General features: G+C 47.4%; 1 protein-coding gene across 1 annotated transcript; it reads left to right on the plus strand.

The window, feature by feature from the left end:
• Positions 1 to 10,592: 10,592 nt before the first annotated feature.
• On the plus strand, positions 10,593 to 76,454 carry LOC136614218 (leucine-rich colipase-like protein 1). Its single transcript, XM_066594105.1, has 6 exons — positions 10,593 to 10,733; positions 26,203 to 26,319; positions 34,850 to 34,972; positions 70,200 to 70,322; positions 74,609 to 74,740; positions 76,257 to 76,454. Exons 1-6 carry the CDS (start codon positions 10,653 to 10,655, stop codon positions 76,344 to 76,346), a joined length of 666 nt encoding a protein of 221 aa, XP_066450202.1. The 5' UTR covers positions 10,593 to 10,652; the 3' UTR covers positions 76,347 to 76,454.
• Positions 76,455 to 144,179: the final 67,725 nt, after the last annotated feature.

Consider the following 144,179-nt stretch of genomic DNA (forward strand, 5'->3'; position numbering starts at 1 on the left):
GAGCACTGGTTCTTCACTGTAATTTTATTTAAAGCCCGATAATCCACACAAGGCCTCAATGTCCTATCCTTCTTCTCCACAAAGAAGAGACCTGCCCCGGCAGGGGACTTGGTCGGCCTAACATGTCGTTTGGCCAGAGACTCTGAGATATAGGACTTAAGGGCTTCGTGCTCACGCCCAGACAAATTGAAAATGGCTCTCTTAGGGATGGGACTGTTGGGGATCAAATCAATACCACAGGTCCACTCCCTATGGGGAGGTAAAGTCTAAGACAGTGTTTGGGAAAATACATAATGAAAATCAGACAAATACTCAGGAATAAGTATGGTATCTGCTGAACACCCAGAAATAGTAGCTAAGTGACTATGACAGGACAACCCCTAATGTGTCAATTCCCGAGTGGACCAATCAAATCAGGGATTGTGCAGTGCCAACCAGGGAATACCAAGCACTACATGAACCAACATCCTTCCCATTACCAAGAACAACAGATTCTCAGAATAGAGAACACCCACAGTGATCTGTAACATAGGAGTCCTCCATTGTACAACCCCTGCAGATAGAGGGGTAGAATCAATACTAGTGAAGCGTATGGGAATTTTTAACGCAGAAAATTCAGTCATCAGAGTTCTGACAAAACTTAAACTAATCAAATTGGCGGCTCCACCCGAATTAATAAAGGCTGGACCGGACCGAGTGAAATTCCGGAAGCCAATCTGACAAGGCACCAACAATTTAGGGAGTACCTGTGATCCTAGGCGATCCTCCCAAAGATCGCCTGATGTTGTAGATGCTTCTGAGGACAGGTCACTACCCGATGTCCGGCTTTCCCACAATAGAGGTAGAGGCAATGAGTCATCCGGAACCGTCGCTGTTCCTCAGGACTTAGCTGATCCACATCTATAGGCTCGGCACCATAAGTTGACATGGGAGAAGGAGGAGCGAGCCTGCCGGATTCCCTAGCCTTATGGGCCTGACATTCCTCTTTTCTAGATCTCAGCCTCCTGTCAGCGTTGATCGCCAGTTTCATTGTATCATTGAATGTCACGGGAGCGGGATGAGAAATGAGTAGATCCTTGACAGCGTTAGAAAGATCCAACAAGAACACATCTTTAAGGGCGCTTTCATTCCAAGACGTTTCACCTGCATACAGTCTAAATTTAGAGCAATAGTCCTCTACCCACTGCTGCCCCTGACAGAGAGACATGAGATGAGATACCGCCAACCCCGCACAGTCTGGCTCATCAAAAATACCTCCAAGTTCCTGAAAAAAACAAGTCAGCTAACTGCAGGCAAGTTGATCTTTCCGGCAAGGAGTAGGCCCATGTCTGGGTGGGACCCTGAAGTAAGTACATAATCAATCCAATTTTCTGGGATTCTGAGCCGGAGGAGCGGGGCTGCATCCTAAAATACAATCTACATGCCTACTGAAAAACAAAAAAACTGCTCATCTCCCTGAAAATACCTCAGGAGGAGGACACTTGGGCTCGGGAATAGAAGGGGCAGTAGAAACATGCACTAACTCCTGCTGCTCCTGGGCCATCATACGACCGGACAGGTCTTGGATCATGACCACTAAATCCTGCAACTGACTTGCGAGGGTACTCATGGCCTCCATTGGAGAGCAATTTTAAGGGCCAGCTATTATGTTATGGTATACTATCCTTGATATGCCAGCCCGGGTGCCCTAGATCTCACCCGCAACCCCTTTCCCTACCTGCTTACCTCCACTCCTGGCTACCTCCAGGCGGGCAACTGGGCGGCAGTCCCTACTTTCACTAGGGACTGAAAAGGGACACTGGCGTACCTGGATGGAAAGGGTAGAATACCGACAGAAAAGGCAGATGTAAACAACTAACACAAACAATACTAAGCAGAGCTGAGGCAGATGGAAAAACCTGGCGGACAATAGCAAAGTATAGCAAAGAAGATGTCAGAGGCTGTAGATCAAGAGAGGCAGACTAGCTAGCACTCTGAGGGAAACCAATAACTGCCAGTGATTGCAAATCTCTGCCCGACCTTTAAACAAAAGCCTCCACCCGGGGGCAGAGAGAGGGAGACTGCCAACTCCCAACAGAAAATAATAAAAGGGAGCTCGTGCACGGCAGCTGCACTTACAGGTGCACGCGCGCACGGTGCCGTGCACCACACCGGCCGGGCACCTGCGCCCCCGGCAGCTGGACAACAACCTGAGGGGACGCGCCCCGACCACGGGACCCCACATACCGCCGCCCCGGGAGGACCAGCAACCGCCCAATGGTAACATTTAAAGTAATGTGCAGGAGGATGTTTAATACAGCACTTATTGTTTATTGCACCTGCTAAAGTCTAATTCAAAGTAATATATTCTCCTATTAATTTAATGTACTAATGTAGAAATGTTTAGCTTAGATATGCCACTGTGTGCATGAGACTGTATGTATGGTATGTATGATTTATGTGTATGACTGGAGCTTTCTTAGGTCCCCTATGTCATGTCATACTGCTGGCTGTCCCGCAGACAAAAGTAGAAAAAGCAGCAGCACCTCCCTGTGTAACACCGCTGGTGCAAGGTATTCGTTCAGATGCAAAGCGCAGAAAGGAACCAGACTCCAGGTATCAAATAGATCACAAGTGGGCAGCATCAATATATAAAAGAAGTTCCTTTAACCCCTTGAGTGGCACGCCCGGAAATTTTCCGGGACGAGCTCCACTGCTCATAGCGACATAGCCCGGAAGATTTCCGGGCTATGTATCACTATGGGAGCTGCAGAGCACAATGCCACAAGCTGTGGCAGTGTGCTCTGCCTGCACAGACCCACACAGAGCAGTGCAAGGGCTTTGAAAAACCAGCAGAAGATATTGCCGATATGCCGGCAATCTCCTGCTTTGTTTACAAGTTGCCATAGAGACCATCGGCTTGTCAGAAGCAAGCCGATTGTCTCTGTGGCAGGGAGAGCTTGGTGCTTGGCTGTCAGAGGACAGCTAGGTACTAGCTCTTACAGCAGAGATCAGAGAAAACCTCCGATCTCTGCTGTGTTAACCCTTTACATGCTGCAGTCTAAGGGCTGTCACTGCAGCATGTAAAGGGCTGTCACCATCGGACCCTCGGAATGTGATCAGGGGTCCTGATGGGTCCCTGTGGAAGTCCCCTAAAGGGACAAAAAAAAAAAGTAAAAAAATTATTTAAAAAAAATTATAAAGACACTTGTCTCCCTTTACTTGGTAAAAAAATCAAAAATACAATCACACATGTGGTATCCATGCGTCGTAATGACCCAGAGAAGGAAGTTAATTAATTATTTAACCCCTTAATGACATGGCCCCTTTTTTTTCTTTTTTCCCCATTTCTTTTTTTCCTCCCCCTGTTTAAAAAAATCACAACTTGTCCCGCAAAAAACAAGCCCTTATATGGCCATGTCAATGGAAAAATGAAAAAAGTTATGGCTCTTGAGACGCAACTGCAAAATTAGTTGAAATTTAATGATTAGACCATTTTAAAAAACCTGCCCTAGTGGGTACAACAGGGTGGAAGGAAACCCGCCACTCAAGGGGTTAATCGTCCATGATAGGAGGGGATGTACAAGCCATGTATCAACCCCACACGGGTCTTTGTGAAGCTCATCACTACTAACCCCCACCCATCCTTAAATAGGGCACACAACCAATCACATAAAAGCACAGACATCTAAAACAGGTGTAGAGAAACACTCACCCATCGGTCTGCTGTAGAGGCAGACTGTTCTGGTCTCTACAGCAGACCGATGGGTGAGTGTTTCTCTACACCTGTTTATATTGATGCTGCCCAGCTGTGATCTAGTTGATAACAGTGCTGGCTGTCCATCTGGTCTGTTCCAGCTAGCAGGGCCTTCCTTTCACCTAGTTCTACTTTTTCATGGAGAATGATGGTCATTCCACTGGTCTCTTGTTTCTCTTTACTGCCAGTCGCCCCCCTCATATTTTTGTAGTTTGTTTTATTCTTCAAAAGAGAAAGTGATGTTCATTCCACTTGTCTCAATTCTTTTTTCTTTAGAGGAAAGAGTAATGAATAACCCCCATAGCTATACTAGTATTCCTGAATTCTGTTCAGCCTAGTAGAAATTCCTTAATGTACTTGCAAGTCATATTCCTGACATACTGTCATAATAGAAAAGCCATACACAGAAATTACACTTCTAGTAGTCTCTGTACACCTGGAGTGGGTTGAACCTTCACATAAGTAACTGGGGGTAGGACATGTGTTTATCGGTTTAGCCTTGCACACTCCATGACTGTGCAGAGGTAAATAGGAAGTCAAACACTGAAGATGACCGGACTCTGGATTCACACACTCTGTTTAGGAGGCGCAGGGGCGGCTTATTCTTAAGTATGTGGGGAAACTGTAGTGGCCCAGTACATCATCTTGTCATCTCCATAAATGTCATACATGTCATGTCTTATGTTGATGCACTGTGCAAGCCTGTCTTGTCATTCAGTTATGTGTACTGCACAGCTGCAGCAAATGTAGAGTTAAAGTCTGCAAAGTGTGATTGTAACAAATTCTATCCTGTCAAGTGGCATGAGTGAAGATATAAATGAGTGCCTGAGAGCAGGAAAGGGTCTTGTCCATGTCTCCTGGGTTTCTGCTAAAGAATGCCAGCTACACGGGTGTACCTTTAACCCTCGTGTAGTGAAGAATAGAGGTAGAGAGGTTTCCCGGAGTGCTTGTGTTGGTAATGATGATGGAGTGAGGCCTCCCCCCCCAAGAGAGAGAAAGTGAGCAACAAGTGAGTGCATTCTTCCAAGGCCTAGTGCAGAGGTGGTTGGGTAGGTAGGAGAACATTTATAATTATTTCAGACCCGTGCGTCCTGAAGTCTGGGATTGCCAGGTGGAGGTATTCTACCTTCATTGCTCATCCTCAAGCGTCCTGAAGTCTGGGTCTTGCTATGTGGAGGTGCGCGTCCTTTTTAGGTCAATGTGTGATTGTTCTCAGTGAGAGAAACCCAGTAATCTTGTAAATATGATACATTTCAATGGCTTACAGAAATGCATGATGTTACAGCAAGTTTTCGGGGATATCTCGCCCCCTTCGTCAGGCTATTGAATGAAACTAGTTTGGGTGACACATAACTATAACATACAGATGCAGAGGGGAGGAGAACAAATAGCTATTGATCTAAATAAATGTTCACACATAGAAATTTAAGACTGTTTTGCAATCAAAACTTAAAACATTAGACAAACAAAGCTGAGAAGTAAATCGTAAATCAGACCACTGAGCTCAGGACAGTTTTATGATGTGTCTTATCTCTCCTTCAACCTGCACACTGAAGGAAATGCAGCATCACCTATTGGATGGCAACATTATTACAAGTCAAGTTCTGAATTTTTTGAATTTTTAAAGGGAAAAGAAAAAAAAGTAAACAATTATTAGGTCACGCACACACGGCCTAAAGTCTGGGTCTCCCACTTTGAGATACTCTGGCTTATGTAATTCCTGCACTTTCCAACCTTGACATTTGTGCCTTGTCTATTGCTAAAGTTACCATTAAGTAAAGTTATTCCAGGACTTCATCGTTCCTGGTGACCTGAGGTACTATATCACTGTCTGTGGCTCCATTATTTCCCCGCCGATGTTCATGCCAGTAGGTACCAGAACTGTGGCGTCATCCGTGACAGCCCTTGCACCTTTTCCACAATCTATTGGGCAGCCCTATGTCGGGGGTGCCCGAAAGAGGCCCAACGCTGCACTGGCCAAGGCTACATGTGTCCCACTGGGAGGGAGAGTGGTAAGTGCCGCTGTAACAAGCCAGCATCTAATCCTCCCTTCTAAACATTTGCCCCATGTCCAGGGTCACCCTATGGGACGCTGTACAGAGGATACAACTGACAAAACTTAACTTATCCCCTATTTTTCGGAGAGAATGGTGTCATCCCCATTGCCGCAGAGTGAGCAGATCCAGGAATTAAGAGACGAGATGCGTTTCCGCTGTCTGGGTTGTGGAATGTGTAAGGGGCACCGTATAACCCAGCAATCAGTCTGATGGGGTGGGAAGTGGCGAGGTGCCATGTTCCTGAAGAGCTGCTGATACTGGCACAGAAAACACTGATTTTATGGGGAAGTAATGAAAGAAAACCAGTAATTTGTCATTATCAGAGTTTCTGCCACCAGTTTTTGCAGCTCTCCAATCCGGCACCATAAGTCTGGTGACAGATTCCTTTTACATATATTGTGTGTGATGTCATTTATTATACTAGAGGTAAGTTGTCACATTAATGCTACTGTGAGTGATGCCATTTATACTGGAGGTAAGTGGTGACATAAATTGTACCATATGTGGCACCATTTATTATACAGAAGATAGGTGGTATTAAATGTACTGTAAATGATACCATTTATTGTACTGCAGGTAAGTGGTGACATTAATTGTACCGTGAGTGGCTAAATTTATTATACTTGAGGTAAGTGGAGACATTAATGGTACTGTGAGTGGTGCCATTTATACTGGAGGTAAGCGGTGACATGAATTGTACTGTGAGTGGCTCTATTTATTATACTGGAGGTAAATGGTGACATTAAATATACTGTATGTGGCGCCTTTTATTGTACTGCAGGTAAGTGGTGACTTTAATTGTATCACGAGTGGTGCTATTTATTATACTGGAGGTAAGTGGCCATCTGTGATGACTGACAGACCCCTTGTGTGCAGGGAGGTAAAGGAATGATTTAGGTCTGTATGTAACGTGATTTCTTTTTTTTTTCAGGTTACCTTAGATTGCCCGGCATTCGCTGATGTTCCAGGATATTTGCACATTTACTTGAATCTTCTCCTCTATCTGTTTGCACAGTAAATATCTACAGTAGTAAAAATATTATTAGAAACCTTAAGGGCGCCTCATCCAGAATGTAACGTTAGAATCAAGACCTTTTACTTCTGTAACCTTTCATGACCGAGGTATTTTTTTTTTCTGTTAGTGTGCTCCTCGCCTTTGTTCGGCCTTAAGGCCTCATGTCCATGAGGAATATACAGCCCGAGCAGATATTTAATGCAGATTTCTGAAGCAGATGCACTGCAGATAATCTTTAAATTTTATGTTGCGAATTTTGCAGTGAAAAAAAACTGTAGTGAGTAGTCACCCTAAAAATGACAGGTCATTACTAGGGATGAGCGAGCGTACTCGCTAAGGCACTACTCGCTCGAGTAATGTGCCTTAGCCGAGTATCTCCCCGCTCGTCCCGAAAGATTCGGGGGCCGCCACAGCTGACAGGTGAGTTGCGGCGGGGAGTGGGGCAGAGCGGGCGTGAGAGAGGGAGAGAGAGATCTTGCCTCCGTTCCTCCCTGCTCTCCCCCGCAGCTCCCCGCCCACGCGGCGGCCCTCGAATCTTTCGGGACGAGCGGGGAGATACTCGGCTAAGGCACATTACTCGATCGAGTAGTGCCTTAGCGAGTACGCTCGCTCATGCCTAGTCATTACCAGTTTGTTTGGTAAAGTTCGTGTATATATGTAACTAGCTGATATACCTGGCTTCGCCTGAGTTAATTTGGTACTGGTTTTTATCTGGTGTTCACATGGAAAATCTTATGAAGTCGTCGTTACTTTAGAGATACCGAGGAAAATTTGGATATTAATTCTTTGCACTTAGAATTAAATAATCGAGTTGGGTCCCATTAGCTTTTCCTATTTATGACATAATCTATGCTCGTGCCAAATTTCATGTTTCTATTACATCGGGAAGTTGGAGAATTAGTGGCCAGTCAGTCAGTCAGTGAGGGCGTTCTTCTTTACACACACACACATATATATATATATATATAAAAACATATGCCAACATTGTCTATCACTACCGCGCCATCCTGAACCTGTGTCACACATGACACTTGCTTCACTCTCCTTTCCCATCTTTTCCACTCCTGCCTTTGGCTTATTCTTTACCACACTTGGGGCTCATGTCCACGACCGTGTTCTCACCACATATTAGGCATGTGATGCAGGCATGAAACTTGGTGAATGGAGGAAATGAATGTGAATGGACTTAGATTGATCCATGCACCCCGGCGGTGGACACTGCGTATCGATACGCAAGAGAAATAAATGGCAGTGTGAGCCCTATACACTTGTATAGGCTGTGTATGATATGTTCTCCATACTCAATAAATGGACAGTCTTCTCATACATATCCAGGTCTGAAACAGCAAGGTATTAAATAAAATTTAAAAATCACAATGCGCATGTCCGTGTGATACCTGTGCATGTGATATGTGGGCATGTGTAATGCCATATGCAGCCGTACGGGGTCGCTGCCAGTTCTCTGCTGGCAAAGCATATATTTGTCAAGTGGGCAAAATGCTGTGCGGAGACCCGCAGTACATTACACATACGCCCGTGGGCATGAGCCCTTACTTTGCTGCTTGCTCAGACCTGCCGCCTGATTTTACTGTTATGCAAGATTTCCACCTGCTGTGTCCTCGGCTCTGTCATATGACTATCCATGACAGGAGGTGAAAGTTTAACTTTTCTTTACTTATGCCAATGGATAGCGACTATCACGTGACCATGAAATGTGTACTGCGGCCCCAGGTCAAATCTTCAGGCTCTCGACTACGTTTGGTAGCCAGAAACAGGGTAATCCGTGGCTTTTGTGTATGCGGCTGCCATTTTGGTGACATGCGCAGAAGCTGGGGTAAGGTCTGCGAATAAATCCAGGGGCCTTAGGTACGTAATTTCATCTCCCCTCACGGATTTTTATACTTTTTTTTTTTTACTTTATATGATCATTGTTACCCATTGTGACCAGGAACCGCCTGCAGCATATGCTAGCCGGGAGTAGAGAGATATTTAAAAATTTCCTGGGGCGCGAGCCCTTCTGTGCAGAAGGCGACGTAAGGGCCTGGAAGGACCATATCGCCGCGGGACATCACTGAGGGTAGAGGTGAGTATTTTTACCTCCCCTCATGGATCTAATCCATGAGGGAAGATGTATTTTTAAACTTTATTTTACTTTTTACAACTTTTCCGGCAGCGCCGGCTCCATTGAAATGGAGAACATCTCGTTATTTTGGCACAGGGGTGGCAGGAGATTCTTTAATGCAGTGAATGCTCGAGCTTCATTGGTGGCATTAAAGGATGAAAACCAGAGAACATCGGGCGCTGCCCCCTCAATTTTATCCTAGGCTAAATTGGTTTTGTGGCCCAGCAGACCCACATCCAGTGTCTGAGCTGAGTTAATCTGGAATTCACATCAGCATTTGGTGGCTCCTCTGGTAACACCTTAATATATGTAAATGGGAACAGGGATGAGAATGAAGGAATTATATTTTCGTTTGAGTGCCGCCCAATAGCTAATGATCGGCACCTAATTGAGAGGATTATTCAGAGAGATTATCTAGGAAGACATGGATTATTTTGAACTGCCGACTGCCATTTGGTTAAAGCAACCCTCCAGTTTCGGGACAAAATTTTGTCCAGGGCCCAAAGGGCGGAGGGGTATCTTACCCGTACTTTATCTTCTCTCCCTGAGAAACTGACCAGATTATTTAGGCTTGTAAGTAATAGGTATATGGGATTCTTATGTAAGTTTACAGTTCCTGCTATACTGACAGCACATGTGATCTCCAAAAAGATCTCCCTTGACACCTTCCAATCCACTGTCTGACCTCTGAAGACATTATGATTTAAGGCTATACAGCTCCGATGTTGGAAGACCTCCATCAGGGTTCTCTTACTGTATATTGCCCGCCTCTCTGCTGTTAGAGTCTATCCAATGTGTTACCTCATGCAGTACTGGCTTTAGCCAGCATATAGCGCCATTGTATAACAGCAGAAAAAAGAGTAAGCCCTCTAGAAAACCCAGGATACAAATTGGATCGGAAAGGGTTAAAAATAAGCCTTTCCCTGATTATTTGGGTTTTTTGAAAGGCTTGAAATATAAGCCCTACCCTGGAAATAAAAGCCCTAGCTGCATTACATAGAAAAAGGGAATACTTACCTAGCTGGCACAGTCCAGGTCCGCCTGCTGCTGTCCGGAGCTCCGCCGTGTGTCCTGCAGTCCTTGTTCACCCACTGATCACTTCCTGGTTACAGGATTCATAAATCCCACCTCCAAGAAGTGATGGCTCTGAATGGCTGAGCAGCGCTCAAGAACCAATCAATGCAGCGCTATCCAGTGCTGCTTTGATTGGCTAAGCATCGGTCGAAGAACTAATTACGACTATCGTGCTGTGGAGGCGGGATTTTTAAATTGGCCAATCAATGCCGCTGCTCAGCACATCAGAGCTCCGGAGAGCAGCGGGAGGGACCTGGACCAAGCATGCTAGGTAAGTATGATAAGACATCCCCTGAAAATAAGACCTAGTGGTTCTTTTGGGGCAAAAATAACATAAGACAGGATTTTATTTTCAGGGAAACACTGTATAAGTACACGTGGCCATGAAGCTTCACGTGTTTGTTTGCCCAGTACGTACATAGCCAAGAAATCTATAGACTTTAGTAAATGGATGAGGAGGCTGGATGCAGCGTGTGACAGTAAGCTCCGGGGCGTTTACCTTCTTCCTCATCATATATCTTTGTGACGTGTGACTGAGGGAACTATATATGTCCCATCTACACCCAGCATTCTTCAGTCTCCCTGTCTGCTTGCTGGCTCGCTGGGTAAACACTCCAATCTTCTGCTGCAGCTTCCATCACTACAGATATGGCACAGCATAGCATTATGTCCATCTTGCTGTTTGTGTGCCTATCGCTCTGCTTTGAGGTCGCACAGTCTCAGTTAGAGGTAAGGTGTATTCTTTATATCACATTATGTATTTCCTATGTTGTATATTTGCATTTATGTAGATATTTCAGGCTTCTATATGCAGCTTCTCTCTGTTAACAATAGGGGATATTTCTTGCAAAAACTAAAAAAGCTATTTTTCACTGCTCTAATTTACCAGCTATAAACCTTCCTGAGCAGATTACCATTTCCGCATGGAGCAGATCCCTCCACTTGTAGCTGCAGGACATTACATTTGCTAATATGGTTTCAGGCAATGCAATGCGGTCTCTGGTGGAAACGTCCACTTACTGCAAGCCGCCTGCTGGTAACACTATATTATATGCCATATCATGTCATCCTATTCATGTGTGTATTAGTGTCCCAGTGGGAGAATTGCTGCGTGACAAGCAAATTGTTCCTCTGATTTGGCCCACCAGATGGAGGAACAATAAGTTATGGAGAGATTACAGCATCACAATTACCCACAATGGATGTTTTGGGGCCCAAAAATTTCTTCTGAAAAAAATTATACTGGCTGGTTGAGAGTTAAACCACATCCATGGGGGGCATGATGATCTATTCACCCCCATATAGTGTAGAATATCCCTCTATCTGTCAGATTATGCAGAAATATCTTCCTTTATTGCATGCTGACGGGGATTTTGCCAGAATTCTTGATTTCGGCTGTAAATTTGTAGCTATAAAAGTTCACAGCGTGCGACATTTATTATCAATCAGTATGATTATTGACCATCAGTTTGAACCATCCTCCAGGCTTCAGTATTCAGGGTGGGTTCACATAAGCGTGTTTTTGTGCGTTCATACGCATGCACAAAAACACGCTTGTATTTACAACAATGCATTCCCTATGGTGTGTTCACACGTTCGTACTTTGCAGGTGTGTGCCTGCAAAGATAGGACATGCGTGCACCATTGGAAATGCACGCATTGTTTTCAATGGAGGCACTGCTGCTGCCTGCGGCTCCATTAAAAACAATGGTCTGCTGGCTCCTTGCATTCTTTTTCAGGGAAGGGCTTTACATATAAGCTCTTCCCTGAAAAAGAAACATTTTTGTGTAAAAAAAACAAACAACAAAAACAAAACTTACCTCTCTGTTGCTGCCGTGACCCCTGTGGGCATGAAGAACACATCTGTGGCAGATGTAGCAGAGGAATTCTTCAATTCTCAACAGCACATGACAGCTGTGGTAGAGAATCCTGCTGCCGGCATCACCGTCAATGGCTTTTCAGGGAAGGGATTCATAAGCCCTTCCTTGAAAAGCGATTTAAAAAAGTGTATTAAAAAAAAAAATCAATACTCGCCTCTCTTCAGCTGCCGGGGCTCAGCCGCAACTTCTGGCGCTGTCCCCGGCTCTGTAGTTCTAAGCTATCAGCAGCTGGGAATTTAAAATCCCCACCTGCTGGTAGATCTGATTGTGATTGGCTGAGCAGTTCAGCCAGTCACAATCAGAGCTACCAGCAGGCAGAGATTTTAAATCCCCGTCTGCTGATAGCTCAAAACAGCAGTGCAGAGTCGGGGACAGCGACAGAAGCCGTGGCTGAGCCCCGACAGTGGAGTATTTTTTTATTTTTTTTTTAACAGTATTCGTAAGCCCTTCCCTAAAAATCCATTGAAGGCTATCGGGGCTCAGCGGCAACTTCTGCCGCTGTCCTTGACTCTATAGTTCTCAGCTGTCACTGCTGTTTTGAGCTATCAGCAGCCGAGGATTTAAAATCCCTGCCTGCTGGTAGCTCTAATTGTGATTGGCTGAGCGCTTCAGCCAATCACAATCACAATTAGAGCTACCAGCAGGCGGGGATTTTAAATCCCCGGCTGCTGAAAGTTCAGAACTACAGAGTCGGGGACAGCTGTACAAGCCGCGGCTAAGCCCCGGCAGGTAAGTATTATTAATTTTTTCCCCCACTATTTTAACACTCTTTTCAGGAAGAGCTTATGAAGTCCTTCCCTGAAAAGCCATTGACAACTGCCATGGCTCAGCGGCAACTTCTGCCGCTGTCCCCAGCTCTGTAGCGCTGCTGAGCTATCAGCAGCCGGGGATTTAAAATCCCTGCCTGCTGGTACCTCTGATTGTGGTTTGGCTAGCTTATGAAACCCTTCCCTGAAAAGCCATTGATGGGGCTGCGGGCAGCAGGATTCTCTACTGCAGCTGTCATCTGTGACAGCTGCGGTTGAGAATTGAAGAATTCCTCTGCTGCATCTGATGTGGTAGATGTAGCAGCAGGGAATTCTTTTAACTAGTGGGGGTGAAGGAAACATCTGCCTCATGCGGCTGATGTGTTCTTCATCCCCGCAGGGGACACGGCAGCGGCAGAGAGGTACGTTTTTTTATTTATTTTTGCATTAAAATGTTTCTTTTTCCGGGAATGGCTTATATGTAAAGCCCTTCTCTGAAAAAGAATGCAGGGGTGCCGGCAGAGCATTGCTTTCAATAGAACCGCTGGCAGCAGCCGCGGCCCTATTAACGACAACAAGCACGCAGCTGTGTTCACGCGCGTTTTTGCTTGTACCTAGGTGCACACATACGTACGCACCTAAGTATGCACAAAACACGCTTGTGTGAACCCACCCTCAGGCTGTGTGAAATGTGGCCAGAACAGATGGATTTGTTGCTCCATTGTTCACACTACAAAACACTTTGTGTCACGATGAAACCTTTCAGCATAAGTCAATATATAAACTGTAATCCGACTTCTGTGGTTTATCTCATCACGTCTGTCCTGCCAAGTGCAACATGTGCAAAACTAAAAACTAGGATAAGACACAGATCTGATAGTGAACACACTGGAAGGAAGAATGTATCGGCCGTTTCATCACATTTCTTTTTGGTTCATAAAGGAGATTTTTCCTCTCTACAAGTCTGTGGTATTGAAAGAGTTAACCGCCCATTATGGGGTGGAGATCATCTCCGCAAGCTTATTGTTAGATAGGCATTTGGATGCATATTTGAACCGCCGACTAGACTTTTCATTGTTACTTTGTTTCCTTATAATTGTATTTTGCCTCTGGAGTCATGTGTTCTTGTTCCGAGCACCCCATTGGCTGTCTATTGTGACATAAGCATTACTCTCATGTGCCTTGATGTCCAATTAAAGGCAACATGTCGTTATACCGTCACTGTATGCGATTCTCAGTCACATGATCGGCATTATTCATCATTAGTGATGAGTGAGTATACTCGCTAAGGCACATTACTCGAGCGAGTAGTGCCTTAGCAGAGTATCTCCCCGTTCGTTCCTAAAGATTCGGGGGCCAGCGGGGAGCGGCGAGGGAGAGCGGGGAGGAACGGAGGGGAGATCTCTCTCTCCCTCTCCCCCCTGCCGCTCCCCCCTGCTCCCCGCCGCAACTCACCTGTCATACGCGGCGGCCCCCAAATCTTTACTCGAGCGAGCAGTGCCTTGGCCGAGTATCTCCCCGCTTGTCTCTAATGTGCCTTAGCGAGTATACTCGCTCGTCTCTATTCATCATGTAAAAGTAAAGAAGAAAGTGTAACTGCAGAAAAAAAGAAAGTTTAAAAAGTTTAAGTTTCCTCTTCTGTTATGGATCATATCCATAAGGGGAGATGAAATTCCCCACTTAAGACCCTCAGATTTATCCACGGACCTTAACTTGGCATGTGCAAAAGCCGTGAATTGCCGGAGTAATTTAAAATCTCCCTGCTCCTGGTTACCAAACGTATCCAAAAGCCTGAAGATTTCATGCGGGGCCGCATTAGGCAGTAGGAAGCCCTTGGTCACATGATTGCCGCTATCCAATTGATAACAGCGGTCACGTAAAATTAAAAGAAGCTAAAGTTTCATCTCCCGACACAGATACAAACCGTGAGGAGAGGTGAAATTACTTACCTCAGGCCTCTGGTGATGTCCCCTGATGGGATCCTTATTAGAGATGAGCAAGCATACAAGATAAGGCTAACTACTCGAGCGAGTATTGCCTTATTCGAGTATCTGCCCGCTCGTCTCTAAAGATTCGTCTGCCGGCGGGGTGCGGGGAGCGGCGACGGAGAGCAGAGAAGAACAGAGGGGAGATCTCTCTCTCTCCCTCTCTTCCCCCTTGTTCCCCCCCTGGTCACCGCCGCAACTCACCTCTCACTTGCGCCGGCAGGCGAATCTTTAGAGATGAGCGGGCAGATACTCGAATAAGGCATTACTCGCTCGAGTAGTTAGCCTTAGCGAGTATGCTTGCTCATCTCTAATCCTTATCAGCAAACCTCTCCCCAGCTTGGATGCGACCCATTCACCCATCTGCAAAATGGCGGATGCAAGCGCAGAAGCTGGCGAGGACTCGTGAAATTTAAAATGTCCTGGCTACTGGGCCCTGGGGCAGTGACCAAGGACTGCTGTGAGTGGTCTCTGATCACGTGATCGCCATTATCCAATAGATATTGGCAATCACATGAAAGTTAAAAAAACTGTTGCTTTCACTAACTAATCCCCCATTCATAGTATGAGGAGGAAAATAAACCATCCTGCTAGCCATGCCCATAGACATGACCCGGGTATAACAGACTGGTTCCTTTACTTGCTGTAGCTTGAATTCATAAAAATACACCTTTCCCTGGATAAGCAGACAATTTTATTACAAGACAAAAACATTTATTCACTCATTACTAATAATCATAACCCTGAATTAATCTTCCCCTCCAATATGAGGGGAGGTCCTTGGAGTCCAGACATCTGTCACCTTCTCATTCCAACACCAAAAAGATACACAGATTGGAAATATATAAAAAATCCTTATTTACCAGTCATTTAATAATATTTCCTTGGAGGCTACAGACCCAATATTAACCAGAGATAAACCAAGGGGGATGGTGGCTATCCAGCCCCTGCCCCCCCCCCCCAACCAATAATTTGTGACTAAATCCAAGGACCCGCTACTGCAAACACGATCTGACCACCTCAGATCTGCGCTGCCCACCTCATTTAGGTGAACACCATCAATCTCCCAAAAATTGCCTTGGCCTTTTTCTAAATCCACATACCCCCATTTCTTGCCACAAAACTGGAAACTTCCCTATTCAGTTTAATTCACACTTTATTAAATAAATAAATAACCACCGACCCTGGAAATGTAGGATATCATACCGGATATCTCAAGATACCTAGCGAAAAGGCCTCTTACCTAAATCATTCCTGCCTGCATGCAGCACCAGATTATTTGGTGCCCTGTCCAAATCCACAAAATGATGAAACTCGTGCAAAACCCTCCATCACAACACTCCTCGTATTCCTATGCATCACAACACCGCCGATCTTTCTTCAAAACCCAACTGTCTCCTTTTTGATCATACTTTTGCTCTCTCCCCACCCCAATACACATATGAATGCCCCAGAATCTCTACTAGGGCCTGTCGCTGATCTGAAAGGGAAAACAAAGGCAACCATAGCAACATAAAAAATTCCTCCGCCCCTAAATGAACCTTACTCATTAAATTCCCAGACCACTTCATGACCACCGTGGTCTAAATATAAGATTTAAACCTTCCCGACTGCCATCTCTCACTCCTCTTAATTACATCAACACTCAGATCCCCTCTTGCAGCCTCTATCGCCACCCCAATCCAAAAAGAATGGGGCCCAAAACTAGTACTGTCCCAGCTGAGGTGCGATCGGGCCTTTTGAAAAACCACCACAAACTGAAACCTGGATAGGAAAGACCTATGTCATAAAAAACTGCCCCATCCTCACCCTGGCCAACTCGTCATAGTGCTTTCAACATGCAACAAGGCTCATCTATACCCTATGAACCTATCAAATCAATACCCTTCTTCCTTTTTCTTTTAGGTCTGTCTTAGACCTTCATATAAAAGACTCAAGCTGTTCTTCCCCAACTCTCACATCCTCTGTTAGTAGTCTCCTCCCTTTTTTCTTGCTAGGCAAAACCAATTCGCCCAACCTTAATGCTCAAAAAAATGCTAGCATAAAAGCCAAATAGAACAAGGCCCCCTTGAAACGCCCCGCACAGATTATTTCCAATGCAACCACCACCTCTTTCAAAAACTGAAAACGACACAGGCCTACGTTTATCTGGGCTTATTTTTTTTCTTTTGAAAGCCTTCTAAGGCCTATCACATTCCAAAACATCGTAAGTTTAAAACCAAGAGACAGGCCGGTCAAAAATTGATTTACCATTGCCACAGATACACCCAACATATGCACAATCCCAAACCACTGCAAAACAGCTCCTTCTTTATCCTTATTGGTCCTTATGTCGCTTAACATCTCGACCCGCTGTTTCTACTCCCGCCACGCAACTTTGTATGCTCTCCTTGTACTCTGTTCAAAAATTATCCCCTTATTAGGTGCTCCGCTACTTGCCAACCAGTTTCCAAAGCCAAGCCGGACACATTCTGCTCAGGACCACCTTTCGGAATTGCTCACACTGAAAACGAGAGAGAGAATTCACTATTAAATTTTGTACGCCTGGTATATGCACAACCACTACCCACATGTTTAATAACAGTGCCTGTAATACCGCATGTCACAATAAATTCACCATTGGGAAGAAGATGCCGCCAAATTGGTAATGGCCTGAACCACGTCCTAATTAGTGCAGTGAAAACAGACCTTGTTATCTTTCAAAAACTCACCCCATAAGGACACAGCGAAAACAATTGGAAACAGCTCCAAATACACCAAATCCTTAACTTATTCTAAGTAGAGATGAGCGAACGTATTCGTCCGAGCTTGATATTCGTGCGAATATTAGGGTGTTGGGGATGTTCGTTATTAGTAACGAATAGGGATGAGCGAACGTGTCCGTTACGGACACATCCGCACCCGGACACCGGCTTTGCCGAACACTGCAGTGTTCGCGCGTAAGTGTCCGGGTGCCGCCGGGGGGCGGGGAGATGCGCGGCGGCGCGGGCGGCAGTAGCGGGGAACAGGGGGGAGCCCTCTCTCTCTCCCTCTCCCCCCCACTCCCCGCCGCACCCCCCCCGCGCTGCCACGGCGGCCCCCGAACTTTTTCGCCCGAACACTGAAGTGTTCGCAAAGTTCGGTGTTCGGGCGAAAAAGGGGCGGAGCCGAACGTGTTCGCTCATCTCTAGTAACGAACACCATGCGGTGTTCCGTTTACTTTCACTTCCTTCCCTGAGACGTTAGCGCGCTTTTCTGGCCAATTGAAAGACAGGGAAGGCATTACAACTTCCCCCTGTGACGTTCAAGCCCTATACCACCCCCCTGCTGTGAGTGGCTGGGGTGATCAGGTGTCCGCCGAATATAAAAGTCGGCCCCTCCCGCGGCTCGCCTCAGATGCCTTGTGAGTTAGATGAGGGACAGTGCTGCTGGTACCGGAGCTGCTGTAGGGAGAGAAATAGCAGTTAGTGTAGGCTTCAAGAACCCCAAAGGTCCTTATTAGGGCCAGTAATACCTGTGTGTTGGCTGCTGTTAGCAGTGACTTTTTTTTTTCTTTTCTCAAAATCGCCTCTGTAGAGCGTTGCACCCGGCATTAGGGACAGAAGTGTTGGATAGGCAGGGAGAGTGTTAGGAGTGAGTGTAGCCTTCAAGAACCTCAACGGTCCTTTCTAGGGCCACTTCTATCCGTGTGCAGTACTGTCCAGGCTGCTGTTAGCTGTGCTGCATATTTTTTTGTTTCTCAAAATCGCCTCTGCAGAGCATTGCACCCTCCATTGATACTACAGGGAAAGAATTGTGTAGGCAGGGCCACAACACAGTTATTATTCATTGAATATACGCAGTGGGTCCTTTTGGTGTAAAAAAAGGGAAACGAATTATATTTGTCCTGCCTCTGTCCGTCCTAAGGGCTGTGGACACGTGTGAGCTGCGTGTACAACGTTAAAAAATCAGACGCACCCAGCTACGGTTTACTGCTGGCTTCGCCATTTGCTTTCCTTAATTGGGAAAACAATACCTGCTCTGCCAGAGTTAATAACTCTGCTACCCTCAAGTTCTGTGACACATTAGCAGGGACACAGCACAGTTATTAAACTTAGATTATTCATTCAATAGAGGCAGTGGGGCCTTTCGTTTTCAAAAAAGGGAAAAAATTATATTTGGCCTGCAGTCTTGCGCCAATTTATTTCCTGCCTGTGAAATCAAATCACTGGTAATACAGCATGCTGAGGGGTAGGGGTAGGCCTAGAGGACGTGGACGCGGCCGAGGACGCGGAGGGCCAAGTCAGGGTGTGGGCACAGGCCGAGCTCCTGATCCAGGTGTGTCGCAGCCGACTGCTGCGCGATTAGGAGAGAGGCACGTTTCTGGCGTCCCCACATTCATCGCCCAATTAATGGGTCCACGCGGGAGACGGTTATTAGAAAATGAGCAGTGTGAGCAGGTCCTGTCCTGGATGGCAGAAAGTGCTTCGAGCAACCTATCGTCTACCCGCAGTTCTGCGCCGTCCACTGCTGCAAATCCGAATCCTCTGTCTGCTGCTCCTCCTTCCTCCCAGCCTCCTCACTCCACTACAATGACACCTGCTCAGGAGCGGGAACACTCCCAGGAACTGTTCTCGGGCCCCTGCTTAGATTGGGCAGGAGTGGTTCCTCTCCCACCAGAGGAGTTTATCGTCACTGATGCCCAACCATTCGAAAGTTCCCGGGGTCCGGGGGAAGAGGCTGGGGACTTCCGCCAACTGTCTCAAGAACTTTCTGTGTGTGAGGAGGACGATGACGATGAGACACAGTTGTCTTGCAGTGAGGTAGTAGTAAGGGCAGTAAGTCCGAGGGAGCAGCGCACAGAGGATTCGGAGGAAGAGCAGCAGGACGATGAGGTGACTGACCCCACCTGGTGTGCAACGCCTACACATGACAGGTCTTCAGAGGGGGAGGCACGGGCAGCAGCAGGGCAGGTTGCAAGAGGCAGTGCGGTGGCCAGGGGTAGAGGCAGGGCCAGACCGAATAATCCACCAAGTGTTTCCCAAAGCGCCCCCTCGCGCCATGCCACCCTGCAGAGGCCGAGGTGCTCTAAGGTCTGGCAGTTTTTCACAGAGACGCCTGACGACCGACGAACAGTGGTGTGCAACCTTTGTCGCGCAAAGCTCAGCCGGGGAGCCAACACCAACCGCCTCACCACCACCAGCATGCGCAGACATATGATGGCCAAGCACCCCACAAGGTGGGACGAAGGCCGTTCACCGCCTCCGGTTTGCACCCCTGCCTCTCCCCCTGTGCCCCAACCTGCCACTGAGATGCAACCCCCCTCTCAGGACACAGGCACTACCACCTCATGGCCTGCACCCACACCCTCACCTCCGCTGTCCTCGGCCCCATCCACCAGTGTAGTTCAGCGCACCGTCCAGCCGTCGCTTGCGCAACTGTTGGAGCGCAAGCGCAAGTACGCCGCCACGCACCCGCACGCTCAAACGTTAACCGTCCGCATAGCAAAATTCATCAGCCTTGAGATGCTACCGTATAGGGTTGTGGAAACGGAGTCCTTCAAAAGTATGATGGAGGCGGCGGCCCCGCGCTACTCAGTTCCCAGTCGCCACTACTTTTCCTGATGTGCCGTCCCAGCCCTGCACGACCACGTCTCCCGCAACATTGTACGCGCCCTCACCAACGCGGTTACTGCCACGGTCCACTTAACAACGGACACGTGGACAAGCACAGGCGGGCAGGGCCACTACATCTCCCTGACGGCACATTGGGTGAATTTAGTGGAGGCTGGGACAGAGTCAGAGCCTGGGACCGCTCACGTCCTACCCACCCCCAGAATTGCCGGCCCCAGCTCGGTGGTGGTATCTGCGGAGGTGTATGCTTCCTCCACTAAAGCACCCTCCTCCTCCTCCTCCTCCTCCTCCGCAACCTCTATCTCGCAATCAAGATGTGTTAGCAGCAGCATGTCGCCAGCAGTCGGTGTCGTGCGGTGTGGCAGCACAGCGGTGGGCAAGCGTCAGCAGGCCGTGCTGAAACTACTCAGCTTAGGAGATAAGAGGCACACGGCCCACGAACTGCTGCAGGGTCTGACACAGCAGACCGACCGCTGGCTTGCGCCGCTGAGCCTCCAACCGGGCATGGTCGTGTGTGACAACGGCCGTAACCTGGTGGCGGCTCTGCAGCTCGGCAGCCTCACGCACGTGCCATGCCTGGCCCACGTCTTTAATTTGGTGGTTCAGCGCTTTCTGAAAAGCTACCCACGCTTGTCAGACCTGCTCGTAAAGGCGCGCCGGCTCTGCGCACATTTCCGCAAGTCCCACACGGACGCTGCCACCCTGCGCACCCTGCAACATCGTTTTAAGCTGCCAGTGCACCGACTGCTGTGCGACGTGCCCACACGGTGGAACTCTACGCTCCACATGTTGGCCAGGCTCTATGAACAGCGTAGAGCTATAGTCGAATACCAACTCCAACATGGGCGGCGCAGTGGGAGTCAGCCTCCTCAATTCTTTTCAGAAGAGTGGGCCTGGTTGGCAGACATCTGCCATGTCCTTGGTAATTTTGAGGAGTCTACCCAGGTGGTGAGCGGCGATGCTGCAATCATTAGCGTCACCATTCCTCTGCTATGCATCTTGAGAAATTCCCTGCAAAGCATAAAGGCAGCTGCTTTGCGCTCGGAAACGGGGGCGGTGGAAGACAGTATGTCGCTGGATAGTCAGAGCACCCTCCTGTCTATTTCTCAGCGCGTACAGGAGGAGGAGGAGGAGCATGAGGAGGATGAGGAGGAGGGGGAAGAGACAGCTTGGGCCGCTGCTGACGGTACACCGGCTGATTGCCTGTCATCCTTTCAGCGTGTATGGCCTGAGGAGGAGGAGGAGGAGGAGGAGGAGGAGGATCCTGAAAGTGATCTTCCTAGTGAAGACAGCCATGTGTTGCGTACAGGTACCCTGGCACACATGGCTGACTTCATGTTAGGATGCCTTTCTCGTGACCCTCGCGTTGCACGCATTCTGGCCACTACGGATTACTGGGTGTACACACTGCTCGATCCACGGTATAAGGAGAACCTGCCCACTCTCATTCCCAAAGAGGAAAGGGTTTCGAGAGTGTTGCTATACCACAGCACCCTTGCGGACAAGCTGATGGTAAAATTCCCAGCCGACAGCGCTAGTGGCAGAAGGCGCAGTTCCGAGGGCAAGGTAGCAGGGGAGGCGCGGAGATTGAGCAGCATGTACATCCCAGGCAGTGCAACAGTCTTTAAGGGCCTGGACAGCTTTATGGCTCCCCACCAAGACTGTGTCACCGCTCCCCAGTCAAGGCTGAGTCGGCGGGAGCACAGTAAAAGGATGGTGAGGGAGTACGTAGCCGATCGCACGACCGTCCTCCTTGACGCCTCTGCCACCTACAACTACTGGGTGTCGAAGCTGGACACGTGGCCTGAACTAGCGCTGTATGCCCTGGAGGTGCTTGCTTGTCCTGCGGCTAGCGTCTTGTCGGAGAGGGTGTTTAGTGTGGCTGGGGGAATCATCACAGATAAGCGTAGCCGCTTGTCAACCGATAGTGCCGACAGGCTAACACTCATCAAGATGAACAAAGCCTGGATTTCGCCAGACTTCTCTTCTCCACCATCGGACAGCAAGGATACGTAAGCAATACGTAGGCTGCACCCGCGGATGGAAGCTACGTTCTCTCTCACCATCCAAAACGGGGACATTTCTGCTTCATCAATCTGTGTCTAATATTCCTCCTCCTCCTCCTCCTGCTCCTCCTCCTGAAACCTCACGTAATCACGCTGAACGGGCAATTTTTCTTAGGGCCACAAGGCTCACTCAAATAATTTTTCTGAACAATTTTTAAAAGTTTCAATGCTCTTAAAAGCGTTGGAACTTTAACTTGAACCAATTTTTCGTTACACTGGGCTGCCTCCAGGCCTAGTTACCACTTAAGCCACATTAACCAAAGCGATTAATGGGTTTCACCTGCCCTCTTGGCTGGCCATGGCCAATTTTTGGGATGTACATTAGTACTGTTGATACAGCAATTTTTGTGGGCCCTCGCCTACAGTGTAATCAAATGAATTTTTAGCCCACCTGCATTACAGCTGACGTTACCTCAGCTGTGTTGGGTAATGCAATGGGATATTTCTATGTACTGCCGGTGGCTTCCTGGCACCCACCCATGCTGTAGGTGCACACGGAGTTTTTACTACATCTGTACACATTCGAAAAGAACCCCAGTCTGACTGGGGCATGCAGTGTGGGCCGAAGCTCACCTGCATTAAGCACGACATTACTACCTCAGCTGTGTTGGGCAATGCAATGGGGTATTTTTGTGTACCGCCGGTGGGTTCCAGGGAGCCACCCATGCTGTCGGTCGACAGGGACTTCACAATAGGGAGTTGTACCTGCCTGTGTCTATGAATTAAAAACCGCGGTCTGACTGGGGCATGCAGACACCTTGACAGAATGAATAGTGTGTGGCACATAGGTTCCCCATTGCTATGCCCACGTGTGCAGCTCCTGATGGCGGTGGCACAGGATTCTATTTCTCATTGCTTCTGTACAGCATTGTGGGCTATCGCCCCGCCACTTTTAAAGAGGGTCTCTGCCTAGCCGTGCCAACCTCTGCAGTGTGTGCCTGCGGTCCCTCGTCATGGCAGACGCAATTCTAAATAGACATGAGCGTGGTGTGGCATGAGGGCAGCTGAAGGCTGCGCAGGGACACTTTGGTGTGCGCTGTGGGGGGGAGGGGGGGCGGTTGGGCAGCATGTAACCCAGGAGAAGTGTCAGTGGAGTGTCATGCAGGCAGTGATTGTGCTTTGTTGGAGGTAGTGTGGTGCTTAGCAAAGGTATGCCATGCTAATGAGGGCTTTTCAGAAGTAAAAGTTGTTGGGAGGGGGGGGGGGCACTCTTGCCGGTATTGTGGCTTAATAGTGGGACCTGTGAACTTGAGATGCAGCCCAACATGTAGCCCCTCGCCTGCCCTATCCGTTGCTGTGTCGTTCCCATCACTTTCTTGAATTGCCCAGATTTTCACACATGAAAACCTTAGCGAGCATCGGCGAAATACAAAAATGCTCCGGTCGCCCATTGACTTCAATGGGGTTCGTTATTCGAAACGAACCCTCGAACATCGCGGGAAGTTCGTTTCGAATAACAAACACCCGAGCATTTTGGTGTTCGCTCATCTCTAATTCTAAGTTACTAATTCCAACCCTACCAACATTCCCATAAAGAACAAGGCTTCGCCAATGAAGGTTACTAAAAGAAGTCAGTTTTTAAAAAGATGATCGGTCTCTTACTTCTGCCGTACCAAACAGTAGGTCCCCTACCTTACAATTTGAATTCCCACCTGTTCGTCTATGATTTCCATGCCTCTGACGGTTCCTATACGTCGCAGTTACAGTCTGAATCTTTGGGAGTGTGTTTTCCCGCTATGAAGCAAATAGCTCTTTGGCACCCAAGTGGATCTTCTCTCTCAGTCAATCAGTCTTAAAACCTAAGAGCTAGCAGGAGGTGAAATCACCCTCTTCTGACCCTCCAAATTCCAGATGATCCCCCAGAAATGTTGTAGAGTCCAATGACACCGGGCTGTTTCTTCAGAAAGCATAGACACTTTATTGCATCCATATATATGTGTCCAGTTGGAATAGTTTCTAAAAGACTGAACCAAAACAAAAGGAATCCACGCAGAGACATTCTTCCATCTAAAAGCAAACTAATTGGTTACATTTCACTACAGTGTTAAACAGGCGCAGTAATTCTTTAACTATACAATTGCTGTCATCTCCTACTCTAAAATAGGCATACTTCTGCCCTCCTTTTTACAACAACCCAGCTTACTTGCATTAACTCTGAGCCACCGTAGCTCAGTCAATCAGAAGTAGCGCAGGCTGCTCAATGCCGCCAGATGGAGAATGGAGGTTGTACCGTTAACGTCACCAGCAGCTGCAGAGTGTGAGAGAAAACAAACAGGGCGCCTCCGCTATAGGAGGCCGAGCTCCATGGTCAGGACTCTGAGGGGCTCTGTCTCTCGTGTTAGTGTTGGGGAATCAGCCGACCAGGATGGGGAGCAGTCAGAGAGCCGAGCAGGATCACAGCAGAGAGAGGCAGAGACGCTAGGTGAGGTCACTTCAGAGTAAAAGACGCCACCACTTCTAGTCCAGAAAATACAGTATATGTCACACACGCATGTATACATATCACACACTGTATATACCATCTAAACACATATACCAAATAGATGTTGTTAAACAGCACTAAAATAGTATGAAAATGAAACTTTAGAGAAATGCACACGTTTCATAGGAGCCATTTACAGTGTTTAACCCTTTCCTGACATTTACCCTAATGAAAAATGTCAGATTTAAAAAAAACAAACTGTGCTGTCAATAAGATCAAAGCAAGCTGCGAGAGGAAGGAGTTAAAAGCTAAAAAGAAAAACCTGCAAGAGCGAATAGGCAGCGTCACACCCTTTTTGGAAGCATTTCTGACCCTAAAAACATAACTAAAAAAGCTTGAAATTTCCTCACTTGTGTTTTTAAGACGGCTTTTTTGGGTGTCTTTTTAAGGTCACATTTTTACATGCTTCATCCACGGGGATGAAGGAAACTCCTGCCACAGCTGTCGCTGCTGTCGCTAGCCCCATTGAAACCATTTGCAATATGCCGGTTCTATACCGGCCTCTTTCTTGCGCTGCGAGATTTTTCTCGTGCTCTCGCAGCGCAAGAAAGAAAATCTCACCAGTGGGTGGGAGCCCTTACAGGGGAATCATACATCTTGTGAGATGGAGGCCTAATAGCCCAAGCCCTTTCAGAACGCTTGGCAATTCTCCGGGGAGTCTGGTAGGTCTCCTTTTTTCCAAAGAGCCTCCTGGGTTTTCTGGTAGAGTTGGCGTCTACAGATGTAGCAAAGTTTAACTTGTCTGTAATAACTTTCTGCTACAAGTTATGTTGTTTTCAGCCATTAAAAAGCTATTGTTCTCTTATAGACGCCGACACTTGTGTCAGTTATTATATGTGGCAGCAGCAGCTTCTGTATTGTGTTATTATGAAATGTAATGACCACTTGTCTGTTTGTATGAGTGTGAGTGCTTGGCTCCCTAGCGATTTCATAGCCCCACCTCTGGTGACATCATAGCCTTGCTCCTGGCTACGCCATAGCTTCGCTCCCTGGCGCCATTACGGCAGGTCCTAAAACACTGAGAATACAACTAAGCCACTATTATGTCAGACACAACTCAGCGGTCTTGACAGAACACACTGACCTACCTCCACCACAGGGATCTGGTAGGCTGAAGGACCTGTGGGGATGTCCCTGCTGTGTTTGTTCCAGCTGTGTTTGTCTTGTGTGGTAATCAAGCTGCTGTGTGTGTGATGTGCGACCAGAAACACTGCTGCTATAATGTCCTAATAATTACTAGTCTTCTATAAAAGGCATCCTTCCAAGAGACTTCAGCAGCATGCGGTAGAATTGACAACTGCGAATCCCAGAGATCTCCCCTAATCCTGGAAATCTTAAGGATATTCCCGGGTGACAAGTATGAATCGTCTTTACTTCCTCATGTGAAATAAATGTGAAAACTTATAAACAAATTCACTGAATATTTATTTTCTCTGTTTTACATTTAGCCCTTCGCAAATCAATGTACGAGAAGTTCTGACTGTAGGAGCCGATGTTGCTTCAGATTTTTGGGCGTCGGTCTATGTGTTCCACGCGACTTGCCAGATCTCAGCTGTATCGGCCTGGTGAGTACCTGTACCCGGTTGTTATATGGTGCGCAGAGGACAGACTAGTACGATTCCCCGTTCATGCCGGCCTTAGGCTACTCTCACACACGTGCTTTATACTGTTATTAATGCAGTGTTTTGAACGCCCCGATAATTGAGATACAACACTCCCCTTGATTTCAATGGGGCCCTTCAGACCTGCACTCGAATACATTTTCTAAAACGCGATTTTTGTGTGCTGACTGCTCTATTTTGACGCGTTTTCAAACTTTTTGGTTCAACTGGTTTTATTGAGAAATAATATGCAAATTATTACGAGCTGTTCAGCTAGAAAATTCCCCTCGCAGGGGGTGCAATAAAGAAATATCCCAATGAAAACAAAACAATTAAACAATTAACTTCCACAGGTCAGTTTATACGAAATCTAAAGTATTTCCGTTACATTTTTAAAAATTCTTCTTTCTCTTCTTTTGAGGGGAATGTGAGACTAAGACTAGGACTACGGTTTTGGCATATGTCCCGTTCTACACATTCCTTCTGCTTGTTTTCTATCTCATAATGAGTACTCTGGGAAGCCCAGGTACAGCCAAAGAAGCACACCATGGTTGCCAGGTTTTTAGGAACAACTCCATTTTGTCTTCTCTCATGGCCGACAGTTCTCCATATAGCATCATTCTTGAAACCCTGGCGACAATTGGGTTAACTAGAAGAGTGGGTAAAAGCCATTAAGAGGCAATGTATATTCCAGCAGCCATACAGGTGTACTGCGAGAGGTAATGCTGTTGATCATTGAACCCCATAGGTTTGTCAGCCAGGAGACAAAGGGGTGGAGAGAGGGGGAATGGTTTGCCCAGGACTCTGGATATAAGGTTAGGCATCTGCCTCCAGAGGAACCTCACCCCCTGGCATGTCCACCATATGTGAGAGGGCATCCCCAGGGAGTTATAGCTCCTGAAACAATTTGGTGCAGTACTTGGGGAATACTTGCGGATTATCGATGGAATCAAATATGTCCTGTGAAGTATTTTTAATGATGTTTCAGCAAGAGTTACCTGATGGCTTCTCTTTGATATAAAGGTGCAGCAGTGATGCCATCAAGGTATGGAGAGTGAGATGTTTAGATCTGTTTCCCAGCGTAGCATAAATGGAAGCTTACTTCCCAGTGCTGGCTTGTTCATATTGGTGTACAGGGAGGGTATCACGCTGGACTGAAGGGGGGACCATAGACAAAGTCTTTCAAAGCCAGTGGGCTTTACAGCGGGGTTGTTGTTACTTTTTAGGGTTCAAATGAAACTGTATATTTGTAATAGTTTCATCCAGAGACGTCCTGGGATGCAGTATTTATCTAGGAGTTCTTGTGGTGTAAGGAGTTTGCACTGTGCCATGAAATGGAAGAATAAAGTTAGGCCTCTGTTTCACCACTATAGGAAGCTGTTTTCTTGGGAACTTAAGTCAAACACTTGATTGAGGATAATGGGTAGCAAGGGGGAATATTTGACATCAGCAGGAACTTGAATCTGCACCTCCCCCAGATGAGAAAGAGATGGTATGTTAGTGGTAATAGGTGTTGGGTGGATTGGGGCTATAAGAGATGTTTCTATTTCTACCCATAGAGGAACCCTTAGGCCAGAGGACATGGGGGAATTTGTGACAACTGGGCTGCCAAGAAGTATTTTTGCAGATTAGAGACTGATAGGCCTCCAACATTTTTATGGAGGTGCATAACTTTTTGTTTGATGTGGGGTCTCTCGTTATACCAAGATTGCCTGTTGCATTTCCTTTAGGTTGGCGCTGGGAACAATGATGGGGAGACATCTGAAAAGGTAGAGGAGGCAAGATGGTACTGTCATTTTGATGGCATTTCTCCTACCCAGGAGAGGGTGGGTTGGTCCCATTTTTTCATACCAGCTTTGATTGTGTGTGTGTGCAGGGGTCCATTTATATAGTGAGTCTAGGGAGAGAGAGAGTTTGATACCTAAATAGGTAATGTAGTGTGGGGGTGTCTGAAAGCCAAAGTTAAGCTTTATGAGTTTTTGCGTGTGTGAGGGTAGATTATTAAAAGGGCTTTTGTTTTATCAATATTGACTACTAGGCTAGACGTTTCGGCAAAGGTATCAAGTGTAGCCATTAAGTTTGGGAGTGACGTGAGGGGCTTGGTACGGGTGAGAAGAATGTCATTTGCAAATAGATTAAATTTATAATTTTGTTTCCCTATCTCAATGCCTGAAATGTTTGGGTTACTTCAAATAATACAGACCAGGGCTTCCATTGTCAGGGCAAAGAGGGCAGGGGACAGAGGGCATCCCTCTTATATACCTCCTCGTATGGGTATTGTCGGAGATTTTGAACAGGGAAGTTTCAGCTGTGCAAAAGGAATAGAGTATATGGCATGTAAGGCTGTGACATAAGCTCCATGGATACCAACTTTCTTTAGTACCGCAAAAAGATAGTCTCAAGAGAGACTGTCAAAAGCTTTTTCAATATCCAAAGCTAGGACTACCAGTGGGACTTTTTGCAGATGCGAGGCATGGATGAGATTTAGTATGTTTCTTACATTGTCTGGGGCCTGGCAAACTGGGATAAATCCGACCTGATCTCTATGTATCAGAGAGGGGAGATAGCAGTTAAGTCAGGCGGTAAATATACTTGTGAGGATTTTATAATCTCAATTTAGTAATGAGATTGAATGGTAATTTTTAGGGGAGGCAGGGTCTTTATCCGGTGGGCCCTCAAAAGTTCCTTAGGGGTATCTTTTCCAGATAATATGTCATTATAAAAGAGTGCTAATGGATGGGATAGAAATGTACAACATTTTTTGTAGTAGAGGGCTGTCAATCCATCTGGACCGGGTGCTTTGCCTAATTTGAGATTTTTCATAGTCTTCTCCACCTCCTCCTCAGTGATTGGATGGTTAAGCTGTTTGTTTTGTTGTGAGGTAATTTTCGGGAGTGAGATAGTTTTCAGTAAATCTGACGTAGTAGAGTTTTTTGAGGTTTGTATTTATATAAGGCGCTATAGAAATTGTAGAATGTTTCAGAAATTTTATCTGAGTTCGAGGTGGAAGAGCCATTTTCAGATCTGATGGAATGAACTGTGCAAATTCTTTCTTTTGTCCTTAGTCTCGTTGCTAAAATTTTGTCCGGTTTATTGGCAAATCTTAAATAGGTAGCTTGGGTCCAGTGGAGGGCTTCTTCTGCCAAGGAAGTATACAGGAGGTTAAGTTTTAATTTTGTATCTTTAATGTATTTTATTAATGATATGCTAGGTTCTTGCTGGTTGGCTAGTTCCAGCAGAGCGAGACGTCTCTCCGGCACAAGTTGAGTTTGTTTTTTTTCTCTTTTTATGGGAAGCAATTTGGGAGATCTGACCCCTCATGTAAGCCTTATGGGCCAGCCAAATCCAAACTGGTTGCAAGTTGCCATTATTGTTTGTTGCAAAATATGTCATGAGCTGATTTGTTATCTTTGCAAGAGATATGGGGCCTTTCAGCAGAAATTCGTTGAGCCTCCATCTCCTGGGGAAAAATGGGGTACCTTGGTTCAAAAAGTGGGATATGACCATGTCATGTTCTGGCCACGCACAGGGAATGTGCTCCACTTGTGCTAGTGCTGACAGAAGGTGAGTGAAGGCAAGCGTCCAGTCGATACGAGAATATGATTTAGGTGGGGCTGAGGAAAAGGTATAGCCTCTTTTAAAATTGCGTGCCTCCACACATCAGCCAGAGCCAAGTTCCCCAGGATGGAGGCCAGTGTTGACCTCTGTGATGCACTTAATTTGTCTGGATTGGAAGAGGAACGATCCAGAGCAGGGGAGAGTACAGTGTTAAAATCACCCATCACAGGGTATCTTGTAAGATGATGACTCTGCCATGTGGGTCTATCTCTGCTTTGTTTATGGTGGGGGGGAGTGAGTTGTGTAGGATAATAGAAACAACCTGGTGCGTCTTGGTGGCTACTGATGAGTATGCTTGTGTGTATTGGGAGTGGAAGTATTTAGGGGCTGAAGTGGTGGATAAGTGGGTCTTCTGTAGACAGATGACATCTGGCTTGTATTTAAGATACTGAAAAAAAGCCTTTCTCTTTTTTAATGGGGAATTAAACCCTTTAACATTATGGGAAATTATTAAGACCATTGTGGCGGTAAGCTGGGAGCTGAGTAAGCCTAGTTTTCCCAAAGAAGAGGCGAAGGTCGTTCGCTACTTGTGTGGAAACAACATCAAACATAAGTAACTCAGCAGAATGAAATATGTGAGCAAACTTAATAAAAAAAACAATATTAGGTCTATGGACCCAAGGTAGCCCAGGCTAAGTGCACCTCCAAATAAATATGTGAGGCGCATCTAAATTCTCAATGGGAAGGAGCATCAAATCTCTCTGTCCTAGCAAGTTCTTAAAATATGTAAGATTTAAACTAAATAACCAGCTGACCGGAAGAGCTGGTCAGTAAACCATTTAACTATGTCCGGGATTTAGTAAGCCAAGAATTAGAAAACCTTAACCTTTCAGTATTTAAACAAAGTCTGTTCATACGTATCTTGTTTCATAGGTTCTGGTTGCGTTGCAGTGGAACTGGCTCATTTCAACGTGGTCTTTCGTCCAGGTGCAGGTTGGCCATTGAGGTCTAGGCGGTGGGTTACTGCCAGGATCGTAGGGAATTCCTTCCTCTTCTAGCATACATTTCCCTTCTTCCAGGTTAATGCGAACAGATAGTGCAAACGGGAAGTTCCATCTATACTTTATGTTCACCTGCTATAGTGCTGAGGTGATGGGTTTTAGGATCTTCTTTTTGCCAGGGTAGAGGAAGCAATGTCAGGGTACAACTGGATTGAAGGTGGAACGCCTGGAAGTGAGGGTGAGTTGCGAGCGGAGGATGGGATTTGGTCCTTCATCTCGGAGTAGTGGAGCTTCAAGATAATGTCTCTTGGGAGGTCAGAGTTGGGCAGGCTTAGTAAGGAAATGATGAATTCTGTCCATATGGAGGGTTTCCTTGTCAGCCGGCGGAGGAAGTGCAGAGAAGAGGTTGGTGGCCACTTCTTTTAAGTTAGTAATGCTCTCGGGGACGCCTCGAATCCTTAAATTTGAACTTCTGCTCCTGTTTTCGAGGTCTTCACATTTCAGCTCAAAAGCTTCAACCCTTGTTGATTGTTCATACCATTTGGCTCGCTCTTGGTCCAATGCATCGATTATCTCATCCATTTTTTGTTCAAGGTTATTTGTACGATGGCCTAGGTCAGAGATTTGCTTAGATATATCATGAAATGCTGATTGCAGCTCGCCCTGAAACATTTTTTTTTTACGTGGTTAAAGAGCTTTGAGTCTGCAGTGGAGAGGTCTGTAATTTGGGTGTTTTTCACTGGTTCACTAGCTTGGAATCAGAGTTTTGAGGAGAGAGAGCCATAGTGGTGGAAACAATAGGCTGAGATCCTGAGAAGAGTTCTGGAAGGGTACTTTGAGCTGACATTGTAAGCAATTTTTTTCTGTTCTGTTTGTTTTTGTCATTCTGAAGCCATAACCTGGAGGGAATAGCTTGGGGAGTGAGGATTGAAATATTCCAGTCAGCTGTCTAGGACAGAGTCAGGGCACAGATCAAGGGAGGATGGCAGTCATCCCAAAGGCCATGTATGAGCTCATCCCACGGGGTGATGGAGGGGCTCAGGCCAATTACAGCATGGGTTCCTCTATTATTTACAAGATTTTTACTTGTTGCTTTACTGAGTGATGACCGGAGGCAGGAGCCTGATATGTCCATCGTGGTTATTGGATTATTTTTCTGGGGAGGAAGGGAGGAGGGGATCCCACTGCTTTTTTAGGAGGCAGTCCTGCACTGATTTATTTGTCCTCTCCTGTACATGCTTGTGTGTGTTGCAGATGAAAGGGGGTCTATTCTTGCAGGCCACTTCAGTCTAGCAAGAATATATTGTAAGATATTGTTCCCTTAGTTGGCCACTGGGTGACAGCAGAGAACAACAAAGTCCTGCCAGCTGAAGACCAGGTTTCTATTTCTCCCCTCACTAATAGGGGGAGGCCAGGCAGCTTCACCCCTCTGGGCTATAGGTGTTGTATACCCAGGGGCACTTCACTGAGGACTGCCCTCCTTCCGCAGTTCCTCTCCCCTGCTACTTCCTTTCACTTTTTGTGCCCTCTCTCTACCCCCTGCAGCTGCGGGAGTACAACAGGAGGGACGCTGTCCGCTGTCCCCCGGCTCAAGATTGCGGCCGCCTGACGGGGAGGGGGTGGGGAGTGTCTGATCGCCCCACGGTCAGGCTCTTCCTGGGGATGCAGCGACTTAAGGAAAGCCGGTCCCGCTTTGCAGGGGGCCCGCTGCAGCAGGGGGCTCACACTAGATGGTGTCTGCTCGGCTGGCGATGATGGTCTTAGCTTCCTGGGGTACAGGGTTGTCCAGGAGGATGCAGTGAGCTGCATGGGGAGCCCGCGGTGGCCGAGGCCCCACAGGGCAGAAGCTGTCGGATGGAGCTGCCGCTGGCGGCAGTGTCACCTGGCCACGAGGAGCTAGGAGCAGGCTGCAGCTTCAGCAATCTAGGAACCTCTAGCTGGTCCCCACTCTGGACCACCTGATGAGGAAGGCTTAGGCTGGGTTCTCCTCGGGTGTTAGCACCCGGTGCTCGCCCTTGCGGGGATGTTCGGGCCTTGCGAGCGCAGTGGATCTCCGGTCTGTTTGGTCTCTAAATGTTTCCCTAAGGCCTCATGCCCACGGCCAGGTCAGATCTCGCTGCGAGATTCATGTAGTGGGAGGCGACTCATGCCCTCGAATTGACCTCAAACTCACTCGTCCGGCATCTTCTCCTCCGCTCTGCAGAGCGGAGCCAGCACATCATCAGTGCCATTTTTGTGTGGGCTTCTGCGAGGCCCGCACAGAAACAGAACATGCCTCCATTTGTTTACCGCACGGATTTTCATGCGGTCAAATCAGGGCAGTGAGCATAGGATGGCATTAAATTAATGCCATCCTATGTACAGCGTGCCATGGCGAGATTTCAGTGGAAAAAAATGCTGCAGAATTTCTGTCCATGGGCATTGGGCCTAACGCTGGAGGGTAAGATGCAGGGATTTGGGAGCCTGGCTCAGGTCCAGCAGAGGCAGGATGCTGATAGATCTTGTAAGGCAGGGACAGAGCTCTTGGAAGCCCAACCGTTCACCATTCAGACTAGGCCACGCCCCCGTTCATTTTCACAATTTTTAGCATACCTCATCACCCTCACAATGGTGGGGTGCGTTCAGAAATCACGTTAAACTATCCCGGCAAAATGTGATGCTGTGTGTAAGAGTTACCTTAAACTGTCAGATTAGCGCCATATTTTCCTGATGCGGCTCTGACAATTTAACCCACGAAAGATCTCTGAGACTGAGCTCTAGAATTCTGCTGCAGATTCTTGTGTGCATTCGCACGTGGATGTAACCTCTGTTACGGGACACATCCATGTGCGGCCGCCTGACGTGGTTTCATCACCAAGAAATGACGGGTCAATTATCTTTCCCGCAGTGCAGACTTGAAAATTTGCACAAGGAAACATCTGAATGATCCGCCTCCTGACTGTCTGTTTAACAACTAGTTAAATTGTCCATAGAATGTAAATCCAGGAGCGTCTTATCTTATAACCCTACAGCTGTTCCTCCTTTACTTCTCCTGGAACTGTATGATAAATACCTCCTCGGTGCTGGTACACATAGCAGTAGTGCGCCGCTCTTTACTGCTAATCATGTTTTGGGACGCACTGGTTCCACAGGTAACCTTTACCGCCTCGTGTTTTATCTGTACGAGCCTCACCGACAAACTGCATTGAACAACTGATACAATTTGAGGTAAAACCGCGTGCGGCGGGAGGTGTAGCGCCAGACAGGACATTCTCGGACCCTGAACCTCCGGCCTCACGCTGCGTCTATTTACAGATAATTCACTGTAAAGGAATGAAATCCACACAAAGATCCTGGTGGCAGTGATTATACACTTCCATTATAGGAATCCCTACTGCTCCCTACAGAAATAACTACTGGATGACAAGAATCCCCCCCCCCCTTATCTGTCATGGAGATGATACTCCAGCCGGGGGATCAGCTGATGCCTTCACTTACTGAGATGTTTATGCCCAAACATGGAATAAAAAAGGCACACTTCTACTGCACCTCCTGGCACATAGCTCTGCCTCCTGAGGGCCTCTGCCTCACTCATCATGATGTACTGGTGTTTCTATGGGATCTGCCTGCAGGGGCGCCACTGATCTCCAAAGGGAGGGCAGGATTTATGTGCAAACAAGGTCAGCAGGGCATCAGCATGTCCCTGGCTGCCTGCCATACATCCATCGGCCCGGGGGAGAGGAATATTTTTGTATAGGGTCCCTTCCGAGAGACTTCAGTGACGTACGGCAGATTTGACAACTATTCCGGTAATCAGGTCTCCCTTCTGCCTGGGAGTCTCCCCGATGTTACTGGAGAGTTGGCAAGTCTGTAACAGTCTTTACTTCCTCCTGTGATGTAAATGTGATGCCTTAGAAACAAATTCACTAATCATTTATTTCCTCTTTTACATTAAGGACATCGGAGATGAATGTTCTAACAACAGTGAATGTAAAAGCGGTTGTTGTGGAATTCGGATTCAGGATTCCATAGCCAAATGCATACCAAAAAGAGGACCGAATACGAAATGCATCGGCCCGGTGAGTACCTGCATGCCGCTGCTGTCCTGGTTTCTTCTCTGCATACAGTACAGTCTCATTCGCACGGTCTATAATCCGTCAGATCCGGGTCAGATTTATCCACGTAGATCTGACTGTTTAACCCTCGGTGGAATATTGCGGCTGAGCTTTGGGGTTCTGTGATCTTTTTGCATACAGATGGATTTATCTCCTGTCGGCGGGACAAATCCGTGTTCGCCAGCAGATCTCGTCTCTGCGGTAATTGTCAGGGCAATTATTTTTGCCGCATTACGGATTTGAAGATCTGCATGAAGAAAAATCTACTATATGAGCTACAGCACAGATCTGGGGAGCAGCGATAGAACACTAAAATGGCGCATTTCACCGCAAAATCGGGTGTGGAATCTGTGCTCAATTCAGTGGCAACATTCTGCCATGAGAAGGAGACCCGAGAGCCGTCCGTCCGTCTGCAGACAGATCTAAGTAACTATTTGTATTGGCCATAAAATAATAATCCTGAGGATCGTATATGATGCTGTTCCTCCATTACTCCTCCTGGAAGTGTATGAATAAGTACACACTCCGGGTACTTGTACACATAACAATAGTGTATGACGCTTTTTTTGCTGCATTTTCAATGCAGTTTTTGGGCACACGGCTATCACAGATAAAACATGTTATAACCGCGTGTTTCATCTGTACAAGCAATAAGCCGTAGTGTTAGCCAGCAGAGCAACATGTGCTGCGATGTAACGTCAGACGAGACATTCTCGGTAACAGGACCCCCGGCCTCACGCTGATATTACATTCTCCAAACAAAAGAAAACAACCAAACTTACTGATCCAAAGATAGAAGGCCAGGAACACCCCAGGTCCCCGCAGCAGGCAGAAATGGTATATGGGGGAGGGGCACCAGTGCAGAATACTGATGTACGACCGCTCTCACACCTACCGTACACTGGTGGGCTGCTAGTATTATACCTGCACATATATAAGGCTTGTATAGGGTGCCAGTCTCAGATACGTGTAGTGCACCATTCAGGGTTACAGACTATTAGTGACACCCCTACTATTATATAAGGCGGGCTGTCCTGTATATCCTAAGTGTACAAAGCACTGACACCCCGGGCCCCCCGCAGGAGGGGGATTTTTGGAAGCCATACCCCCCTCCTCTCGAGTAAGTGCCGTTCTCTCTCTTATGAACTTCTTGTGACAAGTCTGGTTTCATGCTTTACAGTTCAAGAGCGCAGAACTTTTTTATTTACAGTTTTCTTCAATTTTCCTCTTGGGGGAGATCCTCTATATAGAGAACCCCCCAATTGGCTCTGCAGCTCTCCCTATTTCTAGAGGATGTGAACTGTCCAGCAATTAAAGGGGTGGTCTCGCGAAACCAAGTGGGGTTATACACTTCCGTATGGCCATATTAATGCACTTTGTAATGTACATTGTGCATTAAATATGAGCCATACAGAAGTTATTCACTTACCTGCTCCGTTGCTAGCGTCCTCGTCTCCATGGTTCCGTCTAAATTCGCTGGCAGCTTGCTTTTTTAGACGCGCTTGCGCAGTCCGGTCTTCTCCATTCAGCACGAGCCGCTTCAGTGTGCTCCCCGCTACAGCTCTTCTGCGCATGCGCAGACGAGCTGTCACTGCTCGGGAGCGCGCTGAAGCGGCCATTCTGCACCATCCTCTGTTAGAGGAAGGTGCAGAAACTGGAGCTGCCCAGCGGAGAAGACCAGCCCAGCCCAGCCCAGCAGCCCCGAGAAGCCTCCCAGGTAAGTGATGGGTCGGGGGGGGGCTGCCGCTGCGCCGGGCTGCGCCGGGCTGCGCCGGGCTGCGCCGGGGGGGGGGGCTGCCGCTGCGCCGGGGGAGCTAGCGCTAGGCCGGGGGGGCTGTCGCTGCGATGGGGGGGGGGCTGTCGCTAGGCCGGGGGGGCTGTCGCTGCGCCGGGGGAGCTAGCGCTAGGCCGGGGGGGCTGTCGCTGCGATGGGGGGGGGCTGTCGCTAGGCCGGGGGGGCTGTCGCTGCGCCGGGGGAGCTAGCGCTAGGCCGGGGGGGCTGCCGCTGCGCCGGGGGAGCTAGCGCTAGGCCGGGGGGGCTGTCGCTGCGATGGGGGGGGCTGTCGCTAGGCCGGGGGGGCTGTCGCTGCGCCGGGGGAGCTAGCGCTAGGCCAGGGGGGCTGTCGCTGCGCCGGGGGAGCTAGCGCTAGGCCGGGGGGGCTGTCGCTAGGCCGGGGGGGCTGTCGCTAGGCCGGGGGGAGCTAGCGCTAGGCCGGGGGGGCTGTCGCTGCGCCGGGGGAGCTAGCGCTAGGCCGGGGGGGCTGTCGCTGCGATGGGGGGGGCTGTCGCTGCGCCGGGGGAGCTAGCGCTGGGGAGCCGGGGGCTAGCGCCGGTTACCTGCTGTCTGGTCGGCGGCTGCGGGGCGTCTGGTCGGCGGCTGCGATGCGTCCGGTTGCCATGGAGACACAGCTGGCGGCGTCTCGGGAGCGCGCACGTCGGGCTGCAGCGAGCGACTGGGAAAGAGCCGGCGGCCATCTTGAGGAAACTTTTATAACTTGCTGAAACGCTGGAACGGTAAGTACGAACCAGCTAGAAATGTCATTTACAGGGGGGCTTAGTAATGTGTGTTTAATGGGGGGGACTGGGCAAAAAAAAAAATTAACTGCTTCCTCGAGACATCTCCTTTAACTAATTGGTGACCTGAAGGTAGGGTCGGGACATCGACACAAAAACATCGATAGGCAATAGTATCGCCTATCGCTGAACAAACTATCGATTATTGTAAAATATCGGTGGAAAAATATCAATATTTCGATATATCGACTTTTTAAAATGCTGTATAAAAATAAAACCGGTTTAGGGTTAATAAAGCATCAATCAACAACAAACATTATAAATCTCTTATAAAGCTTTAAACTGTTGAATTTATTACTAACTTCTAACTATTAATAACAGGAAAATAGATTAAAGTACGAATGAAAATAAACAATTACAGATGAAACATAGAATTAAGATTCGGAATATGAAAAGAGGTTTTTTATCATTGGCCCCAATAATCGTTATCTAATGAGCCAAGTAATATTAATTTGCTGGCATGCTCTCCCTTCACAATGCTCCTTCGAGGAGACAGAATTTCACCAGCTTGACCGGGAGTGCAGAAAGATGATGGCGGTAAACACACTGAAACAAGGTCCTGCCAGTGACAAGGAAGCCAGAAGCTGGCCGCTGGACCTGGCGGGATGTGAGCATGATCTCTGTGTGTTTGTGGGGCTGCGTGCCCTGCATTTTTTCAAGTTGCCGCTGAGGGACCAACGGTCTCCATGGCAACTTGCAAGCAATGCAGGGCCTGGTAAGGCAAAGGCAGTGCCCCGAATGCAATTGTGATTGCGCTAGACGGGCCTCCTATCTTTTCTCTGGGCACTGCGTTGGCGTTGGATGCTGAATGCACGACATGTCGCGTCTCCTTTTCTGGACGCGACCTTTGCACGTTCAGCGCAGTCCTCCATCTGCATGTGGAAATGCTTTCATTTAGAAAGCTTTGCCCACAGCCATCGTGTTAGACGCAAGCATTCAGAGCCTGCGTCTAACGCAATGAACAAACGCTTGTGGAAAAGGGGCCGAAGACCCCACTATTCTGAGAGTCGATTTGCCTGCAGCAAACCTTATTTTGATGTCCCAACCTTACCTGAAGGCGCTTTCTGAACGTTGTTTGCACAATTGGATCTTTAAGCGATTAATGGTGTGGAAAGAGGCTGCATAACTGATACAGACATACTATACATTCAGGAAACACATTAAACAAAGAAGATGTATTTAAGCTAACACACAAGTGGTTTCCCCATGTTTTTCCTCTTCTGCAATACATAGTGAATGTGGAGTGTCCATAGCTATCAAGGATACAATTGTATTTTCTGTCCATTTAGTGATCTTGGATATCAATCGGCGTTACGCTATACTGATATACTCTATTAACAGCACTAAGTACACTCTAGCCTCAATACATGCCCCTAATTCTAAGCAGCATACTATCATTAAAAACTATAGACCAGGTTAAAGTTGGTCCATTAGGACTATTGGGTGACTTCAATAAAACTCTATGGCCCTTAGTGGACACATCATCCACTACTCAGATTACAGACCAACCTGCTTCCATTGTTCCCCTACTAAACAGTAAGAATCTCTTTGATATTGGGCATCTACAGCATCCAACTAAGTGCAATTATACCTTTTTTAATTTCAATAAATCTTTGGTATGCTGTTGGGTAGCGTAGCATAGTAACAGTTTTACATTGTCATAGAGTTGCAGGCCTAAACATCACATTTTCCTTCTTTTCCATACCTAAACATAAACATATCAAACAACATAAGGAGCAGGAAAGTAGGAAAGAAGGGTGGGGCAAGGAGGGAAGTATGTTCTGAGATCTGCATACATTCTAACCGAAGAAAGCTCTCCAATTGCCAAACCTATATAGAAGCGTATTGTAACAAGTCGGGGTTGACTCGCCTCTGGATCGGCGTCCACACGGTTAGGAAGTGGCGCACCTCACACAAAAATAGGCTCCAGCAGTCTGAAATTTCTTTAAATCTGGCTCCTGCCAGCCTTTATTCGCAGCACATCACAAATGATAAACGGTCCATATGGGCCTTTTCCCCAGTCTCTGCTACCTTAGTGGCCTGCTCTGCTTCAGCAGTTTCACCTTCTGCCTTCTCGTTGGCCTCTTGTAATTCAGAGGATTGCTCACCCTCCATCTGTAGCTCAGCTCTCACTTTCTCAATGACTTTCCAGTTGGACACCATCTGCCATTGATAACCAAGCTCCACACTAATGTTTTCTACTTCCTGCTGAAGACTCACTGTAAATGTTTCAATTTAATCATAGATATCAGTTTGAAAAAAAAAACAACTGATTTTTCACTTTCACTCCTTCTAGGATTTCACTGTCTTGCTCTTCAACCGTGACCCAGCATGCAGGGTTCTCATCCAGTTTCTTTTCCAGAACTGACACCTGCGCCTGAAGTGATGCAATCTGTTCTGACAGATTCCTCTTAGTTTCTGCATCTTTCTCTTACTGCTTGAGGAACACATCTCTCTCATCTTGCATAGTCTTCAAGTGTGCACTAAGACCAAGCCTCTGCTGAGTCTCCTCTTGCACCAGCCTCTGAGACTTCTCAGTCTGAGCTTTCAACTCCACCTGCAGTCTATTCAGCTTCTCAGACAACTCTATCTGCACTTGGTCACCTTCAGTAACTTTTACTTGTAGCTCTTGAAGCGGTTACTGCATTTTCCTTGCATTCAAATTCATGTTTGTCTTCCAACAATCCCTTCCCCTTTTCGGTCAGATTAGCACACTCACTTTTCAATGTTTCTTTCACTTTTTCACTTTGCGCCAACTGCTTGGACACTGCCCCCATAACTAGAGCATGACTCCGTTCCAGCTCCTGGATCTGGGTTTCCTGTAGTTCAGCTTTCTCATCCAAGCTCATCTGTAGCTGCGACACCAGTCTCTCATGGAGCGCTTCCTGGTTTTCTTTGTAATCCAGTCTGTCTTTCAGGATCTCTGCTTGCTTCTCTGCCTGACTGCAAGCAGCTTACTCTATTTCCAGCTTTCTCTTGAGCTTTTTCTTTTTCCTGAATATTAAGCAAGCGTTCTATTTCTATCTCACTCTGGACCTCAGGAACTGCACTGAGAACCTCACCTGTCCCACTAGGAGCAGCCCTTTTTTTCTTTTTTGCATCTTTAGTACTACTTGTCAACTCACTCTTTAGTTTGCTTTCACTACTCCTCTCTATTACTAGAGGAGTAGTTGTGCTAACTCCCCCATGGGTGTTGGCTGCACTGCCTGTAGAAACCTGTTTACACCCTGACTTACTTCGGGGAACATAACACCACATATTAGGCACGTCATATAGCAAACACATCCCACAATCTCCCACACATGACAATTCAAGGTTAATGGATGACAGTTAACATTGTGCAGATTCCTCTGCACAGACCTTCAACAAAGACGTATTATGCAGCATTTTAACTACTTTGGCATCAATTCTTTCACTGTCAAGTCCATACCGCACAGAACCCACAGTCTTTTTAGTGGCCTCAGCACTCCATGGAGTCTTCTCTGGATTTTTGTCACAGTCCTTTTGTGAGGACTGTTGGGAACAATCACATTAGACACCCCCAGCATGGCTCTTTTTGGTTGCCTCCCGCAATGACCGCTATTTTGATTTCTCAGTCCTAAAAATAGACATATGCAACAAGTTCACTAACTTGCCTCCCAGATGTCCTCAGTCTGGTCCTTTGTTGCTCCCATAGCAACCGCAGTTTTTCGGGCTCCTGGGCCTTTAAATACTGTTCCAGCAGCAACTGTACATTCGGCCTCCTGGCCCTTTAAACTGCTTCAAGTAGACGTTTGTCACCACTAAGGCAGCCACATCTTCAGCCTCCTGGCTCTTTACCAGCTGCCTGCAACGTTTTGTCGCCTCATGGTAACTGCTCATTCAGCCTCCTGACTCTTTACATACTTTGCTTTGTACTTCACTCTACTTTGTCCCAGCACATCCTCTGCCATATGTAACAAGTCAGGGTTCACTCACCTCTGGATCGCCATCCACACGGTTAGGTAGTGACTAGAGATGAGCGAACGTGTTCTTCCGAGCTTGATATTCGTGCGAATATTAGGGTGTTCGGGATGTTCTTTATTCGTAACGAACACCATGCGGTGTTCTGGTTATTTTCACTTCCTTCCCTGAGACGTTAGCGCGCTTTTCTGGCCAATTGAAAGACAGGGAAGGCATTACAACTTCCCCCTGTGTTGTCCCAGCCCTATACCACCCCCCTGCTGTGAGTGGCTGGGAAGATCAGGTGTCACCCGAACATAAAAGTCGGCCCCTCCCGCGGTTCGCCTCAGATGCGGTGTGAGTTAGATGAGGGACAGTGCTGTTTGTACCGGAGCTGCTGTAGGGAAAGAATTGGTAGTTAGTGTAGGCTTCAAGACCCCCCAAAGGTCCTTATTAGGGCCACTGATAGCTGTGTGTTGGCTGCTGTTAGCAGTGGCAAATTTTTTTTTTCTCAAAATCGCCTCTGCAGACCGTTGCACCTGGCATTAGGGACAGAAGTGCTGCATAGGCAGGGAGAGTGTTAGGAGTGAGTGTAGCCTTCAAGAACCTCAACGGTCCTTTCTAGGGCCATATTTATCCGTGTGCAGTACTGTCCAGGCTGCTGTTAGCTGTGCTGCATTTTTTTTTGCTTCTCAAAATCGCTTCTGCAGAGCATTCCACCCTCCATTGATACTGCAGGGAAAGAATTGTATAGGCAGGGCCCCAACACAGTTGTTATTCATTGAATATACGCAGTGCTGCCTTTTGGTGCCAAAAAACTGAAAACAAATCTATTTGTCCAGCCTCTGTCCGTCCTAAGGGCTGTGGACACGTGTGAGCTGCGTGAACAACATTGCTAAATCAGACGCACCCAGCTACGCTTTACTGCTGGCTTCGCCATTTGCTTTCCTTAATTGGGAAAAAATACCTGCTCTCCAAGAGTTATAATAACTCTGCTACCCTCACGTTCTGTGACACATAAGCAGGGACACAGCACAGTTATTAAACTTCTCATGTTCATTGAATATACGCAGTGCTGCCTTTTGGTGGAAAAAAACTGAAAACAAATCTATTTGTCCAGCCTCTGTCCGTCCTAAGGGCTGTGGACACGTGTGAGCTGCGTGAACAACATTGCTAAATCAGACGCACCCAGCTACGTTTTACTGCTGGCTTCGCCATTTGCTTTCCTTAATTGGGAAAAAAATACCTGCTCTCCAAGAGTTATAATAACTCTGCTACCCTCACGTTCTGTGACACATTAGCAGGGACACAGCACAGTTATTAAACTTAGATAATTCATTCACTAGAGGCAGTGGGGCCTTTCGTTTTCCAAAAAGGGCAAAAATTATATTTGGCCTGCAGTCTTGCGCCAATTTATTTCCTGCCTGTGAAATCAAATCACTGGTAATACAGCATGCTGAGGGGTAGGGGTAGGCCTAGAGGACGTGGACGCGGCCGAGGACGCGGAGGGCCAAGTCAGGGTGTGGGCACAGCCCGAGCTCCTGATCCCGGTGTGTCGCAGCCGACTGCTGCGCGATTAGGAGAGAGGCACGTTTCTGGCGTCCCCACATTCATCGCCCAATTAATGGGTCCACGCGGGAGACGGTTATTAGAAAATGAGCAGTGTGAGCAGGTCCTGTCCTGGATGGCAGAAAGTGCTTCGAGCAACCTATCGTCTACCCGCAGTTCTGCGCCGTCCACTGCTGCCAGTCCGAATCCTCTGTCTGCTGCTCCTCCTTCCTCCCAGCCTCCTCACTCCACTACAATAACACCTGCTCAGGAGCGGGAACACTCCCAGGAACTGTTCTCGGGCCCCTTGCCTAGATTGGGCAGCAGCGGTTCCTCTCCCACCAGAGGACTTTATCGTCACTGATGCCCAACCATTCGAAAGTTCCCGGGATCCGGGGGAAGAGGCTGGGGACTTCCGCCAACTGTCTCAACAACTTTCTGTGGGTGAGGAGGACGATGACAATCAGACACAGTTGTCTTGCAGTGAGGTAGTAGTAAGGGCAGTAAGTCCGAGGGAGCAGCGCACAGAGGATTCGGAGGAAGAGCAGCAGGACGATGAGGTGACTGACCCCACCTGGTGTGCAACGCTTACTCAGGAGGACAGGTCTTCAGAGGGGGAGTCAAGGGCATCAGCAGGGCAGGTTGCAAGAGGCAGAGCGGTGGCCAGGGGTAGAGGCAGGGCCAGACCGAATAATCCACCAAGTGTTTCCCAAAGCGCCCCCTCGCGCCATGCCACCCTGCAGAGGCCGAGGTGCTCTAAGGTCTGGCAGTTTTTCACAGAGACGCCTGACGACCGACGAACAGTGGTGTGCAACCTTTGTTGCGCAAAGCTCAGCCGGGGAGCCAACACCAACAGCCTCACCACCACCACCATGCGCAGACATATGATGGCCAAGCACCCCACAAGGTGGGACGAAGGCCGTTCACCGCCTCCGGTTTGCACCCCTGCCTCTCCCCCTGTGCCCCAACCTGCCACTGAGATGCAACCCCCCTCTCAGGACACAGGCACTACCGCCTCATGGCCTGCACCCACACCCTCATCTCCGCTGTCCTCGGCCCCATCCAGCAGTGTAGTTCAGCGCACCGTTCAGCCGTCGCTTGCGCAAGTGTTCGAGCGCAAGCGCAAGTACGCCGCCACGCACCCGCACGCTCAAACGTTAACCGTCCGCATAGCAAAATTCATCAGCCTTGAGATGCTGCCGTATAGGGTTGTGGAAACTGAGTCCTTCAAAAGTATCATGGAGGCGGCGGCCCCGCGCTACTCAGTTCCCAGTCGCCACTACTTTTCCCGATGTGCCGTCCCAGCCCTGCACGACCACGTCTCCCGCAACATTGTGCGCGCCCTCACCAACGCGGTTACTGCCACGGTCCACTTAACTACGGACACGTGGACAAGCACAGGCGGGCAGGGCCACTACATCTCCCTGACGGCACATTGGGTGAATTTAGTGGAGGCTGGGACAGAGTCAGAGCCTGGGACCGCTCACGTCCTACCCACCCCCAGAATTGCGGGCCCCAGCTCGGTGGTGGTATCTGCGGAGGTGTATGCTTCCTCCACTAAAGCACCCTCCTCCTCCTCCTCCTCTGTCTCGCAATCAAGATGTGTTAGCAGCAGCATGTCGCCAGCAGTCGGTGTCGCGCGGTGTGGCAGCACAGCGGTGGGCAAGCGTCAGCAGGCCGTGCTGAAACTACTCAGCTTAGGCGATAAGAGGCACACGGCCCACGAACTGCTGCAGGGTCTGACACAGCAGACCGACCGCTGGCTTGCGCCGCTGAGCCTCCAACCGGGCATGGTCGTGTGTGACAACGGGCGTAACCTGGTGGCGGCTCTGCAGCTCGGCATCCTCACGCACGTGCCATGCCTGGCCCACGTCTTTAATTTGGTGGTTCAGCGGTTTCTGAAAAGCTACCCACGCTTGTCAGACCTGCTCGTAAAGGCGCGCCGGCTCTGCGCACATTTCCGCAAGTCCCACACGGACGCTGACACCCTGCGCACCCTGCAACATCACTTTAAGCTGCCAGTGCACCGACTGCTGTGCGACGTGCCCACACGGTGGAACTCTACGCTCCACATGTTGGCCAGGCTCTATGAACAACGGAGAGCTATAGTCGAATACCAACTCCAACATGGGCGGCGCAGTGGGAGTCAGCCTCCTCAATTCCTTTCAGAAGAGTGGGCCTGGTTGGCAGACATCTGCCATGTCCTTGGTAATTTTGAGGAGTCTACCCAGGTGGTGAGCGGCGATGCTACAATCATTAGCGTCACCATTCCTCTGCTATGCATCTTGAGAAATTCCCTGCAAACCATAAAGGCAGCTGCTTTGCGCTCGGAAACGGGGGCGGGGGAAGACAGTATGCCGCTGGATAGTCAGGGCACCCTCCTGTCTATTTCTCAGCGCGTACAGGAGGAGGAGGAGGAGCATGAGGAGTATGAGGAGGAGGGGGAAGAGACAGCTTGGCCCGCTGCTGACGGTACACCGGCTGATTGCCTGTCATCCTTTCAGCGTGTATGGCCTGAGGAGGAGGAGGAGGAGGAGGATCCTGATAGTGATCTTCCTAGTGAAGACAGCCATGTGTTGCGTACAGGTACCCTGGCACACATGGCTGACTTCATGTTAGGATGCCTTTCTCGTGACCCTCGCGTTGCACGCATTCTGGCCACGACGGATTACTGGGTGTACACACTGCTCGATCCACGGTATAAGGAGAACCTGCCCACTCTGATTCCCGAAGAGGAAAGGGGTTCGAGAGTGTTGCTATACCACAGGACCCTTGCGGACAAGCTGATGGTAAAATTCCCAGCCAACAGCGCTAGTGGCAGAAGGCGCAGTACCGAGGGCAAGGTAGCAGTGGATGTGCGTAGATCGAGCAGCATGTACATCCCAGGCAGTGCAACAGTCTTTAAGGGCCTGGCCAGCTTTATGGCTCCCCACCAAGACTGTGTCACCGCTCCCCAGTCACGGCTGAGTCGGCGGGAGCACTGTAAAAGGATGGTGAGGGAGTACGTAGCGGATCGCACGACCATCCTTGGTGACGCCTCTGCCCCCTACAACTACTGGGTGTCGAAGCTGGACATGTGGCCTGAACTAGCGCTGTATGCCCTGGAGGTGCTTGCTTGTCCTGCGGCTAGCGTCTTGTCGGAGAGGGTGTTTAGTGCGGCTGGGGGAATCATCACAGATAAGCGTAGCCGCTTGTCAACCGACAGTGCCGACATGCTAACACTCATCAAGATGAACAAAGGCTGGATTTCCCCAGACTTCTGTTCTCCACCAGCGGACAGCAGCGATACGTAAGCAATACGTAGGCTGCACCCGCGGATGGAAGCTACGTTCTCTCTCACCATCCAAAACGGGGACATTTCTGCTTCATCAATCTGTGTCTAATATTCCTCCTCCTCCTCCTCCTGCTCCTCCTCCTGAAACCTCACGTAATCACGCTGAACGGGCAATTTTTCTTAGGGCCACAAGGCTCACTCAAATAATTTTTCAGAACAATTTTTATAAGTTTCAATGCGCTTAAAAGCATTGGAACTTTAACTTGAACCAATTTTTCGTTACACTGGGCTGCCTCCAGGCCTAGTTACCACTTAAGCCACATTAACTAAAGCGATTAATGGGTTTCACCTGCCCTCTTGGCTGGCCATGGCCAATTTTTGGGATGTACATTAGTACTGTTGATACAGCAATTTTTGTGGGCCCTCACCTACAGTGTAATCAAATTAATTTTTAGCCCACCTGCATTACAGCTGACGTTACCTCAGCTGTGTTGGGCAATGCAATGGGATATTTTTATGTACCGCCGGGGGGTTCCAGGGAGCCACCCATGCTGTAGGTGCACACTGAGTTTTTAATACATCTGTACACTTCTAAAGAACCCGTCTGACTGGGGCATGCAGTGTGGGCCGAAGCCCACCTGTATTACGCACGACATTACTACCTCAGCTGTGTTGGGCAATGCAATGGGATATTTCTATGTACCGCCGGTGGCTTCCTGGCACCCACCCAGGCAGTGGGTCCACAGGGAGTTTAACCTACATGTGTCCACTTGTAAAGAACCCCAGTCTGACTGGGGCATGCAGTGTGGGCCGAAGCCCACCTGCATTAAGCACGACATTACTACCTCAGCTGTGTTGGGCAATGCAATGGGATATTTTTATGTACCGCCGGTGGGTTCCAGGGAGCCACCCATGCTGTAGGTGCACACGGAGTGTAACCTACATGTGTCCACTTGTAAAGAACCCCAGTCTGACTGGGGCATGCAGTGTGGGCCGAAGCCCACCTGTATTACGCACGACATTACTACCTCAGCTGTGTTGGGCAATGCAATGGGATATTTCTATGTACCGCCGGTGGCTTCCTGGCACCCACCCAGGCAGTGGGTCCACAGGGAGTTTAACCTACATGTGTCCACTTGTAAAGAACCCCAGTCTGACTGGGGCATGCAGTGTGGGCCGAAGCCCACCTGCATTAAGCACGACATTACTACCTCAGCTGTGTTGGGCAATGCAATGGGATATTTTTATGTACCGCCGGTGGGTTCCAGGGAGCCACCCATGCTGTAGGTGCACACGGAGTGTAACCTACATGTGTCCACTTGTAAAGAACCCCAGTCTGACTGGGGCATGCAGTGTGGGCCGAAGCCCACCTGTATTACGCACGACATTACTACCTCAGCTGTGTTGGGCAATGCAATGGGATATTTCTATGTACCGCCGGTGGCTTCCTGGCACCCACCCAGGCAGTGGGTCCACAGGGAGTTTAACCTACATGTGTCCACTTGTAAAGAACCCCAGTCTGACTGGGGCATGCAGTGTGGGCCGAAACCCACCTGCATTAACCCTTTCCAGTCCACTGTGTGACCTGTGAAGACATTAGGGTTTAAGGCTGTACAGCTCCGTTGTTGGTAGACGTCCGTCGGGGTTCTCTTACTGTATATTGCCAGCCTCTCTGCTGTCGGAGCCTATCCTACGTGTCAGCTCATGCAGTACTGGCTTTAGCCAGCATATAGCGCCGTTGTATAACAGCAGAAAAAGAGTAAGCCCCCTAGGAAAACCATATACAAATTGGATTGGAAAGGGTTAAGCACAACATTACTACCTCAGCTGTGTTGGGCAATGCAATGGGATATTTCTATGTACCGCCGGTGGCTTCCTGGCACCCACCCAGGCAGTGGGTCCACAGGGAGTTTAACCTACATGTGTCCACTTGTAAAGAACCCCAGTCTGACTGGGGCATGCAGTGTGGGCCGAAGCCCACCTGCATTAAGCACGACATTACTACCTCAGCTGTGTTGGGCAATGCAATGGGATATTTTTATGTACCGCCGGTGGGTTCCAGGGAGCCACCCATGCTGTAGGTGCACACGGAGTGTAACCTACATGTGTCCACTTGTAAAGAACCCCAGTCTGACTGGGGCATGCAGTGTGGGCCGAAGCCCACCTGTATTACGCACGACATTACTACCTCAGCTGTGTTGGGCAATGCAATGGGATATTTCTATGTACCGCCGGTGGCTTCCTGGCACCCACCCAGGCAGTGGGTCCACAGGGAGTTTAACCTACATGTGTCCACTTGTAAAGAACCCCAGTCTGACTGGGGCATGCAGTGTGGGCCGAAACCCACCTGCATTAACCCTTTCCAGTCCACTGTGTGACCTGTGAAGACATTAGGGTTTAAGGCTGTACAGCTCCGTTGTTGGTAGACGTCCGTCGGGGTTCTCTTACTGTATATTGCCAGCCACTCTGCTGTCGGAGCCTATCCTACGTGTCAGCTCATGCAGTACTGGCTTTAGCCAGCATATAGCGCCGTTGTATAACAGCAGAAAAAGAGTAAGCCCCCTAGGAAAACCATATACAAATTGGATTGGAAAGGGTTAAGCACAACATTACTACCTCAGCTGTGTTGGGCAATGCAATGGGATATTTCTATGTACCGCCGGTGGCTTCCTGGCACCCACCCATGCTGTAGGTGCACACGGAGTTTTTACTACATCTGTACACTTATAAAGAACCCCAGTCAGACTGGGGCATGCAGTGTGGGCCGAAGCCCACCTGCATTAAGCACGACATTACTACCTCAGCTGTGTTGGGCAATGCAATGGTATATTTCTGTGTACCGCCGGTGGGTTCCAGGGAGCCACCCATGCTGTGGGTCGACAGGGACTTCACAATAGGGAGTTGTACCTGCCTGTGTCTATGAATTAAAAAGCCCGGTCTGACTGGGGCATGCAGACACCTTGACAGAATGAATAGTGTGTGGCACATAGGTTCCCCATTGCTATGCCCACGTGTGCAGCTCCTGATGGCGGTGGCACAGGATTCTATTTCTCATTGCTTCTGTACAGCATTGTGGGCTATCGCTCCGCCACTTTTAAAGAGGGTCGCTGCCTAGCCGTGCCAACCTCTGCAGTGTGTGCCTGCGGTCCCTCGTCATGGCAGACGCAATTCTAAATAGACATGAGCGTGGTGTGGCATGAGGGCAGCTGAAGGCTGCCCAGGGACACTTTGGTGTGCGCTGTGGGGGGGGAGGGGGGGCGGTTGGGCAGCATGTAACCCAGGAGAAGTGTCAGTGGAGTGCCATGCAGGCAGTGATTGTGCTTTGTTGGAGGTAGTGTGGTGCTTAGCAAAGGTATGCCATGCTAATGAGGGCTTTTCAGAAGTAAAAGTTGTTGGGGGGGGGGGGCCCACTCTTGCCGGTATTGTGGCTTAATAGTGGGACCTGGGAACTTGAGATGCAGCCCAACATGTAGCCCCTCGCCTGCCCTATCCGTTTCTGTGTCATTCCCATCACTTTGTTGAATTGCCCAGATTTTCACACATGAAAACCTTAGCGAGCATCGGCGAAATACAAAAATGCTCTGGTCACCCATTGACTTCAATGGGGTTCGTTGTTCGAAACGAACCCTCGAGCATCCCGGGAAGTTCGTTCCGAATAACGAACACCCGAACATTTTGGTGTTCGCTCATCTCTAGTAGTGACGCATCTTACACGAAAATAGGCCCCAGCACTCTGAAACATCTTTAAATCTGGCTCCTGGCAGCCTTTATTTGCAACATAAATCATAAACAGTCCATATAGCTTTAGGGTTCACAACCCACATAGTCCTGTCACTAACCCCGCCTGGGGCGTCTGCAGGGCGTCTTCCTCTGTCAGTCAGGGTGACAGACCCAACTGCTCCACACTGGACCTCAGGCTTCAAGTCCCTGATGCGGCTCCCTTCACCACCTCTCTGGCTCTCTCAGCCAATATCATCTCTTTTGCTTCTGACAGGAACTGGCTTATATGCAACCAATTTCTGCTACACCCATCAGGTGTTAACCCTCTCTTTTTTTCTTTTCCAGGTATCAGACTGCATATTTAGCACCCTCTATAGGCCATTCTGATACTGCCTTACTACAATATTTCATATTGATCCACTATTTATGAAATTACTCTTTTTTTTTACCCCGTCTATCCATGGTTGCCAAGTTTCTTTAAAACTGGATACTCTATCCTGTCTTATTGCAAATAATTTTTCAAATGAACAATGCTCAATTAGCCAAGCACAATCAGAGCTATCAGCAGGTGGGGATTTCAAATCCCTGGCTGCTAATAGCTCAGTACTACAGAGCCGGGGACAGCGGCAAAAGGCGCTGCTGAGCCCGGCAGGTGAGTATGGATTTTTTTTTTTTTACACTTTTTTAAATGTCTTTTCAGGGAAGGGTTTATGAAGCCCTTCCCTGAAAAGCTATTGCCGGCTGCCGGGGCTCAGCGGCGACTTCTGCCACTGTCCCAGCTCTATAGTGCTCAGCTATCAGCAGCCCGGGATTTTAAATCTCCGGCTGCTGATAGCTCAGTACTACAGAGTCGGGGACAGCCAGGAGAAGATGCGGCTGAGCACGGCAGCCGAAGGGAGGTGAGTATGTTTGGGGTTTTTTTAACACTTTTTTTTTGTTTTTCAGGGAAGGACTTATATTTAAAGCCCTTTCCTGAAAGCATTTCAGGGGTGCCGGCAGCAGGATCCTCCACCGCAGCTGTCAGGATTTGCCAGCTCATCGTTCACAGACGGGATCTTCATGCAAATTTGTTCGCAAGTCATTGAAATCCAAATGATTGTGCCTTCACACCAGACAACTGGGGATCAACTAGCAACTATCTTTCAGTCATTGATGGAATGGAGACGTCTTCCTTGGTTTATCCTGAAAAAGCACGGGCGGATCTTTTTTCTACTATATTTCAGCTGCGGAGGGGAATCCTTTATTCCCCGCGGGGATGTAGAATTCCTCTGCTGCATCTGTCACAGATGTGGCAGGTGCAGCAGGGAATTCTTTTTCCTTGCAGGGATGCAGGAAACATCTGCCGCATGCGGCAGATGTGTTCTTCGTCCGCGGGGACACAGCAGCGGCGGGCAGGTAAGTTTTTTTTTTTTTTACTTTTTTTTAACTTATATATAAAGCCATTCCCTGAAAAAGAATGCAGGGGTGCCAACAGAGCATTGTTTTCAACAAGCACACAGCTATGTTCATGCGTTTTTTTTGCTCGGACCTAGGTGCGCACAAAAACACACTTGTTTGAACCCACCCTAAGGGAAAGGACAATCTTTAAGCCTAGATTTCAGATCGACCCCATTTCCCACAAAAAATAAATTCTCTTTTGATAACCTTTAAGATTTTTAGGGATATTAATCACCAATAACTGAGACTTGAGATAGCTAATTTTACAGTATCAAACACGTCCAAAACTATTTATAATCCTTGTTACCAGCCTAAGAGAAGATATTGGATGGGTCATAAGCAGCGCAGCATCGTCTGCAAATAAGCTTATTTTATGTTGACGAGGTGGTAGTGGGATCCGCCTAATATCAGAATCTGTTCTTATTTTATCTGCAAACAGTTCCATTGCCAAAATAAACAATAGAGGTGAAAGGGGGCAGCCCTGGCGAGTACCATTAGTGATCTGGAAAAAACTAGGAAGGGTTCCATTAACTAATACTCTCACAGATGGGGAGGAGTATACAGCTTGAATAGCTCTAAGAATCTCTCCCTTGAATCCAATTTTTTTCAAAACCGCGAACGCATAGCCCCAGTGAATCCTATCAAATGGCTTCTCCGCATCCACCGTAAGGAGCAGAGAAGGTGCCCACAAACCAGAGACCTGAGCCAGCAGGTCTATTATTCTTCTCGTTTTATCTGACACTTGACGGCCCCGAGTGAACCCCACCTGGTCACTATGTACTAGTAATGGGATCATTTCCAGTAATCTTTAGGCTAGGTTTTTTGCATATATTTTTGTGTCACTGTTCAACAGAGAGATTGGCCTAAAATTCGCCGGGAAAGTAAGGTCTTTATCTGGTTTAGGAATTGTTACTACTGTGGCTTGAAGCATTTCCACAGGTAGTTTGCCTATCTTTTTAGCTTCGTTAAACATTTTAGTGAGATTTACCGACAGTTGTTTTTTCCAAAAATGTGGTAGTACTTGTAAGAATACCCGTCAGGGCCACGGGGCTTTGTCTTTTTTAAGACTATTGATTATTTTTAAGGCCTCCTGTACTGTAATCAGGTTATTAAGTGTCTCTAATTGTTCCTGACTAATTGTCGGGAGATTAATACTGCTCAAAAATTTGTTTATACTCCCCTCATTCGGTTGAATTGTTAGAGGTTAGTCTTTTAAGTTATAAAGCTTTGTGTAGAACAGATTAAAAGCTTTCACTATATCTGTTGGGTTGCAAAGCTTATGCTCTGAGCCTGGTTCTTTTATAAATGGAATCTTGGATTTGATCCTTATTTGTTTTACTCTCCCAGCCATATAGCTATTGAATTTGTTGTTAGCTGTATAGTAGGTAGTTTTTTTATAGGCTTTGAGTTGTTTTTCATGTTCCAATAGTAAGTGGTCCCTCAGTTGTTGTCTTACACAGAGTAGTTTCCTATGTATGCTATCTGTCGTGTCTTTCTGTACCTTTAGTTCTAGATTTTTTAATTATGATAGCAGGTCATTTAGGATTTTATTTTTTGTATCGGGACCCTTGTTGGATCATTAGTCCCCTAATTACTGATTTATGAGCATTCCACACAGTAAAAGGTAAATCATTAATTGCAAAATATTCTTGGATAGCTGTACACAATTGACTTTTGTAAGGGTCAACATTCATTAAATAGGAGTTAATCCGCCAAACTTTTTGTATATACTGAGAGTGAAACAATCCCAAGGAAGGAAATCTGGTGCGTGATCAGACCAGGAGGTGGTTCTAATCCAAAAATGTGGATAGGATCCTTCATAAATATTGGTATATCCTACTTAAGGATAAGGACTCGGCGGATTGCCTGGGAAGTAGGCCTTCTATCACATACTGAAGAGGTAGACATCTCAAGGACCATCTGGTTCATAGTCATTTCACCCCCTGAGTCCCCTAAGAAAACATGGTTAAACTCCAAAAAAATTAAGGGGGCGTACCCTTGCTCCGACTGTGCAGCGTGCCAATTTATAGGGAAAGGCACCACATTTGCAGGTTCCAACACAAAAAGACATATGACATCGGTGATTTCATAAACTGCAAAATGTCAGGGGTGGTATATCTGGCCACCTGGCCATGCACCATGGAATATGTAGGCAAAATGAAACAACAATTGAGAAGAATACTGGCTCATGTGGGAAATGTGCAGAGAAATGAGCATACCAGTTTAGCGAACCATGTGAGAGACCACCATGATAACAACCCTAGTGTCCTGAAGTTTCAGGGCATAGAGCTGATCAGGTGCAATTGAAGAAGGGGGAATATTGATAGAAAATTACTACAAAAAGAGTGCATGTGGATCCATAGATTACAGACCTGCTCCCCCAAAGGCTTGAACGACCAAGTTTCTTATACGTCATTTATCAGACTAATTCCAGTGGGAATAATCATGTGACAAAAAGAAGTGTAAAGCTTCCTATCTCCCACTAAGATCTGGAGGAGAATGAGATTAAAGGAAAAGAAAAAGAAGCAGGAAGAAGAAAAGAAGGAAAAAGAGAAAGGTTCAAGATCAAAGAAAAAGAGAAATTCCCGAATGAAAAATGACTTCCTCTAATTGATCTCCACCTCTTATAAATTTTGAAATTTTGGATTTGGTGTACATGCTGAGTTTGACCAAAAATTAAAAGACACACATAGACTTTTATGCTTCCAGTTTTACTAACTCAAACAATCCCTCTAGAGTATTTAAATAGCCCCCACCATCTAATGATCCTGATGAGAGAATTTATGGCATCATAAAAAAACTTCTAAAAAACCCCTGAAGCATGGGAAGGTGCTCATTATGCCTATACATTGCATTTTGAGTGTGGGAGCTGTCCAGTACTGATTATTAAGCACTACCACCCTGCTGCCTGATATCGTAACAGCAGGGGAGCTGTCCAGTGCTGAACTTCTGTCAGTGAAGACACTCCCTGCAATATATCGCGAGGGAGCAAAAGAGGGGAGTGTTTCAGATCTCAATCAGGATAGGGGATAGATGGAAAAAGGGGAGTAACTCTGGGAATGAGGGAAGGAGGGGTGTTTCACATATAAGCGCTGTCAGTTCCTGACGCGTGGCACTCACTATTGGGAAAGCCGCCGGTCATCACGGCCGCTCAAGCTAATGAATTTAAACACATCCTGATGACACAGTCTGCCGTAGCAGAGTGTAGAAACGCGTTGATGTTATAAGAGTAGTGAGTCAGTTCATCTCCAAAGCGAGTTAGCTAGTACAGTGTTAGCCGGCTGCCTGCTACCTTTCATCGGGCGGCTACAACAATGCCCAGACAGTCAGCTATCTCCTATTACGGCAATTAATGCCAGAATACTTAGCAGGGAGTTCCATTTAGCAATTTGGGTGAATTTATGCATCAAAACCCATTTACTGCAAGGAATGGAATACACTGCTTGAGATCGGAGAAGCTGATTCACATTCAGATACATAGGTGAACCTTAACCCCTTGTGCACTGGACCCTCTTTTTTCTTTTAAGAAAACATACACTTTGCAATATATTGATGGCACTGTGTTTGGACTATGGGGCAACATATATAGAATCCTAAAAGGACTATATGTGTGCCTGCTATAGCTGTCCTGCTTATAATTAACCCTATCCTTTCCACTACTACATGCCATTTAAGGGAATCATTAGGAGTGTTTTATTTTCTACCTAGCACACCTTGATTCCCTAATTCTGGGTCACACTTGCTCAATGGGCCGTATCTGTGGACATAGAGGGGTCAGTATTATGCATCTCTTTCCCCGTTTTGCAATATCATATACAGAGGTAATGAAGTATTAAAGAGGTGCATTTTTTAATGTATCTAAGAGTGTACATATTCAGTAGTCATCACACACTATCTTAACTCCCTTTTGTGACTATTACTAATCTAGGAGACCGCAAAGAGGCTCTTAGATAAACTTTAAAAGGGAATGACCTTCCCGATCTGTTGATCTTACTGAATTAACACCTAGGGGGTGTCTCCACCTGTGGTACAAACACTAATAATAAAGTGGATTGATACTCTGTATTTGGAACAATAGTACGATCAAAGAGAATGGGTTTCTTTTTGGGGTAGGGGAATTTTCTGGCCACAAATTATCAATAAATTCCCCTCATTTTTGAAAAATATATGTTTCAGTCTGTCCATTAATAAGTTTTTAAGAATTTTCAATAAAATCAGTAGTTTTAATTAAATTTCTTCTTCGGTGAGTGGTTCCAATCGAGGCCTCCTTCACTCTTGGTAACAAAAAAAAATCCACTAAGATCATGTCAGTCTTAGTCCAGGTTCTATGTCTTGTGGAGTAGGAGTACTTTTTTGCGTTTGCGTTGTATCATAGAGTTCCTCTTTTAGCAGCCATGGTGCTAGTGTAGGTGCTACCGTTCTGCCTCTGCTGTTGGTGTCTATACTTCTATCAGAAATTAAAACCTTTCTCATCACCATATTAAGAAATCGTATTTGAGCATTGCTCAGTACATACATGTTTACCAATGTTACAGGAAACCCATTACCGTCACAAATTAGTATTATATATCTCCCCTTTTCATCTATTTTGGATTTAACAAGTTTGAAATCAATAGAATCTCTAATTGCTATAAGAACACCTGCTTTTTTCTTTTCCGTATTTTTTTTTTTTTTTTCAAATCCAATTTTTTTATTAATTTTAACACAGCCAAACATACAATAACAAATTGCCTGAAACCTTAATTACATCACATGTGATCCTGGCAAGGACGGCGCCACACAGGCAGTAATGCAAACCGTAACAAAGGTCTATCTAGCATAGTGTGGTGACATCCTACTAACAAAAGAAGACGGGGGGATACATACATCGGTTCGTGGGTGTGGTGGGGAGGGGGGGGGAGGACAAGAAGGGGGAGGGGTCCAAGTGAGCTCAGCCACGGCGCTGCCAAGCCAGCCAGCCTTTTGAGGTGCTCAGTGGCCTACCTGATCACGTACCTCCCTCCACAGACCCCAGACCTCCACGAATTTTTCATGGGAGCCAGTGGCCCAGCCAGAGAGCTCCTCCAAGTTGTAAGTCAGGTCCATTCTGTCCCTCCACTGACTCAGGAGGGGGGGAAACTTTTGCAACCAGAGAAGAGGGATAAGTGCCTTGGCCGCATCAATTGCGTGGGCCAGCAATTTATGCTTGCGAGGATTAAAGCTACTCGTGGGCCTCCACAGAAACAAAACCTCAGGTGAGAGTGTAAAGCCTGGCGAAATCTTTTGTAACGACACCGTGATCTCCTGCCAAAAAGCCTCCAGTACCGGACAACTCCACCAAATGTGTAAAAAGGTGCCCGTGTCGCCCCCACATCTCCAGCACTTATTGTCAGGGGAAAGTTTGTGGTCAGCGAGCCACTGGGGTGTCCTATACCACCTGGCAAGGAGCTTATAATGGGCTTCCTGCGAGGTGATGCAGGGGGAAAGCCCGTAGGCAAATTTCAAGATTATGTGTGTTTCATGGGGTGACAGTGTGATATGTAGCTCTTTTTCCCAGGAGTATAGAAAAGCTGGCTTTGCAATTTGTAAGGAAGAAGAACAGGATTTGCGAATGAACACAATTTTCTTGCTGCCTGTTCTACTGTCTTTCACTGCCCTCTCAAATGCGGTAAGAGGTCTGGAAGACGTGAAGGTCTGGTTAAATTTCTTAATCACTCCCTCAATCTGAGCCCGTTGGAGGAATGACAGTGGCTGGGCGGGCAGCAGGGACTCCACTATCTCTCTCGGTCCCAAGTGTCTCATAGCCTGGAGCTCGCTGAGAGGTCTATTGCTAAGTGTCATCCAGAGTCTCTTCGTACAGGGATCCGGCGGCAGTCCCAAGAGAGCTGGGATAGAGCCTATGGGAGTAATGGGAGAGGGCGTGGGCGCCAGTGTCTCCCTCCGCAGGTCCCACGCCTCACAGGGTCCTCTCAGCAAAGGATTGAACCCTTTGCTCCTATATGTATTCTTCCTAGTGAACCACAGATCCGCCAATGCAGAGGTCCCATACAATTCTGCTACCAACTGATATAGGAGAGGGTCCTCTCCTGTCAGGGTGAGTCTCTGCCAGTTACTAATGTGGGAGGCTATGTAGTAATCATATACGTTCGGCATTCCTATTCCCCCCTCATCTCTTCCTCTGATCAGGAGACTATACGCCAACCGGGGGCTCCTCTGTCTCCAAATAAACTTTATGAACAAGGATCTAAGGGTGTCAAAGAAGCTGGCGGGCAAGTGAACCGGAAGGGATCTAATCTGGTATAGGACGATGGGGAGTATGTAGGTCTTTATGAGGTTTTTCCTCCCAAACCAGGAGATGTACGGTACATCATAGTTCTGGAGCAGGGACTTTATTTTAGCTAGCAGCGGGGGAAAATTTGCAGGGTAGAGATCCTCTATCCTCCCAGTTAGCTTTACTCCCAGAAAAGTTATTGATGAGCTGGACCAGGAGAACGGGGAGCCCACCCTCAGCCTTTCGTACCTAGCTTTTGGAATCGCGACGCCCAGGACTGTTGATTTGTTGAAATTAATTTTGAAGTTCGAGAGTGCTCCAAATTGCTCTAGGCAGGTGATCAGTCTCGGTAGCCCACTCTCCGGATTCGTAATTGTAAAAATAACATCATCTGCGAACGCCGTCGCCGATAATTCACAGTCCCCTACTCTTAGTCCCCGAATCTCCTGGTCCAGTCTCACTTCCTGCAGGAGGGGTTCCAGGGCTAATATAAACAGGGAGGGGGACAACGGACACCCCTGGCGCGTGCCATTACTTATTTCAAATGGAGGGGAAAGGGTGTTATTAATTTTTAGCCTAGCATGAGGCTCAGCGTATAGAGTAAAGATGGCTTCTACAAAGGAGGGAGGGAAGTTGAAATGTAGCAAGACAGATCTCATATATCCCCAATCAACTCTGTCAAAAGCCTTTTCGGCATCAGTACTGACCAGAGCGAGGGGGGTTTTCTTTGCATTAGCATACTGGATTGCATGGAGAATACGTGTGCTATTGTCCCTTCCCTCCCTGCCCCTCACGAAGCCAGCCTGTTCTCTATTTACCAAGAGCGGGATATAGTTCTCCATTCTCCTGGCGAGAAGTTTAGCCCACATCTTGACGTCCAAGTTTATCAAAGAAATGGGCCTATAGCTGCCACACATCTCCGGGTCCTTGCCCTCTTTATGAATCAACGTGATGTGGGCTTCCTGGGCCTGCCTTGGTAAAGAGCCGCCATTCATGAGATTATTAAACAGTTCTGTTAGTCTCGGGACAAGAATGGGACGTAGGGATTTATAATATATGAGGGGGAGGCCATCTGGACCGGGGCTTTTACCCGGAGGGGGTGAATCAAGGGTTTCGTTTACTTCCTTTTCTGTTACTGGGGCAAGGAGAGAGTTAGCTGATTCCCTCTCCAATCCGGGGAGTTTAAGTTTTTGTAAATAGTTTGCGATCTGGGTGTTAGATTTAAGGATCTCTTCCAGATTCCTCCGAGGTCGCAAATTGTATAGCTGGGAGTAGAAATGTTGGAATTCAACCGCAATGTCAGTGGAAGAGGTGACTTTAGTTCCCGAACGGGCCTTTATTATATCAATCTGGTTTTTTGCGCGGGCTTTCTTTATCTGTGATGACATATTTACTTCCTCTGTTGCCTTGGACGTACACTATATGTTTTAGATGAAGACATCTTTTGTTAAATCTAGACCTCAGGCATAAATTTAGTTCCTTCCTGAGCGCCTTCAGCTTATTCAGGTTTTCTTTACATTGCTTAAGTTTAGTGGAGTGCTCTAGTTTCGCGATTTGCCCCAGCAAGTTGTCTATTTCCCTTTGTTGTAACTTCTTTTATCTGGAACCTAAAGCTATTAAATGGCCTCTGATAAACGCTTTATGCGTTTCCCACACAAGGGCCGCCGACTGGTCTCTTCCAGAGTTAAATCTGAAAAATTCCTCCAGTTGTTTGGAGAGCATCATCCTGTCGTCCTCAGAGTCTAAAAGGGCAGAATTTAACCGCCACCTCCACTCCTTAGGGGTGTTGGAGAGCATTGTAAGGTTCACATGTAACGGAGCGTGGTCAGAAATAGTGGTGGTAGCAATCACTGAATCTACCAAAAAAGGCAGGAGTTCAGAGGCTATTAGGACATAATCGAGCCTCTGAAAAGAAGCATGGACCTGAGAAAAATAAGTGTAATCCCTTGCGGAGGGGGAACACTGGCGCCAGGCGTCCACCAAGCCCAACTCAGAAAGGGCTCGATGTAGCCTCTTCAGTTTAATTTGTGAGATCTGCGAACGTCCAGTTGACGAGTCTACTAAAGGGTTCATCGTCAAATTTAGGTCACCCCCTAAGATGATGGGGCCCACAGCGAATTCCTTAAGGGTCTCTAACTGCCCGACCAGCCAGGGAACCTGACCAGAATTTGGGGCGTAAAAATTGGCCAGGGTAATCTTAAAGTTTTGGATGTGTCCCCTCAAGAGAATCACCCTACCCTCCTCGTCGGTGTGTTGTGCTTCGCATGTGAAGGGGACAGAGCTATGGAAAAAGATAGAGACCCCCTTAGAAGCTGAGGTTGTGTGTGAACTGTGGAAGCCCAATGAGAACTGTCTGCCCGGAAGGGCCAAGCACTTACCCCTCTTGTAATGCGTTTCCTGAAGAAAGGCGATTTTTGTGCCATATTTTCGAAGAAGCTGAGCCACACTGTGACGCTTGAATGGGGAGTTGATCCCTCTCACGTTAAATGAGGAGACGCGGAGGAGCTCATTCGTCTTCGGCTGTTGAGAGAGAGGCATGGCAGACTAAAAGGGTGACCTAGAGTAGAGAAGGCTGACACGTGAGTAATTCCTTAGTATTTTATATGAGCTTTCTGTATCGTAAGGAAAGCGAGATGGGGGGGGGAGGATACACAAGGAGGGGGAAAGAAACACAAGGAAAGAGTAATACGAACTCTGAATATGTGAACAAGTGATCAACAAGACCAGTCAGTCCAAGGACGGTCAGTGGAGGCGGTGTGCAGTACGATAAACTCCTCCAGGGGAGCGATACCGGCAACAAACGCCACCAGGCAGAGAAGCCGCACTGCACCAAGCCTGCCCTGACAGACATCCCTGGAGGTCAGAAACTTAAAACGAAAGCAAGCATTTAAACTTTCAAAGGGTATGGTTATCATGAGTCGAAACGAGAGGGTCAACCGCGATCCCTGCGAGCCGCACGAGCGACTGGACAACTATAAGTCCAAACAAGTCCACCCGATGCTCTTTACGGAACCTCAAGTCCAAACACAAAGACTTCCTGGCCTGATCCTCAGCCTATCGTAGATACAAAACGTTTTCAAGCATTTTGGGATAGCTTAGAGAGGGTGAATCACCAAACTCTCCCTAAGGGCTCTGGGTAAAAGCATCCAACTGAAAGACTGCTGCTTAAGGTTCAGTCACCCGCGGGTGTGTTGTCACGACTCTTCTTTTTTTTGTTTCTGGGAGATTTAGCGGGTCCAACTGATGTCCAAGCAGATGGGGAGGGAAGCTTTGGTAGGTCAGGCAGCCCCGGGAGTGGCAACCAACTCGGGAGATCCAGCGGCTCTATTTCAAGTAGTCGCCAGCACGCCTGCAGGTCTCCAGGGTCTCTGATATTTATCCTGTGACCCCTGTGGGAGAAACCCAGGCCGAATGGAAACAGCCAAGCATACTTAATACCCTTTTCCTTGAGTATCTCCAGCAGTGGCCGAAGTAGGCGACGTTTGGTTAGGGTGGTAGGGGCAAGGTCCTGAAAAATCTGCAGAGGAGCCTCGGCATATTTTAAATTTTTGTAATTTCTGGCGGCTCTCAAAATGGCGAACGCGTCCTGAAAAGACAACAAACTGCAAATTATGTCCCTTGGCGGGTCAGCGTTCGCCGGGAGGGGCCTGAGGGCTCTGTGAATCCGTTCTATTGATATTGGGGCGGCCCTCTCTGGGCCAAGCAGGGAAGAGAAGATTTCTTTAGCTACCTTAGAAAGACTTTCCGTGGCCCAAGACTCCGGAAGCCCCTTGATGCGAATATTACATCTCCTATTCCTATTTTCCAAGTCCTCCTGCATCAAGAGGGCTCTGTTAAGGTGATCCTGATGCAGCTGCAGAATCTGGGCCATTTCAGAAGCGTGGCTTGTTAAAGAGGACGTGGATGTCTCCAGTTCCTCTACTCTTCTCCCCAGGTGTCTTATGTCTTCTTTTATCTCCCCCAGCTCAGACATTATCGGTTGCAGGGCTTTCATGATTAAATCCTTCATGAATCCCTTTGAGACTGTTTCCCCATCTTCATTATCGGAGCTAGCTCCCTCCTCCCCCTCCTTACTGTGAGCTGCAGCCGGCGCCATCTTGGCTGGGAACAGCGGTGAACGGGGGCTTTTTTCTTTAAGGAAGCGCTGCATACCGGCTTGTCCTCCGCTTCCCCTCGGCGTCCCAGCGTGTTCCGCGGCTCTCTCCCTTCCGACTCTTCTCATTTCGTTGCTTTAAGAAGCTGCTGTGACCTCCAGAAGGTGTCTTGCCGCCGGAGCTCTGCTCTCAAGCGGCCATTAAGCACAGCGGTCAGGCTTCGCCTTCTTTTCCGTATTTGACATAAACATCATTGGAAACTTGGGGTGGGACAACCTTAGGTGTCTCTCTTTTGTAAAGTCAGTCTCTTGCAAACAAATAATGTCTGCCCAAGCTGCTTAAGCATCTTTCCATAGGAAGGCTCGTTTGTATGGAGAATTAAGCCCCTTCACGTTAAAGGACATAAGTTTCATACTCATGATGGCAGGTCTGTTTACCGTTTTATATATGGGTTTTTATTACCTAGTTCCAAACAGTTCCAAATGGTCCGGCGGGAAGAAACTCTCTCAGGTTCCCATTCCAGAATGTGCTCCAGTATTACTGAGGAAAAATTAGCGGTCAGAATATACCTCAAAAATAGGGGAAATTGACAGGATAGGGGAGAATCACCTGACCAGGTGGGGAACCACAAACTTTGGAGAATCTTAGCTACAATGTCCTTCTCTGAATGCTCAAACGTCATCAAAAAAGGACACCCTTCTTTGTTTTAGGGGGAAAAATGTCCAGCCATTGCAAGACTCAGGACCTTCTTAAATCAAACCTTAAAGAAAGGAACCTTAATATTTTCAACAGGCGACTCCTCATAGTGAGAGACCATGAAGCAAGGAGCACATTGAAAGGCTCTCCTATTAATAAAGCGGTTAAGGATTTTGACCCAATCTGGATTAAGGCGTGACAGAGCGCTCAGGTTTTACAATTGAATTTTCCACTTTTGCAAGAGTTGTTGTCCGTCTTCAGGATTTTGTATAAAATGAACTCTTTGGCTATAATCATTTTAGGTGGGAATCTCCATTTGTAAGGGATCTTGTTGTCCCGCAGGGCCAGGGTGATATTGCAGAACTTTTTCCTAGTTTTAATAGTCATCTGGGAAAGATCTGTAAAAAGTTTTATTTGCTTATATAGTACAGGCAGGGATGCATTCTTCCTAACTGCGAACAGTATGGTTTCCTTGATATGGAAAAAATGAATCCTCACTATAACGTCTCTAGGTAGATGATCAGGCTGATTTTGGATGTGGCAGTCTATGCGCTCTGTCGATTATTCTTTCCTCTGAGGGGGTGCCTGGCAGCAGATGTTTTATGAGCTGCTGGATAAATTCTTTTAACTCAGATCGCGGGATTGACCACGCAATTCCTCTGCTTTTTAGATTGCTGTGCCTGTTCCTGTCTTCTATATCTGCCACTTTGCACTTTAATGCTTCTAACTCTCCCACCACATTATAGTGTGCATCAATAAGATCGTTGTGTGATTTGCACCATTTTACTTTCCAGATGTTCTACTCTATTTCCTAGCTCTGCCATGTAAGAGTTTAGTAATGTTGAGATAGATGATAAATCTCTTTGAAGCGCCCCCCCTCAGGGCTAGGATCATTTCTTTTATAAACAGTTCTGATGCTGCTTGTTCAGAGCAAGAAATACTTAGAATGGGGTCTTCAGGGTCTCCTGAGACTGCATCAGAGTCTCTTTCCTGCAGCTCGGGGTTTTGGGTGGTTTGCAGGAGACCCCATCGCTGTGGAGTGTCGCTGCTGTAATTAAAGGGCGGGAGTTTTACTTGCATCAGAGAAAGCAGGCACCATTTTAGAAGTTCCTGCCTGCGCCTCTCTGCTGTGACCTGATCCCCAATTTTCCGCTGCAGCCGCATTATGGGATCCCGAAAGTGGGGGAATGGGAGAAGGTCTCCTACCCTTGTTTTTCTTCAAGATGTCCTCCGGTCCACTTCTCCTGTGTGCCGGCAGTCTATTCTTCTCCTCCGCTTGTACGAGTGGTGCAGAACGATGTGAGCCCCTGCAGTCCGGTTTTCATTCTCCTCCTTGCAGCCATCGCCAAAGGGAGTCTCTGTAAGCTTTCCCTTTCTCAGGTCTCCTTCTTCTTGTCGCTTTGCAGGGCCGAATCTCACAGAGCTCAGAGACCTGCGACTGCTCCATCCAGACCACTAATACATTATATATTTAAAAATTATACATTTTTTTCCACATCCTCAAAAAGTACACAGCAGAATTGATTTTACTCTAATAGACATAAACCCTTATAAAAAAAATGTTATATTTACGACAGTAGCGACCATAACCTGGCCAAAGCATGCCGGGGTAGCATGGACACTTTAAGAATAATTTAATCAACCACCCACTGCTACTTGGTGCCTGAATAATTACATATTACAGCACCCAAAATATATACCTTAAGGTGCATTTACACTGTAAGATGATCTCTCAGATGACAGTTTCAGTGACAGTTTTGAGCGATCATCTTTGCATAACTCTTAAGTAGCTAATTAGCTACTTAAAGAGTTAAATGCAGGTGGAGCAGGACACCGCTGATACTCTGAGAACAGCAGCTGCTTTGTATATGCAAATATCTGCTTTGCTCTCTGAGTTATCAGCGGTATCCCGCTGAGCTGATAGCTCTAAGAAGCAGCGGGAGTGCTGACAGCAGCTTAGTTCTCAGAGCTTGCAGCTGGTATTCTGCTGAGAAGTCCCAGCGGGATATCAGCTGAAAGAATGGTATCAGCGCTGCCTGCTAAGAAAATCAGCGTGCAGCACTGATAAGAGTTATTGGTGATTTCTAGCTTGCTAGAAATCACCGATGAATGAATTGTGCACGAACCGTGCATAATGGCCGCGTGTTTAGACACAGCGATTATTGCTTAAAAGATCGCCTTTGAGTTAATTTTGGCCGATAATCGTTTTGTCTGAATGGGCTTTCAGTCACTGCAGGACCTCCTGGATTACTTAAATCTCAATGGCAATGCTGAGGTTTCTAACCCAACTCTGGTGCACACCTAAAGCTACTATCAAGGGTCATTTTATCAAGCAAGCATCTTACGATAAAAAACATAGCAACGACTTATTACTGTCCTCACAACTATGCACATTGCACTGATTAAACAAAGCATCCTACTCCTTGGATAGAGCTAGAGAGATATTGGCCCTACACCAGCAACTCCAGGAGCTTCATGTCTATGAACATGACCTAGCTCTAGGAGAATTACTATTAATAGAGATCAACGAACATACTCGTTTAGGGCCATTTCGAGCATCGCTTTTTTCAAGTAACTGACTACTCGGGTGAAAAGATTCGGGGGGCGGCGTGGTGGAGCGGGGGTTAGTGGGCAACAGGGGGGAGCTCTCTCTCTTCCCCCTCCCCCCAAACTCCCCTCTGCAACCCCCCGCTCACCCCCGGCACCCCCCGAATCTTTTCGCCCGAGTAGTCAGTTACTCGAAAAAAAGCGATGCTTGATTGCGAAATCGCCCTAAACGAGTACGTTTGCTCATTTCTAACTATTAACATACTACTGGCAAGGCGATAAAACTGGATCTACATTAGTGAAACAAGCAAAAACTCGTACAGCTAAAACATGCAAACTCTTTCTTCATGATGCTCAGGTTAAGACATCTGACCCTCAAGGCATTGTTGATGTATATAACTTAACCCCTTAATGCTCCAGGATGTACATTTACGTCCTGCAGCGTTGGGGTAAGTATGAAGAGAGATCGCAGGGTGACCTCTCTTCATACAGAGTGGACTACAGCTGTTTATTACAGCTGACAACTGCGGGCAATAGCTGCAATTAGCCGAGTGAATGATCAGCACTATTAACCCCTTTAAATTCTCTGCACTTTAAAGAGTTAGTAGGAGAATTAGGCTAAATGACTTACATGAAGAGGAGGGGGTACAGACCCTAGCTTAAGAATACCCCCCCCCCCCCATTCCCCACCCCCTTTTCTTAGACCAAACACATCAGGGAGAAGTCTAAATGATCAGTGATAAAATTCTGTAATCCGGTAACAAGGAGTGGGGTAAGGAGCACAAGGTTAGATGCAACACGTTCTGGTGCTAACATGCACCTTTATCATGAAGAATTTGACATAAAGGAGAGAGAGATATTTATAAAGACTCACCACAATGGTGGAACCATCAGGCGGCACGCCCCACCGAATGACACCGGTGGACATGGACAAGTTATCAAAGGCAGCCACACGGAGCATGGATGCTAGTGTCTAGCACACCATGGCACCGCAGACTAATTGTGTTCCATCTGGGGGCAAGTGCCCAGTGTGCGCAGCCGTGTGAGGTCCAAGAGCGTGATGATGTCACTACAGCACCACGCAGGGTCATAATACATCATGGGTGCATGAAAGGAGTCATGTAAAAGATATAAAAAAGATAATATTGATAGAAATATATAAATATATCGGGAACATGATAAAAATAACAATAAATTACTATTTCTCTAGGACTTCATTAAGAAATTTGGAACAAAAGTATAAAGTCTGAAAATCCAGGACATTTCTTTTGACTTTAATCGTGAGAATAACCTTGACTTTACATATTTCATTGGGGTGACACAGAGTTCTGTCACGTATCTGTCGAGGACATGTAAAAATTATCGAGAAACACTATGTTTTGTATATCTGTTAGAAATGATAAAATGTGTTCTTAAAGCATTTATAATTCTTCGGATATACTTAAGGCCACACGGGGCTCAACAAGATAAATGACATCGCTTACTCCACAGTTTAAAAACGGCCATTATTTAATTGGGTCCTGATCCGGGTTTATAGGAATCTCCTTTCTTCCATGTTGCACATACGGACAGCAGTTGCACCTTTACAAGCCACATCTAAGGAGCCTATGAAGGGTTTCAGAAATGTGTTTTTCAAAGTAGGTAGATTAATGTGAGAACACAATGTGTCAAGGAACCGGGATACTGGAAGTCCCTGAAAACCGCTCGCAACCCCTGTCCCTACCTACTTGCCCCAGGGCGACAACTGGGCGATGGTCCCTACACTCACTAGGGAAGTGGGACATGGGGACAGACAACAGACAGACACTGGAACAAACGAAACACTCAGGCAAGCCAAGCTATCCAGGTCGGCAACAGGAGGGTACGCAGTACAAAGGGTCAGGCAAAGGCAAGTTGGGTCCAGAAAGCAGAGAATCAAAACAGGAGTCAAATACAAGGAAACGCGGGTACAGCAGGAAGACCACACTAACACTGGCAAGGTCAGGAGCGCATAGACGTTTAAATGCTGGGTGACATGACCAGAGATGTGGGCACGGAGGACCCGCGGGCCGCGGATCCTGACACAAAGTTGCAAGGATGTTTTTAGGGTTCTTTTTGTGGAAAACAACTTTAGGGTTATCTGGGGTATCGTTAAGTAAAAAGGGGTCTCCTTTTAGGATTCCACATTGCTTAAAAAGCATGTATTTTATAGAGGCATGCTGGGAGTTGTAGCGGGTAATGAACAGAGTTTTCAAACTAAAGTCATTTTTCTTCGGAATCATGTCTTTTCTATTTTTGTCACCATGGTGATCTTCTTCCAAGGCTTTTGTATATGCCGATGCAATAAGTGTTTTAGGATACCCCTTATTCTTAAATCTTGTTTTCCTGATTTTGGCCTGTTCACTGTCCGTTCGGGTAGAAGAACAGTTTCTCTTAATCCATTTTTAACAGTCCATACTGGATATTAGTTTTCCAGTTCTTCGCTGCAAGAGTTTCGGTAACTATTTAAATCAGTGGTCTTAAAATGGGGTTTAGTTTGGATGTTACCTTTAGGAATAAATAATTCCAAGTCTAAGAAGGCCGCACTAACAGGGTTCATAGTACCAGAAAACTCGAGGCCAGTTGTTTTTATTCAAATTAACAATAAAAGATGTTAAATCCTCCAAGTCCCCATTCCAGGTCAATAAGATATCGTCAATAAATCCCCTAAAAAATACAATGCAGGAATCATTAAAATTACTTTCTTCAGATGCACCCAGAAAAAGGTTGGCATAGCTGGGTGCAAACTTGGTAAATAAAAAGTTTTTGTTGGTGCGATGTTAGAAAATCTCCACTCAGAAAGTGTTCAACTGCCTTAATCCCTAGATCATTTGGGATAGTAGAGTAGAGAGACTTAAGGTCTAGTGTGCATCATATATAGGAGTCTTGCCAAGGGACTGGGTTGATCAGGGTAATTAGGTGCCCTGTATCTTTACCCCTTAGTGACCAGTTGAGAAAAGTAGAAGTGGAGAGGAGCTGCTACCATTAAAAAAAATGTCCTTTATTGAATAGAAAGCATACAGCTCACAGGTCCGCGCTGAACGTATTTCGGCTACGATAGCCTTTGTCAACAGCTCTGAGGTATGAGATACGCAAAACATTTATAGACAGAAAACAAATTAAAGTCAAAAAAGCAATACCTGTGTGTGCTAGCTTGTCAAGAGGGGGAACGACTGGGGAATGGTGTGGTGGGTGTGTTCAGAAGTTAATTGCATCACGTTATGACTAGCAAGCAGAGGTTTGTTACAAAAAAGTTAAAACAGACAGAAGGAAAGGCAAATAATTACAATAAAGTAACTGTATTACACGTATCTACATGGAGATTATATGATGGGTTTATGGTAACTGATTATCTGACTCTGCTCCTTATACAATACATTTTTCCTCTCCTATATACTTTTCAATCATAATACAATTACTTTACTATAATTATTTGCCTTTCCTTCTGTCTGTTTTAACTCTTTTGTAACAAACCTCTGCTTGCTAGTCATAATTTAGCCAATTAGAGCAATCTCTTGCTGGGAGGCGGGGTGTGTTTTCTGGAATGTCTAGAACAAATTAATTGGATTTACATTGATTGCTATGGAAACAATTACCTCGACTTTCATTGGTTTCATGTTTGGCTGATTGCTTTCAGACGGATTACCAACAAATCTAGAGATTTAACTGTAATTGGTTTTGCAGTGACCGACTGACCCGATTTAAAAAAAATAATTGCCAAATTGAGACTCCCTCTTCCAACCTTCATTAAAATCAAAGGCAGCAAAAATCGGGTTCTCTAATTTGGCCTTCAAAATGTCCCTGGAACAACAGTGGAGGTGGTGGTGGCCCAGTGGGCAGCACTGCTGATGGAAATCTAGATCTCCAGCACTGCAGGGCAGCCGCACAGCACCAGCACACCCGTCCCCTCTCCTCTAAGTAGGAAGTTAATAATTTGGCAATTTTTGCAAAAATTAGATCAGGATGATCCAATCCAATTTAGCAAAACTGGACCCAATTTTATCGCCCAGCCAATCACGATGATTAACACAAGTTATAAAGAGCATTCCTAAATCACAGTGTGTGCCTGTCAGCTCTGCCCACTATCAGCTGGGCTGAGTGGTAATTAGGGGATGTTTACACATAGCGGCTCACACAGTTCTCCCTCTCACCTCGCACTTCCTTGCACTGCAGCGTACCCCTTCATTCGGCGGTCTCTAGTGGGCGCAGCGCCGCTGGTCAGGTGATGCAGCATTTCCGCTATGTGTAAATGTACCCTCAATGTGCAGAATGCTTTCCCTGGATGCGAATACTCTTCAGTGGTGTGAGGGCCCATTCACACCGGCGCTTAGGGCTTCTGTCACAATTCTGTTTTAAGAGCAGAGAAACAAATTGAAAATGTAAATAAAAGTTCCCTTTTTTTCTCCTTGATTTCAATTGGTTTTCAAAAAACGGAAAGCTTTCTATCTGCTTCTGTTTCGTTGGTTTCTTTTTTCCCCACTGGAACAAGTAATGCCGTCTGCAGCGCTATTTGTTAATTTTTAAAAAATGTAAACCTAATGATATGGAGGTAACATCGATTTTTTCCGTTTGTTTTCCTTTAATTTGAAAACCCAATAAAATCAATAAGAAAAAAATGGAAATGATTATTTCCATTTTAATTTCACTTTTCCGCTCCAAAAATGAAAGAGAAACAGAATTGTGGCTGAAGCCCTAAATGCAGGTGTGAATGGGCCCTAAATGGGATTTCATATAGTTTTGTCATTACATATGGACTTGTCAAAGGTTTCTGTACACTGGGGGTCTGAGTGCCGAGACCCCAACCCATCACTAGAACAAGTCAGCTAAAGATCTCATCAGTGCTGTCCCTGCTATCTGGCTGAAGACGGGCTCAATATAAAGACTAAGGCCCATCCTCAGCGAACCAGCAGTGACAGCGCTGGGATGAGGCTTTAGCTGCTTTATTCTAGCAATCAGTGGGGTCTCAGCATCTGCACCCCCAGCGATCAAAACTTTTTGCGTGTCCCTATGATGTGTCAGTAATTTTTAGAAAACGCACTTCTTTATGTGACATAAATGTGAGACCTTATAAATGGATTCCTAAAACTTATCTCTCCTCTGTTTTATATTTAGAACGATGGAGATTCATGTTATTCTAGTGACCTGTGTAATAGCGGGTGTTGCTTCAGGAGTACCTCTCGCGAGGCAGCTGCTGAATGTGGACCAAAACGCCACCCTCAGGAATGTCTCGGCCCGGTGAGTACCTGTCACCAGCTGCTGTCCTGGTTTCTCCTCCACATATTCAGTATAAGGTCTCATTCACACGGGCTTTGAATTGTTACATTTTACACCATATATTTCCTATATGGATTTCACAGCTTAATGCTTAAAACAACAAAATGAAAAAATGAAAAACTTGAGCTTCTTCTATCAAGAAAGGCACAGGGTGGCACTATGCCCCAGAACAATGCCCGGGGAACACTTCATGGCCTATGTTCTAGCTGTGGCTAACGCTCTAACTTGGCATCTGGGACACAGACTGGCTCTATCATACATGACACATGGATGTAAAAGTTTTGTTTAGTAGTTTAAAACACAAAAAGCAAATAAAATAAGTGTTCACTGCTGAGCGGTGGAGAGAGTAAGTAAGTACAGGGCCGGATCGGGGGCCCAATGGGGAGGCCCTACATAACAGGGATCAGGAGTAGATCATCTTCTACACCTATATCTTCTTGTAGCCTCGACAACCGCAGGGATAACCCGCAGAAACGCGTAGCGGACGAATGAATAAATTATTTAAAGTTATTCACGGACATTGTGTCCTCTATTTCTGCTGGAACCGACGAGTGCCGGGGAAATTTTTCCATTTGACACGAGAGGTATGCAAACAGCCTGTCACGGCTGTAAACCCCAGAGACGCTCTCCGGTAATCGGATCCGGGACTCCAGAGACGTTACAAGCCAACTTGGATATAAGGTGTCGGTCAATCTCCTGGACAGGAGTTTTGGCCGAGCACCAGGTGAGTACTTAAAAGTAACTCACATTCTTTTGAAAATCGTTGTGTGTGAGTAGGCGCTGATTTTTGTTTTCTTGTATTAAGTAGGATTTAACATACAAACATCCCCCCCCCCCCTTTCTTGTTCCCATGGTCACTTCTGAAGAGATTGTAACCCTGTAAATTCACCCCAATCGCACTTATCATCAGGCCATGTTTCTGTTATTTCTACTATGTCTTAATTTTCATCAGACATTCTCGCTTAACACTCACCCACTTTACTAATAAATAACCCCCCATATAGCTTCTAATATCACCATATGGGGACTAAATAACCCCCATATAGCTTCTAATATCACCATATGGGGACTAAATAACCCCCATATAGCTTCTAATATCACCATATGGGGACTAAATAACCCCTCATATAGCTCCTAATATCACCATATGGAGACTAAATAACCCCCATATAGCTTCTAATATCACCATATAGGGACTAAATAACCCCCCATATAGCTCCTAATATCACCATATGGAAACTAAATAACCCCCTATATAGCTTCTAATATCACCATATGGGGACTAAATAACCCCCATATAGCTTCCAATATCACCATATCGGGACTAAATAACCCCTCATATAGCTTCTAATATCACGGGGACTAAATAACCCCCATATAGCTTCTAATATCACCATATGGGGACTAAATAACCCCCATATAGCTTCTAATATCACCATATCGGGACTAAATAACCCCTCATATAGCTTCTAATATCACGGGGACTAAATAACCCCCATATAGCTTCTAATATCACCATATGGGGACTAAATAACCCCCCATATAGCTTCTAATATCACCATATGGAGACTAAATAACCCCACATATAGTTTCGGAGTGACCTCCCATATAGCTTCCACTATCACCATATGGGGACTAAATAACCCCCCATATAGCTTCCAATATCACTATATGGGGACGAAATAATCTCCCATATAGCTTCCAATATCACCATATGGGGACTGAATAATGCCCCATATAGCTTCTAATATCACCATATGGGGACTAAATAACCCCCATATAGCTTCTAATATCACCATATGGGGACTAAATAACCCCCATATAGCTTCCAATATCACCATATGGGGACTAAATAACCCCACATATAGTTTCGGAGTGACCTCCCATATAGCTTCCAATATCACCATATGGGGACGAAATAATCTCCCATATAGCTTCCAATATAACCATATGGGGACGAAATAATCTCCCATATAGCTTCTAATATCACCATATGGGGACTAAATAACCCCCCATATAGCTTCCAATATAACCATATGGGGACGAAATAATCTCCCATATAGCTTCTAATATCACCATATGGGGACTAAATAACCCCCATATAGTTTCGGAGTGACCTCCCATATAGCTTCCAATATCACCATATGGGGACTAAATAACCCCCCATATAGCTTCCAATATCACCATATGGGGACTAAATAACCCCCCATATAGCTTCCAATATCACCATATGGGGACGAAATAATCTCCCATATAGCTTCCAATATCACCATATGGGGACTAAATAACCCGCCATATAGCTTCCAATATCACCATATGGGGACTAAATAACCCCCCATATAGCTTCCAATATCACCATATGGGGACGAAATAATCTCCCATATAGCTTCCAATATCACCATATGGGGACTAAATAACCCCCCATATAGCTTCCAATATCACCATATGGGGACGAAATAATCTCCCATATAGCTTCTAATATCACCATATGGGGACAAAATAATCTCCCATATAGCTTCTAATATCACCGGGACTAAATAACCCCCATATAGCTCCTAATATCACCATATGGGGAATAAATAACCCCCATATAGCTTCTAATATCACCATATGGGGACAAAATAATCTCCCATATAGCTTCTAATATCACCGGGACTAAATAACCCCCATATAGCTTCTAATATCACCATATGGGGACTAAATAACCCCCCATATAGCTCCTAATATCACCATATGGGGACTAAATAACCCCCATATAGCTTCTAATATCACCATATTGGGTCTAAATGACCCCCCATATAGCTTCTAATATCACCATATGGGGACTAAATAACCCCCATATAGAGCTGTCAAGACAACATGAAATGCACTGTTAGTAAAGATTTCCTTTACTTCTACACACAGTACCATATGGCGCCATACTCTCTGCGCTCCTTAGGACCATCCACCCATGTAGCACCGCCATCTCTCATCGGAGTCCGGCCCCCGAGTATTTCTGTTATGTTTTACAATGGCGGAGGAGCAGCTGGAGGGAAGCATTACTCCATGACCCCCATATACAGGCATCTCTCCTACAATCCCATTATGTTATAACTATGCACCGAATGCACCTTTATTAGAGACCCCATCTAGTAAGAGTAGAGCTATAAGCACTGACAAAATAATCCGGGTGCCGTTCTCATACAGCTCTTAGTGGGGTTTCTCATGGGCGGTAAAATCGCACGATTTCAGTCCAACGCGGAGGGAGTAAAATAGCAGAATTATGAAATCAATGATTTTCAATGGTTTCCCTCATATTGGTAAGGTTTTCACTCTGCGATGTTGCATTAAAAAAATATATTTCTTGTTTTTTTCAATCTCCCGTGTTTCCCTATGGAGCCTCCTTTTTATTGCATCGCAAAGCACAAAACTGTTATTTTTATGCAATGTGTTTTTAACATTAAAAGGTACTATTGACTTTTGCGCTATAAAAAATCGCCACAAAGTCCGTGTGATCGCGCCTTATTCCTGTTTATGGAGGCGTTGTTCCCAACAGAACCTCTATAGGGAAAGAAGAGCCATAACACTAAATGATAGAGGTCTAAGTGTGCGCTCAGACGGATGCTTGTGAGGTATCCCATGTAGTAATCAGCGAGTGGCGGCATACATGGAGCTCGGCAAAGACCAAGGCCGCCGAATCGGCGCAATTTTAGTGGAGGAATAAAGAGAGTTTTAATATTTGCACCATTCATGCTGCCACTCGCTGATCACCGCATTGGATGACCCCTACAGAGGTTCGGGGTTCTGTCCTCTTGCTGGCTTTTGCATACTTTTATTATTGCCTCAGCCTATTTGGCATTTACGCTTTTGGTGTGCTGCAGACCTTGCTACATATATTGGTAGGATGTTTGTGAGTTGTGTGTGACAATCTAGGGCCCAACTCGCAGCGGACCGCACGCGGATGTACGTCCATGTGATGTCTGAGCGGCGGGTAGCGGACATTACATATCCTGCTCATCCATGACACGGACCGGAACAGGACAGGATCCACGTGAAATAACACTCATGTGAAGAGCCTGATTGTCATATATGGGTCCGTGTGCCGTGAAATACACGGACAGCACAGATGGGGAACAACCGTCTGAACTGTCCCTAACAGCCTCTCCTTCCCGGTGTGAAGTAATAATTGTGGCCGATCTCAGGAAGGAGAACAACGAGACAAAGAGAATTCCAATCACATCACATTTATGTCTCTCTTTTATATTTAGGACAATGGAGATTTCTGTTCTCTAAGTGCAGAATGTGACAGTGGGTGTTGTCGTAGGACATCCACAGAGTTCCGTGTTCCTACAAATAAATGTGAACCAAAAGCAGCAAAAAATGCGACCTGTAACCCTCTGGTGAGTATCTGTAAGCGGCTGATGTATCTGCTTCTCCCTTCGTTGTGCCCAGAATTCCCAGGTGCCGCTCCCATCACATGGGCGCCCCATCCGTGTGTTGTGTGATGTGCGTGCACCACAGATTACATGTCCTGTTCTCATGCGACACGTAAATAGAACATGTGGTGATTCTTCAGCCCCCACTCCTAATAGCACAAATACGGTTATTTCCCTTCATTGTCGGTTTTACTAAATATTTGCATCGCCCACAAAATAAGCCTCCTGCAGCCTCTTATCTTAGAGCTCTACATGCAGTGGTTCCTCTGTTACTCCTCCTGGCAGTGTATGAATACCTACACACCCGGTACTTGTACCCGCAGCAGTGAGGTGACAGGAGCCTCTACTACAAATTACCACAATCTTTGTCGCCCCCTAAATCCTCGTGTTCCGTCTCTACAAGCTGCGCGGCCAAAACCTGTGCTGAGGAGCCGCGATATTATTCACACGGAGGAGGTTAATGCTCAAGTGTGAAACGGACAGAATTTGGACAAAACTTGGAGCAATCAGGGCCCATTCACACCGCCGTATCCCCTGTCCGCACAACACGGCTGATCTGCATGGGTGGAGTCAGATGTAGATATGTGATGCGGATGTCCTGCTGTCACCCCGATTTACAGACCAAAATCACCAGGAAAGAGCGTTTTTTAAACTTGTTGCAAGGAAGTGCGGAAAAAATGACATCAGTTCATCTTTCTTGCGTTTTGTTTTTTTGCGCATTTGGAAACCACAGTGAATACAGACGCAATATGCAAGCAGAGAAACGCGCAAAAACATCCAACATACACGGGCGGAAACAACGGTGCGCTCTTCATGGACTAATACTGCGTGTGCCGCGTGAGTCCTTAAAGGCGATGAGTTTATTTATGTGCGGTTTTTTATATTAATTTTAACAGATTGAATGTCTTATTTTTTGATTCTATGTAACAAAAAGAAAGTCCCCCAGCACCCCTCCGTATGCACAAAAAAGAGGCCACGGAAGAGATGTGTGCAACAGCCACTTAAGGGACCTCGGATCCTTAGTCCCCAGCGTAGTACATCCAGTGGAGAAGCAAATGGCAGCATCAATGGTGGAGCAAAGGAATATAAAGTGTTATTGCTCCATACAGCAGGCGACGCTCCGACTTTAGCAGTCTTTATCAAGTCTTTATTTTTTGATTCTCGGACCAGAATTACACATTAATATCAATGAATGTATTTAAAATAAACGCCCCTGTACGGCGAGGGAGTAACTTCTGCTTTATTTACGCACCCATTGAATTTAATGGGAGGTTTAAATGACATCATCTTGACCGCCTTCCGTTTTTTTCTCCCCCATAAAAAACACTGATTGCAATCAGATGACATTTGTGCGTTAAAAACACAAACTCTGATGTAAGACGCCCCACAGCGACATCAGTCCGTCTACATGGACTAAAGACTAGCGGATGTGGTTAGGAGTCACAAGGGTCTTCATTAACCCTATCATCTCTTTCTTCAGATTATTAATGGGCTCTACCCGGATTACTGCCCGTGTGCGAGAGGACTTACATGTCAGTTGGATCGGAACGACCGTTACTTCTGCAAGTAGCCAAACAGCAAATAACTAAGTCTAAGATGAGAAAGTATCCGGCGGTATCTACACGGATCTACAAGAAGTTGTGAATCTTATGGAAATAAAGCTTTTACAACTTCCTGATATGTTTTGTCTTTCTTCACTGATTTCAAAATCTCTGCTTGCTGTCAGTTAATGAAAACATTGCCATTCAGAGGCTGAGAAGCCATCACGTTGTCTGGCTCACACAGCAGCAGTTTGTTACAATGTAGCAGCCAGGAGTCTAGAACAGGAGTAATAGGAGGACTGCTGATGTGTGGAGCTCATAGAGGAATATATAAAGGACTTATCCAGACGGACTAGTTCTCACATCCGTGTGCTCTGCGTGTTTACAACTGACTTCATACTTACATTACACTGACCTGTTACAGTCAATATGACTGCAGACAGGTAGGATTTATTATGCTGTTCTCCTTTCCTGTAGTCCTAACAGCAGCACATATAGACATGGGGATTTATTCCCCAACCACATGCTTTGGAGAGTTAATTCAAATTTTGTACAAACCCTATAAGAAGGAGGACCTAAGCTCCTCCCCCTTGTCTGTTTTTTAAAGACTACAAAGAGATGTAGAGAAAAATACTTTATTGGTTGGATAGATATGTGCTGCTGTTAGATCTCCATAATAACATAATAACTTCTGGCTTCCTTGGGTATCCTCACACAGCAGCCATATACATACGGGGGAAGAGCAGGATTTATTAGGGGTGGGAAAGACCAGAAATAAAAACTGAAGGACAGGAGGAAAAGTCTTCTCCATAGAGAGGTTCTTCTTACACAGTAGGTGTGTTGTGTGCTCCATGTGCCGATGCTCTCAGCCAGATACCGCATCTTCTGCCCCTGATGTTTCTGTGGCTCCGGTATAGTGAGTCTGATGTTTTCTGGACAGAGACCTTCACTTTTATATGAAGTGATAACAGGGTCTCTCGTTCACCTAGATATGGTGGGCTGGGGGGATTTCTCCCTTTCTTTGGGATCTGTGTGAGCACAGACAACTGATCGGTCCAAACTCTCAGCTGGGATGGGTCTATTCTCAGACACTGCCCCACATCTGGTGTCTACGAGCACCTTTCCTCCTCCCAGGTAGGTTCAGCACAGAAGGCCGGCAGGACATTTACCTGATTCATATTGAGAAAAAATAACCAATTGGGCCTGAAAAAAACCCAGAGTCCTTAATATCACTTTATCCTCATGGAAGGATAAATAAGGCTCTTTGACAGTCAAGGCCCATAGATCACTGATCCGTTTGACTGATGTAAGCGCCACCTTTCCTGATAAGAATAGCAAATCCGTTTCCTGTAAAGGTTAGGAGTGCTCACATAGCTTTCAATTTTGGGAAAGGGTTGATTTAGCTGTCTTCAGTCTATGAACCACTTTGTCAAAGGGTCTTTAGCTAAAGTCTTACCTTAGCCTTTCTCAAATCCATCCTGTGGAATATGTTGCATCACTCCTCAATATGGGTCTTCTCTGCTAAAAGCCTTCCTTGTTCACACTATTTATGAAGATGGACACTATACAGCAGTGTTTCTCAACTCCAGTCCTCAGGACCCCCAAAAAGGTCATGTTTTCAGGATTTCCTCAGTATTGTACAGGTGATCTAATTATCAGTTCCTCAGACATTGCCACATGTGTTCTTCCTATAGGATACTGTGAAAACATGACCTGTTTGGGGGTCCCGAGGACTAGAGTTGAGAAACACTGCTATACAGGTATAGGCACCTTTTGTTCAGGTTTCTACCTCTGATTGTTATATCTGTGCAAGCCATGGGAACAATGACATAGATGAACGTAACCCAAATAAAACAGGAGGGAAAGAATATGCACTCTAACACCAATAACATACAAAAATCAAACATGCATACAAACAACAACAGACGCCAAAATATTTACCTATAGTACAAACCCACATAGGCAGCTGGAATTGCTAATAAGTACGTTATATTTGTTTGTATTTTGGCCAGAATATGTAACCTCACAAGCCCACATCATGGGTCTTCGGTGTCTTGTGAGTCCCTAGGGAACCTTTGCCTGCAAATGGGGCGATTCTCATAATTGGTGCGATTGTCTCAATAAGTTCAATCCCCGCATGATTCAGGTAGCCGGCTCAAGGTTGACTCAGCCTTCCATCCTTCCAAGGTCGGTAAAATGAGAATCCAGCTTGGTGGGGAGTAATAAGTAATAATTACCCGAAAGCACTGCAAAATAAGTTGGCGCTATACAAATACCAAGATTTTTTTTTTTTTTTTTTTAGGGATGCCTCCACATTGGAACCTAGGGGCTCAGCCCATCCAAGATGGTAACAAACAGGAACACCAGGCAGGGGAGATACAACAAAACACACACTGAGCAGGACAATTCACACCAAGTGTAGTCAACACCTACAGACATACACAGAACACGACCTTGTTCACACCAAGTGACTGCATCACAGAGGGAAAACCACAAAGAACATGTCATTGTACACACCAAGAGCAGTCCACTCCTTCAGACCCCACTGAAGAAGTGATTGTTACCACATGAACTCTGCTCACCTCACAGAGGAAAACCCCACTCAGAACATCATGCATGCAGAAATATGTTATGGACAATGAGTGTGGACCCACTGTGCCAACCAACCAGTTTGGCCTTGGCCTGGGCTAATCCTAAGGGCATTATCCTGATGGTTCCCCAGTATTCACTCTTTAACCATTGTACAGGGATCTAGAATTTATTGTAGGAAACCGAGCAGACTGCTACTTCCTGGTGTAGTCCTGGTGTGGTTGGCAGCTGATCCATGGAGGTCAGAGGCACCGGTGCAAAGCTCCGCAAAACAGGCCAAACTGCAAGCAGAATCTGGTACAATGTCTGGGCAGGCAGAGAACAAACATCCAGGTAAAAGGAATCAGGGCGAACACAGAAGTCATAGACAACAACACTCAGGCAAAGGAGGAGAATCTCCAGCTCCACTAAATAGGTGGGCAATAGCCTGTTACCCTGCAGCTGGGCTGAGAGCGCTGGGGAGGATTACCTCCTGCAGTGCCAATGGAAAGTACACAGCTAAGAATCCATTCATATAGAAGGAGCAGAGCAAAGCCTGCATCTGCCCAGAATAGCAAGAGGGCGGCAGACATGGGTAGCTGGCCTAACAAATAAAACAGGAGTTAGTTTAATTGTTCACACATCAAGAAAGGGGCAAGAGCGTCAGACACCAAACTGACATAAGAGGAACATTTCAGATATCACCCACCGCACAATGTATAGGACATCAGATGTCTGGAGGCCACATCTGATAAAAGGAAAGGGAGGAGGGGCCACAGAACCTGCAGACAGAAGATCAGGTGTGCAGACCATCTTCAGTGAAAGCAACTCAAAATAGCAACATGCATAACACCAAGCACTGAGTTGGAAAAGGATAGTGGATAAATGACCAGCACCCGCTAGTAAGAGGCTGATATTTATGTGTGCATCATGATGGTGATTGGCTGGCTGGAGAGCTCCACACCATCAGCCAGCCAAATCACCTATACCTACAGCAGTGTGATCCTGGAAACCCATAGTACTACAGATCCCAGGAGCACAATGTGACACAGATAAACCTCTTTTTCTTAGCAAGGACCTCATAATTCTAACGCTAACAAGCTGAATACCTTCAGGCTGTTAAACAGCTGGTCTGGGTGAAAGCCTGCCATGGTTTACATGACTAATCCCTTAAAGCAGGAGAAATCTCACTTCCTTAGATCATAATGGTATGATTGATTTTAAGTAGGCTTAGTTTTGTCCAAAGTCCCAACTGTAGGTTGAGCAAACATCTTTGGATGAAGAATTGTCTGGAAATGGCTGAAATGATCTACCCACAAGTTTCTCTGACATTTTTGAGGAAACTCTCACACGACTTGAAGTACGGTAAGTCGTCTTGTAGGACAGGCAGACAGCATATTAGAGGCTAACCCGTTCTCTCTGCTATTGAGTCTTGGCATCAGAATTTACCTACTTTCTTCCTGGTTCATCTGTATAAATTGCCCTGGAAAGAAGTTAGATTATTATTATTAGAGATGAGCGAGCACACTCGTCCGAGCTTGATGCTCGTTCAACCATTAGGGTGCTCGAGATGCTCGTTACTCGAGACAAGCACCATGTGGTACTCGAGTCTATTCCATTTCCTTCCCTGCATGTTTAGTGCCATTTTCTAGCCAATAGGCATGCAGGGAAGGCATTACCACTTCCTCCTGTGACGTGCCCGCCCTATCCCACCCCCCTGCAGCGAGTGGCTGGCGAGATCAAGTGACCGCTCGCCTCAGACACATGCTGGCAGAAGTTAGGGAAAGTGTTGCTGATGAGATAGGGAAAGTGTTAGTGTAGGATTCTGTCTTCAAGAACCCCAACGGTCCTTCTTAGGGCCACATCTGACAGTGTGCATTACTGTTGTGGCTGGCTGGGAGCAGTTTTGCACAATTGTTTTTTTTTTTCCATCTCGGGCTGTGCAGGCTATTACAGCTATAGCGTTCTAACTCTGCAGTCTGTATTACAGAGTATAGGGAAAGTGCTGCTGAGATAGGGACAGTGGTAGTGTAGGATCCTGTCTATAAGAACCCCAACGGTCCTTCTTAGGGCTACCTCTGACCGTGTGCATTTTACTGGGTGGCTGCTGGAAGTTGTAGTGCTTCAGTATTACGCAGCTAGGCCTGTTTGCAGCCCTCCGTATAATTTTTTTCTGAGTGGAGTTTGCATTACAATACCGCTCTCAGCGTGAAAGTGTACGCAAATAATTCCATAATTATTTACACCGCTCTGTGTCTGCAGTGAATTATACGCACAGCGTAGGGCCAACACAGCCACTTATAGAGGGAAAGTGATATACACTATACAGCCTGTATTATTTAAAAAACAAAAAACAAAAGCTCCTTCGTTGGGCTGCATCTGACCGTGTGCATTTTACTGGGTGGCTGCTGGGAGTTGTAGTGCTTCAGTATTACGCAGCTAGGCCTGATTGCAACCTTCCGTATAATTTTTTTCTGGATGGAGTTTGCGTTACAATTCCGCTCTCAGCGTGAAAGTGAACGCAAATAATTCCATAATTATTTATACCGTTCTCTGTCTGCAGTGAATTAGACCGCAGTCTCACCGCTAAACAGTACTGTAATATTACCGGGGCCACTGCAAAGTATTTCAGCTCAGCCGCTGTGCAGAGCATCTCACAATACCATTTCCGTTGGTGGGGTTGAGATCGCCGCAGTTACCAGCACCATCTACTGGCTTTACAGTCTTCTCCCACTCCACACAGCCTCTATAACCTACAAGTCTCTGCGAGCAGTAAATTACCCCTAGGTAACAGCGCGAGACAGCGGCTTACTTTTTCCTAGTCACAGCATAGAGCCTCCACTATATACAAGTCTCTATGTGCGGTGAATTAAGGCCCAGTTGTCAGTGCTGTACAGTGGGGTAATTTATTTGGCCCCTGCTCTATTCGTAATCCACCATGATGAGGGGTAGTGGACGCGGACGAGGACGCGGTGATCCAAGTGAGGGTATGGGCACAGGCCGATTTCCTGGTTCAGATGAATCACAGCCGGCTGCTGCGAGATTAGGAGAGAGGCAAGTTTCTGGGGTCCCCAGCTTCATATCACAATTTATGGGTCCACGTGGTAGACCTTTATTACAAACAGAGCAGTGTGAGCAGGTCCTGTCTTGGATGACAGAAAATGCATCCAGCAATGTATCGGCCACCCAGTCTTCTACGCAGTCCACTGCTGCAACTCTGAATCCTCTGGCTGCTGCTCCTCCTTCCTTCCAGCCTCCTCACTCCATGAAAATGTCATATTCTGATGAGCCGGCAGACTCCCAGGAACTGTTCTCGGGTCCCTGCCTTGAGTGGGAAAAAATGGTTCCTCTCTCACCTGAGGAGTTTGTCGTGACCAATGCCCAACCTTTGGAAAGTTCCCGGGGTCTGGGTGATAAGGCTGGGGACTTCCGGCAACTGTCTCAGGAGCTTTCAGTGGGTGAGGAGGATAATGATGAAGACACAGTTGTCTATCAGTGAGGTAGTAATAAGGGCAATAAGTCCGAGGGAGGAGCGCACAGAGGATTCGGAGGAAGAGCAGCTGGATGATGAGGTGACTGACCCCACCTGGTTGGCTAAGCCTACTGAGGACAGGTCTTCAGAGGGGGAGGCAAGTGCAGCAGCAGGACAGGTTGGAAGAGGCAGTGGGGTGGCTAGGGGTAGAGGCAGGGCCAGAGCGAAGAATCCCCCAACTGTTTCCCAAAGCGCCCCCTCACGCCAAGCCTCCGTGCAGAGGGCTAGGTGTTCAAAGGTGTGGCAGTTTTTTTAGTGAGAGCGTGAACAACCGACGAACAGTGGTGTGCAACCTGTGTCACACAAAGATCAGCCGGGGAGCCACCACTACCAGCCTCACCACAACCAGCAAGCGCAGGCATATGATGGCCAAGCACCACACAAGGTGGGACGAAGGCCGTTCACCACCTCCGGGTCACACCACTGCCTCCTTCCCTGTGCCCCAACCTGCCACTCAGATCCAACCCCCCTCTCAGGACACAGGCACGAGTGCCACCTCATCCAGCAATGTCTCTCAGCGCAGCGTTCAGCTGTCGCTAGCACAAGCGTTGGAGTGCAAGCGCAAATACGCCGCCACGCACCTGTACGTACAAGCTTTAAACGTGCTCATTACCAAATTAATCAGCCTGGAGATGCTGCCGTACAGGCTTGTGGAAATGGAGACTTTCAAAAACATGATGGGGGCGGCGTGCCGCGCTACTTGTCCCCAGTCGCCACTATTTTTCTCGGTGTGCCGTCCCAGCCCTACACCAGCACGTCTCCCGCAACGTAAATCGTGCCCTCACCAACGCGGTTACTTGGAAGGTCCACTTAACTACGGAAACGTGGACAAGTAATGGCGGGCAGGGCCACTATATCTCCCTGATGGCAGATTGGGTTAATTTGGTGGAGGCTGGGACCAAGTCAGAGCCTGGGACTGCTCAAGTCCTACCCACACCCAGAATAGCGGGTCCTAGCTCGGTGCTGGTATCTGCGGCAGTCTATGCCACCTCCTCTAAACCCTCCCCTTCCTCCTACGCAACCTCTACCTCTCAATTAAGTGTGAGCAGCACATCGCCAGCAGCTGCGCTGTGGGCAAGTGTCAGCAGGCCGTCCTGAAACTACTCAGCCTAGGTGACAAGAGACACGTCCCCCAAACTGTTGCAGGGTCTGAGAGAGCAGACCGACCTCTGACTTTCACCGCTGAGCCTCCAACCGGGCATGGTCGTGTGTGACAACGGCCGTAACCTGGTGGCGGCTCTGCAGCTTGGCAGCCTCACACATGTGCCATACCTGGCACACATCTTCAATCCGGTGGTTCAGCGGTTTCTGAAAAACTGCCCGCACTTGTTTGACCTGCCCGGCAAGGTGCACCGCGTCTAAGCACATTTCCGCAAGTCCACCACGGACGCTGCCACCCTGAGGACCCTGCAACATCGGTTTAATCTGCCAGACCACTGACTGCTGTGTGACGTGCCCACACGGTGGAATTCTACGCTGCACATGTTGGCCAGGCTCTATGAGCAGAGTAGAGAAATAGTGGAATACCAACTCCAACATGGGCGGCATAGTGGTAGTCAGCCTCCCCAATTCTTTACCGAGGAGTGGGCCTGGATGGCAAACATCTGCAGGTCCTTGGAAACTTTGAGGAGTCTACCCAGATGGTGAGCGTCGATGCTGCAATCCTTAGCGTTACCATCCCGCTGCTATGCCTGCTGAGAAGTTCGCTGCAAGGCATAAAGGCTGACGCTTTGCGGTTGGAACAAGAGCCGGGGATGACAGTATGTTGCTTGATAGCCAGACCACCCTCATGTCTATATCTCAGTGCGTTTTGGGGGAGGAGGAGGAGGGGGAGCAGGGGGAAGAGACAGCTGGGCACACTGTAGAGGGTACCCATGCTGCTTGCCTCTCATCTGTTCAGTGTGTATGGGCTGTGGAGGAGGAGGAGGATCCTGAAAGTCATCTTCCTAGTGAGGACAGCCATGTCTTGCGTACTGGTACCCTGGCACACATGGCTGACTTCATGTTAGGCTGCCTTTCTCGTGACCCTCGCGTTAGACGCATTCTGGCCAACACGGAATACTGGGTGTACACCGCTCCCGACCCACGGTAAAAGGAGAACCTTTCCACTCTCATTCGTGAAGAGGAAAGGGGTACAAGAGTGATGCTATACCACAGGGCCCTGGTGGATAAAGTGATGCTAAACTTCCCATCTGACAGCGCTAGTGGCAGAAGGCGCAGTTCCGAGGGCCAGGTAGCAGGGGAGGCGTGGAGATCAGGCAGCATGTTCAGTGCAGGCAGGGGAAAACTCTCCAAGGCCTTTGCCAGCTTTATAACTCCCCAGCAAGACTACATCACCACTTCCCAGTCAAGGCTGAGTCAGAGGGAGCACTGTAAAAAGATGGTGAGGGAGTACGTAGCCGATCGTACCACCGTCCTCCGTGATGCCTCTGCTCCATACAACTATTGGGTGTCAAAGCTGGACACGTGGCATAAACTTGCGCTGTATGCCCTGGAGGTGCTGGCTTGCCCTGCCGCTAGCGTTTTGTCAGAGAAGGTGTTTAGTGCAGCTGGGGGAATGATCACGAATAAGTGTACCCGCCTGTCAACTGCCAGTGCCGACATGCTTACACTCATAAAGATAAGCAAAGCCTGGATTTTCACAGACTTCTCTTCTCCACCGGCAGAGAGCAGCGGAACCTAAAGATTGTTTTCACTGCAACCGCAGATAAAAGCATTCTTCTCTATCACCGGAAAAAAAGGGGCATTTAGCTTTGTCAATCTGTCTCTGATATTAGTCCTCCTCCTGCTACTCCTCCTCCTGAAACATCATGTCATCACGCTAAACTGCCAATTTTTCCGCGGCCCATCTAACAATTTTTTTCCAATTTTTCAAAGTTTCAAAAGTATTGATACTTTAACATGAACCAATTTTTTGAACAGGGCTGCCTCCAGGCTGTGTTACAAATTAAGCAACAGAGAGCTATATCTTTCAAAAAATATTTATGAGTTTCACCTGCCCTCTCGGTTGACCAATTTTTCAGGGATATATTTGTACTCTTGGTAAACAAATTTTTCTGGCCCTCGCCTACAGTCATGGTACCCCAATTTTCAGGGGTTCGCCTATACTCTTGCTACAGAAATTTTACTGGGGTCTGCCTAAACTTTTGCTAGATAAATGTTACAGGGATCTGCCTATACTTCTGCCACATAAATGTTACAGGGGTCTGCTATATTCCTGCTACAGAAATGTTTCAGGGGTCTGCCTATACTTCTGCTACATAAGTGTTACTAGGATCTGCCTATACTTCTGCCACATAAATGTTACAGGGGTCTGCCTATACTTCTGCTACAGAAATGTTACTGGGGTCTGTCTATACTTCTGCCACAGAAATGTTACAGGGGTCTGCCTATACTTCTGCTACAGAAATGTTACAGGGGTCTGTCTATACTGTTACTACAGAAATCTTACTGGGGTCTGCCTATACTTCTGAAGCAGAAATGTTACAGGAGTCTGTCTATACTGTTACTACAGAAATGCTACTGGGGTCTGCCTATACGTTTACTACAGAAATGTTACAGGAGTCCGCCTATACCTGTACTACAGAAATGTTACAGGGGTATGCCTATACTTCTGCTACAGCAATGTTACAGGGATCTGTTTGTACTGTTACTACAGAAATGTTACTGAGGTCTGCCTATACGTTTACTACAGAAATGTTACTGGGGTCTGCCTATACTCCTGCTACAGAAATGTTACAGGGGTCTGTCTATACTGTTACTACAGAAATGCTACTGGGGTCTGCCTATACTTTTACTACAGAAATGTTACAGGGGTCTGCCTATACTTGTGCTACAGAAATGTTACAGGGGTCTGCCTATACTTGTGCTACAGAAATGTTACAGGGGTCTGCCTATACTTGTGCTACAGAAATGTTACAGGTGTCTGCCTATACTTGTGCTACAGAAATGTTACTGGGGTCTGTTTATACCTTTGCTACAGGAATGTTACAGGGGTCTGTCTATACTATGGGTGCACTAAGTCTTCCCATCGCAGTGTTTTACCTATCTGGCACAAATAATACAGTGACTGACTAGGCCAGAATTGTGGGCCAAAGCCAAGTTCCTTGGCGGGGTGAAACTCTCCCATGGTTGTGCACTCTGATTTCTTCCTGTTTAATACCATCTTTGTGCACTTACAGCATAGGCGAGCCCAAGGATCTCAAAGACTTCCCCTTGCAGTGTTAAGCTATCTGTGTTGGGACACATGGATTTGCCATTGGTATGTAACTCAGGGCACCTTGGGTCACACAAGGTGGAGGCTGGGACCGAGCCTGACCCTGGGCCCGCTAACGTGCTTCCCACATAGACTATAGCGGGTCCTGGTCATGGTGTCTTGGCCTTGTATTGCCACCTCCTCCTCCTGCTTGGGGTCAGGGGATCAGCACTGGGCATCATGTATTTTCTCCCGTGTTACCACAGTTATCTGAGACACTGGTTTGGGCCAAAAGAAGAGGAGCGTTACTGCATTAATGAGACATTCACAGCTGTACTAGCATCGGAGTCCGCTCTATGCCCACGATTGCTAAGGGATGTGTGCAGAGACCTATGTCCTCGGCGCAGTGAAAGTCTGCCATGTTTGGGCACTGTCATTTCTTCATGTTTATTACTGTCTTTGAGTCCTTCTGCTCGCCTATGCTGTGGGTGTACAAAGATTTCCCATCGCGGTGTTTTACCTGTCTGGCACAAAGACACTGACTGACTTGGGTAGGGTGCAGAGTGCAGATGGCTTTCCCCTGGCGGTGTCGATTGAGCTATCAAACACCTACACAGAATGAACAGTGTGTGGGCACATGGATTTTCCCATTGCTATGTCAGTCGCGGCACCTTGGGTCACACAACTGTTACCAGAGTTATCTGCGAAACTCATTTGGGCCAAAGGAGAGGAGCGGTACTGCATTAATAAGACGTTCACAGCTGTACTAGCATCGGAGTCCGCTCTATGCCAGCGATTGCTAAAAGTGTGGGCAGAGGCCTATGTCCTCGGCGCAGTGAAAGTCTGCCATGTTTGGGCATTGTGATTTCTTCATATTTAATACTGTCTTTGGGTTCCTTGGACTCGCCTATGCTGTGGGTGCACACAGACCTCCCATAGCGGTGATTTACCTGTCTTACAGAAAGTCACTGACTGACTTGCGTAGGGTGCAGAGTGCAGATGGCTTTCCTTTTGCGTTGCCGATGAGGTATCCGGCACCCAAACAGAATGACTAGTGTGTGGACACATGGATTCCCCATTGCTATGTCAATCACGGCACCTTGGGCCACACAAGGTGTTTGCTGGGACCGAGCCTGGCCAAGGACCCGGTCACATACTTCCCACACAGGCTACAGCGGGTCCTGGTCATGGTTTCTTGGCCTTGTAAGGCCACCTCCTCCTCCTGCTTGGGGTCAGGGGATCAGCACTGGGCATCATGTATTTTCTCTCGTGTTACCACAGTTATCTGAGACACTGGTTTGGGCCAAAAAAGACAAGCGTTACTGCATTAATGAGACATTTACTGCTGTACTAGCATTGAAGTCCGCTTCATGCCTGTGATTGCTGAGGTTGTGGGCTGAGGCCTATGTCCTGGGGGAAACGTAACTGCGCCAGGTTGGGCCTGTGGAACTTGTTCCTGGTTAATCCAGTCTTTGGAGCGGTGAAAGCAACCGCAACTAATTTAATGAGATGTTCACAGCTGTACTAGCATTGAAGTCCGCTTTATGCCTACGATTGGGCCGAGGTCCTTGGCGGGGTGAAACTTTGCAATGTTCGGGCGCTGTGATTTCTTTATGCGTAATACCATCTTTAAGTTCCTGGGGCTCGCCTATGCTGTCGTTGCACAAAGACTTCCTATTGCGGTGTTTTACCTGTCTGACACAAACCCACTGACTGACTAGGACAGAAATGTAGGCCGAGGCCCTTCGCAGGGTGAAACTCTGCCATGTTTGGGCGCTCTGATTTCTTGTGTAATACGATCTTTGTGCACCAACAGCATAGGCAAGTCCAAGGAACTCAAAGACTTTCCATTGCGGTGTTGAGCTATCTAACATCTACACAGAATTAATTGTGTGGGGACACATGGATTTCCCATTGCTATGCAACTCGCGGCACCTTGGGTCACACAAGATGGAGGCTGGGGCCGAGCCTGACGCTGGGCCCGCTCACGTGCTTCCCACACAGAAATTGCTGCATTGTGGAGATGTGTGGAAGTGCTGCCACCTAAGTCGCCTTATGCCCACGTTTGCAGCTCCTGACTATTTTGCGACGGAGGTGGCACGGGATTGAAATGATAATCGTACGTCAATTTATCATCGATTCTCAACAGCATTGTGGGCTATAGGCCCCCCTCTTTAAAGAGGGTCGCTGCCTGGCCCTGCCAACCCTCTGCAGTGTGTGCCTCCGGTTCCTCCTCATCGCAGACGCACTTGGAAATAGACATGAGGATGGTGTAGCTATGAAGCGAGCGTGTGGCATGAGGGCAGCTGAAGGCTGCGCAGGGAAACTTTTGTATGCGCTGTGGACACAGGGTCATGCGGGGGGGTCGGGCAGCATGTAACCCAGGAGAAGAGGCAGCGATGTGACCCACAGGTAGTGATTGTGCTTGGTTGGAGGTAGTGTGGTGCTTAGCTAAGGTGTGCCTTGCTAATGAGGGTTTGTCCAAAGTAAAGATTGTTAGGGGGGGGGGGCATACTCTTGCACCTATTGTGGCCTAATAGTGAGACCTGGGAGCCTGAGATGCAGCCCTGCATGCTGCCCCTTCCCTACTGTTTCTGTGGTGTTTCCATTACTTTTGGATGTTTTCTAGAGTTTCACAAGTAAAGACCTATGCGGAGCATTAGACATATATAAAAATGCTCAAGCCCCATTGACTTCAATGGGGTTCATTACTCGAAACGAGCTCTCTAGCATCGCGAAAAGTTCGACTCGAACAACGAGCACCCGAGCATTTTGGTGCTCGCTCATCCCTAATTATTATGTCTAATATATTTTCACCTTTGTATTGACATTTGGAGGAAAATCTGGATTATAATATTCTTAAGGCCCATTTAGAAACAACGATTATCGCTCAAAAATTGCTTAAAAGCCATATCTTGAGTGATAATCGTTGTGTCTGAATGCGCTGCTATCATGCACTGCTTGTGCACTATTCATTCATCTTTGATTTCTAGCAAGCTAGAAATCAACAAGGAGTGTTATCAGCGGGGCGGCACTCATAGCATTCTTTCAGCTGGTATCCCTTTGGAAAAGCTCCAAGAACAAAGGAGCTGTCAGCGCTTCTGCTGTTTCTCAGAGCTAGCAGCTCAGCAGGACACTGCGAGAACAAAGCAGCTGTTTGCATATACAAATAGCTGCTTTGTTCTCAGCTTTTACAACAGTATCCTGCTCCGCCTACACAACTCTTTAATCAGCTAATTAGATATTTAAGAATTATGCAAAAATGATTGTTCAAAACTGTCACTCAAAATGCCGTTTGAGCGATTTTTGTGTGATCATCTTTCAGTGTAAATGCACCTTTACTCTTGAGACTACCTTCTGGAAACACACAGCACAATACAGTTATGGGTGACGCAGTACTAGGTGCTGCAGCGATATGGAGGTCCATTACCACAACTGGAAGAGGATCAATACTTGTAAAGGTTCTTCTGGGATCTGAACCCGGGACCTCTTGTACCAAAAGAAAACATCATAACCATAGACCCACGAGCTGATCCTTTGATGCTCTATAGGAATGCTTTGCAGCAGAAGATCCAACTTCCTCCTTATCTACAATTTTGATAGGAACACCAATCCCATATGTTCTCTATAAGTTGTGTTCTGGGCCCAGCAAAGTTCTAAACCCAGGGTCATCTCTTGGTGGGTGGCTAAAACTGAGATTCCCAGTTTCCATCTCTACAGTCTCTACAAAGTTGGTCATCACATTCCTCAGGAAGTGATTCTCATTTCAGCAGGATAAATGGTGACATTTAGAAGATCCTCCTGCTGAAAGCTCCCCGAGTTCTCACCAGACATCATCCTAGTGAAGGCAGTATAAATATATTTATATACAGTGAGGAATAGAACAGCTGACCACCAGCTCCAATTACAGTAGGAACTGTCCAGGACATTAGACCCCTTTTTACCAATGGGTAAATATCCCCTTTAAGGGCTTGGTCAGACGAGCGTGTAAAACCACGATTCTATAGCAACCAATAAGTTTCTGCGATCTGCTATTTTTGTAGCCATGTTTCCCTATGGAGCCTCCTTGTTTATCGCATCGCATAGCAGAAATTTGCGATTTTCATGCTATGCAATATATTTTTAACATTAGAAACTCCTATTAACTTTCTTGCTGTAAAATCATGGCTGCCAGCGACGCAATGCCTGATTTTTCACAAGAAAAAGCGTGTAATAGAATTGTGTGTACAAAGCTGTGATACCGCTGTCGCCCATGTGATAGAGGCCTGAATGACAGGTTATTTTGATAAGAGCTGACAAGGCCCCCCCCCCGTCCCAGATAAGATGCGGTCTCATATAAGGGGTTGTGCACTGAGCATTGTGCATGTCAGACCGCTAGAAGTGGCGCAGAGAGAAGGTAAAGCTGCCACAAGCTTTCGCATTACATGTATGATCTACATCTCCAGCCGTGTTACATATCAGATACACGGATACAGCAATGGGCTGTATCGGATGAGATACAAATACTCTGCAGTGTCTGGAGGACGGCACGCTGTATATGACGGGGGGGGGGGGGGGGGGTGTAGGAGGACGGCGCAGCGGCCACAAGCTGTCAGTGCGAACGCATCTAACCAGTAATTCCATTTGTAATGATCAGCAATCATAATATCAGTCAGCAGCTTTGTTATAGACAATACAAGGATACAGCGACGGCTCTAACAGGCTGAGGGCAGGGATAGAGGAAACCCACTTACTGTGCAGTAGTTACTTCTCAGCTGCCGCAAGCTGTAGGGGCTGCACCAATGATGTCACACAACCGACCACTACAGGTAGCGTCCAGCCATAGAACAGTGCAGACCAGGGAAACTCAGAAGGAGTTACAGCTGAGCAGCCGTGTCTGTGTGTCGGTGCTGTGTGTACAGGAGCTGCACAAGCGTTCATGTGACAATCACCTGCATAAAGGCTGCTTTATAGATACGTATGCACAATTGCACATGCTTAAGCACAACACATCGGCACATTTTACTGTAGTTTTTGGGCACGCAGGGCATGTTCACATCACACAGGATCTTCCAGCTACTGAATGTTACAGATAGTAGACTCTATATTCCTTCCATAATACTCAGTGATATATACATATAAGAGGCGGATACCGGACTGTACAGGGATGATATGTGATACATGAACCGGCTGAAGGTATAACTGAGTAATATTGATGACAGAGCGCCACCTGCTGGCTATATAATCCAAGACAATGAACATGCTACAAGTTATAATGACGGATCCGGCACTGAATGTAAGACCTCGAACACACTGAAGGTTTGTGTGGATTCAGTACCAAAATCCACATTGGAATCCAAGTCACTTTTGCATCCCATAGAAGTCCTTGGGATCGGTGACGTAGTTCATGTGACGCGGGTTTCTACACAACGATTTATAATCCGCGTTGTGGAATAAATACCTGCATGGAATCTGCATCAGAAGATCTGTACGAGGGTAAGCTCCATGGAATGGGGGTAATCTGTGAGCGGATGTGCAGAGGGGTGCGCCTGCCCCTCCTGCAACCTGAAGCGAACAGCTAAATGGCGCCACCCCATATATGGTATACACATACAATCTTACTGAGGTGTTGCTGCTTGTGCTTTTTCAGCTCACTCTGGAGTCATTTTCTTACCTCCCGATGGCTTCTTGCTGAAGGTTTTGTGTGCAACCAAGTAAGAACACAGAGTCAAGGGAGCGCTCCATAGCCTACGAGTGTTCTAACTTCTAGCTTCGGTGCTGCCTGGTAAAGTTGTTGTCCAGTAGTTTAAAAAAGATGTCACTAAGAACAGCAGGTGACTCCTCCGGTCGGCGACTAGCTGTAGCACGTGCTGTTATTCCCTTTTGCCCTATAACCTGTACAGCTGACAGTCATTGTAATAATTCATTCTGTTCCACCTATTTAAGCTGGTCCCACACTCTATTCAGATCATACCACTGACGGAGGCTCTGTGCAGCCGATACGCGTCTGGTTTAGAGATGTGTATATCTGGCAATTTTAAATATGTCTAAATAAAGGAAGATTATATATTTTATTCTGCAAGCAAGCGTGGATGACCCTTTTTCCTGCATGGAATTCTCGCTGGCCGACTATATGCACAGACCACCGGGGCATCTGTGCTGGATCAGGGAGACTAAGGAGGCAAGGGTGGCTTTTTTACTCTAGGTTATTATCTGCTCTTTAACCCCTTAAAGCTACAGGACGTATGGTTACATACTGCAGGTTCGGGGTATGTATGAAGGGAAATTGCGGGCCTATCACGCTCCATACAATGTGAGTGTCAGACGTTTTTTACAGCCAACACCCTCCCGAAAATGCTCTGATAAGCCACGCCACTGATCGGAGCTGTTAACCCTTTAAATGTTGAAATATAATTCACAGAGGCAGAGGGATATAGAAGAAAGACTTTTTCAAAATATTCACTGGGTATATCCCTTAAAATATAACTTTTATTAACAAATAAATATAAAATAATTGGGCCTCACAAAAAACAAACAAACTAGAACTAACACACAGAGCAAGAATTTAAACCCTGGAGAGAAACCAAAGAAAATGTATATAATTGACACCTCTTATTAGAGTGCAGGGGTAACCTGCAGAATGAGACACTATTATGCACTCTTATTCAGTCACCATTGGGGATGGATGCCACCCAACACAGATTAGAGGACCATATTAGGATGCGTCCTTTGCGAAAAGATACAAGGAGGGTGATCGTTCCGTCAAGGTAAGTGGTTTACAGAACACCTCCAATGGCGACGTGCAATCGGGTGTCTATTGTGTCTCATCAAAAAGGACCAGGATTCATTAGAGGTGAAAATGACAAAAAGGCCATAAGGTCTATGTCTGCTTAGTACACAAAACCTCTTAGATAAGAGAAAAGGTCTGGTTCTGACCAGGTAACTGCCCTATCTGGGTAATAGCACCGGGTAAAAAATGTTGAAACAGAAGGACACCAGCAGAAGTTTATGATAGATTTTTGTCCATGATGGAAACAGGAACTGTATATAGCTTAGTTGTGAGTGGATAAACCACAAAGCCTCTGCTGATGCCTCCCGAGGAAGAGTACACAAGTGGCTGATGGATAATCGGCCACAGGTTACTAGTCAAAAAAAGAGTCAGATTCTGCTAGAAATAACCAGAGAACCACCATAAAAATACTGATGCGTTCTAATGCAGAATATGGCTTCAGTAACCATACAGGACAAGTTTCAGAAAACCCTTCTGAAAGAATTATTATTACAAAAATTGATTCATACTGGTTCGTTTATACTGGTTCGACGCGTTTCTGTCATACACAGACTCATCAGGGACCGTAATGCATAATGGTGTCATAAGACACGAAAAAGAATTGTCCTTAATAGTTGTAACGTTTCTCTATTAAACGATTTGACTGACCAATAACGGTGCCCTAGACTAAAAGTAATGCTGTTAGTAGGCAATAAATATTGAATCCTGAGCTTCCCTAAATAAATAAGTCCTCCTAGATAGAAAAAGAGGAATTTGCTCCTCTAGATAGACCTAACCGGAAAGAAGGGGACACCAATAGAGGATAAAGTGCCCCAAACAACCCCAAAAATTGATTAAACCCCTAAGAAGGGGGGGTTTTAGGGATAAAAATGAAAGACTGGAAACAATGTCCACAGGAGATCAGCAACTCCACGATGTGTGGAGAAAGCTGCTCACATACAAAAAAATGAACCCTAATCCGGTTAGAGACGGAGCAAAAAGTAGGAAGAGAAGAGTGAGAACAGCAACTCCTGTCTTGATGGTAGACAGGAGGGAAATCTGTTGTATTTTTAGAACCATGGAGATTCATGTTATTCTAGTGACCTGTGTAATAGCGGGTGTTGCATCAGGGGTACCTCTCGCGGGGCAGTTGATGAATGTGGACCAAAACGCCACCCTCAGGAATGTCTCGGCCCGGTGAGTACCTGTTACCAGCTGCTGTCCCGGTTTCCCCTCCACATATTTAGTATAAGGTCTCATTCACACGGGCTTTGAATTGTTACATTTTACACCATATATTTCCTATATGGATTTCACAGCTTAATGCTTAAAACAACAAAATGAAAAAATGAAAAACTTGAGCTTCTTCTGTCAAGAAAGGCACAGGGTGGCACTATGCCCCAGAACAATGCCCGGGGAACACTTCATGGCCTATGTTCTAGCTGTGGCTAACGCTCTAACTTGGCATCTGGGACACAGACTGGCTCTATCATACATGACACATGGATATAAAAGTTTTGTTTAGTAATTCAAAACACAAAAAGCAAATAAAATAAAAGAGTGTTCACTGCTGAGCGATGGTGAAAGTAAGTAAGTACAGGGCCGGATCGGGGGCCCAATGGGGAGGCCCTACATAACAGGGATCAGGAGTAGATCATCTTCTACACCGATATCTTCTTGTAGCCTCGGCATTAAGTAGGATTTAACATACAGACATACCTCTCACCCTTTCTGGTTCCCATGGTCACTTCTGAAGAGATTGTAACCCTGTAAATTCACCGCCCAATCGCACTTATCATCAGGCCATGTTTCTGTTATTTCTACTATGTCTTAATTTTCTTCAGACATTCTCGCTTCATGCTCACCCGCTTTACTAATAAATAACCCCCATATAGCTTTTAATATCACCGTATGGGGACTAAATAACCCCCCATATAGCTTCCAATATCACCATATGGGGACTAAATAACCCCCCATATAGCTTCTAATATCACCATATGGGGACTAAATAACCCCCCATATAGCTTCTAATATCCCCATATGGGGACTACATAACCCCTCATATAGCTTCTAATATCACCATATGGGGACTAAATAACCCCCATATAGCTTCTAATATCACCATATGGGGACTAAATAACCCCCATATAGAGCTGTCAAGACAACATGAAATGCACTGTTAGTAAAGATTTCCTTTACTTCTACACACAGTACCATATGGCTCCATACTCTCTGCGCTCCTTAGGACCATCCACCCATGTAGCACCGCCATCTCTCATCGGAGTCCGGCCCCCGAGTATTTCTCTTATGTTTTACAATGGCGGAGGAGCAGCTGGAGGGAAGCATTACTCCATGACCCCCATATACAGGCATCTCTCCTCCAATCCCATTATGTTATAACTATGCACCGAATGCCCCTTTATTAGAGACCCCCATCTAGTAACAGTAGAGCTATAAGCACTGACAAAATAATCCGGGTGCCGTTCTCATACAGCTCTTAGTGGGGTCTCTCATGGGCGATAAAATCGCACGATTTCAGTCCAACGTGGAGGGAGTAAAATAGCAGAATTATGAAATCAATGATTCTCAATGGTTTCCCTCATATCGGTAAGGTTTTCACTCTGCGATGTTGCATTTAAAAAATATATTTCTTGTTTTTTTCAATCTCCCGTGTTTCCCTATGGAGCCTCCTTTTTATTGCATCGCAAAGCACAAAACTGTTATTTTTATGCAATGTGTTTTTAACATTAAAAGGTACTATTGACTTTTGCGCTATTAAAAAATCGCCACAAAGCCCGTGTGATCGCGCCTTATTCCTGTTTATGGAGGCGTTGTTCCCAACAGAACCTCTATAGGAAAAGAAGTCCATAACACTAAATGATAGAGGTCTAAGTGTGCGCTCAGACGGATGCTTGTGAGGTATCCCATGTAGTAATCAGCGAGTGGCGGCATACATGGAGCTCGGCAAAGACCAAGGCCGCCGAATCGGCGCAATTTTAGTGGAGGAATAAAGATAGTTTTAATTCTTGCACCATTCATGCTGCCACTCGCTGATCACCGCATTGGATGACCCCTACAGAGGTTCGGGGTTCTGTCCTCCTGCTGGCTTTTGCATACTTTTATTATTGCCTCAGCCTATTTGGCATTTACGCTTTTGGTGTGCTGCAGACCTTGCTACATATATTGGTAGGATGTTTGTGTGTGAGAATCTAGGGCCCAACTCGCAGCGGACCGCACGCGGATGTACGTCCATGTGGTGTCTGAGCGGCGGGTAGCGGACATTACATATCCTGCTCATCCATGACACGGACCGGAACAGGACAGGATCCACGTGAAATAACACTCATGTGAAGAGCCTGATTGTCATATATGGGTCCGTGTGCCGTGAAATACACGGACAGCACAGATGGGGAACAACCGTCTGAACTGTCCCTAACAGCCTCTCCTTCCGGTGTGAAGTAATAATTGTGGCCGATCTCAGGAAGGAGAACAACGAGACAAAGAGAATTCCAATCACATCACATTTATGTCTCTCTTTACATTTAGAACAATGGAGATTTCTGTTCTCTAAGTGCAGCATGTGACAGCGGGTGTTGTCGTCAGAGATTCTTACTGACCGGTACTGATATAAGTAGATGTGAACCAAGAGCAGCAAAAAATGCGTCCTGTAACCCTCTGGTGAGTATCTGTAAGCAGCTGCTGTATTCGTTTCTCGCTTCGTTGTGCCCAGAATTCCTGGGTGCCGCTCCCATCACATGGGCGCCCCATCCGTGTGTTGTGTGATGTCCGGGCACCACAGATTACATGTCCTGTTCTCATGTGACACGTAAATAGAACATGTGGTGATTCTTCAGCCCCCACTCCTAATAGCACAAATACGGTTATTTCTCTTCATTGTTGGCTTTACTAAATATTTGCATCGCCAACAAAATACCCATCCTGCAGCCTCTTATCTTGGAGCTCTACATGCTGCGGTTCCTCTGTTACTGCTCCTGGCAGTGTATGAATACCTACACTACTTGTACCCGCAGCAGTGAGGTGACAGGAGCCTCTACTATAAATTACCACAATCTGTGGCGCCCCCTAAAACCTCGTGTTCCGTCTCTACAAGCTGCGCGGCCAAAACCTGCGCTGAGGAGCCGCGATATTATTCACACGGAGGAGGTTAACGTTCAACTGTGAAACGGACAGAATTTGGACAAACTTTGGAGCAATCAGGGCCCATTCACACCGCCGTATCCCCTGTCCGCACAACACGGCTGATCTGCATGGGTGGAGTCAGATGTAGATATGTGATGCGGATGTCCTGCTGTCACCCCGATTTACAGACCAAAATCACCAGGAAAGAGCGTTTTTTACACTTCTTGCAAGGAAGTGCGGAAAAAATGACATCAGTTCATCTTTCTTGCGTTTTGTTTTTTTGCGCATCTGGAAACCACAGTGAATACAGACGCAATATGCAAGCAGAGAAACGTGCAAAAACATCCAACATACACAAGAGGAAACAACGGTGCGCTCTTCATGGACTAATACTGCGTGCGCCCGCGGGAGTCCTTAAAGGCGATGAGTTTATTTATGTGCGGTTTTTTTTATTAATTTTAACAGATTGAAAGTCTTATTTTTTGATTCTATGTAACAAAAAGAAAGTCCCCCAGCACCCCTCCGTATGCACAAAAAAGAGGCCACGGAAGAGATGTGATGCAACAGCCACTTAAGGGACCTCGGATCCTTAGTCCCCAGCGTAGTACATCCAGTGGAGAAGCAAATGGCAGCATCAATGGTGGAGCAAAGGAATATAAAGTGTTATTGCTCCATACAGCAGGCGACGCTCCGACTTTAGCAGTCTTTATCAAGTCTTTATGTTTTGATTCTCGGACCAGAATTGCACATTAAAATCAATGAATGTATTTAAAATAAACGCCCCTGTACGGCGAGGGAGTAACTTCTGTTTTATTTACGCACCCATTGAATTTAATGGGAGGTTTAAATGACATCATCTTGACCGCCTTCTGTTTTTTTCTCCCCCATAAAAAACACTGATTGCAATCAGATGACATTTGTGCGTTAAAAACACAAACTCTGATGTAAGACGCCCCACAGCGACATCAGTCCGTCTACATGGACTAAAGTCATGGAGATGTGGTTAGGAGTCACAAGTGTCTTCATTAACCCTATCATCTCTTTCTTCAGCCTCCTATTGGGTTCTACAGATTTAACTGCCCGTGTGCGAGTGGTCTTACATGTGAGAGGGACGGGAATACCCGTTACTTCTGCAAGAAGCCAAACAGCAAATAACTAAGTCTAAGATGAGAAAGTATCCGGCGGTATCTACACGGATCTACAAGAAGTTGTGAATCTTATGGAAATAAAGCTTCTACAACTTCCTGATATGTTTTGTCTTTCTTCACTGATTTCAAGATCTCTGCTTGCTGTCAGATAATGAAAACATTGCCATTCAGAGGCTGAGAAGCCGTCACCTTGTCTGGCTCACACGGCAGCAGTTTGTTACAATGTAGCAGTCAGGAGTCTAGAACAGGAGTAATAGGAGGACTGCTGATGTCTGGAGCTCATAGAGGAATATATAAAGGGCTTATCCAGATGGACTAATTCTCACATCCGTGTGCTCTGCGTGTTTACAACTGACTTCATACATACATTACACTGACCTGTTACAGTCAATGTGACTGCAGACAGGTAGGATTTATTATGCTGTTCTTCTTTCCTGTAGTCCTAACAGCAGCACATATAGATATGGGGATTTATTCCCCAACCACATGCTTTGGAGAGTTAATTCAAATTCTGTACAAACCCTATAAGGAGGACCTAAGCTCCTCCCCCTTGTTTGTTTTTAAAGACTACAAAGAGATGTAGAGAAAAATACTTTATTGGTTGGGTAGATATGTGCTGCTGTTAGATCTCCATAATAACATAATAACTTCTGGCTTCCTTGGGTATCCTCACACAGCAGCCATATACATACGGGGGAGAAGGATTTATTTGGGGTGGGAAAGACCAGAAATACAAACTGAAGGACAGGAGGAAAAGTCTTCTCCATAGAGAGGTTCTTCTTACATAGAAGGTGTGTTGTGTGCTCCATGTGCCGATGCTCTCAGCCAGATACCGCATCTTCTGCCCCTGATGTTTCTGTGGCTCCGGTATAGCGAGTCTGATATCTTCTAGACGGAGACCTTCACTTTTATATGAAGTGATAACAGGGTCTCTCGGTCACCTAGATATGGTGGGCTGGGGGGGATTTCTCCCTTTCTTTGGGATCTGTGTGAGCACAGACAACTGATCGGTCCAAGCTCTCAGCTGTGATAGGTCTATTCTCAGACAGTGCCCCACATCTGATGTCTACGAGCACCTTTCCTCCTCCCAGGTAGGTTCAGCACAGAAGGCCGGCAGGACATTTACCTGATTCATATTGAGAAAAAATAACCAATTGGGCCTGAAAAAAAAACAGAGTCCTTAATATCACTTTATCCTCATGGAAGGATAAATAAGGCTCTTTGACAGTCAAGGCCCATAGATCAGTGATCCGTTTGGCTGATGTAAGTGACACCAGGAACTCCACCTTTCCTGATAGGAATAGCAAGTCCGTTTCCTGTAAAGGTTAGGAGTGCTCACATAGCTTTCAATTTTGGGAAAGGGTTGATTTAGCTGTCTTCAGTCTCTGAATGGCCATTATGAACCACTTTGTCAAAGGGTCTTTAGCTAAAGTCTTACCTTAGCCTTTCTCAAATCCATCCTGTGGAATATGGAGCATCACTCCTCAATATGGGTTTTCTCTGCTAAAAGCCTTCCTTGTTCACACTATTTATGAAGATGGACACTATACAGCAGTGTTTCTCAACTCCAGTCCTCAGGACCCCCAAACAGGTCATGTTTTCAGGATTTCCTCAGTATTGTACAGGTGATCTAATTATCAGTTCCTCAGACATTGCCACATGTGTTCTTCCTATAGGATACCGTGAAAACATGACCTGTTTGGGGGTCCTGAGGACTAGAGTTACGAAACACTGCTATACAGGTATAGGCACCTTTTGTTCAGGTGTCTACCTCTGATTGTTATATCTGTGCAAGCCATGGGAACAATGACATAGATGAACGTAACCCAAATAAAACAGGAGGGAAAGAATATGCACTCTAACACCAATAACATACAAAAATCAAACATGCATACAAACAACAGACGCCAAAACATTTACCTATAGTACAAACCCACATAGGCAGCTGGAATTGCTAATAAGTACGAGATATTGGTTTGTATTTTGGCCAGAATATGTAACCTCACAAGCCCACATCATGGGTCTTCGTTGTCTTGTGAGTCCCTAGGGAACCTTGCCTGAAAATGGGGCGATTGTCTTAAATCGGGGAGATTGTCTCAATAAGAGCCTCGTGTGGTGCAGAGTGTAAGCTCTCGCGTATGACCTGAAGTTCAATCCCCGCATGATTCAGGTAGCCGGCTCAAGGTTGACTCAGCCTTTCATCCTTCCAAGGTCGGTAAAATGAGAATCCAGCTTGGTGGAGAGTAATAAGTAATAATTACCCGAAAGCGCTTCGAAATAGGTTGGCGCTATACAAATACCAAGATTTATTTATTTTTTTATTTTAGGGATGGCTCCACATTGGAACCTAGGGGCTCAGCTCATCCAAGATGGTAACAGACAGGAACACCAGGCAGGGGATATACAACAAAACACACACTGAGCAAGACAATTCACACCAAGTGTAGTCAACACCTACAGACATACACAGAACACGACCTTGTTCACACCAAGTAACTGCAACACAGAGGGAACACCACACAGAACATGTCATTGTACACACCAAGAGCAGTCCACTCCTTCAGACCACACTGAAGAAGTGATTATTACCACATGAACTCTGCTCACCTCACAGAGGAAAACCCCACTCAGAACTTCATGCCTGCAGAAATATGTTATGGACAATGAGTGTGGACCCACTGTGCCAACCAACCGGTTTGGCCTTGGCCTGGGCTAATCCTAAGGGCATTATCCTGATAAAGCAGTGATAAAGAAGTACGCCTAGATCAGGTAAAATAAGTATAAGAGTCACTAGTGACAGCGACCTTAACCAGAACTCAGACACGACATCCGAATATAGTCAAAGCCAGTAAGAATGCCTGGTGAGCCAGGCACCCAACTTTTATTGAGTATTAAAAGAAGGTGTGGTTAACATATAGAGAGGGGAGGCATATTCAAATAAGATATAGGTAAAACATATGGGAGTATACATTATTGGCAGGTAAATGACTTTCTCAGGCTCTAAATATCACATTTGACATAGAGACATTGGAATTCACAGATGTTGCAAAATTACACAATAATAGGATAACCCCTCCGCACTCTCGAGCTCAACGCATCCTGGTTCCACGATAAAGATAATTTCATAATGCAAAAACATCCTTGTACTAATCACTATGTGTACGTGACATGCTAAATCAGCACACAGTTCATGACTAGGCCAGCGTGTTCTCATCTGAAGGCCTTAAAGGGATTTTCAGAGTGAACCAATGTCATGAACCAAACTATATCTTTTACAATTTCCCTCCTAAAATATCTTTATAGTGGAATGGTAGGATGCACCCTAGGCTAGAAGATGTAAAACAAAGCAGACCTGCTATCTTTGCTACACTCACTAGCCCTTCCTAGAGAGACCCGCCCCGAGGATGTGTGGAGATCTTCCTCCCACTCCTCTACCCCACCCCCACTGGGTCAGGCCTCTTCTTTCCCTGCTAGTCTCCTCAAGGCACACAGTAGAAGGGGTTATCACATCCCATTGTACAACATCCAAAAGCGTTGATTAGGTAAGAGTAAATGAGAATAAATGAGTCCAATGGAAGTCCATATAAGGAAATGTTCATGGTATGATTAAAAGTCCATATAATGCATGAGTCCTTTAAAAGGTCATTGTGCTTTGAAGGTTAGGATCCTTTAGATCACGCTGTCATATCCGCAGTACATGCAATTATCAAATTTTTGCAGAGTAGGTTTTCCACACAAGGTACAAGGTGTCTTGTCAGTTGTCAACACTGTCATGAGATGAGTTTCAGTTTTTAGCACACCGGGGGATTTCTTAGTGGATTTTCCTGAAAAACATTTACAATTAGTTCCCAGAATTTTCTTGATGATTACCATTACAAGCTTGATGACAATTACGAGTACTATAACACACAACACTCCTTGTAAGAATAGGCCCACTACTCCAGAAATCATGCCACCCAACCCCTTAAACCAGTTTACAGGGTTTAAGTAAGATAACCATTCGGGCCATTTGGTCTCATCGTCAGAGATAGCCTTACGGTACAACTCTTTTATCCTTCTTGCTTGTTCCAAATCATGAGTGATCCGTAATGTTCCTGCTGGATCTATGTAGTGACAACAAGATGGATCCACTACCTGGCATAGCCCTCCTTGTGAGGCGGTGAGATAGTCTAGGACCACTGTATGTTGGTTAGTGACTAGAATCAGTTGTTTAGTGTATTCATTTTGAACACCCAGTATGTCAAATAGTGTATCAGTGATGTTATCAAAAGCGTCTCCCAAAGCCTCTATCATGTGAGTATTTCTTAATGAGTTAAACATCATACCTATTGGTCCTCCCAGAGCTGCTCCAGCCTTCCAGGCCCAGTGTGTGTGTGCAAAATGTACTTTGTGCTCTGGGACTTCACGCCTGTATAACATATGTGAAGGAATGTGCTGATAAGGAAATTCATCACTAGTCCAAACCCAGGTGGCTGGCTCTAACTTTGCAAGGGTACATGTGCCTCCGGCTCCGAGAGGAATCCATCTGTATGCTTTACTTCCACATACTACGTATATGCCTTCTGGCAGTTTAAGCTGTGTGCCATGTATAAGAGCACTTGCAATATAAGCTACCAGGACCGTGTCAGGGAATAGGCACCATGATGTAGCCTTATCTCCGGTCAAGACTGCATAATAGGCCTTAAGATCACATTTTGGCTGTCCATCACTTGAATGTTCATGAATCTGTGGCTGCTCACTATCCGTAGTCTGTCTAGGCCCTCGCACTTCTCCCCCTTCTTTGTAATACCCGTGTAGGTCTTTACACTGTGTAGGGTCACTGTCTGGAAACCTTTCAGAAAATTGCCATGTGGTATTATGCAGTTCCCGAAGGAGGACAGAGGGTTTCCTCTGCACCACATTAACGCCTGAGATTACTCTAGATTGGACAACTGCTACTTTATCTTGAATAGAAAAACTGATCTGCAGCTTATCTGTAGGTATGTTTCCCATTTCTAACAGTTGAAGTGGTTTATTATGCCACCCTGCACCCTCATCCCTTAATTCAAAGAATTTATTAATTCTAGAGGTTAAATTCACCTGCCACCAGGGGTGTCTGGTCCATCCTGTAACAGGTAATGCTATCACTGTTCTCTTTTGATCCTCAGGGAGAGAGATAAGAGGGAGATCCCAGCAGATAGAAGTCAACAACTCCTGCTCAGTCAAGGGAGATGCAAAATAGGGCATTGCCTTAGCTGAGACAGGAGAATGTGTACATACCCAACAATCTGAAAGATTTTTCACTCTAGACACAATTCCATGATATTTGATAAACTTATTGTTACAACTGGTGTCCAGACCATCCTGATTAGTAACAACAGTAATCAATGTACATAAGAGACAAAGTATGACTGAATACTTCCTTTGATTTATTCCTGGCAGCCTGCGAACAGCTTGCAGTGGGAAGCATGTATCCATGTCTCTTTCCCTTGGACCTTCACAGAGGTGGGAGTAGTTAATTGGACCTGGTAAGGACCTTCAAAGCGAGGCTCCAATGCCCTCCTGACGTGCTTACGTACAGTTACCCAATCTCCTGGTTGCAATTGATGAGTTCCTGAGAGTGAGGATGGATCTGGAATGGAACTGAAAACACGTTTATGAATCTGCTGCAATGTCTTTTGCAAGGATGCCACATAAGAAGTCAAATCTGAATGTAGCATTTGCAATTGCTGTGGAAAATACAGACCAGTTTTAGGTGGTGCCCCAAAGAGTATCTCATAGGGACTAAGTCCAGTGCGCTTATTAGGTGTAGTACGGATGGAGTATAAGGCTATAGGCAGACACTCTGTCCAAGGTCGCCCAGTTTCTGCTGCAGCCTTAGCAATTTTTGTCTTGAGGGTACCGTTCATGCGCTCCACCTTACCACTGCTTTGTGGGTGGTATGGAGTGTGGAACGCCTGCTCAATCCCCAGTGCTTGAGTCACTTCTTGGCACACCTGTGATGTGAAATGTGTACCTCTGTCACTTTCTATCACTTCTGGGACACCATACCTGCATACTACTTCGGAAAGCAGTTTTTTTGCAACAGTTTTTGCATTGGCCCTGCTGCAGGGCCACGCTTCCGGCCAGTTTGAGAAGAGGCAGACACACACCAGGACATATTCATAGATCCCAACCTTGGGGAGCTGAATGAAATCAATCTGCAGTCTCTGGAAAGGATACAATGGCTTTGGAGTGCATTTACGAGGGACTTTAACAGTTTTCCCGGCGTTATGGCAGGCACAGATAACACAACCTTGTGTGAACGTGGCGGCAGACTGATGGAACCCTGGCGCCACCCAATGCTGACTAACCAAACTCACCATTGCGTCCTTGGATTGATGGGTGGGGCCATGAGATAGAGCACACATCATGGGGTGCAAGACCCTAGGCAAACAGGTACGGGCTCCCACCTTCCACAGTCCATCTTCTCCTGGAGATCCGGAGTGTCTAGCCCACTCCTCTTTTTCACGGTCTGAGGCTTGATTCTGGAGCTTTGACAGCAGGGCGATATCCACCTTTTCCAAAACAACATCTGCTGCCAAGCAGTATGATTGATTGGGCAAAGGCAGAAGAGCGGCAGCCTTGGCTGCCAAGTCAGCTCGCTGATTTCCTAGGGCTTCCGGCGATCTTTCCTTAGTATGTGCCCTAACCTTAATGATACCTACCTTCTTGGGCAGCTCCAGAGCCCTCAACAGCTGTGCCACCAGTGGGGCGTTCTTAACAGGTTTCCCGGAGGAGGAGGTAAAGTTTCTGGCCCGCCATAAGGGTAAGTAGTCATGACATATACCAAAACAATATTGACTGTCCGTGTATATGTTGGCTACAAGATGCTCTGCCAGTGAACACGCCTCAGCGAGTGCAGTCAGCTCCGCCTCTTGTGCCGACATGGAGGATGGCAGGGATTCTCCCTTCAGCACTTCATGTTGGGACACTATGGCATACCCTGTGTGTGGCCTGCCATCTTGGTAGAACCGGGATCCGTCTACAAACAACTCTAGGTCAGCGTTTGGAATGGGAGTCTCGCTGACATTGTCAAGTGGTTTAGTCTCGGTATGCATTAGTTCAATACAGTCATGTGCAGGGATGTCATTATCCTCATCAGTCTTTTCCCCTACATCTGGCAAGAGTGTAGCAGGATTCAAAGCAGTGCACCGTTTAATTGTGAGATTGGGAGGAGTGAGGAGAGCTACCTCATACTTGGTGAGCCTTGCCATTGACAAATGCTTGGTTGTCACTTGTGACAACACCTCCTGCACTGCATGTGGTACTTGTACCACCAGAGGGTGCTCCAGCACCATGTCAGCAACTTTTTCTTTGAGAACAGCGCAGGCGGCAATGGCTCTGATGCATGAAGGTGCTCCTCTCACAACTGTATCCAGTCTCACTGAGTAATATCCTATGGGTCTTTGTTTAGATCCATGTTGCTGGGTGAGGACACCTTTTGCGTGCCCTTCTACTTCATGACAGAACAGATTGAATGACAAATCATAGTTAGGTAGCCCCAATGCTGGAGCTGAAACAATGGCAGTCTTGAGTTTCTGAAACCCTTCTTGTGCTTCAACTGTCAATTGGAAAGGTTGTCCTTTGTTGCAAGCAATCAGCACATCAAACAGTGGCTGCATCAAGCTTGATGCACTGGGGACCCATTCTCGGCAGTAACTCACCAACCCCAGAAAGGCTCGTAGTGCCCGCGCACTTGAAGGCTCAGGTGCCTGCTCTATGGCAGTCTTTCTTCCGTCAGTGATATGTTTCTTTTGTGCCGAGATACAGTGTCCTAAGAACACCACCTTTGTTTGTGCGATCTGCAACTTGTCCCTTGAAACCTTGCACCCTTCCGCAGCTAAAAACAGCAGGAGGGATCGGGTTTCAATCAGACAGACACTTCTGGTCGTGGTGCACAACATCAGATCATCAACATATTGTAGTAGCTGTGTGTCCTGGTCCTCTGGGTGCCAGGAAGACAGGACATACGCTAGCGCTTGTGAAAACTCTGAGGGGGATGTAGCCCCTCCTTGTGGTAATCGGGTCCAGCATAGCTGTCTACCCTCATGTGTGAAAGCTAACAGCAGTTGGGATTCTGCGTCAACACACACTCCAAAATACGCATTTGCAAGATCTAATATGCTAAAGAACACTGCAGTTGGGGGTATCTGATTTAAAATCGTGTGTGGATTTTGAACTATTGGTGCGTCTATGATCATCAATTTATTGATTTCCCGCAGGTCGTGCACCATCCGGTACGCCTGCGGCTGTCCTGGTTGGCACTTCTTTTTCACAGGAAATAGCGGTGTATTATAAGGGGATCTGCAAACCCTTATAACACCCGCTTTAAGAAGTTGCTCAACCTGCATTGAGATTGCTGCTGTCTGATCTTTGCTCAGGGGGTATTGCCTAATGCACACAACAACAGCTCCAGGTTTTAACTTAATCTTTACAGGTGCAACACGTAACAAACCCACATCAGTCTTGCTCTTTACCCACAACTCAGTTGGAATGTCACGCAACATTTCCTCAACATCTGCATCAAGAATCTGACATGCGTTATCAATTTGCACAACGCCTATCAGAGTTGTCAACACTTCCTCTGACATAGGACCCGTCACAGTGATACCCTTCTTGCCAAACCGCAAAACAGCATTGATAGCACTCAGTACATCTGCGCCAATCAAATTTACAGGACAATTTTCAGACACTAGCAACTGTACACAGACATCAATTGTGTCAGCTAGGCGAATTTGTAATGGTTTAGTCTGTTGTAATGAGCACGGTCCATCAATTCCTACTCCCCCCACCCAACCAGGTTCTATGAAACTGGAAGGTATGTCTTGTCTGCGTATTATTGAACGGCCGGCCCCTGTATCAATCATGAATCTTTGCTTGTTACCATGGGGGAGCATTAATTCCACACTAGCATGTGGACGTGGTACAGGTGGAACAAGCAAAGTGGGGCTGCCAACTTCCTAGTCTACTTGAGGATACTCGATCCCAAGTAGTTGAGCATGCGTCTGGCCCCTTCTTGATGGACAATCTCTCTTCATGTGTCCCCTTCCTCCACAGCCATAGCACAATCCAGCCCTCCTTGTATCCTCCCTCCTTGGCGGTGGCGGAGGGGCACATGAAGCGTACCTTCTCTGTCTAGTTGGTGCATTATGTGTGTCAGGATCCTGCCCACCTCTACCCTGTGCTGTAGACAGCGCTAACTCGGGAGGGGCAGTGACAGAGATCATGACTGGTGTTTGTTTTTGACTTTTCTTTAGTTTTCTCTTATTGAATTTGTCCTCTATGCTTCTAGCCACCACCAGAGAATGTTCAAGTGGTGTATACATGCATTCAGGACGCACTGCGTTCAATTCAGTCTTGATATCTTCACGGAGCCCATTAATAAAGCATGTGCGAAACAATCGCGCATCTTTACTTGTGGCCGTATTGATATCATATTCCTGATCAGTAAATATGTTGGCACATCGCGCATGATACTGATCAACTGATTCCTCTGGCCCCTGGACTGCTTCAGGCAGTCCAGACGATAGTTCATCAGAGCGCTGCCTGCTCAGAATATGCAGACGCTTAACAAACTGGATTCCAGAATCCTCAGTTTTCTTGTCATCTGGCACTGCAGTAATGTCATCAAGCACTGGCACAGCACGGATTTTAATCAGCAGTGGTGCACCAGCAGCAAGAGAACACAATCCTGCCAAATCACTCCAAGTTGCATCATAAGTTCTCTGAATGCGATCTATGTTCTTATAGAAAGCAATTGGGCTCTTGTAACAGTCTGGTAATTTACTAACCATCACTAACTGCTCTGACTGACTCCATGGCTTAAACCAGCGTGTAGTCTCCTTGACGTGCTGTCCGTCCTGATTCTGTGAAGTAGTTTGTACAATGACTGGGTATGCTTTAGGGGCAGAGGGATGGACAAGCCGGGTCGCTTTGCACTGGCTGCAGTGTTGCACATCACTGGGCAGGGTTCTATTACATTTACAGACCCAAGAGTTAGAGCGGGTGAGCCTGTTATCATCATCTGGAGGTCTACGTTCTCTGCGTTCTTCCTCTTCCCTTGCCTCCTGCTCTCGCTCAGGATCTATCTGAGGTGAATCTCCCAGAGGACGTGGGCCAGGAGAGACTATCCAATGACCCCCATCTGTCCGCTGCATGTGTATGTTTGCCACCCGGCGTGGTGTAACGTTATTCCCCGACTGATGAGCCTGTGTTGGTGACTGTGAATCTGACGAATCACTCGTGGCTAAGTGCAAGGGACGCATCTGCTGACACAGACTGCTGTCTGATGCTGGTGAAGCCTTGTGTTCTGCACTGGAAGCACAGGAAATGTGTGAGGAATTGTGTGAAGGGGTGTGTGCAGCTGCGGGGGATTGAAACTCTCTGTATAACCGGGATGCGTAATCCTGCAATTCGTGAAGTGGGTATATACTGCTTGTGGCAGGGCTTGGTAATGAGGTGTAACCCGTAGAGCCTGTGGACCCAGTAACACTATATTGGGGAGGTGCCAATCTAAACCCGTCATACTGAATAGGACTACTCATTCCAGCAGCACCATCACCCGATCCACTGGGAAAAGGAGTGGATGTGGAGACGGGGCGCGGAATTACAGCAGGACTGGAAGATGGAACAGGAGAGGGAATCTCCTGTTTAACTGACGTAGATTGTACTTCCACAACTGAATCAGCTGCTGCTGCAGCTGACGGAGACAAAGTAGTTCTTTTACGATGTAACTCAATATCATCATCTACTGGAATGAGGGGATCAAATTTCAAAGATGCATCAACCCATGCTTGAACCTGCGAACCATAGTTATGATCAGCAATCCACCGTGCTTCTTTCAAAGCAAAGTCACGCCATGCTTGTAAGTCAAGGCAGCCAGTTTTTGGCATACCAGCCTTACGCAGTATGGTGGCAGCATTCTTCACCGCAGCCTTCCCAAACGTGACCCTCACCAAATCAACAATCGTTGGCTTGTACTTGGACATCTTGTTGAGTTTGGTAAGTATCACACCCATAGCAACCAGTCAGGGAGTGCCAGTCCCGTCTTCTGGATATCCAGCTATGTATAATCCCTTGTCACGCAACTGTCAGTGGGCGGCTATCCCAGAGCCCAGTTACGTAGTCCTACACCCTATCGGTAGCCAAGAACCGTAGAGTCGTAGTTAAACCGTGGGCAAGGCAAGCGTGAATCAGCCTGATAACCAGTGTGAACAAATGCACAAAACTACGCATCAATGCCGGAATCACCAGCAGAAGCATCAAAGGTATTAGGACATTCAAGATCATCAATCCAATACGGAATATACCAGCGATTATTAATAATGCTAGCCCACAAACTGCCACTATTTAGAATAGGAACTGCATGGCATGGAACCTCAAGATATAACCGGTGATGCAAATAATAAGAACAGCGGGAGGTAACAGTATGCCGCACATGAGACAACACAAAAGGAGTAGTCGGAGATTCTCGAGTCAGTACTGCTGTACAAATGCAAAAATCACAAACCATACAAACAGAAAAAGAACCAAATGCGGGGAAAGAAGCCAGCTCTATGATTCTTGTATACAATATAAGCAATCCACAATGACATCAGAAGAATAAGGAAGAATGCAAGAAAAAAACCTTCTTCACAATATGCATCCACCCACTTTAGAGGAGTATCACAGGGGTGTTGAGTACGATTAGACATAACATATACATATATTAGTGTAACATAATAACAATGGGAAAGCCCAGGGAAGAACCAACATGTAGTACAAAAGGAGTTAAGGTAAAAACACAAATATAGCAGCGTACAGAAAATGGACAAAAGGTAAAGAAAGAAGAACATATAAAAAGATTAAGGAAGATGTATTTTACCTGATAGGGAGCAAGTTCATAAATGCTGAAGCTGTACACCTGGCACTGACACCGCAGCCGACCCCTCTCCCCTAGGAGAAGTCAAGAGAAATCTCTTGCCCCGGGGTACTGCTTCATCCAAGAGAAGTAGGCCGGTGCTCCACGTTCAGTAAGAAGTGTATAGTTTTTAGCAATCTCGCTGGGGCCTCCAACTGATAAAGCAGTGATAAAGAAGTACGCCTAGATCAGGTAAAATAAGTATAAGAGTCACTAGTGACAGCGACCTTAACCAGAACTCAGACACGACATCCGAATATAGTCAAAGCCAGTAAGAATGCCTGGTGAGCCAGGCACCCAACTTTTATTGAGTATTAAAAGAAGGTGTGGTTAACATATAGAGAGGGGAGGCATATTCAAATAAGATATAGGTAAAACATATGGGAGTATACATTATTGGCAGGTAAATGACTTTCTCAGGCTCTAAATATCACATTTGACATAGAGACATTGGAATTCACAGATGTTGCAAAATTACACAATAATAGGATAACCCCTCCGCACTCTCGAGCTCAACGCATCCTGGTTCCACGATAAAGATAATTTCATAATGCAAAAACATCCTTGTACTAATCACTATGTGTACGTGACATGCTAAATCAGCACACAGTTCATGACTAGGCCAGCGTGTTCTCATCTGAAGGCCTTAAAGGGATTTTCAGAGTGAACCAATGTCATGAACCAAACTATATCTTTTACAATCCTGATGGTTCCCCGGTATTCACTCTTTAACCACTGTACAGGGATCTAGAATTTATTGTAGGAAACCGAGCAGACTGCTACTTCCTGGAGTAGTCCTGGTGTGGTTGGCAGCTGATCCATGGAGGTCAGAGGCACCGGTGCAAAGCTCCGCAAAACAGGCCAAACTGTAAACAGAATCTGGTGCAATGTCTGGGCAGGCAGAGAACAAACACCCAGGTAAAAGGAATCAGGGCGAACACAGAAGTCATAGACACCAACACTCAGGCAAAGGAGGAGAATCTCCAGCTCCACTAAATAGGTGGGCAATAGCCTGTTACCCTGCAGCTGGGCTGGGAGCGCTGGGGAAGATTACCTCCTTCAGTGCCAATGGAAAGTACACAGCTAAGAATCCATTCATATAGAAGGAGCAGAGCAAAGCCTGCATCTGCCCAGAATAGCAAGAGGGCGGCAGACACGGGTAGCTGGCCTAAGAAATAAAACAGGAGTTAGTTTAAGTGTTCACACATCAAGAAAGGGGCAAGAGCGTCAGACACCAAACTGACGTAAGAGGAACATTTCAGATATCACCCACCACACAATGTATAGGACATCAGATGTCTGGAGGCCACATCTGATAAAAGGGAAGGGAGGAAGGGCCACAGAACCTGCAGATAGAAGATCAGGTGTGCAGACCATCTTCAGTGAAAGCAACTTCAAAATAGCAACATGCATAACACCAAACACTGAGTTGGAAAAGGATAGTGGATAAATGACCAGCACCCGCTAGTAAGAGGCTGATATTTATGTGTGCATCATGATGGTGATTGGCTGGCTGGAGAGCTCCACACCATCAGCCAGCCAAATCACCTATACCTACAGCAGTGTGATTCTGGAAACCCAAAGTACTACAGGTCCCAGGAGCACAACGTGACACAGATAAACCTATTTTTCTTAGCAAGTACCTTATAAATTACGCTTCCTTAGGTCAGAATGGTATGATTGATTTTAAGTAGGCTTAGTTTTGCCCAAAGTCCCAACTGTAGGTTGAGCAAGCATCTTTGGATGAAGAATTGTCTGGAAATGGCTGAAATGATCTACCCACAAGTTTCTCTGACATTTTTGATTAAACTCTCACACGACTTGAAGTACGGTAAGTCGTCTTGTAGGACAGGCAGACAGCATATTAGCGGCTAACCCGTCCTCTCTGCTATTGAGTCTTGGCATCAGAATTTACCTACTTTCTTCCTGGTTCATCTGCATAAATTGCCCTGGAAAGGAGTTAGGTTATTATTATTAGAGATGAGCGAGCACACTCGTCCGAGCTTGATGCTCGTTCGAGCATTAGGGTGCTCCAGATGCTCGTTACTCGAGAAGAGCACCACTACTCGAGTCAATTCCATTTCCTTCCCCGCATGTTTAGCGCCATTTTCTAGCCAATAGGCATGCAGGGAAGGCATTACAACTTCCTCCTGTGACGTGCCAGCCCTATCCCACCCCCCTGCAGTGAGTGGCTGGCGAGGTCGAGTGACCACCGAGTATTTAAAGCGGTCCCGCCCGCGGCTCACCTCAGACACATGCTGGCAGAGGTTAGGGAAAGTGCTGCTGACGAGATAGGGAAAGTGTTAGTGTAGGATCCTGTCTTCAAGAACCCCAACGGTCCTTCTTAGGGCCACATTTAACTGTGTGTATTACTGTTGTGGCTGCTGGGAGCAGTTTTGCACAATTTTTTTTTTTTTCATCTCGGGCTGTGCAGGCTATTACAGCTATAGCGTTCTCAGTCTGCAGTCTGTAATACAGAGTATAGGGAAAGTGCTGCTGAGATAGGGACAGTGGTAGTGTAGGATCCTGTCTACAAGAACAGCAACGGTCTTTCTTAGGGCTACCTCTGACCGTGGTCATTTTACTGGGTGGCTGCTGGGAGTTGTAGTGCTTCAGTATTACGCAGCTAGGCCTGTTTGCAGCCTTCCGTACAATTTGTTTCTGGGTGGAGTTTGCGTTACAATACCGCTCTCAGCGTGAAAGTGTACGCAAATAATTCCATAATTATTTACACCGCTCTGTGTCTGCAGTGAATTATACGAAGAGCGTAGGGCCAAAACAGCCACTTATAGAGGGAAAGTGATATACACTATACAGCCTGTATTCTTTTTAAAAAAACAAAACAAAAGCTCCTTCATTGGGCTGCATCTGACCATGTGCATTTTACAGGGTGGCTGCTGGGAGTTGTAGTGCTTCAGTATTAAGCAGCTAGGCCTGATTGCAGCCTTCCATATAATTTTTTTCTGGCTAGAGTTTGCGTTACAATACCACTCTCAGCGTGAAAGTGAACGGAAATAATTCCATAATTATTTATACCGTTCTCCGGCTGCAATGAATTAGACCGCGGTCTCACCACTAAACAGTACTGTAATATTACCGGGGCCACTGCTAAGTATTTCAGCTCAGCCGCTGTGTAGAACGTCCCACAATAACATTTCCGTTGGTGGGGTTGAGATCGCCGCAGTTACCAGCACTATCCACTGCCTTTACAGTCTTCTCCCAATCCACACAGCCTCTATAATCTACAAGTCTCTGCGAGCAGTAAATTACCCCTAGGTATCAGCGCGAGACAGCAGGTTACTTTTTTCCTAGTCACAGCATAGAGCCTCCGCTATCTACAATTCTCTGTGTGCGGCGAATTAAGGCCCAGTTGTCAGTGCTGTACAGTGGGGTAATTTATTTGGCCCCTGCTCTATTCGTAATCCGCCATGATGAGGGGTAGGGGTAGGAGTCGTGGACGTGGAAGAGGACGCGGAGGTCCAAGTGAGGGTGTGGGCACAGGCTGAGTTCCTGGTCCAGATGAATCACAGCCGGCTGCTGCGGGATTAGGAGAGAGGCAAGTTTCTGGGGTCCCCTGCATCATATCACAATTTATGGGTCCACGTGGTAGACCTTTATTACAAACAGAGCAGTGTGAGCAGGTCCTGTCGTGGATGGCAGAAAATGGATCCAGCAATGTATCGGCCACCCAGTCTTCTATGCAGTCCACTACTGCAATTCTGAATCCTCTGGCTGCTGCTCCTCCTTTCTCCCAGCCTCCTCACTCCATGAAAATGACATATTCTGATGAGCAGGCAGGCTCCCAGGAACTGTTCTCGGATCCCTGCCTTGAGTTGGAAAAAATGGTTCCTCTCTCACCTGAGGAGTTTGTCGTGACCGATGCCCAACCTTTGGAAAGTTCCCAGGGTCCGGGTGATGAGGCTGGGGACTTCCGGCAACTGTCTCACGAGCTTTCAGTGGGTGAGGAGGATGATGATGATGAGACACAGTTGTCTATCAGTGAGGTAGTAGTAAGGGCAGTAAGTCCGAGGGAGGAGCGCACAGAGGATTCGGAGGAAGAGCAGCTGGACGATGAGGTGACTGACCCCACCTGGTTGGCTAAGCCTACTGAGGACAGGTCTTCAGAGCGGGAGGCAAGTGCAGCAGCAGGACAGGTTGGAAGAGGCAATGGGGTGGCTAGGGGTAGAGGCAGGGCCAGGACGAAGAATTCCCAAACTGTTTCCCAAAGCACCCCCTCGCGCCAAGCCTCCGTGCAGAGGGCTAGGTGTTCAAAGGTGTGGATGTTTTTCAGTGAGAGCGCGGACGACCGATGAACAGTGGTGTGCAACCTGTGTCACACCAAGATCAGCCGGGGAGCCACCACTACCAGCCTCACCACAACCAGCATGCGCAGGCATATGATGGCCAAGCACCCCACAAGGTGGGACAAAGGCCGTTCGCCGCCTCCGGGTCACACCACTGCCTCCTTCCCTGTGCCCCAACCTGCCACTCAGATCCAACCCCCTCTCAGGACACAGGCACGAGTGCCTCCCGGCCTGCACCCACACCCTCACCTCCACTGTCCTCAACCCCATCCAGCAATGTCTCTCAGCGCAGCGTTCAGCTGTCGCTAGCACAAGTGTTAGAGCAAAAGCGCAAATACGCTGCCACGCACCCGCACGTACAAGCTTTAAACGTGCACATTACCAAATTAATCAGCCTGGAGATGCTGCCATACAAGCTTGTGGAAACAGAGGCTTTCAAAAACATGATGGCGGCGGCGGTCCCGCGATACTCGGTCCCCAGTCGCAACTATTTTCCCGGTGTGCCATCCCAGCCCTACACCAGCACGTCTCCCGCAAAATAAATCGTGCCCTCACCCACGTGGTTACTGGGAAGGTCCACTTAACCACGGACATGTGGACAAGTACTGGCGGGCAGGGCCACTATATCTCCCTGACGGCACATTGGGTTAATTTAGTGGAGGCTGGGACCAAGTCAGAGCCTGGGACTGCTCACGTCCTACCCACACCCAGAATAGCGGGTCCTAGCTTGGTGCTGGTATCTGCGGCAGTCTATGCCACCTCCTCTAAACCCTCCCCCTACTCCCACGCAATCTCTACCTCTCAATTAAATGTGAGCAGCACGTCGCCAGCAGTCGGTGTGGCGCGGCGCGGCAGCACAGTGGGGGCAAGCGTCAGCAGGCTGTGCTGAAACTACTCAGCTTAGGTGACAAGAGACACACGGCCCCTGAACTGTTGCAGGGTCTGACAGAGCAGACCGACCTCTGGCATTCGCCGCTGAGCCTCCAACCTGGCATAGTCGTGTGTGACAACGGCCGTAACCTGGTGGCGGCTCTGCAGCTCAGCAGCCTCACACATGTGCCATGCCTGGCCCACGTCTTCAATCTGGTGGTTCAGCAGTTTTTGAAAAACTACTCGTACTTGTTTGACCTGCTCGGCAAGGTGCACCGCGTGTGCGCACATTTCTGCAAGTCCACCACGGGCGCTACCACCCTGAGGACCCTGCAACATCGGTTTAATCTGCCAGCGCACCGACTGCTGTGCAACGTGCCCACACAGTGGAATTCTACGACGCACATGTTGGCCAGGCTCTATGAGCAGCGTAGAGCAATAGTGGAATACCAACTCCAACATGGGCGGCATAGTGTTAGTCAGCCTCCCCAATTCTTTACCAAGGAGTGGGCCTGGATGGCAGACATCTGCCAGGTCCTCGGAAACTTTGAGTCTACCCAGATGGTGAGCGGCGATGCTGCAATCATTAGCGTTACCATCCCGCTGCTATGCCTGCTGAGAAGTTCGCTGCAAAGCATAAAGGCTGACGGTTTGCGGTTGGAACAGGAGCCGGGGATGACAGTATGTCGCTTGATAGCCAGACCACCCTCATGTCTATATCTCAGCGCGTTTTGGAGGAGGAGGGGGAGGAGCAGAAGGAGCAGGCAGAGGGGGAAGAGACAGCTGGGCACACTGCAGAGGGTAACCATGCTGCTTGCCTCTCATCTGTTCAGCGTGTATGGGCTGTGGAGGAGGATCCTGAAAGTCATCTTCCTAGTGAGGACAGCGATGTCTTGCATACTGGCACCCTGGCACACATGGCTGACTGTATGTTAGGCTGACTTTGTTGTGACCCTCGCGTTAGACGCATTCTGGCCAACACGGAATACTGGGTGTACACCCTTCTCGACCCACGGTACAAGGAGAACCTTTCCATTCTCATTCACGAAGAGGAAAGGGGTACGAGAGTGATGCAATACCACAGGGCCCTGGTGGATAAAGTGATGCTAAACTTCCCATCTGACAGCGCTAGTGGCAGAAGGCGCAGTTCCGAGGGCCAAGTAACAGGGGAGGCACGGAGATCAGGCAGCATGTTTAGCGCAGGCAGGAGGACACTCTCCAAGGCCTTTGCCAGCTTTATGGCTCACCAGCAAGACTGTGTCACCACTCCCCAGTCAAGGCTAAGTCGGAGGGAGCACTGTAAAAAGATGGTGAGGGAGTACGTAGCCGATCCTACCACCATCCTCTGTGATGCCTCTGTTCCATACAACTATTGGGTGTCAAAGCTGGACACGTGGCATGAACTTGCGCTGCATGCCCTGGAGGTGCTGGCTTGCCCTGCCACTAGCGTCTTGTCAGAGAGGGTGTTTAGTGCAGCTTGGGGAATCATCACGGATAAGCGTACCCGCCTGTCAACTGCCCGTACCGACATGCTTACACTCATAAAGATGAACAAAGCCTGGATTTCCCCAGACTTCTCTTCTCCACCGGCGGAGAGCAACAGAACCTAAAGATTCTTTTCGCTGCAACTATAGATAAAAGCATTCTTCTCTATCACCAGAAAAAAAGGGGCATTTAGCTTTGTCAATCTGTCTCTGATATTAGTCCTCCTCCTCCTACTCCTCCTCCTGAAATATCATGTCATTACGCTGAACTGCCAATTTTTCTGCGGCCCAAAAATCTCATCTAACAATTTTTTCCAATTTTTCAGTTTCAAAAGTATTGATACTTTAACACGAACCAATTTTTTTTAACAGGGCTGTCTCCAGGCTGTGTTACAAATTAAGCAACAGCGAGCTATATCTTTCAAAAAATATTTATGGGTTTCACCTGCCCTCTCGGTTGACCAATTTTTCAGGGGTACATTTGTACTCTTGGTGCACTAATTTTTCTGGCCCTCGCCTACAGTCATGGTTCCCCAATTTTCAGGGGTTCACCTATACTCTTGCTACAGAAATTTTACTGGGGTCTGCCTAAACTTTTGCCGCATAAATGTTACAGGGGTCTGCTAATAGTTCTGCCACATAAATGTTACAGGGGTCTGCTATATTCCTGCTACAGAAAGGTTACTGGGGTCTGTTTATACTGTTACTGCAGAAATGTTACAGGGGTCTGCCTATACTTCTGCTACAAAAATGTTACTGGGTGTGCCTATACTTCTACCACATAAATGTTACAGGGGTCTGCCTATACTTCTGCTACAGAAATGTTACTGGGGTCTGTCTATACTGTTACTACAGAAATGTTACTGGGTCTGCCTATACTTCTGCTACAGAAATGTTACTGGGGTCTCTCTATACGTTTACTACAGAAATGTTACAGGGTTCTTCCTATACCTTTACTACAGAAATGTTACAGGGGTCTGCCTATACTTCTGCTACAGAAATGTTACAGGCGTCTGTTTATACTGTTTCTACAGAAATGTTACAGGGATCTGCCTATAATTCGACTACTGAAATGTTACAGGGTTCTGTCTATACTGTTAGTACAGAAATGTTACTGGGGTCTGCCTATACTTGTGCTACAGAAATGTTACAGGGGTCTGTCTATACTTGTGCTACAGAAATGTTACAGGGGTCTGTTTATACCTTTACTACAGGAATGTTACAGGGGTCTGTCTATACTATGGGTGCACTAAGTCTTCCCATCGCGGCGTTTTACCTATCTGGCACAATTAATACAGTGATTGATTAGACCAGAATTGTGGGCCGAAGCCAAGTTCCTTGGCGGGGTGAAACTCTCCCATGGTTGGGCACTCTGATTTCTTCCTGTTTAATACCATCTTTGTGCACTTACAGCATAGGCAAGCCCAAGGAACTCAAAGACTTCCCCTTGCAGTGTTAAGCTATCTGTGTTGGGACACATGGATTTTCCATTAGTATGTAACTCAGGGCACCTTGGGTCACACAAGGTGGAGGCTGGGACAGAGCCTGACCCTGGGCCCGCTAACATGCTTCCCACATAGACTATAGCGGGTCCTGGTTATGGTTTCTTGGTCTTGTATTGCCACCTCTTCCTCCTGCTTGGGGTCAGGGGATCAGCACTGGGCATCATGTATTTTCTCCCGTGTTACCACAGTTATCTGAGACACTGGTTCGGGCCAAAGAAGAGGAGCGTTACTGTATTAATGAGACATTCACAGCTGTACTAGCATCGGAGTCCGCTCTATGCCCACAATTGCTGAGGGTGTGTGCAGAGGCCTATGTCCTCGGCGCAGTGAAAGTCTGCCATGTTTGGGCACTGTCATTTCTCCATGTTTATTACTGTCTTTGTGTTCCTTCAGCTCGCCTATGCTGAGGGTGCACAAAGACTTCCCATCGCGGTATTTTACCTGTCTTGCACAAGACACTGACTGACTTGGGTAGGGTGCAGAGTGCAGATGGCTTTCCCCTTGCGGTGTCGATTGAGCCATCAAACACCTACACAGAATGAATAGTGTGTGGGCACATGGATTTTCCCATTGTTATGTCAGTCGCGGCACCTTGGGTCACACAAGGTGTTTGCTGGGACCGAGCCTGACCAAGGGCCCACTCACATACTTCCCACACAGGTTACTGCTAGTCCTGGTCATTTTTTCTTGGCCTTCTGAGGCCACCTCCTCCTCCTGCTTGGGGTCAGGGGATCAGCACTGGGCATCAGGTATTTTCTCTTGTGTTACCACAGTTTTCTGAGAAACTCATTTGGGCCAAAGGAGAGGAGCGTTACTGCATTAATAAGATGTTCACAGCTGTACTAGCATCAGAGTCCGCTCTAAGTCCGTGCATTGCCGATGAGGTATCCGACACCCAAACAGAATGACCAGTGTATGGACACATGGATTCCCCATTGCTATGTCAATCGCGGCACCTAGGGGCCACACAAGGTGTTTGCTGGGACCGAGCCTGGCCAAGGACCCGCTCACATACTTCCCACACAGGCTACAGCGGGTCCTGCTCATGGTTTCTTGGCCTTGTAAGGCCACCTCCTCCTCCTGCTTGGGGTCAGGGGGATCAGCACTGGGCATCATGTATTGGCTCTCGTGTTACCACAGTTATCTGAGACACTGGTTTGGGCCAAAGAAGAGGAGCGTTACTCCATTAATGAGACGTTCAATGCTGTGCTAGCATCGAAGTCCGCTTCATGCCTACGATTGCTGAAGCTGTTGGCCGAGGCCTATGTCCCGGGGGAACTGCAACTGCGCCAGGTTGGGCCTGTGGAACTTTTTCCTGGCTAATCCAGTCATTGGAGCGGTGAAAGCAACCGCAACTAATTTAATGAGACGTTCACAGCTGTGCTAGCATCGAAGTCCGCTTCATGATTGCTGAGGGTGTGGGCCGAGGCCCTTGGCGGGGTGAAACTTTGCCATGTTCGGGCGCTGTAATTTCTTTATGCGTAATACCATCTTTAAGTTCCTGGGTGCATGTATGATAATAATAATATAATAATAATCTTTATTTGTATAGCGCCAACCTATTCCGCAGCGCTTTCAGGTATGGATAAATGCAAAACAATACAGCAATTACAATATAAGGTACATTGGGTTAGACACAAATGGGTTGAGGGTGGTACAGGAGGTGCAGGGGGTGGGGAACACAGGCAATAGGGGATTTCATGTACAGATCATTTATCAGAAGGCAAACAGGGTGGAGCACCATAGGGAGGGGCGAGGGACTAGGTCAGGAGATTTGGTATGCTTCCCTGAAGAGGTGCAATTTTAAGGCACGTCTGAAATATCGTGCATCAGGAATTGTCCGGATGCCTTGGGGTAGAGCATTCCAGAGGATGGGTGCTGCTCTAGTGAAGTCCTGTAGGCGAGTATGAGAGGTTCGTATTACAGGGGTGTTTAGTCTGAGGGTGTTAGCCGATCGGAGTGAGCGCGCTGGGTGGTATACTGACAGTAGGGAGGCGATGTATGGTGGCGCAGCGCCATGCAGAGCTTTGTGAGTGAGTTAGAGGAGTTTAAATTTAGTTCTGCAGTGGATGGGTAGCCAATGCAGCGACTGGCATAATGCAGAGGCGTCTGAATAACGACTGGATAGAAAAATGAGTCTAGCTGCTGCATTTAGTATGGATTGGAGCGGAGCGAGTCTAGTGCGGGGGAGGCCGATGAGTAGCGAGTTGCAGTAGTCAAGCCGGGAGTGGATGAGCGCAACCACAAGCGTTTTTAGCGTGTCCGTGGTTAGGAACGGACGTATTTTAGCAATATTTCTGAGGTGCATGTGGCATGTTTGGGCCAGAGATTGGATATGGGGGGCAAAGGAGAGGTCAGAGTCCAGTGTGACCCCAAGGCATCGGGCATGCCGTCGGGGGGTTATGATGGTGCCAGACACTGGAATGGAGATGTTGGATGTATGATCTACATCCCCAGCCGTGTTACATATCAGATAGACGGATACAGCAATGGGCTGTAACGGGATGAGATACAAATACTCTGCAGTGTCTGGAGGACGGCACGCTGTATATGACGGGTGGCTATGGGGGGTGTAGGAGTACGGCGCAGCGGCCACAAGCTGTCAGTGCGAACGCATCTAACCAGTAATTCCATTTGTAATGATCAGCAATCATAATATCAGTCAGCAGCTTTGTTATAGACAATACAAGGATACAGCGACGGCTCTAACAGGCTGAGGGCAGGGATAGAGGAAACCTACTTACTGTGCAGTAGTTACTTCTCAGATGCCGCAAGCTGTAGGGGCTGCACCAATGATGTCACACAACCAACCACTGCTGGTAGCGCCCCGCCATAGAACACTGCAGACCAGGGAAACTCAGAAGGAGTTACAGCTGAGCAGCCGTGTCTGTGTGTCAGTGCTGTGTGTACAGGAGCTGCACAAGCGTTCATGGGACAATCACCTGCATAAAGGCTGCTTTATAGATACGTATGCACAATTGCACATGCTTAAGCACAACACATCGGCACATTTTACTGTAGTTTTTGCGCACGCAGGGCATGTTCACATCACACAGGATCTTCCAGAAACTGAATGTTACAGATAGACTCTATATCCCTTCCATAATGCTCAGTGATATATACATATAAGAGGCGGATACCGGACTGTACAGGGATTATATGTGATACATGAAGTGGCTGAAGGTATAACTGAGTAATATTGGTGTCAGAGCGCCACCTGCTGGCTATATAATCCAAGACAATGAATATGCTACAAGTTATAATGACGGATCCGGCACTGAATGTAAGACCACATACACACTGAAGGTTTGTGTGGATTCAGTACTAGAGATGAGCGAGCGTACTCGGAAAAGCACTACTCGCTCGAGTAATGTGCTTTATCCGAGTATCGCTGTGCTCGGGTCTGAAGATTCGGGTGCCGCTGCGGCTGACAGGTGAGTCGCAGCGGGGAGCAGGGAAGAGAAAGATCTTACCTCCGTTCCTCCCCGCTCTCCCCTGCAGCTCCCCGCTCCGTGCCGGCACCCGAATCTTCAGACCCGAGCACAGCGATACTCGGATAAAGCAAATTACTCGAGCGAGTAGTGCTTTTCCGAGTACACTCGCTCATCTCTATTCAGTACCAAAATCCACATTGGAATCCAAGTCACTTTTACATCCCATAGAAGTCCTTGGGATCGGTGACGTAGTTCATGTGACGCGGGTTTCTACACAACGATTTATAATCCGCGTTGTGGAATAAAAACCTGCATGGAATCTGCATCAGAAGATCTGTACGCGGGTAAACCCCATGGAATGGGGGTAATCTGTGAGCGGATGTGCAGAGGGGTGCGCCTGCCCCTCCTGCAACCTGAAGCGAACAGCTAAATGGCGCCACCCCATATATGGTATACACATACAATCTTACTGAGGTGTTGCTGCTTGTGCTTTTTCAGCTCACTCTGGAGTCATTTTCTTACCTCCCGATGGCTTCTTGCTGAAGGTTTTGTGTGCAACCAAGTAAGAAAAGGGCCGGAACGTGCCGCGAGGGGCATATACGTGTAGGCCCTGCATGACAGGGTTTGCCGGAAACAAGAAAGTTAGGATAGGGTTAACTGTAAAGGTGAGGGGAGTGATTGTTAGGAAGTAGTTTAAAGGGATTGGTTAGTGAGAAAAGAAGGGGGGGGGGGAAATTGCAGGGGGGGGGTTAGTTATAAAAAGGGGCATTTGGGCGGGAGCGCCATCTTTTTGAACGTTTCAGAGAGAGAGAAACGTTTCAGAGAAAGTGAGAGAGAGAGAGAATAGATAGCGGAGCCGGTAGAGAAGTTTTATCGGCAGCGGAGCGGAGCTAGTATTTGCGGAGGACCCAGCTGGGAAGAGCGGTAGCGGAGTGAGCGCCGAGTACAGAGAAGAACAGGTTACCGGGATGTCAGCGGTGGAAGCGGCCTTAGCGATCCTCCGGGCAGCGGCGGTGAATCATCCCCCGGGGTGGCTGCAGGCTCAGATGACAGGAGCGGAGAGAGGTGAGCCGGCAGCAGCCAGCGGAGACGGAGCCCCGGCAAGGCGCGCGCAGGACACGTCCTCCGGCTAGGTTAATAGCCGAGGAGGCGGAGCCCAGGACCCGGCGCAGGGTTAGGAGCCCCTCCGGGGACCCTCTGGCCGGTCGCTCATCACCCACAGCCAGGGTGGCTGGGGACAGACCGGCCAGGAGGAATCCGAGACAACGCCCGGGTCCAACGGCCGGCCGCAGGTCTCGCTCTCCTCGGGGGGCGGGGCTTGCCCGGCCAGACGCCATCTTAGACGGAGAGGACACAACTACCCCCCAGGGTGAAGTGCCGGCCCGGGGGGGGGGGCCAGGCAGCGAGAGAGAGGTCGAAGCGCGGTAGGAGCCGTGCGTCGCTTTGAAAATCCGCCCAGGGCAACGGGGAGCTCGTCCGAGCGCCCCCAGGTTTCGGACTTGGTGCAGGGAACAGGATTGTTTCATCAGCAGGAAGATCCGCCGAGGGCTACGGGGAGCTTGTCGGAGCGCCCCAGGGATTTATTTCCAGGAGTGCATTGCGAGGTGGCAGGAGGTAGTCGGCAGGTCAGGTCGGCCATCTTCGTGCCACTACCAGACGGGCGCCAAGTGGGCCCGGAGCAGTTAAACGATCCGGAGCAACGGCAGCGAGAGAGCCTTTTTCCCTACCAGCGGGACGAGACGGCGGCTGGCGCAAGTCGGGCGCAGGAACGACGACCGGATCCGCGGATGACGGCTGATGGGATCACAGCGCCCATGCGGCCCGGTGAGCATGAATGTTTAACACAATGCTATAATTTTGATGATGTTAATCTGCCTAGAGGGAGCGGGGAGTTTATGTTAGGGGGGAGCGGGGGTAGTGCAGGTGGAGGTCAGCGGGAAGTTGAATTACGCTCGTTGTTAGGTAATATGAGGGAGATGTTGGTCCGCTGTGAGCAGGGCCTGGGTTTGGGGACTCAGACAGTTGCATCGCCAGTGGCGGCGTGGTTGTCTGAAGGGTCAAGAGGTGTTTCACAAGGAAGTGGCGCGGTAGGTGGGAGTCAAGGGGTGACTACAGGATCCGCGGTGTCGGGGGTGACGGTAGGAATTCAGACGGAGAAAGATGGGGACGCGATCCGACTGGACGATAAGGCCAGGGGTGAAGTCTATGTCTGTTTTGAGGGGCCCCTAGGGGCCCATCTAAAGAAGGAGGTTCGCGAGAAAATCTGGAGAGATGAATATGTAGAGATTTTTTCCCTCTTACCTTTGGAAAAGTTTAACTTGGACAAAGGAAAAAGGACTGATTCTAAGAAGGAGGACGAAGAAAAGAAACGGTGGCGGTTGATTCCGCAAACGTTTCAAAATTGGTTGCAAGCTTTTGCGATTTTGGCTAGTGTTATAGGCGAAAAAGCCCCGGAGAATTGTTCGGGCCTTTTTTGTTATTTAGATGCGATAGCGGAAGCGTATCGCACGTATGGCGGGCAGACATGGCTTCGTTATGACTAACAGTTTCGTCAGCGTAAGGCGGTCAGGCCAAGCATAAGGTGGGATAATAAAGACATTGGTCTTTGGTTAAGGGTGATGGCCCCGGTCAGGTACGGGCATCCTTTTCAAGGTGGGGCCGGCGGGGCCGGCGTTGGATCAGGGGGAGGAACGGGACAGCAGGTGGGCCAACAAAATGTTAAGAAGCCCGGCGTGTGTTGGGCATTTAATGAGGGGAGATGTAAGTTTGGGGCCACCTGTCGATTCAAGCACGTCTGCTCAGTTTGCGACGGAGTGTCGCACGGAGCAGCGCGTTGTTTTAAAAGAGACAAGGCCAGAAGTGCCGGTAGTGGTGGAAAAAGGGATGACGCCGGTGATGCTACAAAGGATGGCCCCTTATAAGTAGATATGGGAACCGGGAGAAAGGTTCTTTATTGTTTGATGGTTTTGATGTTGGTTTTCGTATTCCCCCTCCGGGGCATGTAGTTCCTGTTACGTTAAGGAACCTGAAGTCAGCGTTGTTGCACAAGGAGGTGGTAAAAGAAAAGTTGGAGAAAGAGGTACGATTAGGGAGAATGGCGGGCCCCTTTTTAGCTCCACCATGGGACGATTTGATTGTATCACCGCTTGGGGTGGTGCCGAAAAAAGAGCCGAACAAGTTTCGGCTTATTCAGCATCTATCCTATCCAAAAGGGGCGTCGGTCAATGATGGGATTGACCCCGAGCTGTGTTCGGTGGATTATACCTCATTTGACACAGCGGTTAAGTGGGTTCAAAAGTTCGGTAAGGGAGCTTTGTTGGCCAAGACCGATATCGAATCGGCTTTTCGTTTGCTGCCGGTTCATCCGGAAAGTTGCAAACTGCTGGGGTGTTTTTGGGAAGGGCAGTATTACGTTGACAGATGCTTGCCCATGGGTTGTTCTATTTCTTGTGCGTATTTTGAGATGTTCAGCACATTTTTGGAATGGGTGATGCATGAGGTGTCAGGGGCGCGTTCTATTATCCATTATTTGGATGATTTTTTATGCATTGGCGAGGCAGATTCGCCCATGTGTGGCAATTTGTTAGCAACGGTTCAATGGGTGGCCAATCATTTTGGCGTCCCATTGGCTCCTGAAAAGACGGAAGGGCCAACGAAATCTTTAAGTTTCCTAGGGATTACAATTGATACCGAAGCAATGGAATTTAGGTTACCCACGGAAAAGTTAGAGGTCTTAAAGGGGTTGTCCCGAGGCAGCAAGTGGGTCTATACACTTCTGTATGGCCATAATAATGCACTTTGTAATATACATTGTGCATTAATTATGAGCCATACAGAAGTTATAAAAAGTTTTTTACTTACCTGCTCCGTTGTTAGCGTCCTCGTTCCCATGGAGCCCGACTAATTTTCGGCCTCCGATGGCCAAATTAGCCGCGCTTGCGCAGTCCGGGTCTTCTGTAGTCTTCTATGGAGCCGCTCGTGCCAGAGAGCGGCTCCGTGTAGCTCCGCCCCGTCACGTGCCGATTCCAGCCAATCAGGAGGCTGGAATCGGCAGTGGACCGCACAGAAGAGCTGCGGTCCACGAAGCAAGAGGTTCCCGGCGGCCATCTTCACAGGTAAGTATAGAAGTCACCGGAGCGCGGGGATCAAGGTAAGCGCTCCGGTAAGCTGTCTGTACGTCCCTGCATCGGGGTTGTCTCGCGCCGAACGGGGGGGGGGTTGAAAAAAAAAAAAACCCGTTTCGGCGCGGGACAACCCCTTTAAGGGAGGAATTGCAGAAGGCAAAGGCAGGGAAAAAGATTACATTGCAGCGGTTGCAGTCATTGTTAGGAAAGTTAAACTTTGCTGGGAGAATTATGCCCATGGGAAGAATATTTGGTAGAAGAATGGCACGAGCGACAGCAGGGGTTAAAAAGCCTCACCATTTTATAAGGGTGTCAAAGAGTTTGAAGGCTGATTTGGAGGTTTGGTTGTCCTTTCTGGAGAAGTACAACGGGAGGACCATGGTGATTGAGGAAGTGGTCGATAGTGCAGTATGTGAGTTGTTCACTGATGCAGCGGGAAGCGCCGGTTTTGGCGCATTTTTCAGGGGTCAGTGGTGTGCGGAAGCTTGGCCAGAGGAGTGGGTGACAGCGGGTTTAACAAAAAACCTAACGTTGCTTGAGTTGTTTCCGATTGTGGCTGCGGTAGTTATTTGGGATGAATTTTTCAGAAACAAAAAAGTGATTTTTGGTTGCGATAACCTGGGGGTAGTGCAGGCTATTAATAAGGGATCGGCGTCTTCGGCTCCGGTTATTGATTTGTTGCGGCAATTGGTTCTGTCAGGGTTAACATTGAACGCTTGGTTTGTGGCTGAACACGTTCCTGGGGTAAAAAACTGCATAGCTGACTCACTCTCTCGCTTTCAGTGGGAGCGCTTTCGGACCCTGGTGCCAGAGGCGGATACGGAAGGACGGCTGTGCCCTCCAGAACTTTGGCGATTGGTCGACGTGCGGCGGAGCACCTGATCCGGGGGTCGCTGGCGGCCGGCACATTGAAAGCTTATGAGGCAGCTTGGGGAGAATGGATGCAGTGGACTGAGAATATAGGGGAGGTATATTCTGAGGAGGACCAGGTAGGGGCGTTGTTGTTATTGATAAGTGAGGCGCATGGAGCTAATTGGTCGGTGGCCAAGATCGACAGATTAGTGGCGGGTTTAGCATTTGGCTTCAAACTTAGGGGTACGGAGGATATTACAAAGCGCTTTATTATATCCCAGACTTTGAAGGGTTTCAAGAAAGGGAGGAGGGTGAAGGATAGGAGGAGGCCAATTTCTTTTTCCATGTTAGAAAGGATTGGTAGGATATTGGAAGACGTTTGTTCGGATGATTCGGAAGTTGCGCTATTTCAATCAGTTTTTTCGTTTGCATTTTTTGGGGCGTTTCGTATTAGCGAGCTGGTGTCACCTAGTAAAACGACTGCTGGCGGTTTACAAAGGACAGACGTCAGTTTGAGTGAAGATAATGTTGTTATTTGGCTGACACACTCAAAAACAGATCAGATGCGAAAAGGGAAGAGGATTGTATTGGGTAGAGTGTCGGGTGCTAGGATGTGCCCCGTAACGTGTTTCATTAGCCTGATGGGAAAAGTGCCGGGCGACCAGGGTCCTTTATTCCAGCATAGGGACGGGTCTTTTGTATCTAAGTTTCAATTTGGCGCAATGCTGGGAAAAGCGTTGCAAGAATTGGGCATGGAGCGGATGGGATTTTCTTCGCATTCGTTCCGAATAGGGGCAGCTACGGAGGCATACGAGCGAGGCCTGAGCCCGGGAGTGTTACAAAAAATTGGCAGATGGAGATCCAATAGATATCGGCTGTACGTCAGGCCGGAAGGATGGTTTGGGAATGTATAATACGTAGAGATATAGTATATAAAAAAAAACAAAAAAAAAAACCCTATGTTATGGATTGCATTATGATGATCATATGTAAAGTTATCCTGCTTAACGCCCCCATTTTTGTTTTCCCTCTTTTTTGTTCCTTTTTCATTGTGTTTCTTGACAGAGGGAAGCCCGGCGCTCGTGTGGATATTAGGGCACTCTTTTGTGTTTTGGGCAGCTGAGCGGGCACAGGTTAGACCAGAAGGAAGACAGCTGGGTTTTTCCAGAAGGGAGGCCATAATCCGCTGGATGGGTACTCGGGGTATGATGTGGGGAAGGGTCATACCAGAAATCACGTCCTATGCAGAGCTTGATAGGGCTCCAGACGTTCTGGTAATACATGCAGGGGGTAATGACCTTGGGGGGCGTCCAGCCAGAGAGGTTAGGCGGGACATCCAACATGACTTTCTGCGGCTCCGTAGGGCATTCCCAGCCATGGTAATTGTGTGGTCCGAAATCTTGCCCAGAAAGTCATGGAGGATGGCCAGATCAGTTCTGAAAATTAACAAAGCAAGAATAAAAATAAATAGACACATTTCAGCTTTTGTGGTTAGAAATGGAGGGGTTAAAGTTAGACATGAGATTTTGGAAGGTGGGGTAGGGGGGTATTGGTTAGATGACGGCGTACATTTAAATGACGTCGGCTTGGATATGTGGTCATTGCGTATACAAGAAGGGATAGAAAGGGCGTTGATGGTATGGAGGGCGGCGCAGACTTAGGGGGTAAGTCGTGCTGGCTGTGGCAGGCGGGGGGGGGGGGGGTCCTTGGAGGCAGTTTATATTGGGTGGAAGGAGTTACGGTGGGGACGGCCTCACCTGGAGTGATTATCACCCTAAGGGTTTTGGTTGGGTCTGGCGCGGTGGTAGCAGGCCAGGGAAGGGGTCCCGGGTGGCATACAATTTTATATGTTGATTGCCTCCCAGAGGGGGTTTTTGGGCATCCGAGCCGGGTGACGGTTGGAAGCCAGGTACAGTTTTTGTTTCATGGATTATTATACGCCAGACCCTTATTATTATTATTATTATTATTATATTGGATGGGACTCCAAGGGCCTCCTTCCCCGTATAGTTTAATGGATACGGTGTTTATTTTGTGTATGTTTAATAAAGGCTGCTGTGGCCAAAATATTCCAATTAAGAAGTGGTTCGGAGATTTATTAACGGAAAAAAGAGGTATGGATTTATTTAATACTGGGTGAGTCGGCCATACCCTGGTCAAGAAAAGGGCCGGAACGTGCCGCGAGGGGCATATACGTGTAGGCCCTGCATGACAGGGTTTGCCGGAAACAAGAAAGTTAGGATAGGGTTAACTGTAAAGGTGAGGGGAGTGATTGTTAGGAAGTAGTTTAAAGGGATTGGTTAGTGAGAAAAGAAGGGGGGGGGGAAATTGCAGGGGGGGGGGGTTAGTTATAAAAAGGGGCATTTGGGCGGGAGCGCCATCTTTTTGAACGTTTCAGAGCCCACCCACCCTCCCGATTTTTGGTGGATAGGTTGATAAATATATTTATATAAAAAAAAAAAAATTTTTCTTTTGAATAAGTGAATATATATTAACTGGTTTAGGCGGGTAGTATATTTATGAGAAGATATGAGTGAAGCTGTTGATTATATAATTTATAGGTATTTACCACGTCATGGCAGCTGGCTGTGGCAGGCGGGGGGGGGGGGGGGGTCCTTGGAGGCAGTTTATATTGGGTGGAAGGAGTTACGGTGGGGACGGCCTCACCTGGAGTGATTATCACCCTAAGGGTTTTGGTTGGGTCTGGCGCGGTGGTAGCAGGCCAGGGAAGGGGTCCCGGGTGGCATACAATTTTATATGTTGATTGCCTCCCAGAGGGGGTTTTTGGGCATCCGAGCCGGGTGACGGTTGGAAGCCAGGTACAGTTTTTGTTTCATGGATTATTATACGCCAGACCCTTATTATTATTATTATTATTATTATTATATTGGATGGGACTCCAAGGGCCTCCTTCCCCGTATAGTTTAATGGATACGGTGTTTATTTTGTGTATGTTTAATAAAGGCTGCTGTGGCCAAAATATTCCAATTAAGAAGTGGTTCGGAGATTTATTAACGGAAAAAAGAGGTATGGATTTATTTAATACTGGGTGAGTCGGCCATACCCTGGTCAAGAACACAGAGTCAAGGGAGCGCTCCATAGCCTACGAGTGTTCTAACTTCTAGCTTCGGCGCTGCCTGGTAAAGTTGTTGTCCAGTAGTTTAAAAAAGATGTCACTAAGAACAGCAGGCGACTCTTCCAGTCGGCGACTAGCTGTAGCACGTGCTGTTATTCCCTTTTGCCCTATAACCTGTACAGCTGACAGTCATTGTAATAATTCATTCTGTTCCACCTATTTAGCTGGTCCCACACTCTATTCAGATCATACCACTGACGGAGGCTCTGTGCAGCCGATACGCGTCTGGTTTAGAGATGTGTAGACCTGGCAATTTTAAATATGTCTAAATAAAGGAAGATTATATATTTTATTCTGCAAGCAAGCGTGGATGACCCTTTTTCCTGCATGGAATTCTCTGCTGTTATAGCACATCATCGCTGGCCGACTGTATGCACAGACCACCGGGGCATCTGTGCTGGATCAGGGAGACTGAGGAGGTAAGGGTGGCTTTTTTTTACTCTAGGATATTATCTGCTCTTTAACCCCTTAAAGCTACAGGACGTACGGTTACATACTGCAGGTTCGGGGTATGTATGAAGGGAAATTGCGGGCCTATCACGCTCCATACAATGTGAGTGTCAGACGTTTTTTACAGCCAACACCCTCCCGAAAATGCTCTGATAAGCCACGCCACTGATCGGAGCTGTTAACCCTTTAAATGCTGCCATCAATTCTAACAGCGGCATTTAAATGCTCCGACCAATGTTCAGAGGTCTCGTACAGGCTAGAAATGAGCGAACGTACTCGTCCGAGCTTGATGCTCGCTCGAGTATTAGGGTATTACTCGGCCCGCCACAGATCCTTTTCCAGGATAGACATATGCCTTGTAAATAGAGCACTATTATCCGCTGCGTCATCTTCTAAATTAGGAACAGCATGTGGTCTGACCACGCTCCCAGTGTTACCACCCTTTGTCTGGGACCTCAGTATTCACATCCTAAACCTTGGAGAATAAATACATTCCTGATGAAAATACCCAAATATAGAGAATACAGATGAGCGAACGTACTCGTCCGAGCTTGATGCTCGCTCGAGCATTAGGTTACTCGAGATGCTCGTTACGCGAGACGAGCACCACGCGGTACTCGAGTAAATTCCATTTCCTTCCCTGCATGTTTTGCGCCATTTCCTGGCCAATAGAAATGCAGGAAATGCATTACATCTTCTTCCTGTGATGTTCCAGCCCTATTCCACCCCCCTGCAGTGAGTGGCTGGCGAGATCAAGTGACTGCCAAGTATATAAGGCAGTCCTGCCCGCTGCTCGCCTCAGACACAAGCTGGCAGAGATTAGGAAGAGTGCTGCTGGTGCTATAGGGAGAGTGTTAAGCTTGCGTCTGCAAGAACTCCAATGGTCCTTCTTAGGGCCACATCTTACTGTGTGCATTACTGTTGTGGCTGCTAGGAGCAGTTTGCACCAAATTTTTTTTTCATCTTGGGCTCTGCAGACTATTGCGTTCTCAGTCTGCAGCCAATTATACAGAGTATAGGGGCAGTACTGGTGAGGCAGGGACAGTGGTAGTGTAGAATCCTGTCAACAAGTACCCCCAAAAAGCTCCTGCTTATGGCTATCTGTGACCGTGTGCATTACTGTTCTGGCTGCTGTGACTTGTAGTGGCTCACTATTAGCCAGCTTGGCCTTTCTGCAGGCAAGTGTAGAATTTTTTCGGCCTACAGTGTATGTTACAGTACTCCTGTCAGCCTCCAAGTGCAGGCCAATAATTGCCTAATTTTTTACACCGCTCCGTACGTCCCGTCAACTTCACGCACAGCGTACAGCCCCAGCTGCTGATAGAGGGAAAGACATATGCATGCTATCTAGGCTGCTGTTAAAAAAAAAAAAAAAAAAAAAAAAACTGAATAAAAATCCTGCTTAGGGCTACCTGTGCATTACTGTTGTGGCGGCTGGGAGTTGTAGTGGCTCACTATTAGACAGCTGGGCCTTGCTGCAGGCCAGCGTATTATTTTTTCGGCCTACAGTGTGCGTTACAGTACTCCTGTCAGCCTCCAAGTGCAGGCCAATAATTGCCTATTTCTTTACACCGCTCTGTGTCTGCTGTATTCAAAATACACCATGCTGAGGGGTAGGGGTAGGCCTAGAGGACGTGGCCGTGGACACGGGCGAGGATGTGGTGGTCCAAGTGAGGGTGTGGGCACAGGCAGAGTTCCTGGTCTAGGTGAATCGCAGCCAGCAGCTGCGGGATTAAGAGAGAGGCAAGTTTCTGGGGTCCCCAGCTTCATATCACAATTTTGGGGTCCACGTGGTAGACCTTTATTACAAAATAAGCAATGTGAGCAGGTCCTGTCGTTAATAGCAGAAAATGCATCCAGCAATGTATCGACCACCCAGTCTTCTACGCCATCCACTGCTGCAACTCTGAATCCTCTGGCTGCTGATCCTCCTTCCTCCCAGCCTCCTCACACCATGAAAATGACACATTCTGATAAGCAGGCAGACTCCGCTGTCCTCGGCCCCATCCAGCAATGTCTCTCAGCGCAGCGTTTAGCTGTTGCTAGCGCAAGCGCAAATATGCCGCCACGCACCCGCATGCTCAAGCTTTAAACGTGAACATTGCTAAATTGATCAGCCTGGAGATGCCGCCGTACAGGCTTGTGGAAACAGAGGCTTTCAAAAACATGATGGCGGCGGCGGTCTCACGCTACGCGGTCTCCAGTCACCACTATCTTTCCCGGTGTTCCGTCCCAGCCCTACACCAGCACGTCTCCCGCAACATCAATTGTGCCCTCACCAACGTGGTTACTGGGAATGTCCACTTAACCACGGACACGTGGACAAGTACTGGCGGGCAGGGCCACTATATCTCCCTGACAGCACATTGGGTGAATTTGGTGGAGGCTGGGACCGAGTCAGAGCCTGGGACCGCACACGTCCTACCCACACCCAGAATAGCGGGCCCTTCCTCGGTTGTGGTATCTGCGGCGGTCTATGCGACCTCCTCTAAACCCTCCCCTTCCTCCTACGCAACCTCTACCTCTCAATTAAGTGTGAGCAGCACATCGCCAGCAGCTGCGCTGTGGGCAAGTGTCAGCAGGCCGTCCTGAAACTACTCAGCCTAGGTGACAAGAGACACGTCCCCCAAACTGTTGCAGGGTCTGAGAGAGCAGACCGACCTCTGACTTTCACCGCTGAGCCTCCAACCGGGCATGGTCGTGTGTGACAACGGCCGTAACCTGGTGGCGGCTCTGCAGCTTGGCAGCCTCACACATGTGCCATACCTGGCCCACATCTTCAATCCGGTGGTTCAGCGGTTTCTGAAAAACTGCCCGCACTTGTTTGACCTGCCCGGCAAGGTGCACCGCGTCTAAGCACATTTCCGCAAGTCCACCACGGACGCTGCCACCCTGAGGACCCTGCAACATCGGTTTAATCTGCCAGACCACTGACTGCTGTGTGACGTGCCGCACACGTCCTACCCACACCCAGAATAGCGGGCCCTTCCTCGGTTGTGGTATCTGCGGCGGTCTATGCGACCTCCTCTAAACCCTCCCCCTCCTCCTCCAAGAATGAAAACATTCTTGGCAAATGCTTTCGCTTTGGTCCGTCTTGCGCCGGTCCAAGAATTTCACCTCTACCGGCACAATACGAATGACCACAGCCGTCCCTCTTAATCATGGCCCCAGTTCCGAAAACCAACAAAATACAACCTGGGTCCTATTCCATTATTCCTTGCTGAAGCATTCCATGGACCGTTAGAGCAATAGTAGAATACCAACTCCAACATGAGCCGCGTAGTGGGAGTAAGCCTCCCCAATTCTTTACCAAGGAGTGGGCCTGGATGGCAGACATCTGCCAGGTCCTCGGAAACTTTGAGGAGTCTACCTAGATGGTGAGCGGCGATGCTGCAATCATTAGCGTCGCCATTCCTCTGCTATGCCTGCTGAGAAGTTCGCTGCAAAGCATAAAGGCTGACGCAGATAAAAGCACTCTTCTCTGTCACCGGATAAACGGGGCATTTAGCTTTGTCAATCTGTCTCTGACATAAGTCCTCCTCCTGCTACTCCTCCTTCTCCAGAAACATGTCATTGAGCTGAACTGCCAATTTGCTCTGCGGCCCAAAAGGCTCATCTAGCAATGTTTTTACAATTTTTCAGTTTCAAAAGTATTGATACTTTATAACATGAACCAATTTTTTCAACATGGCTGCCTACAAATTAAGCACCAGCAAGCTGTATCTTTCAAAAAGTGTTTATGGGTTTCACCTGCCCTCTTGGTTGATACATTTTTCAGAGGTACACTTGTACTCTTGGTACACTTATTTTTTGGGCCCACGCCTACACTATTATCCAACTAATTTTTCCAGCCTTCGCCTACGCTCATGGTACCCCAATGTTTCAGGGTTTGGCCTATACTATTACTACGGAAATTTTACTGGGGTCTGCCTGCCTATACTTCTTCTACAAGATTGTTACTGGGGTCTGCCTATACTTCTGCCACGTACATGTTACAGGGGTCTGCTTATACTGCTGCTCCATAAATGTTACAGGGGTCTGCCTATACTGCTGCCACTTAAATGTTACAGGGGTCTGCCTATACTTCTGCCACGTGAATGTTACTGGGGTCTGCCTATACTTCTACTGCAGAAATGCTGCTGGGGTCTGCCTATACTGCTGCTACATAAATGTTACTGGGGTCTGCCTATACTTCTGCCACGTGAATGTTACAGGGGTCTGTCTATACTGCTGCTCCATAAATGTTACAGGGGTCTGCCTGTACTTGTACAGAAATGGTACTACTGGGGTCTGCCTTTACTTCTGCTACCGAAATGTTAGACGGGTCTGCCTATACTCATGCTACCAAAATGTTACAGGGGTCTGCCTATACTTCTACTAAAGAAATGGTACTGGGGTCTGCCTATACTACTGCAACCGAAATGTTACTGGGGTCTGCTTATACCTTTTCTACTGGAATGTTATAGGGGTCTGTTTATACTATGGGTGCACACAGACTTCCCATCGCAGTGTTTTACCTATCTGGCCCAAAAACACTCACGGACTAGGGCATGAATTGTGGGCCGAGGCCAATATGCATTTTCTCTCGTGTTACCACAGTTGTCTGTGAAACTCGTTTGGGCCACTGAAGAGGAGCGTTACTGCTTTCATGAGACATGCACAGCTGTACTAGCATCGGAGTCCGCTCTATGCCCGCGTTTGCTGCGGGTGTGTGCAGTGCCCTATGTCCTCGGCGGAGTGAAAGTCTGCCATGTCTGGGCACTGTCATTTCTTCATGTTTATTACTTTCTTTTGGTTCCTTCTGCTCACCTATGCTGTGGGTGCACAAAGACTTCCCATTGAGGTGTTTTACCTGTCAGGCACAAAGTCACTGGCTGACTTGGGTAGGGTGCAGAGTGCAGATGGCTTTCCCCTTGCGGTGTCGATTGAGCTATCCGACACCAACACAGAATGAATAGTGTGAGGGGACCCAGATTGCCCATTGCTATGTAACTCGCGGCACCTTGGGTACCTCAGTGTGTTTGCTGGAACCAAGCCGTACCAAGGGCCTGCTCACATACTTCCCACACAGGCTACAGTGGGTCCTGGTCATGGTTTCTTGGCCTTGTAAGGCCACCTCCTCCTCCTGCTTGGGGTCAGGGAATCAGCACTGGGCATCATGTATTTTCTCCCGTGTTACCACAGTTATCTGATACACTGGTTTGGGCCAAAGAAGAGGAGCGTTACTCCATTAATGAGACGTTCAATGCTGTGCTAGCATCGGAGTCCGCTTCATGCCTACGATTGCTGAAGCTGTTGGCCGAGGCCTATGTCCCGGGGGAACTGCAACTGCGCCAGGTTGGGCCTGTGGAACTTTTTCCTGGCTAATCCAGTCATTGGAGCGGTGAAAGAAAAGGTAACTGATTTAATTTTGGTGCTCGCTCATCTCTAGTACAGGCCCCTGTGATGAGATTGCAGGTTGCCATGCGGTTGTCATGGCAGCTGGGGCCTTGGGCAGCCATTGCAGAGTGTCTATCAAGCCACGCCTGTGGCATGGCTTATTAGAATGCCTGTTTGATTGCAAAATAATATAATGCTATGGCATTACACAATGCTACAGAAGAAATCAAAGTATTGCAAGTTCTTGTCCCCTATGGGGACTAAAGAAAAATGTAAAAATTATATATATATATATATATATATATATATATATATATATATAAAGGTGAAAGCCCTCACTCACTAAGTCCCTGACTGACTGTCTGACTTACTGACTGACTCACTGACTGACTCGCCACTAGTTCTCTAACTTACCAATGTCGTACAAACATGAAATTTGGCAGGTGCATTCTTTACGTCCTAAATAGGAAAAGTAAAGAAGTCACAACTCAAAAATTCAATGCTAAGTGCAAAAGCATTGACGCCCTGTGTAATGTACAAAATCTAATTCTCTAACTTCCCGATGTACAAACATGAAATTTGGCAGGAGCATTCTTTAGGTCCTAAATAGGAAAAGTAAAGGGGTCACAACTCAAAAATCCAATGCTAAGTGCAAAAGTATTGGCAAATCTTTCCGTGCAAACACCTGTATCAAATTAACTCGGGTGAGGCCCGAGTGTCACGTCCGTGCGGCTCACAAGCACCACGTTCAGCGCAGATGCAGGATGATGTTCACAACTACTGTAGTAGATAGATATGCACCGAAGAACAGTGCGCACCACAACTGAAAAACGTAACCCAGATGACAAGTCTGTGCAATACCAGAGTACAACACTCAGCACGGCAACAGGGAACGTACACACTGTAGGAACTAGCTGCACACCATGCCATGCTGAGCGGTAGCACCACTCCAGGGAGGAGGAAGCCTGACCCTAACCTAGCGGGGGGGTGGGGGGGGGGTGAAAGGTCCCTGCCTAGAAGCGAAGTATTCATCTCATTAGAGACAGCCCCACGATCTCCATCCTGGGCCCTGACTGTCCCTCAAGGACCCCTGGAGAGATGAACCGAACAGCAAAGCAAAGTGGAAATGAAAAGGACAAATGCAACTGAAAAGGAACCCGCAACAACTTATCTGCAAGTAGAAATACACCCAGCACAGAAGAGCTCTAAACTCTTGGGTCTCCACTATGGAACAGATTAAGAAGCACTGAGCAAAGGGAGGGGTGAGAATATATAGCACCTGGGAACTGGCAGAGTGAATGGAAAACCACATCTCCACCCTACTTCCAGGCATGACTAATCCAGCATGCATCCATACAACAGACAGCACCAGCAGTCTCTGCACATGGTGCATTAACCCTTGTCCTGCATAACAAGGTGACAGATCTTGACCTGTGTTGATGCCACCATGTCATGATGCTGTCGTGACCGACAAGCTACAACAGTGGGTATATCAGCTAGTCTTTAATAAAGTGTAAGAATGGGTTTCATATTTGTGCGTCTAACAACGCACAAATCTTGCACGATTTTCTCAGCTGTCTGGGTCCCTGAGTCACGCAGCCTGGAATTTCATCACCGATGTCAGCCTGTGAGAGGTGCTGGAATGCTGGAGGGCTGTGATGAAATGCTGCATCACTCGAGGCTCGGGTGGTCCACCTCTGAGGCTTATAAGAGGAAGTTATTAAAAGTGAGTTTTCATTAAAATACAATGCTTGTACTAATAAACATGCAGATTTTGTGTAATCTGCCAGAGAGCTATGGGGCTCATGTAAATTATTCTTAACCCCTTCAGGATGTGGCCCAGTTTGGTACGTTGGTGCCAAGACCAATTCCCAGCATGCAGGAGGAAAATACTGTAGCAGGGGACGTAACAGTGGCAAAATACTGCTGAACAACCACTAATAGAGCTTGTATAGGGGCCACAGCCACAAGTATATGGAGGGCTCTGTACAGGCTTACAGCACTATTAGATAAAAGGACATTCCTCCATTGGTTTTTGTATTTCATTGTTACGTCATTCAGCATGCAGAATAAACAATGTGATAACCTTATTCTCGGGGTCCGCAGGATTCCAGCGATACCAAGTTTATGTAGTTTATGTTTTGCTATTTGTGTGCACTAAAACAATATATTTTTTAAAGATTTGCTTTTGTGTCGCTGCATCACAAAAGATAGAACATTGTTCTTCTCCCATCGACGGAGCGCTAGGAGGGCTTATTTTGTACAGGATGAGCCCTAGTCTACATTGATGCCATTTTTAGGAACATAAAACATTTCTTCACTTTTCAATCAGAGGCAGCTATTAACATAGCTCGGTTCGAGTTCGGCCCAAAGTTTACCGCCGGAGAGATAAGTTAGCGCAGTAATTCGGGCTCAGTGTAAAACACCTCAATGGGAAGTCTGTGTGCACCCACAGCATGGGTGGCCCCCCAGGAACCCACAGACGGTACAGAAAGAAATCCCATTGCAGTGCCCCGGATAGTTGCGGTTGCGTGAGAGGAAATACATGTTGGCAGACTCCTGTAACATTCAAGTAGCAGCAGTAGAGGCAGACCCCTGTAACATGTAAGTGGCAGCAGTATAGGCAGACCCCTGTAACTTTCTGTAGTAAGCCTTTTGGGCCACAGAAAAATTGGCTGTTCAGCGTGATGACATGTTGTTTCTGGAGGAGGAGTGGCAGGAGGAGGACTAATGTCAGAGAGAGATTGGCAAAGCTAAATGCCCCATTTTACCGGTGACTGAGAAGAGTGTTTTTATCTGCGGTTGCAGCGAAAAGAATCTTTAGGTTCCGCTGCTCTCCGCCGGTGGAGAAGAGAAGTCTTAGGAAATCCAGCCTTTGTTCATCTTAATGAATGTAAGCATGTTGGCACTGTCAGTTGACATGCGGGTACGCTTGTCCGTGATGATTCCCCCAGCTGCACTAAACACCCTCTCTGACAAGATGCTAGCGGCAGGGCAGGGCAAGCCAGCACCTCCAGGGCATACAGCGCAAGTTCGTGCAACGTGTCTAGCTTTGACACCCAATAGTTGTATGGAGCAGAGGCATCATGGAGGACGATGGTGTGATCGGCTGCTTACTCCTTCTCCATCTTTTTACAGTGCTCCCTCCCACTCAGCCTTGACTGGGGAGTGGTGACACAGTCTTGCTGGGGAGCCATAAAGCTGGTAAAGGCCTTGGACAGTGTTCCCCTGCATGCACTGAACATGCTGCCTGATCTCCGCGCCTCCCCTGCTACTTGGCCCTCGGATCTGCGCCTTCTGCCGCTAGCGCTGTCAGATGGGAAGTTTACCATCAGTTTGTCCACCAGGGCCCTGTGGTATTGCATCACTCTTGAACCCCTTTCCTCTTCAGGAATGAGAGTGGAAAGGTTCTCCTTATACCAGGGGTCGAGAAGGGTGTACACCCAGTAATCCACGCCATACATGCTGAACAGATGGGAGGCAAGCAGCATGGGTACCCTCTGCACTGGGCCCAGCTGTCTCTTCCCCCTCCTCCTCCTCCTCCTGCTCCTCCCCCTCCTCCTCCTCCTCCAAAACGCGCTGAGATATAGACATGAGGGTGCTCTGACTATCAAGCGACATACTCTCTTCCCCTGTCTCCTGTTCCGACTGCAAAGCTTTAGCCTTTATCCTTTGCAGTGAATTTCTCAGCAGGCATAGCAGAGGAATGGTGACGCTAATGATTGCAGCATCGCCGCTCACCATCTAGGTAGACTCCTCAAAGTTTCCAAGGACCTGGCAGATGTCTGCCATCCAGGCCCACTCTTCTGTAAAGAATTGAGGAGGCTGACTCCCTCTACGCGGCCCATGTTGGAGTTGGTATTCCACTATTGCTGTACGCTGCTCATACAGCCTGGCCAACATGTAGAGCGTAGAATTCCACTGTGTGGGCACGTCGCACAGCAGCCGATGCGCTGGCAGATTAAACCGATGTTGCAGGTTGGCAGCGTCCGTGGTGGACTTGCGGAAATGTGCGCAGACGCGGCGCACCTTGCCGAGCAGGTCTGACAAGCACGGGTAGTTTTTCAGAAACCGCTGAACCACCAGATTGAAGATGTGGGCCAGACATGGCACGTGTGTGAGTCTGCCGAGCTGCCGAGCCGCCACCAGGTTACGGCCGTTGTCACACACGACCATGCCCGGTTGGAGGCTCAGCGGCGAAAGCCAGAGGTCGGTCTGCTCAGACAGACCCTGCAACAGCTCAAGAACCGTGTGCCTCTTGTCACCTAGGCTGAGTAGTTTCAGCATGGCCTGCTGACACTTGCCCACCACTGTGCTGCCACGCCGCGCGACACCGGCTGCTGGCGACACGCTGCTCACATTTCTTAAATGAGAGGTAGAGGTTGCATAGGAGGAGGAGGAGGGATAGGGTTTTTACAGGAGGTGGCATAGACCGTCGCAGATACCACAACCGAGGAAGGACCCGCAATTCTGGGTGTGGGTAGGACGTGTGCGGTCCCAGGCTCTGACTCGGTCCCAGCCTCCACCAAATTCACGCAATGTGCCGTCAGGGAGATATAGTGGCCCTGCCCGCCAGAACTTGCCCACGTGTCTGTGGTTAAGTGGACCTACCCAGTAACTGCGTTTGTGAGGGCACTGATGTTGCGGCAGACGTGCTGGTGTAGGGCTGGGACGGCACACCGGGAAAAATAGTGGCGACTGGAGACCGAGTAGCGTGGGACCGCCGCCGCCATCATGTTTTTGAAAGCCTCTGTTTCCACAAGCCTGTACGGCAGCATCTCGAGCCTGATCAATTTGGCAATGCGCACATTTAAAGCTTGAGTGTGCGAATGCGTGGTGGCATATTTGCGCTTGCGCTCCAACGCTTGCGCTAGCGACAGCGGGACGGCGTGCTGAGAGACATTGCTTGATGGGGCCGAGGACAGCAGAGGTGAGGGTGTAGGTGCAGGCCGCGAGGCGCTCGTGCCTGTGTCCTGAGATCGGGGTGGGATCTGAGTGGCAGGTTGGGGCACAAGGGGAGAGGCAGTGGTGTGACCTGGAGGCGGTGAATGGCCTTTGTCCCTCCTTGTGGGGTGCTTGGCCATCATATGCCTGCGCATGCTGGTGGCGGTGAGGCTGGTACTGGTGGCTCCCCGGCTGATCTTGGTGCGACACAGGTTGCACACCACTGTTCGTCAGTTGTCCGTGCTCTCACTGAAAACCATCCACACCTTTGAAGACCTAGGCCTCTGCAGGGTGGCTTGGCGCGAGGGGGTGCTTTGTGAAACAGTTGGGGGAGTCTTCGCTCTGGCCCTGCCTCTACCCCTGCCCACCCCACTTCCTCTTCCAACCTGTCCTGCTGCTGCACTTGCCAGAGAGAACCAGGTGGGGTCAGTCACCTCATTGTCCAGCGGTTCTTCCTCCGAATCCTCTGTGCGCTCCTCCCTTGGACTTACTGCCCTTACTACTACCTCACGGATAGACAATCGTGTCCCATCATCATTGATCTCCTCATCCACTGAAAGCTCTTGAGACAGTTGCCGGAAGTCCCCAGCCTCATCACCCGGACCCCGGGAGCTTTCCAAAGGTTGGGCATCGGTCACGACAAACTCCTCAGGTGGGAGAGGAACCATTTTTTCCCAATCAAAGCAGGGGGCCGAGAACAGTTCCTGGGAGTCTGCTTGCTCATCAGAATGTGTCATTTTCATGGAGTGAGGAGGCTGGGAGGAAGGAGGAGCAGCAGCCAGAGGATTCAGAGTTGCAGCAGTGGACGGCGTAGAAGACTGGGTGGTCGATACATCGCTGGATGCATTGTCTGCCATCCACGACAGGACCTGCTCACACTGCTCTGTTTGTAATAAAGGTCTACCACGTGGACCACAAAATTGTGATTTGAAGCTGGGGACCCCAGAAACTTGCCTCTCTCCTAATCCTGCTGCAGCCAGCTGCGATTCACCTGGACCAGGAACTCGGCCTGTGCCCACACCCACACTTGGACCTCTGCGTTCTCGCCCACGTCCACGGCCACGTCCTCTAGGCCTACCCCTCAGCATGGTGTTTTCGAATACCGCAGACAGTGGTGTAAAAAATTAGGCAATTATTGGCCTGCACTTGGAGGCTGACAGCGGTACTGTAACGCACACTGTAGGCCGAAAAATTATACACTGGCCTGCAGCAAGGCCTAGCTGGCTAATAGTGAGCCACTACAACCCCCAGCAGCCACGCAGAAAACTGCACACGGTGACAGGTAGGCCTAAGGAGTTTTTTTTTCAGCTTTTCTTTTTGAAAGAGCCAATAGCCTAGATAGCGTGTATTTGTCTTTCCCTCTATCAGCGGCTGTGGCCGTACGCTGTGCGTCAAGTTGACGGGACGCACACTGCGGTGTAAAAACTTGGGCAATTATTGGCCTGCACTTGCACGATCACAGTGGTTATGTAACGCACACTGTAGGCCTAAAAAATTATACGCTTGCCTGCAGAAAGGCCAAGCTGGCTAATAGTGAGCCACTACAAGTCACAGCAGCCAGAACAGTAATGCAAACGGTGACAGGTAGCCCTAAGCAGGATTTTTTTTCAGTTTTTTTTAAAAAAAAACAGCAGCCTAGATAGCATGTATATGTTTTTCCCTCTATCAGCAGCTGTGACCGTACGCTGTGCGTGAAGTTGATGGAACGCACACAGCAGTGTAAAAAATTAGGCAATTATTGGCCTGCACTTGCACGATCACAGCGGTACTGTAACGCACACTGTAGGCCGAAAAAAATTATACGCTTGCCTGCAGAAAGGCCAAGCTGGCTAATAGTGAGCCACTACAAGTCACAGCAGCCAGAACAGTAATGTACACAGTGACAGATAGCCGTAAGGAGGATTTTTTTTTCAGTTTTTTTTTCTAAAAACAGCAGCCTAGATAGCATGTGTATGTCTTTCCCTCTATCAGCGGCTGTGGCCGTACGCTGTGCGTGAAGTTGACGGGATGCACACAGCAGTGTAAAAAATTAGGCAATTATTGGCCTGCACTTGGAGGGTCACAGCGGTACTGTAACGCACACTGTTGGCCGAAAAAAATTATACGCTTGCCCGCAGAAAGGCCAAGCTGGCTAATAGTGAGCCACTAGAACTGACAGCATCCAGAACAGTAATGCACACGGTGACAGGTAGCCGTAAGCAGGAGCATTTTTGGGGTACTTGTTGACAGGATTCTACACTAGCACTGTCCCTGCCTCACCAGTACTTCCCCTATACTCTGTATAATTAGCTGCAGACTGAGAACGCAATAGTCTGCAGAGCCCAAGATGAAAAAAAAAAAATGGTGGAAAACTGCTCCCCGCAGCCACGACAGTAATGCACACGGTAAGATGTGACCCTAGGAAGGACCGTTGGGGTTCTTGAACACGCCAACACACTAACTATAGCACCAGCAGCACCCTCCCTAATGTCTGCCAGCGTGTGTCTGAGGACTGATTTAAATACTCGGCGGTCACTTGATCTCACCAGCCACTCACTACAGGGGGGTGGGATAGGGCTGGAACGTCACAGGAAGAAGATGTAATGCCTTTCCTGCATGTCTATTGGCCAGAAAATGGCGCAAAACATGCAGGGAAGGAAATGGAATTGACTCGAGTACCGCGTGGTGCTCGTCTCGAGTAACGAGCGTCTCGAGTACCCTAATACTCGAGCGAGCATCAAGCTCGGACGAGTACGCTCGCTCATCTCTATTAGTTTGTATATTTCGGATAGGTCTGGGGAAATTTTGGTTCCTAGGTATGTTATGTGGGAGCAAGTGTTTTTAAAGGGGGATTTTTTGGATAGCAGGGCCCACGTTGTTTTATCAATATTTATATTGAGGAGTTCTGATTTTGAAATATTAAGTTTAAAATTAGAGATTTGACTGAAAAGCTCAAATTCTCTCAGTAGTGGTTTAAGAGAAAGATGGTGGTTGGTTACAAATAACAGGACATCATCTGCGCAGCTTGCTGTCTTGTGTTATGTTCGACCATAATTTGTTGGTTTTACCTTATTCTTTTCAAGAAGACCTCCATTGTAAGTATAATTAGAAGAGGGGAAAGAGGGCAGCCCTACCTTGTGTCGTTATTAA

This window comes from Eleutherodactylus coqui, chromosome 1, assembly GCF_035609145.1.
Source record: "Eleutherodactylus coqui strain aEleCoq1 chromosome 1, aEleCoq1.hap1, whole genome shotgun sequence".
Lineage (NCBI taxonomy): Eukaryota > Metazoa > Chordata > Amphibia > Anura > Eleutherodactylidae > Eleutherodactylus > Eleutherodactylus coqui.

Excerpts from the sequence above, each read along its gene's own strand:
- LOC136614218 (XM_066594105.1), top strand. The coding sequence starts at position 10,653 with ATGGCACAGCATAGCATTATGTCCATCTTGCTGTTTGTGTGCCTATCG. Across the intron at positions 26,320-34,849 it reads ATCTCAGCTGTATCGGCCTG|GACATCGGAGATGAATGTTC; the intron begins GTGAGTACCTGT and ends TTTTACATTAAG. Across the intron at positions 34,973-70,199 it reads ATACGAAATGCATCGGCCCG|AACGATGGAGATTCATGTTA; the intron begins GTGAGTACCTGC and ends TTTTATATTTAG.